General features: G+C 43.8%; 3 protein-coding genes and 2 long non-coding RNA genes across 8 annotated transcripts; 1 reads left to right on the plus strand and 4 right to left on the minus strand.

Annotated features, from left to right (window-relative positions):
• Positions 1–8,453: 8,453 nt before the first annotated feature.
• On the minus strand, positions 8,454–16,405 carry LOC150065158 (putative serine protease 47). 2 transcript variants are annotated; one of them, XM_090329740.1, is made up of 5 exons: positions 16,026–16,405; positions 15,025–15,187; positions 14,032–14,309; positions 10,709–10,872; positions 8,454–8,938 (listed from the first exon to the last, which is right to left on the minus strand). In XM_090329740.1, the coding sequence occupies exons 1-5, from the start codon at positions 16,351–16,353 to the stop codon at positions 8,618–8,620; spliced, it is 1,254 nt and encodes a 417-aa protein (XP_090185866.1). In that variant the 5' UTR covers positions 16,354–16,405; the 3' UTR covers positions 8,454–8,617. The 2 variants fall into 2 exon arrangements, with proteins under 2 accessions (XP_090185866.1, XP_090185865.1); XM_090329739.1 differs by having other exon boundaries at positions 15,025–15,208.
• Positions 16,265–30,166, plus strand: LOC150065159 (uncharacterized). Its single transcript, XR_016534918.1, has 4 exons — positions 16,265–17,646; positions 20,195–20,333; positions 25,495–25,672; positions 30,022–30,166. It is a non-coding gene; the product is annotated as an uncharacterized LOC150065159 (long non-coding RNA).
• On the minus strand, positions 25,952–43,779 carry LOC150065160 (F-box/WD repeat-containing protein 12-like). Its single transcript, XM_090329764.1, has 10 exons — positions 43,666–43,779; positions 39,668–39,705; positions 37,957–38,117; positions 37,450–37,568; positions 35,444–35,653; positions 33,295–33,453; positions 31,461–31,671; positions 30,097–30,275; positions 29,886–30,013; positions 25,952–27,315 (listed from the first exon to the last, which is right to left on the minus strand). Exons 1-10 carry the CDS (start codon positions 43,753–43,755, stop codon positions 27,207–27,209), a joined length of 1,404 nt encoding a protein of 467 aa, XP_090185890.1. The 5' UTR covers positions 43,756–43,779; the 3' UTR covers positions 25,952–27,206.
• Positions 43,780–45,865: 2,086 nt separating this feature from the next.
• On the minus strand, positions 45,866–50,408 carry LOC150065161 (cyclin-dependent kinase 20-like). Its single transcript, XM_090329317.1, has 8 exons — positions 50,301–50,408; positions 49,854–49,967; positions 49,304–49,492; positions 49,001–49,122; positions 48,784–48,846; positions 47,950–48,073; positions 47,478–47,633; positions 45,866–46,066 (listed from the first exon to the last, which is right to left on the minus strand). Exons 1-8 carry the CDS (start codon positions 50,373–50,375, stop codon positions 45,866–45,868), a joined length of 1,044 nt encoding a protein of 347 aa, XP_090185443.1. The 5' UTR covers positions 50,376–50,408.
• An 11,712-nt stretch (positions 50,409–62,120) lies between these two features.
• Positions 62,121–121,282, minus strand: LOC150065162 (uncharacterized). 3 transcript variants are annotated; one of them, XR_016534912.1, is made up of 4 exons: positions 121,188–121,282; positions 89,911–90,039; positions 86,296–86,409; positions 62,121–62,202 (listed from the first exon to the last, which is right to left on the minus strand). It is a non-coding gene; the product is annotated as an uncharacterized LOC150065162 (long non-coding RNA). The 3 variants fall into 3 exon arrangements; XR_016534911.1 differs by lacking the exon at positions 62,121–62,202 and adding an exon at positions 64,935–64,990; XR_016534910.1 differs by lacking the exon at positions 62,121–62,202 and adding an exon at positions 66,753–67,088.
• Between the last annotated feature and the right edge of the window lie 614 nt (positions 121,283–121,896).

The following is a 121,896-nucleotide window of genomic DNA, read 5'->3' on the forward strand; positions in this document are numbered from 1 at the left end:
TCCAAGGTCTTTATGATGGCAGAGGAAGGGGGAAAGCAGTGGGAGGGGGAGGAGGGGAAAGTATGGTGAACCTGGAGATGATGAGGGAATTTAAAATGGCGACAATAAATATTGTTTGGTTGGAACATAGGCTCGGGGCAGCTGAGCAAGAGTCTGGGCTGTATAAGGAATGAGGATGGTGAAGAGGGAAAGACCTAGAGATATGAGGCTCTAACGTGCACACATGCTCATCCAGTTCTTTCATCCACTGCTTCTAGAACTGGAAAACTGGAATTTCTCTGTGATCTTGTTTAAAACCCATTCATAGGGCTTCACCTACTTAAGAGGTCCTTGTGTGCGCATCACGACATGACCCTCCCCCACCTAATAGGAGTGGTAGATTTTTCTTCCACCTTTCTACCATTGCCCTGTTGTCTGCTTTGTTCTAGGGGAAGAAGCTACTGGCTCCTGGGGAATCTTTAGCTGAAAACCTTAACAAGGATTCTTCCCCCATTCATGAAGATTCCATGCTCTCTGGAAATGACCAGAAGATACCTGTTCTTGTGAATACCTTTTGATAATTTCTCTTTTATGTTTACTCAGATTTGCAAGGGATTCTCCTGGACTCTGGGCTCTGGGGAAAGATTGTTGTGTAGTGCCTGTTCAAAGTAGATACATATAAACATCTAAATGAAATAAGTTATATAAGAAGATCTCAGAAGAGGTGCAGTGACTCATACCTGTAATCCTAGCTACTCTGGAGGCTAAAATCAAAGAACCATGGTTCTCAGTCAGCCAAGGCAGAAAAGTCATGAGAATTTTATCTACCAAAATGAAGTGGAGCTGTGACCCAAGTAATAGAGTACTAGCCTTGACCAAAAAAAAAAAAAAGCCTCAAGGACAGTGTCTAGGATCTGAGTTCAAGCCCAGCTGCATTTAACTTTTGATAAAGGAGCCTAAAACACGCACTGGATAAAATATAGCCTCTTCAACAAATGATGCTCTGATTACTGGATAATGAACTCAAAGAAAAGCAAAAATCATGTTGGAAGGCATGGCATTAATCAAGATGCTTTGTACTCAAAAAATGACATGTTGAGGTGTCTGGTGCCTGGTGTCTCATGCGTGTAATGTTAGCTACTCAGGAGGCTGAGATCTGAGGATCACAGTTCAAACTCAGCCTCGGCAGGAAAGTGGGTGAGACTCTTATTTCTAATTAACCACCAGAAAACCGGAAGTGGCACTGTGGCTCAAAGTGATAGAGTGCTAGTCTTGAGGAGGGAAAAAAAAAACAACAAAAACAACTCAGGGACAGCACCCAGGCTGAGTTCAAGCCCCATGACCACCAACAAAATGTTAAATCGAAACATCTTTGTACAACTATTACAATATAATTCTTTTTTTAAAAAAATTAAGAGAATCATGACCAGAAACTGGTGGCCCATACCTGCAATTCTAGCTACCTAGGAAGCTAAGATCTGAGGATTTCATTTTAAAGCCAGTCCAGGCAAGAAAATCCAAGAGATGCTTACCTCTGATTAACTAGCAAAAAGCTGGAAGTAAAGGCTAAGCTCAAGTGGTATTTTGCTATATAGCTCTTGCTAAAAGCATCTAGCCATACTCCTATCACACCATGATAGATTCATTTACTCTGTCACCTTTAATCTGAGCCTCACATGGTTTCAGCATATGGAAAGAATGCATACAAATTCAGTGTCAACATGAAATATAAGCAGCTACTAGTTCAACACCCAACCGTGCTTATTTCCATCTGAAGCCTCATGAGCTCAGTCTTTACTGTGCACATTCATGTCAACATTCTGCTCTTTCGAGCTACCACCAGAATCATTTCATTAAGCTCTACCTCCAACACTGTAGACTTTATCCAGACTGCTGCTTTTGTTTTATCCTCACTGTGATTTTTTAAGAACATGTGTGATAAACATCTTAAAAGAAGGAAAGACTAATTTGGGCTCACATATTCTGGGGGCTCAATCCAGGGTCACTTTATCTACTTTATTTGAGCCTGTTTGAGCCTGTAGCAGGTATGTTTATCATAGTCAAGTACACATGATTTAAGCAAACAAACAAACAAAAAAAGAAAACATAGACACCTCTCAGCATCTATAAAGCATAGAGAGTCTGGAATCACAATATCCCTTTTGAAGATAGCTTCTGGTTACCTAAATTCTTCGTATTAGAAACCACCTTTGGAATGATTCTTCCAGCTACCATTGGCTGGGGACTAGGTCATTAACACACAAGCTTTGTGGGACACTAAGCTTACCTCAATCATTATCTCAGGCTCCTAGCTTCAGGGAGATATGTCATGAAAATCCATGATCGGAAACCCTGGGTTAGTCTCAAGGAGATAGGTGGCATCGTGTGGCCAGCTAGTAACCACCATGATCATGCAAGTTTCCTCTTGTGCAGCAGCTACAGAACGGAATAGAAACAATGAAGATGTGTGCACTATGTTATAGAGAAGCATGAAGCAGACATAAACTCTCAGAGCTGTTATCCCATGCTTTCAGAGAATAGAAAATGTTTCCTCAAACCACGATCCTCTGAAAGAGAAACCAACATTCTCTCAGCCTCCAAGACCCATGGACAGCCTCCCTTACGTTGAAACTTCAGTTTTCCACAAAGATGTGTTGGTCCAAAATCAGAAGCATACTTGATCTACCTAATACCCCAAAGGGTGGGTGGAGATAGTAGTGGGACTTGGAGGTTCTACGGGCTTTCACCAGCTCCAAAGCCACTGATGCATGTCACTTTCCACCAGCTGATCACCTCTGGCTGTCCTAATGATTCTCATGAGATCTACAAGATAAAGTTCTTGGCTCATCTGACCTCCTGGCCAGCAACTTCTCCATGGACAGCACCCCATCTCACAGACAGCACATCTATGAATGCTCTCCCCACAGCTGTCTGTCCACCATTCCCAGCCACGCTTTAACACCCAGATAACAGGACCACACAAATGCTGAAGGAACATCTACCTTTCTGAGGCACCTCTAAATCCTTTTCAATAAACAAGAGCCAGAAGGCGGTAATTATGAAGACCCTTTGGCCATAGAAAATTAACTAACCTGACATTGAAGGCATGGCTCAGTTGGTAGAGCGCTAGCCAATGAGCAAACATCAGGTACCGAGTTTGAGTCCTAGTCTCTGACCAAAAAAAAAAAAGGAAAGATAAAGAGAATTAGCTAACCTAGTTTAAAGTGAAGAAAAGCTCACAAAGACTACGCTGAATATAGACATACACACGAGGGCCCGTTGCTCCTGAGGCTCCAGTGAAAATTCAGGTAGATCTCCAATATCTGTACTCATGTTATTCGTATGGTCTTATTTCATACAGATGCCTGATTACATGTACTAAACACATACACACACACACACATACACACACACTCGCACACACGCACACAAAGTGTGATAGTAACTACTTAATAATTCATACTCTGAGAGAGGCAAGAAAGTGTTGTCTTTTAGGTTTACTCAGCAAAACTATCCCAGCTTACTGATACCACTGAACACAGAATTGGTAAGAGATGAGCACCAGTGTCTACACCAGTGTCTAACACAAGCTAGCTCCCCACGCTCATGTCCTTTCATAGGAATAGGTGGATAGACAGATAGATAGACCGATCGATCTAATCCACAGGCCCCTAGAGTAGCAAATTCTCATTCCAAATATATACACAAAACCATAGCACCAAACTGCAGAACACACGTAACTCACAGTTCCTGAATGTGCATGTACAACCCCCCCAAATCCTATCCATCCCTATTATTAACATGTCACTGCTGCAACTATAAACCGATGTACATTACCAAAAATGCACAAAAACAAGTTGCATATTGCCCTATTGAGTATAGGAAAATCCAACAGAGCTAGATTACATAACAACTAGTGTACAAAAAAATTATTCCATGAATAACCCCCTTCCCCCCAAAACATACAAAACACCACAATCCCGTTACCCAATACTCTACAATTCCTGAACGTGAAGTCTATACTCTATTTACAAACATACAGGGAGAACCCCTCACATCTACAGAATGCATACTCAGGTGTTCTATGAACTCTAATACACATTAGATATCAGAAACCTATATTTATCACCTACACAAGACCCAGCATACCCATAAGCACCACAAATGCAAGCAACTGAACATTCTAATCCAGAACACATGTAAAAAACACCTGTGCCTTTTCTATACTCACAGACCACAAACATATACGCATGAACCTGCACCTGAAACCCAGATCATATGCACAATGTTTTTATCTCCAATGCATGAGGCCCTGAATTTCTTTCTTTTTTTTTTTTGCCAGTCCTGGGCTTGAGCTCAGGGCCTGAGCACTGTCCTTGGACTTTCTCAAGGCTAGAGCTCTACCACTTGAGCCTCAGCACCACTTCCAGCTTTTTTCTATGTATGTGGTACCGAGGAATCGAACCCGGGTCTTCATGCATGCTAGGCAAGCACTTTAACCACTAGGCCAAACTCCCAGCCCCCTGAATTTATTTCTTAACACCAAGAAATAAAACTACTACGCAAACACACAGTGCATGATAGTATTTTATGAAAATATAGTCATAATAGTACATATAATTTTATTGCGCTTATATATAGATAATCTCATAAGCTCAAGAAAATAACTTCTATCTTCTATATGTGGAATCATACAAACTCACATAAAATTGCATAGCTTCATTTTGTAAGTCACCAAATTAATCATAGACCTGTTGTTTCTTAACAATGTTCCTTATCTTTATTCTGAAAAACACAGTCATAAATTATGAAAAGCATAGAAACAACTATCTAGCAAGTCCTAAGTACACAAATAATCCCCCAGCATGTCCCCCCAATAACTAACTTTCAAATTCATACTTCCTTAACATAGCATATAGGCACAACACATGTTCTTCTATATTCACCTTGACACTCACACAAACCCAAAATTGATAAGGGGAAAACCCAAATTTTAAGCACAACCCCAATTGCCAATTGCAAATACCCTTTATCCTCACATTGCAAACACAGTCACAAATCCTCTAAACCCAATATCTGCACAGATATCAACCACTCACACAGGCAAATGCACATATTATTATTATTCAAAAAATATAAAATAAAAATAAACTTAAAAAAATTTTTTTCCAGTCCTGGGCTTGAGCTCAGGGCCTGATCACTGTCCTTGGACTTTCTCAAGGCCAGAGCTCTAACCATTTGAGCCTCAGCACCACTTCTGGCTTTTTTCTATGTATATGGTACTAGGGAATTGAACCTGGGTCTTTATGCATGCTAGACAAGCACTCTACCACTAGGCTAAACTCCCAGCCCCCCCAAATTTTAAGTACACACTTATATAATTTCTCAGCTCATGTGCCAAAACATAGACAGCAAATCAACCATACCCTTTTATTATTACAATCTTCATTGGCCAAGCACAATATACATCATATATTTTTTAATTTTTAATTTTTAAATTTTTATTGTAAAGGTGATGTATAGAGGGGTTACAGTTCCATCGATGAGGTCATGAGTTGTGTCATGTACCTGTGTGTGTGTGTGTGTGTGTGTGTGTGTGTGTGTGTGTGTGTGTGTGTGTGTATATTTTTGTTGTTGTTGTTGCCAATCCTGGGGCCTGGATCTGAGCATTGTCCCTGAACTTCTTTTACTAGCTCTCTACCACCTGAACCACAGCACCACTCCCATCTTTTCTGTTTATATGGTACTGAAGATTCAAACCCAGAGCTTCAGGTTTGCTAGGCAAGCACTCCACCACTAAGCCACATTCCCAGCCTGAGTTACATTGTATTTTGTTGTCACAACCACCCCTTGCATTTAAAAATCATTTTACTGGAACTAAGGTGTTGTACAGAGGGATTACCACTTCGTAAGCCAAGTAATGAGTATATTTCATCCCCGTTTCTCCTTCCCCTTCCTTTTAACATAGGTCATTTTCCACTGAGTGCACACTGTACTCCCACAGGGGAACAATGAGGGCAGCCCACGAACCCCCGAGACACACAGCCAGACGCCAGACTCCGCAGGGCACCAAGCCCACGGTCACAGGAAAGCACTGCTGCAGTACAGGGGCTCTTAGCAGAGTCCCTTGTCTGAATTGACATTACCTTTTTTTGAGGGGGGAGATAACTGATTCTGGATGCCGTGGCACTCACCACCGACCGTTGGAACGACATTGGCCATGCTCATACCTGCACATGTCCCCCAGCAGGTCAGCAGCCCAACACCTGGAACAGTTTGAACCCCCATTAGTGCATAGCATGCCTCTGCTGTGCACACGTGCTGGCTGCCCAGCTTGGGGCTTGAGCTCACCTTTCAGACCACGCCCCTCAGAGACCCTCAGTGGTCATCCTTCTTAAAACCAGCCTGTCATCAGACGCCCATCACTCACATGTCCAGAGTTACCAGCTGCCACCCTCACACCTAGACAACACCCAGCCACTCTGAACAATCTGTCCCAAGGCAAAGTCTTATACTCCTCTAGGTGCTTTGATTGCTTGCTTTATTCTTTTTATGTTGCAGGTCTGGAAACTTGAACTCAGTGCCTGGGTGCTGTCCCTGAGGGTTTTGTTTGTTTGTTTGTTTTTTGTGCTCCACGCTAGCACTTTACCACTTCAGCCACTTCAGACTGCTTCAGTACTTAACTAGAGATAACAGTCTCAAAAACTTTCTTGCCCCTGCTGGGCAGATCTCAGTCTGCGGAGCAGAAAGGTTTATAGGCATGAGCTAATGGTGCCCAGCTTCATTTGTTTCATTCTTGTTTGCACCTTAAAAAAAAAAAAAGTGAAAATCTGAAAATTTCATTAAAAATATGTTGGCCTATGGAAAAGGCTGCAAGGACCCAGAGCAGAGCAGTGTGCACAGAAGCAGGATAGAGATGCCTGTTTGTTTGTCCACAGAAAAGAAAACAGCCTATAAAAGCCGCAGGTGCCCAAAGGTTTGCAAATCTTTGGAATTCCTGGAAGCCAGCTGAAGACTCGCCCCAGAGAAACACTGGGAAGGGTGCCTGAAGACAGATGCCTTGCTAGTGAGGAGGCTGCCAAGCCTGCTTCTGTAGAAGCTGAGGCCCAGGGAAGGGAAACATTTCACCGGGGCCAGGGGAAGCTATCGTGCTCTGTCTCTCTGTCTCTGTCTGTCTCTCTAACACACACACACACACACCCAAGATTAAAATGTTTCTTTTGTCTTCATTTATTCCTTCTCTTTATTGATACAGGTTCTGACCTATATTATTCTGTTATCATTGAAGAATTTCTTTGCTCATTTCTTCCAACAGAAATCTACTGGTAGGCGAGGAGTTTGGCCTAGTGGTAGAGTGCTTGCCTAGCATGCATGAAGACCCGGTTCGATTCCTCAGTACCACATACATAGGGGAAAAAAAGCCGGAAATAGTGCTGTAGCTCAAGTGGTAGAGCTCTAGCCTTGAGAAAAGTCCAAGGATAGTGCTCAGGTCCTGAGCTTAAGCCCAGGACTGGAAAAAAAAAGAAAGAAAGAAAGAAAGAAAGAAAGAAAGAAAGAAAGAAAGAAAGAAAGAAGGAAAGAAAGAAAAAAGAAATCTATTGGTGACAGATTATCTCAAGCTTTATTTATCTGGAAAGTCTTTTTTGTGTGTGTGCTAGCAGTGGGGCTTGGAGTCAGGGCCTGGTCACGTTCCATGAATTATTGTAAAAGCTTTGATAGCATATGCTTAAGTTCTTGATATGGCATCAGAGAGGTTTTTTTTTCTTTTCTTTTCTTTTCTTTTCTTTTTTTCCAGTCCTGGAGCTTGAATTCTGAGCCTGGGTGCAGTCCCTGAGCCTCTTTACGCTCAAGGCTAGCACTTTACCACTTGAGCCACAGAGCCACTTCTAGCTTTTTCTGAGTACTTTGGAGATAAGAGTCTCATGGGCTTTCTTGCCTGGCTTTGAACCATGATCCTCAGATTTCAGCCTCATAGATAGCTGGGATCACAGGTGTGAACACTGTAGAGAGCCCTTCTGTCTATTTTTGGTTCATATAGTAGCCTCATATCTAAAAGGCCCTATCTACAGGCCAGAACTCTGCCCTCATGGCCTGAGCCCAGCGCCTCAGCTCCAACCAATCCTTTCAGGCACTTCCTTCCTCAGGCCTGCGGGACATTGGCTCTTTCTCCTTAAAATTCCAGGAATCTGCTTCTCTGCCTGTTAGAGGCCCCTGAAATCCAGGGGCACAGCCTGCCATGCACTTGGCCTTCCCTAGGACCAAGCCGATCTCCAGGGGAAGATGGACCCCACTCTCTTTCAAATGCCCCAAGTCCTCAACATCCCCTTGATATGCTTCTCCTACCCCTCCTTCTCCAGGAACCCATGCTTGAGTCTTTCTATGAGCCACCACTACCTCTCTTGGGAAGGAAGATTACTATAGTTGACCCCAAGGGAAGGATGAATACTGAGGGGGAGAAAGAGCCCACAAGCAGATACTGCAGCAGAGCAACAAAGTGGCAGGTTTTATTTGGCTTGATTTTTTTTTTTTCCAGGCTTGGTTCCGGGTGTGACATCTGAAAGACACAGAAGATGAGGAAAAGGATCCATTTAGATTGATGATGGGCTGGAGGGAGGGAGACTGAACTTTGGACCAAGGGTCAACACAAGGCCTGCTGTGGGACAGTGAAGATAAAAGGCAGCAGGAGCCAGGTCTGTGCAGACATGAGAGTGCTGTAGGACTGAGCTGAGCCAGAAGATTTCATATGTACTGAAGGGGAAAAATATATGTGAGGAGGTGTGGTCGTGGAGTTCAGGAGAGGAGTTTTCCTCTTGACCTCACTGATCCACTCAACGAAGTAGGCAACCCTGGTGAAGACACTGGGGTGGACAGGATGCTGGCATTCCAGGCCCCAGCTGGCCAGTCCAACCAGAACCCAGACATGGGAGTGGAAGCAGACAAGGGGTCCTCCAGAATCGCCCTGATGAGAGAGAGAACGGTTAGTGTGGAGTCTGAGTCCAGACAGGTACAAGACTGCTGTCTGTGCTGCTCCTGCTTGAGTCAGAACTCCAGAAATCCCCACTTGTGGGGACCCTAGAGCCCCAGGGGAGCTCTGACTAGGTGCTAGAAGTATGAGTGAATGATGTCTATGTGGAAAGCCTCCCATTTTTCCTGTTAAATATCCTGGATTTAAATAACACCTTGTTATATGCTTACAGAAGAAGTGTATACACATTAAAGAAACCCCAGGTCTGGCCAAAAAAAAATTAAAAATTAAATAAAATCAAATAGACATTCCAAGCATCACAGCAAGAGGATGGATTGATTCTATGAATGAGAAGAATCAGGTTACACAGGAGAGATTACATACTCTGAAGAAAGAGAAGGGCATTGGGGGGGTCACAAACAGGTGGTGGAACAGAGAAAAGAATGGAAAAACCGGCAAAAGTAAAACGTAGCAAATATTTCCATTCTGGTTTCCCAGAATGAGTAAGGAAGACTGAAGACACCATTACAAGGTAAATCAGATGATCCTATTCACAAACTGAAAATCCAGCTACAAGATAATCCTGTAACTCCCATATACTCAATGCAGGGATCGGGTAAGAATTACTACCTCCGTGTAAAGGGATAGCTTTAGTGAAGAAATGTTCTGTCACGTTCCCTGTCTTGGAGGGTGAGAGCCAGGTGCCACCTGAGAGACTGAGATACTCTGGAGCCTGACAACAAGGAACACTGGTAGCTCAGGGAGTCTTGAGTCACTTCCATGTCGGTGACTCAAGAAGAGGGACGGCAGATATGGTTCCACAGATGAGTTCAAGCAGTGAAGAGCTCTGGCCAGGAAGGGCCCTGTGAGCACAGGCTTTCTCCTGTAGGGTGAGGATGGAGTTCTAGACTTCTATTCACAGTAATCAGATAACAACAAAGAACTTAGTCTATAGCCAGCTTAGTATTTAGTATCTAGGGGCCTGTCTCCCAGCCAGAAGTATTGACTGCTAGACTTAAGCCCAAATCCTCTCAACCACAGCCTCTCTACCTCAACCCACCCACAAGAGGAAGGTGAATTGCTTAGGCTGGGTCTGAAAAATGCTGAATCTTGTACCTAGCTGCTGCATCCCAGCAAGTATCAATTGTTGGGCAGGACTGAAGATCCTAAGTTCATATCATCTCATGAAACTTCCATAGCCCCTGCCTTTCCACAGACAGGTCAACTTCTGGATAGCAACTGTAAGCTTGAGATCAGTAGACAGATAAACTACCTCTAGAACAATGAGAATGAAGAAACAGAATCATACTCTAGAAGAAACTCACGAATGAAACAGTCAGATATGAGTACCATCTGTACATCCTACGTACAAAAAAATTCAGGATCATTTAAAGTTCCAATATGAAGATAATTGTTACTCTTGGACATTTGAGACAAGAAAAAGACAAGCGAAAGCAGGCAATGTGTCCATATGGGAAAGTTCAATCAACTGTACACCTGTAACTTTTTACATGTTCTTCTTTATTGCGATGTTTAGAATACACACCAAAAGGGATGTGGTAGGAGAGTTCTCCCAATGGCTAAAGAAGGGGCTAGTCTGGCAGGGGGATACTACTGTGGAATGGAACCCAGGGAAAACAGAGAGTGAATGGACACAAGAAGCCCATGCATGTCCACAAAGAAAGCAAAGGTGAACCTAGGTCCCCTGGGCAAACTGAAGCCCAGAGAATAGGCACAAGAAAAGCAGGTACCAGTTTTACTCACTTGGCAGATGGCCCTTCCGGTTGAGATGGACCCTGCACACAGCATCTCTTCGTGCACATAGCCTTTGACTTTGCCAGGTATTTGTCCATATAAGGTATTACAGATGTTACTCTCAACCAGGTCCACCTTACCCTCCTGGAGTGAGAAGGGTGGCAACAGTTTCACTGTGAAAATAAGCAGGTAGTCAGCGAAATGTCCCCATGGCTTAGGCCAAGGAAGCCCAGGCTACTCCGAGCCCACTCTCACTATGATATCTACTGCTACCCCTAAACATGAAGGTTTCTCAGATTAGCTGAGCTTTATCATTTGCTTCAGTCCTCCATCCATTCCTAAAAGTTCCTCTCCATTTCTCAAACCTTTCCACATTTCATCAGACTCACCGCAACAGGCTATATTCTACTATTACTTCATGACCCACTCAATGGCATTCAGCAAACATTCATTGACCCACCATTAGATGGTTATTCCCCCTTTGTTCCATCCACCCACCCATTTTCTCATACTCATCCTTCTATCCAGTCACTCTTTCACCAATATCTCCATTATACTCCCTTTCCATCTACTGTGGCAACACATCCAACCACTTACACCTTCCATTCACCTCCACACACACCCTCCTCCTCTCCCTCTCCTAACACAACCACCCACATCATCTATCTTTCCATATACCTCTCTCCTTCCTACTTTGCAGCCATCCTTTCAATAATCCACCCACATTTCCATCTATGCATCTACCTTATCTATCACTCATCCATCCCTTTTCCCTTCCATCTTCTTAAAGCCCTCTTAAGTCTCCTTATGATCTATCCATTCACCAAATCACTCTGCTATTCATTTACCCAGGTACTAGGTATCTTTCAGGCATCATCAATATAAGGAAGCATATTTGATTGGGGAAACAGAGGAGTAAAATAAATAAATAAACAAATGGATTTAATAAGTAACATGAAGGAAATAAAATAGAGACCTGGTAGGTAGTAGAGGTTGCCTATTTTACTTTACATGACTAAGTAAAACTCTCAGAGGAGAATATGAGTTCTGCAGGTCAAGATGGAAGTAGTCATATAAAGATTAGAAAGACCAGGTGAAGTGGGGGAGGAAATGGCCTGGGTATATTCAAGCATCAGTGAGGTGGCTGGTGTAACTTGAATGGGGTATGTGAAGGATTCAGGAAATGAGGCAGATAGGGAGTATGGTACCCACATCATGTAAGACCTTATAGGCAAGGTGGGAGTTTGAATTTTATGACAAGCACATGTAAGAAGGAATTAGAATATACTACACATAGAAATGATGTTGTTTGTACTGCATAGTAATACTGTCATATGTGCCAATATACTACGCCCTGGGGCACAGATTACTATGTTAAAACAAGACATGAGGGCTGGGAGTTTGGCCTAGTGGTAGAGCGCTTGCATAGCATGCGTGAAGCCCTGGGTTCCATTCCTGGGTACCAAATACACAGAAAAAGCTAGAAGTGGTACTGTGACTCAAGTAGTAGAACATTAGCCTTGAGCAAAAAAAAAGCTCAAGGATAGGGCCACAAGTTTGGCCTAGTGGTAGAGTGCTTGCCTAGCATGCACAAAGACCCAGGATCAATTCCTTGGTACCATACACATAGAAAAAGCTGGAAGTGGTACCGTGACTCAAGTGGTAGAGTGCTAGCCTTGAAGAAAGCCCAAGGACAGTGCTCAATCCCTGAGTTCAAGCTCCAGGACTGGCAAAAAAAATAATAAAAGACATGAAGGAAGATGTAGAATGCATGCAGCTCAGTCCACAGTAACCAAGATTTTTATCTCCCCTTTTTGCTCAATTAAATGAATGGATAATTTATTTTTTAAAAGAAGACATGACCTTGGAAGTGGCGCTGCAGCTTAAGTGGTAGAGCAATAGCCTTAAGGTGAAGAGTTTAGGGACAGCGCCCAGGTCCGGAGTTCAAGTCCCATGACTGACAAATCAAAAAATACATGACCTCTCCCTTCAAGGATGAAGCACTGCTTCATGTAGGTGTATGTTTAACATTAGCTGATATATGAATAGAAAGTGTTCCTGACATTTAATGGATAAGGACTAGGAATGCTAGCAATCCGGAATCAATAAAGACATATTCTCATTTGTGTGTGTGTGTGTGTGTGTGTGTGTGTGTATAATCCCTTTTAAGAAACAACATGCCAAACTACAATCCTATAATTATAAACCCATCTTCTGTCTCCATTATGTCATAAGTATGTTCTCCAAATCATAAACAATCCTTTCTTTAAAATAAGTATGCCTGGGTAGAAGTCTTTGCCTAAATTTCTTAACTTTCAAAACTCTAAAAAACAAAAATTAAGGCCAGGTGCCAATGGCTCATGCCTGAAAACCTAATTACTCAGGAGATCTGAGGATCATAGTTAGAAGCCAGGCCAGGAAAGAAAGTCTACTGTTAATTAAATATCAAAAATCCATAAGTGAATCTGTGGCTCAAGTGGCAGAATACTAGCCTTGAACAAGAAAAAATATACTTGGGGAGAGAGTTAAGGTTCTGAGTTTCAAGTACTAGACTGGCACAAAAACAAAAACAAGGTTTTCTCCATTATTTGGTTTCACCTGACAAGACAGAATAGTCTTTCATAAAACTAAAAGAGCCTTAAAGCAAATCATGTTAAGTGAGGTAAGTCAAGCCCAGAAAGACAAATGGTGCATATATTCTCCCCTGTGTGGAAGCTAGATCTAAAATACACCGTGACATGGTAAGTTATATAGGACTCTAGGCATTCACACTCAGTTAAGACCAAAAGAGGACACTCTTGGGAGTGGAACACAAAGGCACAATAGCATGTGCATCTGCTCATATAAACTAATAGTTAGCAAAATGAATTCCAGGAAATGGAAACAAGAGGTATTTTTTCTTTGTTACTATTTTTGTCTCCTTTTCTTTCTGTCTTGTTTATCCATCTTTGCGAGGATTAGGGAGAGGGCACAAAAATGGAGGGACCAAGAATAAACAAATGCAGCAGTGGAACTCACTCCACACTGTTGAAAATGAACTATGCAACTTGTGGGTGGGAAGGAAGGGAAAAACTGGGAGAGTTCAAAGGGCTGACATTGTCCAAAAAAATTGCCTATGTAACCATAACCCCTGTGTACATCAGCTTTATAATCACAATTTAAAAGAGCCAGGCCTGGCCCAGTCCTCATCTTATAAGACATGGAAATGGCTGTGGAGCCAGCCTGGACTTCTTCCTGATTGTGCTACTTCTCCCTTCTTTCTCACATGCTTCTTCTCCTCTGTCTCCTTGCCCTCCTCTTCCTATCCCTCCCATCTCTCCCCTGCTCCTTACTGTCCTCAGAGATCATGCCCCAGCCAGTTATCCAACAGGATGTATGACCAGGCAGCTGTAAGTCTATGGGTGGGAGGCAGACCGGAACAACGGAAGATGTGAACTTCACAGGTTGTTGTAGCTGCAGCATGGCAATATCACTCCCGAAGGGATGAAGCTTCTCAAATTCTGGGTGGATGACAATCCGGCTCACCAGTATATTTTGGGTGTGCTGGGTTTGCTGATACAGGTGAGTGTTTCCCAACATAATCTGATAGTTCTCTGGGTCGTGAGATTTGCTGGAAGAGACAAGACAGGACCCATTATCACCATGAGCTGAGTGTGGGACCAGCCTTGTGCTTCCCACAGCTCTTTCCAGGCCTCCAATTTTATAGAAGTGATCAAAAGAAAAAAAAAATCACTTGAGCCAGGTGCTGATGGTTCATCTGTAATCCTGACTACTCAGGAGGCTGAGATCTGAGGATTGTGGTTTGAAGCCAGCTTGGGCAAGAAAGGCTTCGAGACTCTTATCTGTGGCTCAAGTAGTAGAATGCTAGCCTTGAGAAAAAGATGCTCCTGGACAGTGCCCAGGCCTTGAGTTCAAGTCTCAGAACTGGCCAAAATAAGAAAACAACTGCAACAACAACCAAATGTCACTTGGCTACTTAGAATGTGATTCACTGGAAAACGGGGATGGTGAAGAGACACCTAGGTCTGCAAGTAGCCTGGACACGTTCTATGGATGGTCACAGAGCACATCTGTGTTGTGGGAGATGGACATACAGGACAGGAGCCTTTGTGATAGAGTTGATGGTGAAGGATGAGGAGGAGCTGGGCATGAAAAGAAGCACTGGGTACAGAGGAGTAACCCATGTAGAGGAGGAACTGTGAGTAAAGGAAAGACCAATGTGTGTTTAGTGGCGGCAGACAACCCGGGGCAAAACCCTCTCTTTACTACCTTGGCATCTTCTGACCTTGCCAGACCCTCCTTAAAGGTCCCAGGGAAGAACTCACTTGAGAAAGCAGTGGGCTGCAGAAACCAGCCACTGGGCATCGATGAGGACTGCTCCACAGAAGTGCTGGCTCCGGAAGAGCAGGCTGGCTTGCCATGGCCACTGGCCAGCCATTGCACTCTGGCCTCCAAACACCTTTCCCATCACCTTGGGCTTCCCACAAACTGTGAAGACATTCCAACCATCTGTTAGAGACACACTATTCTGTGTCCCAGAATATCACCCGAACAAGTCTTTCCACACCATTTCAAGTTTGGTAGATCAAAGCCAAAGTACAAGTGACCTGGCCTAAATGGCCTACTGCCAGGGATGGAGTGACCAAAAACATTGGCAAGCTATATGGAAATAAGATCACAAGGGCTATGAAAGAGTAGCCCATTCTTGAGTGGGCCTGCCAAGGGCAGGTGTACTTGGGAGGGATGCCTTGTGACATTTTCTCATGTAACACATTTTTAGGTCTACCTTTCAGATCAAAGAAATGATGTTCTCACAGGCTGCTATTGTCACTTGCTCAAGGTGTGGCCCCTAATGGCTGTGGCCATTTCATTTCATCCCAATATCCAGGGAGAAAGAATGACAAACAAGACTCAGTGTAATTTGAGGCAAGTCTCTCCTGCTACCTTTCTCACCACCCCCTTCTCTCTCCCTTCCTCTTGCTCTTTCCTTTTCTGCTCCCCCTCTCCTTCCTTGTCTCTCCCCGCTCAGGGTTTGAATTTAAGGCCTCAAGATACTCCATTTCTAAAAGAAAGGGTGGACAATTTGGGTTCTAAGACACACCTAGAAGAGGAGCAAGAATGCTTTGTGCCCAGGCCTAAGCTTCCCAGACCTAACAGGTGAAATTTGTAGGCTCAGCAGCAGCCTCTGCTGCTCCCTATCCTCCTCCGGCCCACACCAACAACACTCCTGTTCCTCTGTCCTTCTATTCTGCTCCAGGGCTGGACAGATGTTAGACATTTATCCAACCCCATGCTGGGTCCTGGAGTATATTCCCATCTCACCCACCTTGGTCGATGCCCACGATATCTGGCTCCGAGGTGAAGGCCGGTAAGATGTGGGTGCGATTTGGCGCTGGCCCCACTCCCTCCCACTCTGCCTTGACCTCCAACCGACCCTGAGCCCAACCCTCAGAGCCCTGGGGCCCAAGAGTCGTTGACCCCCAGCCCAATGGTGATCCAACGTTTCTCTGCTGGGTCCTCGGAGCCTTGGAAGAGCCTGGGTCACTAGGCAGTGTAGTGGGGGTAGTTTTGGGGGTCAGGGGCAGCAGCAGAAGAGGCAGAGGCCAAAGCAGAACGCAGGGCCCACTGAGAGTCATCACAGTTCCTGCGCCCATGCCAAATCCCTGGAAGAGGCCCCCGACCGCTCCCTGACCAGGGTTTGATCTTGCCCTACCCAGGATGGACCCTGCCTTGAAGCCGACCAAGACACCCCAAGACAGTGCTTGACCTCAGTTGGATCCAGGCCCTCTCTCCCTCCCTGGCCCCGCCCTAGTCCTTCCTACAACAGACTCCAACCGACCCAGGGGCCCTGGCACAGCCCTGATCCCAGCCTGACCCCAGGCTTCCACATATCCACTAGGAGAAGGCTAGAGAATTGGGACGGGATAAGAAAAAGGTCATCCAGGAGTAGAGTGCCTCTGAACCTAGGTTTCATTCCTAGCACACACACACACACACACACACACACACACACACACACACACACACACACACACACTCACACACAAACCATAGGGAGGAATACTGTTTATCAGGAAAATGAAGATGGTATTGCAACCATTTAATGAGACTGTCAGACTTGGCATAAGCAGTAAAATCACTATTGAATTGTGGGATACAAGATCTTAATATCAAAGGCACACCCCATCTCTGTAATACCTTGCATTTAAATGTGGGATCCTGCTGGGTTTTTTTTTTAACCTACATTCTTCTGTTTTTGTTTTTGGTTTTGTTGTTTTTTTTTTTTTTCCCTAGAGCCTCTGGGGTTTGCTTGTGGGGTTTTTTGTTTTGTTTTGAAGATTTTTGTTAACATTGATTTTTACATCACATTTCAAATGTCCTGTTTAACAAACAAGTATTCAAGAAAGGATTCTCTATCTACAATCACTGGCACATAGATTTTAGAACATAATTAAAATTAAGCTGAGGGTTTGTATGTCATAGATACATATCAATTATATAACATTATGTTTATAGAGAATATATTCCATCATATATTTTATGTCTATGTAGTTATATTTATATCTCCAAGACCATGTCCATAACCTCGGGTAGCCAAATATTGAGTCATCACTCTTGTACTGTTTGGATCTAATATCCATGTGCCTTTTGTTCCTTTGGTCTTGACTTATCTCACTCAACATGATTCGCTCTAATTTCATCCACTTCCCACCGAATGCCATTATTTTATCTTGTCTGTTGGCTTTGTTTTGTTTTAACCCACTAGTTTATAAATCTTGAAGTCCAATGATTTTTTTTTTGCCAGCCCTGGGCTTGAACTCAGGGTCTGGGCACTGTCCTTAGACACTTTTTTTCTCAAGGCTAACATCTTGCCACTTGAGCCACAGTACCACTTCTGGCTTTTTTCTGGCACTGAGCAATTGAACGCAGGACTTCATGCCTACTAGGTAAGTACTCTACCCGTAGGCCAAATTCCCAGCCCTCTAGTGACCTTTTAAATACCACTCTTAAAGAAACAAAATCATCAAATGGAGTAGAATTTGTTTTGTGCACTTAAAATTAATTTAGAGAGGGACATGAAAGCAAACCTAACCAGCTCCTAATAACTTACTTAGTGACTTTTCCTTCTGTGCATTGTCCAAATAAGACAATTGTGTAACTTGCCTGCTTCGCTTTCTCATTCACCTCATGAGAACTTTTCCTGTGGGAGAGCTTCGCCTAGCTCTCCCTAGTGCTCAAGGCTAGTGCTATACTACTTTGAGCCACTGCTCCACTTCTGGTTTTCTGATGGTTAGAGATAAGAATCTCACAGATTTCCCTGCCTAGCTGGTTTTGAACAATGATTCTCAGATGTCAGCCTCCTGAGTAGCTAGGATTACAGGCATGAGCCACTGGTGCATGGCTATGGTGGGTTTGTTATTGTTGTTTGCCAGTCTTGGGGTTTGAACTCAGGGCCTGAGCACTATCATTGGGCTTTCCCAAGGCTAGAGTTCTACCACTTGAGCCACAGCACCATTTCTGGCTTTTTTCTATGTGTGGTACTGAAAAATCAAACCCAGGTCTTCGTGCATGCTAAGCAAGCACTCTACCACTAGGCCAAATTCCTGGCTCCTGGTGATTCCTTAAAGGGAGATACAGCTGTCTTTTGTCTACTTCCTGGCCACCATAGGGTGTTGAGGAATCTTCCATTACACCGGCCACTATCAAGGCCCAGACAATGAGCCAAGTGACCATGGACTGAAGCCTAGGAATCCTGAACCCAAATAACTATGTCCTTCTTATAAGCTACTCCTCTTAAATATTTTCATTATATTAACACCCTTTATAACCACAACACAGCAGGCTTCTTCCCCGGCCTGTACAAACTCACCTCCTGTATATGCAGATAGCAGGGAATTAATTCAGGAGTCTCAGCTTGGGGCTCAGTGGTCTAGACTCTTCATAACAGCTAAGCCTTTACTGGTCTACCTGTTGGGAAACAAGTATATCTGTCCTCCCCCAAGCTTAGAACTGAGGTGTGGAATGAAGCACTTCTCATAGAAGTGTAGAAGGTTTCCTAAGGTGTAGCCTGGACCAGAGGAACATACAGACTAAGAAGCCAGGCTGCTGATGGAAATCCCTGAATCTGTGTCAGCTCTGCGAACTGAGCCTGGGCTTCTCTGTGAAACTGGAGTAATAACTGCTAACTCCAGGGGCTGTGAAGATTAGAGTTAGTGTCTGTGAAGTGCTTTGGTTAGGTGACTGGCATAACATGTTGTCATAAGTATTCTGAAGCCTAGCAAATAAACTGCTTGTGACCTAAAAATGCAGGCATCTTTCCTATCCACACATCATCAAGTCTTCTGATGCTTGGAGAGTGCCTGCAGTCCCTGCTCTCACATCTAAACTTCAGCCTCAGCATTTGCCTCACAATGATGTGAGAGCTACCAATGGTGTGTCTGGCAGTGTTCAGACCCCAGGGATAAGAGGAGATCCTGGAAAGCTTACATTATGGTGTCTGTGCTTAGGTAAAAGCAAAGGATGAAGAATAGACTTGGAGAGCGTGCTTTTTTTCTTTTGTGTCATATTTTCCCACAGTTCTACCGCAGTAATGGATTTTATCAGATAAAATTCATTCTACCTAGTTGAATTGTGTCAAAAGTGACCCAACTTACTCACCTGGTTCACCCCTGCCTGCACTATCCCCCTCCCCCACTGGCTCTGGGCTCAGCCATGGGACTTCCCTTCTTGGGGTCTTGCTCTTGCTTCTTCATGGTCATGTTGAAGCCACCTGTTGTGTAAGAGGTGGGGTCCCCAAAGGGCTCTAGTGTGTGACTCTGTCCAGAGGGGGCAGGAGGGCTGTCTGTTAGAGCCACCCCAAACCACTGATTCTCACTCACTAATATAAAATGCCTATTTTTCACACCTGCTGAATTTTTCAATTACCTATGTCTACAGTGTCAGAGCAGTAGGTGTGTGTGTGTGTGTGTGTGTGTGTGTGCTCATGACTGTACTCTATCTCTTGAGCCACACCTCTAGTCCAGCAATTTTGCTATTTGGTTAGAAATAGTCCTGAGGAATGTTCTGGGAAGGCTAGCCCAGAATTAGGGCCCTCAGATCTCCAGTCTACTGAATAACTAAGATTCCAGGTACAGTCACCAGCACACACTTCTATTATTTTCTTTGCCCATTCATTAGTTGTTGGGCACCTAGGCCAATTTCACAACTACATGTTATGAATATTGTTATGATAAATATGGGTGTGCAAGTGTTTCTCTTGTATGTTGATTTCTCTGCATTTGATATATGCATAGGTGTGATATAAAAATGTCAAAAAATCATTTTATGATGACTTTACATAGTAGTTGTACTAGATTATTCCTACAAAGTGCATATGAGTGTTCTTTGTTATCACATTCTCACTAGCATTTGTTGTTTTTTGATGACTTTGGTGAAAAAACATTTGACTCGGGTGAAAAAGATTATCAGTGTACTTTTGATTTTCATTTCCTTCAGACCAAGGATGCTGAACGTTACAGAGAATAGCATGTGAAAAGGATGTCTCTCGGGATAAAACTAGAAAGGAAGACCAAGTCAATAAAAGATTAAAGATGGGCTGAAAATGTGAAAACATTAGCTTGCATTCTAATTCTTGGTAAGTTTGCTGTTCTGGACATTCTTTATGCATTCATATTTACAGGATATATAAGCTTTCTTTCCTTAGGCTAGTGCTGGGACTTGAACTCAGGGACTCATACTTGGGAACAGAAGGCTAGAGCTCTACCACTTGAGCCATAGCTCCACTATTGGCTCATTAATTAGAGATAAGAGTCTCTGGGCTGCTAGACATTAGTGGCTTATAATTCTAGCTACTCAACAAGCTGAGATCTGAGGATTGCAGTTTGAAGTCAGCCTGGGCAGGAAAGTCCATGAGACTCTAATCTTCAATTAACCACCTAAAAACTGGAAGTGGAGCCACAGCTCAAGATGATAGAGTGTTAGTCTTGAGCATAAAAGTTCAGGGACAGTATACAGGTCCTGAGTTTAAACCCTACAACTGACCAGCAACAACAACAACAAAATGTCTCTGATGCTGGAGGGGATGTGGCCAGGAGGGATCACTACTACAGTTGGTGGGAGTGCAAACTCATTCAACCACTATGGAAAGCAGTATGGCAGTTCCTCAAAAGACTAAACATAGAACTCCCCTATGACCCAGAAATTCCACTACTTGACATTTACCCAACCATCCAGAAACAAGGGCATACTAATTCTACTAGCACAATGATGTTCATTGCAGCACTATTTACCATAGCAAAGATATGGAACCAACCCAGATGTCCCTCAGTTGATGAGTGGATCAACAAGATGTGGTATTTGTACACAATGGAATTCTATGCTGCTGTCAGAAAGAATGACATTGCCCCATTTGTTAGGAAATGGAAAGACTTAGAAAAGATCATATTAAGTGAAGTAAGCCAGACTCTAAGGAACTTAGGCTCAATGGTTTTCCTCATTTATCATAATCAGTAGAAACCTTGGGCTCTCCTAGCAGAGATTTACAATAGAACAAAACCTCAATACAGAAGGCCATACAGTGTGATGCTAATGAAAGGACCTCTAGGATATAAAAACAAAAGCCATATAATGAGTGATCATTGTCCTTAATATACTATGTTATCTCTCATCTCTTTTGCTGTCCCTTGGTTAACTCATATTGTTACAGTATTTCACTTTGTTATCTGATATATTGGATAAATGTGTATTTGGTTATTTGAAATTGGATAGGGAAGAGGGGAAAACAAGATGAGGGGCGGAAGTGGGGGGAGGGAAATGGGGACCAAGACATGAGAAAGGGTATCAATGTTTGTGAAGTAATGCACCTTCTATCTGGTGAATATAATGTAACCCTTCTATTAATTACAATAAAAAATATATGAAAAAATGTCTCTGAGCTTTCCTGTTTGGTCTGGCAAAAAGTAATACAGAGATTAATCAGGTAGTCTTTAAATTACGATGCTATATGTTTCCTGCTTCACTCTGCTAGGTTATGGATGATAACTAAAGACTGGAATGCTGCTTTGCCAATACCACTTTATAAAGTATGAGTAATCAAGGGGAGAGGAGTTTGGCCTACTGGTAGAGTGCTTGCTCAGCATGCACAAAGACCCAGGTTCAATTCCTTGGTACTGTTATGCCCAAGTCTCAGGACGACCACCAAGAGACCACCGAGAGTCAGACGTTCCGAAATGCAAAAGCAAGGCTTTATTCAGGCGGGCTAGCTCCGGGCTCCGTCCTACACTCCCATACAGCGGGAGCCCAGGAGGAAGCCCTGAACAGCTTTTCTACAGGGCTTTTAAAGGCAGACTACAGATTTACATCAACACAGCAATCAGCTATTGGAATGAGATAAGGTAGGGGTTAGGGACAGTTCAGGGCGGTTGGAGCTAAGGGGGATTCCTATACCAGTAGAGTCCTAATTAGCTGTCTAAGGGTAGTTTTATGGTTTTAGAAAACAAATGCCATCCCTTGAATTTACGTGCGAGTTCTGCTTTGGAAAACAAATGCCATCCCTTGAATTTACACAGAGTTCTGGTTAATTTTAACACAGACAGGTCAGTTCCTGGGACTTAATGGCACCACAATTCTGTTTCTTTAATTTGGGTGCACTTTTGGGTCACTCACAGTTTAGATAAAAAACAAGACAGTTGCTGCTTCAGAATGGGGGCGCTTTTTTTAGCTCTTCAGTACCACATACATAGATACATAGAAAAAGCTGGAAGTGGTGCTGTGGCTCAAGAGGTAGAGCTCTGGCCTTGAGAAAGCCCAAGGACAGTGCCCTGAGTCCAAGCCAGGACTAGAAACAAACAAATAAAAAATCACCACAAACAACAAAAAGCAACATTTAAAGTGTGAGTAATCAAAGAAGCTTAAAAGATGGATTCTTTCCCGAGAGTGGTCTTCACTAGAAAATAGCAATATTTTCTGGTTTTCCCAGGAGAGAACTGGCCCACAGTTTTTAGCTGGGTTTACACTTTCTAGCTAGGATACATATTCTCTGAGTGATAAGCAGGAATAAGTAGCTGCAGTGATCAGACATAAAGGTTTTTTTTATTATTATTAAGACTTACGTTATAGTCCTAAACTAAGAATTGTTCTTTGCCAATTTTAAATCTTCTTTGGAAGAGTCAAAGTCAAGGATTTCAGAGCTAGGTACATCTCTGAGGTCACTCAGATCAGGGAATCCGTGAGGCTCTGTTCCCATGGTGCTGTGAGTTTAATATTCTAAACCACTATTAAATCACTTTACAGAGAAACTTCCAGGTAGCCTCACTGTTCTATCTCAGACCTGCCCAGCCAGTCTCTTAACGGGCAGAATGGGTTTCGTAATACAGAAGTTACCCTTCAAAACAGGAGAGTCAGGGTACCTGCGGAGAGCACTCGTGAACAATATGGCAGAAGAGAAGAGGGCCAAGCTTCACATTCAAAAACTCCAGAAAGCTTTAAATATCCGCGTGCGAGAGATTGATAAAGAAAAGGCAAACTTGAAGAACTTTTTGTTGAAGCTTCACAAGACAAGTGGTTATTTTCCCTCAACATCATCATTCTTGTGATTGACTAATGGCAAAGATTTCAACTCGGAGAACGTGAGCCTCCAATTACCTCTATAGAATCCCAAGAAAGCAGTATAAGCAACCAGGACATGACATTAAAAAAAAAAAAGACTGTAATTAAAGGCACAAAGAGAATGTCTATGAAATAATTAACTGGTATCTACTACTTTTAATAGAGACTATGTGTTGATTTTTCCTGATGACCTCATTTCTTTACAACAGGAAGCCACAATACGTGGTGCACACATTACTTTCTTACAAGCTTTCTTTGAGAGAAGAGCAAAGCTTAGCTGCTTTTAAGTGCCTTTTAATATTGACAATAAAATGTTATATTTTCTTTAATCCTGTCCTTTTGTCACTGATGTCAATTATTTTCCTATAGTCTGAATAGTATGGATAAATAAAAGTTGATATTGAAATTATGTTGAAAATAATAGCAAGAAAGCATAGATTATTGAATCTATAAGATGAATCTGTTCTACTCTAGGCTTCTTCAATTATGTGTCTGTGTGATTCTGGACTTAGAAAGTCTTTGATTCAAGCTGAAGCTAATAATACCTATAATAAAAGATGGCTTTTAAGAGCTTGGGATGTAGCTCAATGGTGGAATGTTAAGCTATGTGCAAAGCCCTGGTTTCAATCTCTAGCACTACAAAAACAAGACTGAACGGTTTCTAAAGAATTTGGGAGTTTGACCTAGTGGTAGAGTGCTTGCCTAGCACGCACCAAGACCAGGGTTCGATTCCTCAGTACCACATACATAGAAAAAAAGCCACAAGTGGTGCTGTGGCTCAAATGATAGAGCTCTAGCCTTGAGAAAGCCCAAGGACAGTGCTCGTACAAGCCTAAGACTGGCAAAAAAAAAAAAAAGAATTTGGGAATAATATATTGATGTACTTACTCATAATTTCTGAATAATGCTATTTTTCTAGCAAAAATCTCTATGCATGTCTTTTTAAAAGACTGTATCTTGTATACTTATTTTACTACTTTTTTTTTCAGTTGTGGGGCTTGATCTCTGGGCCTAGGTATTATCCTTAAGCTCTTCAGCTCAAGGCTACCACCCTTGAGCCACTGCACCACTTCTGGTTTTCTGGTGGTTAATTGGAGATAAGAGTCTCACAGACTTTAGTGCCCAGACTGGCTTTGAACCAAAATCCTCTGATCTCAGCCTCCTGAGTAGCTAGGATTACAGGCCTAAGCCACCATGACTGGCTTACTACTCACTTTTTTATGCAGTCTTAACATTTCCACTGATCATATTACAAATGTCTCTCCACATTATCTACTGATTTTTGAAGCTACAGGTTCAATTATTTTGCTTTAGACTCAACAAATACCTTCTGGAGACACAGAAAAGTGTTGGTGGTGCCACCAGCCACAATTTTTATTACACATATTAAAATGTAAATAATTAACTAATTCAGATGAATTTTTGTTTGGTAATTATCATGAATTTTCTTTGGATTTGAAAATAAATAGAAGCCCTACATGTATTAGCCTAAATGATGAGGGGATCAGACAGACTGCCCTCCAAGGCACGAATTCATTGCAGTGGTAATCATTCTTACCTTATCTCCTTTCTAACCTGAGTAATGGGAAGACCTGAGGAAGTCTTATCGGTCTTCTGCATGCTTCTGCAGGACTCTGCAGGACTTCAATGGGCCCTTACACTGCCCCAGGTGTGGCAGTGTCTGCTGAATGCCATGGAAGCAACCCTTTGAGTTGGCACGTTTTCCAGGTGCTTCTTCCTGGAATGAGGACTCAAATCCCAGAGGCCATGTTGTCCTGGGAAGAGTCAGTGTCTGACTCAGCATGCTAATTTCTTCTGTCCCCATCAAGACTGCCCTTGCCACACAGCTCCAGGTCAGGGATCCCTAGAGCTGTGCGTATTCCTGGGTCACACATCCTCCCCGGGAGGATAGGTCTGGATCTCATCATCCTCTTCCAAGAAACCTCCCATGTAGGGGAACTGTATCCCTGCCTCTCAAACCCTTCCTGAGAGGTTTAGAGGGACTGGGAACACCATGTTCCCTTATTAGATCTCTAATATGCCTTTTGCTATTTCCTCAGCAAAAACTCCAGCACTTCAACTTATCCAAATCTTCCCTTCATGTGAGTAGGACAGCTCTCTTGTCTTTCTTGCTGTGCAGTGGGACTTGTGGCAGCCTGTTCCTCTATTTGCCCCATTCTCTCCTCCAGTGCTACTGGGATGCCTCAGTCCTGATCCGCCTCACCACTCAGGAAGCCCATCTGAGGACATCTACGATGGAGCTTCAGAACTCCTCCAACAGTGTCAAGAGCTAACATAGACTTCTAGCAATGACTCCATCCACCACAGCCATGACTATGCAGGGTTCAGCTGCGATCTTATGGGGAGGTAAAACCTGCACTGGGGGCTGAAAATGTGGCTTAGTAGTAGAGTGCTTGCCTAGCATACATGAAACCCTGAGTTTGATTCCTCAGTACCACATACACAGAAAAAGCTGAAAGTGGTGCTGTGGCACAATGGTAGAGTGCCATCCTTGAACACAGAGAGAGGAGCAGAGACAGTTCCCAGGCCCTGAGTTCAAGCCCCAGGACTGGCAAAACAAACAAAACTCTGCACTGACAGAGCTAACTTAGGAAATGGCATGTTAGGATATTGTACAAAGCAGACTGAAGTAAACAGCTTTTTAATCTTTATTTTCTAATATTGAGAAAATTTTCCTCCTTATTTTTGAAGAAATGGTCCACTCTGTAAACATTGGTCAGGCATACCTATGACTGAAGCTGAAAAGAGTTCGCTTCTCCTCCTCTTTTCCCACCTGGCCTCGACTTGTGGGTCCATGAACTAGGTAGATACAGCAAATCACTGATGCCTTCTGAGCCCCTCCCCCCTGGAGAAATGGGGAAGTTTTCCTATTGTGACTGTGGTACCTATTCAGTGACATGAGATAAGCAAAGCAGTGGTGCTGACATCACATAGCCAAGACAGATTGGGGGGAAGGCATCTTGACTGTCTCCAACTGCCTGCTGTCTTTGAATCGGTCCTTTTTTTCTAGCTTTCCCATGAAGCCAGTGGGTGGACAATGCCTTCCAAAAAGCTGCTTTCCTGGCTTCACTTAGTGAGTGGCAGAGCCTATTGCTTGTAGTTAAAAAACTCTTGAGTGACATGCCCACCAAGCCAGCCAGGCTCTACACCAAGGACTCAAAATAAAAATGGCTGTTCTTGAGTTATATGCATGGTCCTTCAAAAATTACCTACGTGATAGCAAGAACTATGTATTAATGTGTGTTTACAGGACAGAATAGAATAGAAAGATAAAAATATTTTAGTTAATTACACGTTTGGATGACAAAAACAATAATGTAATTCTAATAACTTTACACACAGCTTTCCAATAGACAAACATTCAGGTTCTGTTTGCCATTTAGGAGTTAAAAACCTTAAGTAGGTAGTCAGCAGCTAGAAAATGGGCTTGATAATGGCTAGCTGCTCCCATTTTGTATTTCATTTTCCAGAAAAACAACTTCATTATTTATTGCACCTACTTCACTGGCTTCTTGTGAGAAGTCAAGTAACAGAGGCACAATGTATTTGGTACATAGTGGGCATCTGAGAACTATTCATTGCTTTCCCAACATGGATAATATAACTTAGTCTTTGTATGCATGCAAGCTCTTTACCAACAATGAAAAAGTCTTCAAGGTGCCAGGAATTTGGCCTAGTGGGAAAAGTGCTTGCCTAGCATGCACAAAGACCCGGGTTCAATTCCTCGGTACCACATACATAGAAAAAGCTGGAAGTGGTGCTGTGGCTCTAGTGGTAGAGCTCTAGCCTTGAAGAAAAGCCCAAGGATGGTGTTCAGGCCATCAGTTTAAGCCCCAGGACTGGCAAAAAAAAAAAAAAATTCTTCAACTGATGAAATCTTTCAGTTATGCCGAACTTTAAAGCAATATGACCTCAGAATACTTGTTCCAATGCTTCTGGCTTCGACAGCCACAATGCTCATGCTATCACTTTTCACATGGATAAATCCACTGCAAAGAGAAAAGACATGCCAGGTATTAATCTTAGGAAAGGATAGCCAGGCAGTGGTGGCTCACACCTGTAATTCTAATTACTCAGGAAGATGAGATCTAAGGATTGCAGTTAGAAGCCAGCCTAGGCAGGAAAGTCTGTGAGACTGTTTATTTCCAATAAACTACTCAAAAAATCCCAGAAGTGGCACTGGAGCCCAGAATTCAAGCCCTAGGACTGGAACAAAAAGGAGGAGGAGGAGGAGGAGGAGGAAGAGGAGGAGGAGGAGGAGGAGGAGGGGAGGAGGAGGGGCCAGGAGTGTGGCCTAGTGGTAGAGTGCTCGCCTAGCATGCATGAAGTCCTGGGTTTTATTCTTCAGTACCACATACACAGAAAAAGCCAAAAGTGGTGCTTTGGCTTCAAGTGTAGACCACTAGCCTTGAGACCCAAGGACAACACCCAGGCTCTGAGTTTAATCCCCAGGACTGGCAAAAAAAAAAAAAGGAAGGAAGGAAAAGAGGGAGAAAGAGAGGGAGGGAGGAAGGGAGGGAGGCAAACATTTAATAAGTGCTTTTACATGAAGATATAGTTCAGCTTTCTGTACTTTTTCTCACCTAACTAACTCTATACAACCCTTGTTTATTCTGAGCTCTATTTTAAAGAACTGAATATTTGCCATGACTGGAAACATCACATCCTAAAACAAGAATATCAATATATGACCTTACTGAGAGTAACAGCAGCTGCCTGAACCACAGGGATTCTAGGTATTCTAAGAAACATCTGAGCTGGGTGTTGGTGATTCAAGCCTGTAATCCTAGCTACTCAGGAGGCTGAGATCTGAGGATCACGGTTCAAAGGCAGCCTGGGTACAAAAGTCCGTGAGACTCTTGTCTCCAATTAACCACCAGGGAACCAGCGCTGTGGCTCAAGGAGTAGCTAGACTTGAGCTGAAGAGCTTAGCGACAGCACCCAGGCCCAGAGTTCAAGCCCCATGACCAAAAGAAACATCTGATTAGGAGCACCTAGTTTAATCTAGCCAAGTTGGAATCATTTCCCTAGAGTACAGAATTCTTGAATGAAAGAGGTGTAACTTTAGGAGCTCATGAATGCAGTCGTTTTTCATAAGTTAGATTCAAGATCAAGTTCAGCTTATTTGTTCATTCTCTGTGAAACTTCAGATAAAACACATCTATCTCTTAGCCAGTGTCAACTGTACAACATGGGAAATGCTAATTGCAGGTGTGGGGCTTGAACGCAGGCACTATCCCTTAACTTTTTACTCAAAGTTAATGCTCTGTTCCTTGAGCCACAGCTCCAATTCTGGCTTTTTGCTGGTTAACCGGAGAAAAGAATCTCTTGGATTTTCCTGCTGGCTTCAAACCACAATCCTCAGATCTCAGCCTCCCAAGTATATAGGATTGTATGTGTGAGCCACTGGATCCCAACACAACTCTCTCTCTCTGTGTCTCTGTCTCTGTCTCTGTCTCTCTCCCTCCCCCTCCCTCTCCTCTCCTCTCCTCTCCTCTCCTCTCCTCTCCTCTCCTCTCCTCTCTCTCTCTCTCTCTCCCTCCCTCCCTCCCTCCCTCCTTCCCTCTCTCTGGTACTGGGGATCGAATCCAGGACGTTGCACTTGTTAGACAAGTGCTTTGCCAATGAGCTACATCCCAGCTGCTCTCTCTCTCTCTCTCTCTTTTTTTTTTAAGAGAAGGAGAAACACAGTGTGAGCAGTGGCTGGTTTCAGGACCAACTTAGTAAGCAGTAGGCTTGGTTTAAGTCCTATTAGTACTCTTTCAGCATTCCTTTTAGAAAACACTGCATTGAGGCACTTACAGTGGCATGCACCAGATGATCTCTTGAGATAAGAAATTCAGCCAGCTCCTAGCAGAGATTTGCAACAGAGCAAAACTTTTATACATAAGGCTATATAATATGACGCTAAATAAAAGGCCCTCTAGGATATAGAAACAAAAGCCATATAATGAATGATTGTTGTCCTTAATGTACTATGTTATCTCTCATCTCTTTTGCTGTCCCTTGGTTATCTCATATTGTTACAGTATCTCACTTTGTTACCTGATATATCGGATATATTTGTATTTGGTTATTTGAAATTGGATAGGGAAGGGGAAAAACAAGATGAGGGGTGGGGATGGGGAGGAGGGAAATGGGGATCAAGACATGTGAAAGGGTATCAATGTATGTGAAGTAATGCACCTTCTATCTGGCAAATATCATATAACCCTTCTATTAATTACAATTAAAAATATATGAAAAAAAAAAGAAATTCAGCCAGCACTGGTGGCTCATACCTATAATCCTAGCTACTCTGGAGGCTGAGATCTGAGGATTGTGGTTCGAAGCCAGCCCAGGCACAAAAGACCATGGGACTCTTATCTCTAGTTAACCACCAGAAAACTGGAAGTGGCTATGTGGCTCAGAGGTAGAGCACTAGCCTTGAGCTGAAGAGCTCAGGGACGGCTCCCAGGCCCAGAGTCCAAGCCCAGGAAACACAGTTAAGACCTTTCAAACAAGTGAACCAAAACTGCTCTGCCATTTTTCAGGCTAGGTGAGGAAAACAGTCAATTACCTGGCCCATCTGTGCGATCCTCCAAGCAAGTGATAGCAGCTCTTGAGGGCCGGGACTTGATTTTCCTTATTCCACATGTAGATGCGCAGAGAGAGGTCCAAGGAAGAGGTGATAACTCGGTTTGCATCCTTAACAGGAAGTGAAGTGAGGTGAAGACACAGAGACCGCTGAGGGCAGAGAGCACGTCACAAGCAGGAGGCACTGTACTCACCAACCACAAGGATGTGATGGATCTCTGGTGGTCGTGGAAGGTGGTCAAATGCCGGCCGTAGATGGTGAAGAGCACCAGCTTAGAGCCGCAGGCCAGCAGGATGACCTGAGAGCCGTGGCTCTGCATGAGGTGGGGAGGCATCATGGTGTCCGGCAAGGGGAAACTGAACATCTGTTGTACTTTAGGGATAAAAACACACAGACTGCTGCTCTGGAACAGGCGTCTACCTCACCTGCGAGGAGGTGACACACGGCAGAGAACGAAGGCTTCACGGCTCAACCCTGCCCCCTGCATTCACTAGATACCAATTCATCAGCTACCAAATGCTGATACGATACTGCACTCAGGCAGGAGTGAGGGTTCAAAACAGCGGGCTGGTGAAGTGACTAGCACAGTACCTGGCAAACAGAACAGGCCATCGCCTACCTTCTTCCCTTTCCCGTCGAAAGATGATATAAGAAATCACCATATTTTATGTATCTATGACATACAAACCCTTAGCTTAATTTTAATTATGTTCTAAAATCTGTGTGCCAGTGATTGTATATACAGAATCCCTTCTTGAATACATGTTTGTTAAACATGACATTTGAAATATGATGTAAAAATCAATGTTAATAAAATCTCTAAAAAAAAAAAAATCACCACATTGGTCAAAACCCCTGAATTCAAACCCAGTGCCCACGAAAAACCAAGAAGAAATTGCTACAACAAAAATTATATGACATCTTCCAAAAACTACTATTGAAGAGACTGTCCTTCATACTGTACAGTACTAATTTATACCAGGAAAAAAAATTACCTCTTGTGAAGAATTCATGTGTTTTCTTGTATCAGACAAGGGGTATTTTACACATCGCATTTCCCTTTTTTTTCTCAGCTGTCAGGAAGCTTAGAGTAAAATTTATGGTCAAATGATGTGAGAACAAATGAATATAAACAAAGGGAAAAATGATAAGGACCGAAGATAAGGCTTGTTAGATAATATGAGGTTTAGGAAATATTGGAGAGTTGTGGATCTTGTTTTCTTACTGGCCTAGGAATGCCTTGAAGACAGTGTTTTAGCTTTCACACATGCACGTTTGCATGCAGTGCTGAGAACTGGGTATTTGAACATACTTGTGACAGTAGGAATGAATGGAGGTACGAAGATCAGTAAGGAGGGGGAGAGTGGAGATGGACAGTATTTACTGCGTGAATCCCGAAAGCACACAGGGTTCTCCAATATTTAGCAAGTACATAAAATCAAAGAACTTCTACACATATTTCCATGAGAGGGAAGAAAAATGGCCCAAAGAAAAAGAAAAGGTGAAGAAAGTGCTCGGGAAGCGACCCACAGAATGCAGCTAGAGTGAGGGCCTTACCCACAGTGGTCACTCTGTCCTTGGACTTCTCCGCCTTTAACTCGAAGGTAGTGACAATCATCTGTGTGCAATCATTATTTCTGTGCATCACAATAAGCCTGGCTGCCTCGACTGGAGCCCAGCAGGCCCTGGAAGCCAGGCTGACAGGGAGCATGGTAGACACTGGAGGTTCATCTTCCAATGGGTCCAGCAGAGACTGAATGTAGAAGACCTGTGGGAACACACCTGCTCGGTCACAGCGTGGGTGAGGGAGGGGCCTCTCAAAGCTCAGAAAACACTCCACCCCAACCTGGCTCGTGCCTCTGGCAAGGCCTGGTTAGGCAGCTGGCTCTGCCCACAAGTCCACATCTGCCCTTTTGACTTTCAGGACAGCCCATGACACTTGCAGGACCTTCTTTCTAGACTGGATGAAGAAAGGCCCAGAGACATTTGGAGGTTCACACCAGCTCCCATTAGGGAACATGCTGGTATGCCAACCCTAGTGAGGTTGGAACAATGGACGAATCACTCAAATGACATTTCTTTTTCTCAGCTGTACCTTCTTTTCCTGTCTCCTATGCTTCCCCTGGTACATGGTAGTCTCAGTGGCCGCCTCAAATAGTGTCTCTGCACCCACTGCTCTTCTCTTCCTACTATCTGGCTATCAGGTCCCTAGGCTCCCAATTCCTTCCTGCTCTGTGACAGCTCACTCTCTGGCTCTCCCATTCCATAGACCAGTGCTAGCTATCTACTTTTTACCATGGTCTGACTTCCTAGTTTAGAATCTGGTACTTGAAAGGTGCTTAGACTCTAGCAAAGAACTGGACACCTCCATGTCTGTGAATGATCAGGACTCTGGGACTCACTGGGTCTGAGGATGGACATGACGCCACTCCTGGTGGCAGTGCAGGTGTACAGCAGAGTTCCACTAGGCCCTTCTCTAGGAGATGCACTTCTCTGTTACACAGGCTCTCCTTCACATCTCTGCCTCACTGTTGTCAGATCACCTCACTAATCTTCAGTATTTCTATCAGGATTTTCCTTTTAAGGCCCCGATAAGTTTAAAAATGATTTCTAGCCGGGTGGTAGGCGCAGTAGCTCATGCCTGTAATCCTAGCTACTCAGGAGGCTGAGATCTGAGGATCAAGGTTCAAAGCCAGCCCAGGCACAAAAGGACCTGAGACTCTTATCTCCAGTTAACCTCTAGAAAACTAGAAAAACAGGAAGTGGGGCTTGGCTCAAGGGTAAGGTGGTAGCCTCGAGCTGAAGAGCTCAGGGACAGTGCCCAGGCCCCATGATCCCCCCCCCCCAAAAAAAAAGCAGAAAACTGACTTCTGCCCACTCCTGCAGGGGGATGACCTCTTCCAGCTCATAGACAGCACATAGGGAGGCAGGAGCAGTGGGAGCAGAGGAGCCCCTGAGCTTCTTTTTTTTTTTTTTTTTTTTTTGCCGGTCCTGGGCTTGAGCTCAGGGCCTGAGCACTGTCCTTGGACTTTCTCAAGGCTAGAGCTCTACCACTTGAGCCTCAGCACCACTTCTGACTTTTTTCTATGTATGTGGTACCGAGGAATCGAACCTGGGTCTTCATGCATGCTAGGCAAGCACTTTAACCACTAGGCCAAACTCCCGGCCCCAACCCCTAAGCTTCTTGCAGAAAGGAGTCTGTGCCAGGAGCAGATACCTATAAGGAGTTTAGAGTGGCTCTCAGGGAGCAACTCCTCCTATCAGTTTCCTACTGCCAAGCTATGGACCTTGATCCTGTGCAAGAAGCAGCTTACAAACACAGCCTCAGGACTCCAACCTTTCCATGTTCCACTGCGCCAGACTCCCTAGGGAAAAAGGGTTCAGTACTGACCTGTGGACCCAGGTCCAAATGCTGTGGGAATATAAACACCCACTGTCCATCAGGTGACCCTGCGAAGCCCAAGGAAGCATGGGGAAATGTGGCCACCTTAGAGACCACCGTCAGCTGAGGCACCATCAGTGTACAGAGGTTTCCTTCAGCACAGACTACCTGCAACAGAAAGAGGCATCAGAACACCAGGTCACAAGAGGTGTCAGGGATCTGCTGGAAATGTGAAGAAGGGGTGCTATTCCCACTCTTTCCCTCCAGGGTGACGGCAAGAAAACCAGCAACAAGTAGAGGTGAAGCCCCATACATCACTTGCATTGGCTTGTCCTGTGGCACCTACGCTGTGCTGCTCTGGCCTGCACTTGCTGGGTCCCATCAAGTTTCAATAATTGATGTTTAGAGTTAGGAATATCTTCTTCAAAGTGGCTTTAGCACCCACAGATGTTTCTTTGTTAAGCACATTCACAGTGGTTTCAAGAGAAAGGCAGACCAGGGTGACCTGGAGAATCCCCAGCAAGCACTGGGACAGCACCCGGGTCCTGAGTTCAAATGCCAGGGCTAGCCCTGCAAAACATAAAAATCTGAGAAGCATACATCCACAGTTTTTGTTCTCTTCCACATTCACCACTCTGAGCATCCCTGGAGTTATTCTATAAAGTTGTTTTTTTTTAATTTTTCTTCTGACCTCAATTTTTTTCTATTCTTTTTCTTTTTGGGTGGTGTACCTGAATTTGAACTTAGGATCTTGTGCCTGTTAGGCAAGCACTCTGCCACTCGGGTCATGCCTCTATACTTTTTTTAACATTAGGGGCTGTTTTTTTTTTTTTTTAGATGTTTCATCTTTTTGTCTGAGCCAGCCTCAGACTGCAATTCTTCTACCTATGCAAGCTGAGATTACAGGCATGAGCCACTACACTCTGCAATCCTTTTGTGTTAACTTTTTAGAGTGATAACAACACACTGAGGACAACTACACAAAACCTATTGCAATATTCATGTCAACAACCAAGAGACATCATGCTACCAGCAACACAAGCTCCCCTTCCCCCTTTCAGTCAACGTGTGATTCCAACATCTATACTCACATATACACTGGCCTCTCGCCACTAATTTTCTTAACCTTGCTTAATGAAGTCTTCTACTCCAGAACTCCTACTGGGTTCTTTGTTCAATCTGTTATTTCATTTGCTACAATTTTAGATTCTCTTCTGGAATGTGTCTTACTGCACAGATATCCCTGCCTGTTTTTGCTGTCCACCCTGCCAGTGACCATTCGCATGTGAATTTGAAGGGTGTTGAGCACTAACTGGAAATAGAAATATGTGAAGCATGGGATTCTGTTCCTTCACTCTTACCAAGTGACCAAGAATTGTGGTGCCTAGCCAACCTGAGTAGGAAAGTCCATGAGACTTATATCTCTAATAAACTATTAAAAAAAAAAAAGCTGAGGGGCTGGGAGTTTGGCCTAGTGGTAGAGTGCTTGCCTAGCATGCACGAATACCCGGGTTCAATTCCTCGGCACCACATACATAGAAAAAAGCTGGAAGTGGTGCTGAGGCTCAATTGGTAGAGCTCTAGCCTTGAGAACGTCCAAGGACAGTGCTCAGGCCCTGAGCCCAAGCCCAAGACTGGCAAAAAAAGAAAAAAAAAAAAAGCTGAAAGTGGAGCTGTGGCTCAACTGGTAGAGCTTTAGCCTTGAGAAAAGAAGCTCAAGGACAGTGCCCAGGCCCTAAGTTAAAGCCTCAGAACTGGCGTGTGCACGCATGCACATACACATGCATGTACATGAACACCAACGTACACACACACACACACACACACAGAAAATAAAACAAAAGTGAAGTCAAAAGAAATATGCAGGTAGAAGAAAGATACTAACACAGACAAGAAAGCAAGGACATGTGACCACAGAAACCTAGGAGTCCGCACAGCTAAATCTCACTAGGAAAGAGAGGGAGAGGCTACAGACAGCAGCTGAAGGACCGTAGGCCGCACTCCAGATGGTGGGCAACAAGGAGCCAGAAAGCTTCCTGTCTGCCATACAGAGGCTCAAGGCTCCATACATCATGTGATCATGTGATCACGGGGCTGGGCCCCAGGCTCTGGCAGTCAACTAGGCCTTGCAGAGGCTCCTGAAAGCCGGGTAACTCACCAGCAGAAAGGGATCCTCAGGACGGTCATAGGCCTCCATGGCAGCACAGGACGTCAGCAAGGAGAAGGAGGCGCCTTCACAGCCAGTCTCCGCTTTCCACACTTTGATCAATCCCTGCGTGTCCACAGTGATGACAAGCTGCTGCTGAGGATAGGTCACCAAATTCACCAAAGGAGCCGGCTGCACAGGGCTGGACCAGATCTCTGTGCCCTAACACAAAAAAGTTAACAGAGCGATCCACTTATAACAGACATATATTATTTTCATGTACTCAATCCGCATATACCAGGCTCCACATGCATACAGGACTGCACAGGGGAAAGGATGTGCCCTATTCTATAATACAACAGGGGGAATGGCAAAACTGGGTGTGGCCCAGGTAGACTTAGGGCAAGAACCTAGCTGGGGCATGAGGAAAGGTCTTCTGAAGACTACATGGTTTTCACCGGGTGCTAAAGAGACAAGGAAGAGGCATTCACAATGGCACGCCCTATCCAGTGTTACCTAGGCCTCCAGTGAAGAAGGAAGCTGCAGACTGGATCCCATGCGCAAGAGTCCAGGCTCTGCACTACCATCTATTGCTTTTGGATATGTATTTTCTCATTTAAGTCTAATGGAAGTCCAGTTTTAATGATAATCTGACCATAGTTTCTGTTGTAGAGTGCAGCTACCCTGCCTAGAACACCTATACCTAATTTGGGATATGCCCCCAGTAGTGCCACCACCAGCTAGATCCAGCAAAGGCTTATCATTTGCCATGGATCAAGTAATAGTAGTAACAAAAGAAGAGACTAGTTAATTTATACAGAACATAAGCTAAGAAATCTAAAATAAAAGAAGTTTCACAATGGTCAAGTGGACATGCTAAAATGAAACTCCCTTGCACAACTAATTGATGCTAAGTTTAAAAAAGGAAAAGAAAAAGAAAAATTCCAAATCAAGGCACAAGCAGGTTCCGTTGTCTGATCAAAGCCTGGCATTCACTTGACTTACTTGCTCATAGCTGGCACTTCACTGTATATTCTGTACCTCCAGACTGCCTTTTTGCTAGTCAATTGGAGATAAAGTCTCAAAAGACTTTCCTGCCTAGACTAGCTTAGAACTTCATATCTTTGAAGCTTCCTAAAGCTTAAACTCAGGGCCTGGGCACTGTCACTGAGCTTCTCTTGCTCAAGGCTAGTGTTCTACCACTTGAGGCATAGCTGTACTTTTAGTATTTTAGTGGTTAATTGGCTTTTCTGCCTAGACTAGCTTTGAACTCCAAACCAGACCTCAACCTTATGGGTAGTTAGGATTATAGATACTCAGTCATCAAGTCTTTTAAGTATCTAAGAACCCAGATGAGAACAGAAACTTCATGATTCATTATCTCCCAATACTGTTTCAACATGTTTAATTTTCAACATGAATCTTGGAAGGCACAAAACAATGAAAGCACAGCATCAACCATACAAACAAAAAAAACCCTAAAAATGGTTTTAACTGCAAGTGTTAACAATGTTTAAAATGTTAACCAGGGTATCTAGGCTCACATATGGGGATGACTAAAACCTCTAATAATCTAGGCAACATGACCCAGCAGGCTAGCACCATGTGAAGAATCAAATGACTGAGAGATCTCAGATCCAAGTCCAGAAGTGCTTGCAAAGAAAGGGTGAGAAATAGCATAGAAGCTGGCATGCCAACGCTGTCCCCACCAGGCAAAGCTGGTATAGTTCAGTTTCCCAAGGCCACAAAACAGAAAGCCAAGAATGTGTCATGAGATACTGGTCACACTCAAATTTCAAACATGGTTCTACTATCTATTTGTTAGCACTATGGTTTGGTGTGGTGACTGAGCCTCTTGTGAATTCCAATTTCTCATCTGTGAAATGGGGCTCCTACTCTGATCCCAGAAGTTTTCCAAGATAAGTAAAGATTACACAGACAAAATGGCATGATGTGACAAGAACGCAGTAAGGGATCAGGCAACTTCAGCATTGCTTTCCTGTCCATGGCCATCTCACCTCATGCAAATCCCAGGCACGCACAGTGCAATCTGCAGACACAGTGCAAACCACAGACTTCTCCCTTCCATCAAAGCAGTAGTCATTGGTGGACACATAAGCCAACTGATCTATCTGTCCTGTGAGAGAACACATGCCATTTGAGAAAAAGGGTTGGCAGGAAAACCATCACTCCGCTTCACACTCAGATACACAATGGTTACTTGCTTACTCGGGCACAGTAAAACAGGAAAGAACTAGGGCTAGAAACAGTTGAAGCTGCTCTCTGCACTGTCACTCTCCAGCAACATGACATTAAACTTCTTAGTTTCTTGGCTTCTGCTTCTGTCTACTCTTCCTCGTGGGGTTATTATGAGGATCTGATGACAACGCAAATGTTTACAGAACTGGCAAAATACTCCTCCTCAAGTAACCCTTTGTAAGTCATTGGTTGAAACTCCAAATCCCATGAGACCTGCCCATGAGAAGAGGGGAGTGGGCACAGCTACTCCATTCCCCACCCTGTACCTGTGTGCCCAGCAATAGCTTTGCAGACAAAGTCCTCAGGCCGCCCAGATTCCACTCGAAACTCCAGCTCAGAACGGGAGAGATAGTACTGCTTCCACGTTTGTCTGCCGGGGACCACTTGAGAGGCTCTGCAGGAGGACCAGCGCCTAAGACACAGCTTCCTGAAAAAACAGACAATGGAAGGCAGGACTTTGGAGCTAGTAGGTCAACTCACTTTGTCTATTTAGGCCTCAGCTTTCTCTCCCGTAAATGGAGATAAAGGGAATGCTGAGTAAGTGTTCAGTACACATCAGGCATGAAGTGCTCTTTTATGTATCCAGTGGAGCTTCTCGATGACCCTATGAGATAGAATCTCACCTCCATTCTACATTTGGAATGAAGAAGTTAAACAACTAGGATTCAAACACCTATGTCTTTCAATGCCACCACTACTATTATAAAATTGACTATATGGGCCAGGAGTTTGGCCTAGTGGTAGAGTGCTTGAAGGCTAGCATGCACTAAGACCCGGGTTTGATTCCTTAGTAGTATATACATAGGGAAAAAAAAAAGCGGAAGTGGTGCTGTGGCTCAAGTGGTAGAATTCTAGCCTTGAGAAAGCCCAAGGACAGTGCTCAGGCCCTGAGTTCAAGCCCTATGACTGCAATGTCCACATCGGTGGAAGGCTTAGTCTGCTTGCTGACTCTCTGGTTTTCTACCACATCTAGCACCTTAACAGTCTGTGGGAAGAAAGAACTTCCAGATTACTTCATTTGTCCCATGTAGCTGCCAACAATGAAAACTCAGATTTCCCTAGCTGTAATCCTAGCTACTCAGGAAGCTGAGTTCTGAGGATCAAGGTTCTAAGCCAGCCTGGGCAGGAAAGTCTGTGAAACTCTTACATCCAATTACCCATCAGAAAACTAGAAATGACACTAGGGCTCAAATGGTAGTGGTGCTTTATGCCTTGAGTACAAAGAGGTTTAGAGACAGCACCCAGGCACTGAGTTCAAGTCCCAAGACAGACAAAAAGCGAATGAATAATGAAAAGAGTGCAGAAAAGAAGGGCGAATGAACAAATGCAATAATGCTATTCAGTAGACTCTATGTGGAAAACGAATATGTAACTTGTGGGCAAGGATGGGAGGGGAAAACTAGGGGAAAGAGAAAGAAGGGATGATAACGTCAAAAAAAAAAATGTATTCATTACCTGACTCATGAAATGGTAATCCCTCTGTACAACACTAAAATAACAATAAAATTATATTTAAAAACAAATTAAACAATAGCTCATAGCTATTAGTTGAGACCTGGAGGATCACTGTTCAAAGCTAGTCCAGGTAGACTAGACTGTCTCCAAATTAATCAACAAAAAGCATGTCTGGGGTGTGGCCCAAGTAGTAGAGTGTCACTTGAGCAAGTGACCCAACCAAGATGGAGGTTGAGTTCAAATTATAGTACCAATAACCATAAAAAAGTAATTTAATCATAATTCAGTTACTGTGTCTTCTGTCACCCAGCTACATTCATATACTGTTTACTTCTGCCTCTGAGTTTTGTAGGCCTACCTTTTATCAAGTATTTCATTCTACTCTTATTCTACAAACAGGACATTCCTACCTGGATCATCCTTTCTCTGCATTCTAGAGAGCCAGAAATGTAGACAGTGAATCACAAATCCTATCCAGTGCCACCATCTCCCTTTCAGGACCACCTATGGCTTCTCACTCACCTCCACAGTTCCTTGGTCCTTGAAACTTCATTCCAGACCTAGAACAAGAAGGGAAAGTATAGTATGGTCAGCGAACAGGTAGTTAGCCTCTCGCTTCCCAAGCCCTGTGGAAGGGACTGAAGATCAAATCACTCAAGAAACCTCACCACGCGAAATCAGGAGACAGATTTGGACATAAAAAAAAATAAAATAACTGGAGGAGATATGTGGTCAGGGCAGAGAAGTTTCAAAGCATGAATATCTGTTCTCTAAGGGAATGGCTGGAGCACTGTAAGGAGAAACAGGTGGGCAAATATGATTTATAAATGTGAAAAAAAGATGGGTGGGGGGGCCAGGAATTTGGGCTAGTGGTAGAGTGCTTGCCTAGCATGCACAAAGACCCAGGTTTGATTCCTTGGTACCACATACATAGAAAAAAGATGGAAGCGGTGGTGAGGCTCAAGTGGTAGTGCTCTAGCCTTGAGAAAGTCCAAGGACAGTGCTCAGGCCCTGAGCTTAAGGCCCAGGACTGGCAAAAAAAAAAAAAAAAAAAAAAAAAGATGGGTGAGTATTTGACCTTAATTAGAAAATCAGGGCCTGGTTGTAAAAGAATAGGAAAAGTAGCTGGCAGATGGTTTAGACCAACTCCCCAAAATCATAATGAACCACAGTCCTCAGATTTCAGCCTCTTGATTAAGGCATGATCCATTAGCACCTACCTGAACATGTTCTTTTCTATTTCTAGTTCAACTGAAATCTTATTTCACAAATAGAAAACTGTAGGTAGGCCTACTGAGTAAGTGCCACCCATCTTTGAGGATCCTTTTGTTAGGGACTGGTCTTCACGAGGAAGGACATCACTAGACAGTCTACTGACCTCATTTTACCTATGAGTAAACTATGACCATGAAAGTTGATGCTATCAGAGATCTGCATTAGAGCAAAACCTTGAAACAAAAGGCCATATAGTATGAAGCTAATTGAAAGGACCTCCAGGATATTGAAACAAAAGCCATATAACGAATGATTGTTGTCCTTAATGTACTATGTTATCTCTCATCTCCTTTGCTGTCCCTTGGGTATCTCATATTGTTATAGTATCTCACTTTGTTATCTGATATATTGAATTTATTTGTATTTGGTTATTTGAAATTTGATAGGGAAGGGGGAAAACCAAGACGGGAGGGGGGGTGGGGGGAGAAGGTAAAGGGTACCAAGACATGTGAAAGGGTATCAATGTATGTGAATTAATGCACCTTCTATATGGCAAATACCATGTAACCCTTTTATTAATTACAATAAAAATATATTAAAAAAAAGAAAGTTGATGCTATCAAAGAATGTAGGGCATCTCTCTTTCAAACTGTGCCCCTAAATTAAACCTAGCTTATTTCTGTGGACACAGATCCTGTGGAACAGGAGCCTGTGCCAAGGATCCTGTTCTATCCTTGTGTATGACAATTGACAAGTACCTTAAGCAAACAGCTGTGTGATATTAAATTCTCTTATCAGTAACTGAGGCAGGTTATGAGCTCCAAGAAGAGAGAAGCACAAGGGAGGGACAGAGCCTTCTTCTTCCTTTGCTGGGGGGTCAGGTGTTTATAATTGGAGCACCAGGGCCTAATGCTAAATTTAGAAAACAGAGCAGACACTGGTAATGACTGATCCCAGAAAGGAAATCAGATCAATCCTACAGTTGCCTTCCCCAGCATTGGCAGCCCACAGAGGGCCATACTACACTGAAGAGGCCTTCCTCTTTTCATTTTTAGTGAGACTGCCTGGAGGGGTTTTGGGGTGTCATGACAGGAAACATATGTTTCCGGTTCTACAGTGTGTACATGCTGGAACTCAAAGCCTGGATACTTATCCCTTAGCTTTTTCACTCAAGGATAGCAGTCTACCACTTACTTTGCATTATACTTTGCACTTTTCCCCTGTTGACTACAGATGAGTCTCAAACTTTCCTGGACCAATCTAGCTTTGAACTATGATCCATAGATCTTGGACTCATGAGTAGCTAGGATTACAGGCATGAACCATTAATACATTACTCAAAATATTTAGAAGATACTTTAAAAGAAGATGAAATTTTATGCCAGGAGTTTAGCCTAGTGGTAGACTGCTTGCCTATCATGCATGAAGACCCAGGTTCAATTCCTTGGTACTACATACATAGAAAAAGCCAGAAATAGTGGTGTGGCTGAAGTGGCAGAGTGCTAGCCTTGAGGAAAAAGCCCAAGGACAGTGTTCAGGCATGAGTTCAAGCCCAGGACCTGTAAAAAAAAAAAAAAAAAAGAAATCTTGCACCATTTCCAGCTTTTTCTATATATGTAGTACTGAGGAATTGAACCCAGGCCTTCATGCATGCTAGGCAAGCACTCTACTAATGGGCCAAATTCCCAGCACTGGAAAAATACTTTAATTGGAGATAAGAGTCTTACAGACTCTAGTGCCTGGTCTGACTTCGAACCTTGACCCTCAGATCTCAGCCTCCGGAATAACTAAGATTACAGGCATGTGCCACCGTGCCCGGCTAAAATACTATTCTTAACAGATAAACAAGTTCAATAAGAACTTCACTTTACTACACTCAAATTCTTTTTTTTTTTGCTAGTCCTGGACACTGTCCTTGAGCCTTCCCAAGGCTAGTGCTCTATCATTTGAGCCGAAGAACCACTTTCGGCTTTTACTGTTCGTGGGGTACTGAGGAATTGAACCCAAGGTTTCATGCATGCTAGGCAAGTACTCGATCACTAGACCACAAATCTCGGCCTCATAGACTTTCTCTTTTTGTTCCTTCATTTTATATGAGGGAAAGATGTACATTTGGAAATGTAATACATTTCTAAATGTAATACATTCCTAAATACATCTTGTTACTGAAACGTATTGAATATGACAAAAAAAAGACAATAGGAAACGTTTCTAGTAAAGACATTAAAAATGGCTTAAATAAAACCACTGTATTGCACCACCATTAAAAGTCAGGAGGAGATGTGGTTCAAGTGGTTGAGCAAAAAAACTCACGGTCAATACCTAGGCCGTATGTTCAAGACCCAGTACCAGTGAGTACACCCACCCACCCCCACACACACACACAAATACAATAAAGTAAAAGCCAGTTACATTACTGATGGTGATGGGGCAGATATAGTCATATAGTTCTTCCCCATGACCAGGTTTCCAGTAACGTGGATTATATTTACTAGGGTCTGACAGCTGGTTACATAGCTCAAGAATGAGGTGATATCTTCCCTAAATATTTGAAATGTCTAGAACCTTTAGCTTTCTTGCCAAGCTGGACACCAAAGAAACAGTCATCACCTGAACCCTTAAGAAAGAAGAGGATTGTACTGGGTTTAAAGATTTTTAAGGGAGGTGGGGGGAAGGGAAATGGGGACCAAGACATGTGAAAGGGTATCAATGCATGTGAATTCATGCACCTTCTATTTGGCAAATATCATGTAACCCTTCTATTAACTACAATAAAAATATATGAAAAAAAAGATTTTTAAGACTGGAAAAACAAATGAAGCTCGGGAGGGAGGCTTTGGCTGTGCGATGTTTTTTTTATTTAATTTGTAAGACTTGAAACAGTGAGAAAAAAACTCCAAAACCCCTTTTGATGGGTCTTCACATTGGGATGCTCGTCATCTTTTTTTGCTGTTGTTAAAGGACATGCTTTTTTAATTCAACCATTCCACAAGTGTTTACAGAGGGGACAGTGACAACTGGTCAACGCCTACAACCGGGTGCTAGACAGCGCTGGAGGCGACAAAATCCCTCTCGCAGAAGGAGTCTAAGAACGATCGAACGCCTTTGGTGCCGAGCCCTGGAGGAGCGGCGCGGCAGCACCAGGCCGGGCACTGCAGGGACGAGAAGCCGCCCTGGGAAGCAGCCCTGGGCCAAGCACCGTGGGGGGGGGGGGGGGGCGCCGCGCCGGCACAGCAAACGCCCGGGAGGCGGAGGACCAGCGACCCCCGAACCCCCGGGCGGACGCCGGGCCCCCAGCGCCTTACCGCGTTCACCTGTGCCGCGCGCAGCAGGTCCGGCGCCTCCAAGAAGGAGAAAACGTGCAGAAGCTCGTCTACTCCCAGCCGGGAGGCCATCCCGTCAACGCCCCGACCTCGCCCGCCGCCACGCTGCCCTCCCCGAACCCCGCCCACTCCGCCGCACTTCCGCCCCGCCCTCCGGGCCTTGCTCCGCCCCTACGCACGGCTAGGGTAAGTCCCGCCCCCTTAGCTGAAATGCTGTAGGAAGGTACTTCCGCCCCCTCACCCGCCACGCCCCATTCAGTCCGGCCCCGCCCCGTCCCACTAGGCCCCGCCCCATCCCACCAGGCCTCGCCCGGGTCTATCTTCTCTCTCCTGTTCAAGTCGGTTCAAAGGACCTTTATCCACCCTAGGCATCATAATCTCTCTTTCCATCACTGTCCCACCCCAATCATTAAGTTCAAGATCAAGTTAAGATCAAGATAAACAGGAGGGTGCCCGGGAGTAGTGGCTCACACCTGTAATCCTAGCTACTCAGAGGTTAGATCTGAGAATCCTGGTTCAAAGCCAGCCCGGGCACAAAAACAATCATGAGACTCTTATCTCCAATTCATCACTAGAAAACGAGAAATGGTGTTGTGACTCAGGGTGGCAGCCTTAAGCTAAACAGCTCAGGGACAGCGCCCAGGCCCAGAGTTCAAGCCCCATGACCAAAAAAAGAGATAAAGATGAGGGCTGGGAATGTGGCTTTGTGGTGGAGTGCTTGCTACCATGCACAAAGACCCGGGTTTGATTCCTCAGTACCACATACATAGAAAGTGGTGCTGATGAAAACCTTGACTTCAAGCCCCAGGACAAGAGATGAGAGGGTAGACGGGAGAGAGAAGGGAGAGGATAATTGTGAAGACCACAGCCCAAGATGAAGTAGTGTCATCTACTCATTCATTCTCAGGCAAAGGGCTCATGGTAGGAGCAGCCAGAGGAACTGAGGGACTATTTGTCCTTTATCATTTTTGTACCAACTTGCTTTCATGATACAGTCCTACAGGGGTCTGGGGAATTTGGTTCGGGTTGGCGCAGGTACTTGAGATTGAGCTTCACATTCAATTCAGTATTCCTTAAAAAGTTTCACTAAGAATTTCTCTTTGAAGGGCTGGAAATGTGGCTTAGTGGTAGAGTGCTTGCCTAGTATTCATGAAGCCCTGGGTTCAATTCCTCAGTATCACATACACAGAAAAAGCTGGAAGTGGTGTTGTGGATCAAGTGGTAGAATGCCAGCCTTGAGAACAAAAGAAGCTCAGGGACAGCACTCAGACCCTGAGTTCAAGCTCCACAACTGACAAAAATTAAAAAATAAATAAATAAATAAAGGATTGCTAAGATGAAGTATGATGCATCCCTAAACCAATATCCTTAATTATGTATAACCTTGTCATGAGTCTTGATATCTAGTAGGCAAGTCATTTCATTCTCTTCTACTTCTTTCTCCTTTGCATTTCCATATACTTTTAGAACCACTTTATCAAGTTACTATGAAATAAGAATAAACAAGCCACATGGGATTGCTCTAAAATTTATTGAATAAACAAATTCTAAGGATGCCAGTTTTCGAATTTGTCCCACTGCCTCTGGCTTACCCTCACCCTGAGAAATGGCTGCTAGCAACAGGCTGGCAAGAGTTGGGTCTGCTGCAGGATCCCTACCCAGACTGCCCATCCCTAGGATGACATTTCTGTCTGTCGCACTTCCAAGTAGACAGGTAAAACACACAGGAAGCCCTTTAGGCAAAAGTAGCCATGCCTAGAGACACCTTCTAGGCAACTCCTAAAATCCTGGAGCCAGGAAAATACCACCTCTGCCTCTTCCCTTGTTAGAAATACAGGAGGAGCAAACACAGGCAGGTCTACTTGGCGCTTTACATGAATTCTAAATACTGAACTAGTGCTCTGTCTTTGGGACCCATGCCAAAGCAAACCTGCCTTTCCAGGTGACTTCGGCCATGATGAGGCCATCCTACTTTCTGCACTCCTCCTAGATGGCACCTACAGGCTAAAGGCTGGACATCACTTTGGCTAGTGTCACCTCTGCCTCCTTGAGACCAGTCCTTGAGGGGACTAACGAGCAAGGTAAGGTGTGGAATGGCCCCAGTGTGACCAGAGAGAAGTCTTAAAAGGATAGGGTCAGGCAGGAGAGGAGTCAGCTGGCATCAGGCAGGCAGGAGCTGGGGTCAAGGTCCTGGGATGAAGGGCCGAATCAGCTCTGGGTTCAACAGCGACTCCTCAAGAGGCCGGTCCACATTGAAGTCATGGACATGGGGGGCTCCTGGATGGGCCGCCTTCGGGGCAGGGCCCCCTGGTCGCTGAGGAATTGGCAGCTCAGATGGATGGGCAGGCAGAGGAGCTGTGAAGAAGTACTGGTGCAGGAGAGCCTGGAAATGGCAAATAAGGAACAAAGAAAGCCATCACCACCTCTACCCGCACTTCCGGCTGACGTACACTCAGCTGACTCAGTAAGTCTTTGCTGGATGCTCACGTGTCTAAAGGACTATTCTACAGGCAGGGGACACAAGGGTGTACGAAACAGACCAAACCCTGCCTTATCAAAAGTACAAGTGGGGCCGGGACTTTGGCCTAGTGGTAGAGTGCTTGCCTAGCATGCATAAAGACCCAGGTTGATTCCTCGGTACCACATGCATAGAAAAAAAAACAAACCCCAGAAGTGGTGCTGAGGCTCAAGTGGTAGAGCTCTAGCCTTGAAAAAGTCCAAGGACAGCACTCAGGCCCTGAGCTCAAGCCCAGGACTGGCCAAAAACAAAAGTACAAGTGGAAGTTAATAAACCAGATAGATGAAAAATACAGAGCATGCCCAATAGTGCTCAGTCCTGTGGGAAAAACAGGTAACAAGGAAGAATGGAGAAGCAGTAGACTTAGAATGTTGAACCTTAGGCTAGGCATCTGCCTGTAATCCTATCTACTCAGGAGGCAGAGATTTGAGGTTTACGGTTTGAAGCCAGCTTAGGCGGGAAAGTCCATGAGTCTCTTATCTCCAATTAACCAGCAAAAAGTCAGAAGCAGAGTTACAACTCAAGTGGCAGAGTGCCAGCCTTGAATGAAAAAGCTAAGGGACAATGTCCATATCCTGAGTTCAAACCCCATAACCAGCACACAGACACACAGACGCATACACACACATACACACACCAAGTGTAGTGAGGGCTACTGGAGAACAGCAAGGTTGAGTTGCAGGAAGCCTGGGAAGAGTGCTCCCTGCCAGGCAGAGAAGCACAGAACCAGGGGAGGATATGGGGCTGGCTAGGGCATGGGGCCAACAGCAGGCAGGGTCAGAAGAAGGATTCTGGCTTTTCCTCTAAGTAAGAAGCCACAGGAGAGCCTTGGTAGGAGGAGGATAACCTGCTCTGTTTAGACAGTCTCTCTATCTGCCAGGTGAATAGATTCAATGGAACAAGGAGAGATGGAGGTTCCGGAAGATGGTCCAGGCCAGGCTGGAAATGTGACTTCATGGTAGAATGCTTGCTTAGCATGCATGAGGCACGCATGGGCTCGATTCCTCAGTACCACACAAGCAGAAAACTAGTAATATTTTTTTAAGAAGCTTATAGACATTGCCCAGAACTCGTGAGTTCAAGCTCCAAAACAACACAATACAAAAACCCCAGCCTCCTGAGCAGCTTGAATAAAATATGTGAGCCACCAGAGTCACCATTATGGGTTCTGAGAGATGACTTGATTGGACTCAAGGTTACTGAATATAAAGCAGGGAGGGTGAGGGAAATCAATGGTGCTGAGGGAAGAGACAGTAACCACAGGCTCTTTCCTTACCTGAGAGGCTGAGATGCGCTGGCGAGGAGGGTAGAGGAGAAACTGGCCCAGCAGGTCCAAGGCCTGAGGAGAGGCATCAGGCAACACCTCCTCCAGTGGTATTGGTGCCTGCTCCTTAAAGGAGATCTTGTTGTAGTCGGGGAGCTCAGTGATCTCCTGGCGAGGAAGAGGGAGGCTGTGAGAGCAACCCTACCCTCAGAGCTCTCAGGGTCTCTATCATTCACTTTCCCACTTCCCATCCACCCCAACCTTCCCGGTGCCCACTATACAAGTGGGAGCTGGGGCAGGGAAGGCAGGACCTGGCCACCAGGAAGGCAGGAGGGAGGAACCTGCTGCTGGGCCACCACAGTGGTCTCTGTCAATCAAGAGAGATTGGGGCCATAAGGGAAAGTGAGAGAAGAGGCCATCACTTCTTATTGGGGACTAGAGCAAATCTGCTTTGATATCTTCCCCTCCAGGGGTCCCGACAAACCGGCCAGATGTGAGGGCTGGGGGTGCCCAAAATACGAAGCACACAGCAAAGCTGTTCAATATCGTTCTCGCCAGGGAAAAGCGGAGACCCGTTTAACAGTTCCCCCATGATGCAGCCCACAGCCCTGTGAAAATAGAACCCCAAGTCACTCTATGAGACACAGACCCACCAAACCAGTTCTAACACCCCACATCAGAGTCAAAGCCCAGATCTTTCAGTCTAAGTGTGTGTATCTTAGGCTCTAGAATACAGAGAAAACCCTAAATGGCTCCAAGATCTCAAAGCCTCACACCTAGAATATGCACTCAGGGACACAGGTCTCTGACTAGCCCAGAAATGTCTCAATCTGGGGTCTGACCCCTGGACATGTCACCCAGGACAGTCCATGCCCTGGGCTTCAAGCCCCTCCCTCCAAGCTCAGAAGCTTCCCTATTGGGATAATTATTCCTCTACCTCCCATCCACCTCAGAAACATCACTATGAAAGCCAAATCCCCGTGGTTCATGCCTGTAATCCTAACTACTAAGGAGGCTGAGATCTGAGGATGGAGATGTGAAGCCAGTCCCAGCAGCAAAGTCTGTAAGACTCTTATTTCCAATTAACCACCAAAAAGCTGGGGACAGAGGTGTGGTTCAATTGGAAGAACACCAGCCTTGAGCAAAAAAAAGCTAAAGGACTGTGTCCAGGCCCTAAGTTCAAGCTCCAGTAACAGCACACAAAAAAAAAAGGAAGGGGGGGGAATCAGTATGTGAAACACCCAAAGTGTAGCACACCACAACCAAGGTGGATTCCTCCATGTCATATATTACCCTTGCTTGTCCCTACGAGACTCACCATAGGTCAACACCCTGGTCATACTGGCGGGCGCCATACAGGAGCTCAGGGGCTCGGTACCACCTGGGGAGAAGAGGCTTGGAGCTCAAAGCCAGGCTACTGGACTGACAAGAAACTGCTTGTCAGTCATGTCTGGACAGAAAGCACTGAAACATCTCCTCCAGAAACATGGTTAGAGGAGATCCAGCCCCCCCCCCCCCCCAGGCTCCCACCTTACCTGGTAGCCACCTGGTGGGTGTAGAGGCGATTGCCATCTGAAGAAAAGACCCGAGCCAGACCAAAGTCAGCTATCTTGAGCTGACCCGAGGCACTGATAAGTAGGTTGGCAGGTTTCAGGTCCTGAGGATACATGAGGAGGCATCAGTCTCTCTGTATTCCCTACAGGAGTGTGTGGTAGGAGGACTTGGCAGACTGACTCTCTTCTAGAGTGTTGCCCCGGGTTGCTTACTTTCTGGCCCTGACCCTCTTGAGCATACTTTCTTCAAGGGTACCCCTGACCTTGGCCCACACTGGGACTGACCCGATGCACGATGTTGTTGGCATGGCAGAAGGCAACACCCTTGAGCAGCATCTGTAGGTAGCTCTTGACTTGCGCTGGGGCCAGTGGTCTCTGAGCATGGCGCACCACCTCTGCCAGATCAGACAGCATGAACTCGAAGGCCAGCACAAAGCCTGCCCCGTGCGGAAACACAGCCTTCAGCTGCACCACCTGAGGGAAGGCTTCCTGTCAGCACCTAGATTCACGTCACCTGACCTCCTCCGCCACCCTCTAACTCTTGGGACAGTTCCTTGACAAGACCACCCAGGAACCAAGAAAGCAACATGGGCCTCATGCTAAGGGTTCACATCAAGAGGTTGTGATCCGAAGATCACAGTCTTCCCTAGCAAGAAGACTCCATGAGATTCTCTCTAATTGACCACCACACACAAAAAAAGGTAAGGACGGTGTCCAAGCCCCGAGTTCAAGCCCAGGAAAGAGGGCTTGAGGGAAGTGGTTATGAGGAAAGAATGCAAGAAAGCAATGTTTCCGAACCTGCGCCCTCCTCACCCCAGTTCAGCCCCTGACTTACATACTGATTGTCCTCCATTTCCTGCAAAGCCTTGATCTCCCGCAAGGCCTGGTTGGGGATACCATCCTCCAGCCTCCTCAGGGCCACTTTCTTGAGGGCAACGATTTCACCAGTCTGTGCACCAAAGAGCACAAACATTGTCCATGCACTCAAGGCTGGGAAAGAGACCGATATTGGGGCGGAGGGGATGGGGGGGGGGGAAGATAGCCATGGAGAAAAAAGAGACACCCCTTCCCTGCTGCCCTTAGTAAGCACGCGTTCAGAGGAGAAGGTATGCGACCATCCCGGGACCGGGAAAAGAAGTCACTGTAAGATGGGAGGTGGAGGGAGAGCACCGAGGCAGACGGGAGGGCGTCAGCAGATCCAAAGACTGTCCTGGGTGGCAGCAGCAGCAGCAGCAGCAGCACAGGGAATAGGGCAGAGGAAAGGCCAGGCCCCGCTCCTCACCTCCACATGCTTGGCCTTGAAGACGATGCCATGCGCGCCCTCCCCGATGCGGCCCAGGATGCAGTACTGGTCCATCAAGCGATGCTCAACCGCAGCAGCGGTCACCTAGCAACGTGGAGACCCGCAGACGCAGGGGCGGGGCCGCGGCGGGTCACGTGACCGGGGAGGACAGTAGTGTGGGGGGGAACCCGGAAGCCAACTCCTCAGGGACCGCCGTTCGCGACTGCACCTCTCCCTAGCGTCCACTGGAGTCACGCTGACAAGTGCATTCGGTTTCACGCCTGGGCAGCAGGCTGTACCCGGAACAATGGCGGCCACGGCGTCCGGGAGCACTGCGACCCGGCGCCACGTGATCAGGACCCGCCCAGGCGTATGGCTCAGAAGGCGGAGCCACGCACTAGGGGGCGTGTCTACGCTGCCACCACGTGGTCTCTGGGCAGGGGGCGTGGCTTGCTTGGGGTTTTGTGTCTTGTCTGGTCCTGACCCTTGTAGTTGAGCCTGGGTGCAGAACTCCTCCTGCTTCGAGGCTTCCTGGGCCACTGTGAGGCACAGCGCCACTTTGGGGTTTTTCTGTGATGTAATCGGGTCTTGCCCAGACTTTTGCTGCCCTGGCTGGTTTTGATCCTTTGACTTCAACCTCTGTTGTGCCCAAAGTTCCCAATCCCCGCCCCCCCCCAAAGACCACCAGCGTCCACGACCCATGCAAGCCATTTATTAGCAAGCTCAAGCTTGGTCCTCCGTACCTTAGAAACCAGTGACGCTTGGAGGCCCCCCGAGTGCAGAATCAGCACAGCTTTGATAGTACAGAATAAACAAGTGTTCCTTTTCATTCTCACTGCCTCATGTTTTAGTTAACGTGTACATAGAGACATTCCTCTGGTTTTTGTTTTCTTATTATTGGTTCTGATGTTATGGTTTTCCCACAGAACTTTCGTTTTCGGTGTCCTGGCTAGCTGTGGAACACAGCTGCAGTCCTGGAAATGACCTTTGAATGTCCTTGCACGCTCTCTGAGTAAGCAACTGATGGAGCCTCTTACAGTTCTCCTGAGAAGAGGCAGTTAGGAGATTTCTCAGAACTTTACAAAATAGAGACTGCTTAGTGCCCCGGCCAACTGGGTTTGTCAACTAGAGCCCGAGGAGGAGCAGACCTGAATGAGAGAGACAAACCAGACACAAGGAGGGAGACCAAGACAGTATTCTGATCAAGGTCTCAATCTTTATTTTTGCACAGCAAAATATATATAGGCTTAGTAAAGGGTAACTGACGCAAGCAGGTTGCTTAGTGCGGTTGCCTACTAACCTCTACACAACATATACCTGAAACAAACCTGGGGACAGGGTCAGAAGGTGGTCAAACTGTTCTGCCAAACAGGATACATAAATAAAGTTCTTTTTTGCTTAACAGAATATTGCAGTTGGGTCATCATGGAAGGGGAAGTAGAAACAATAGGTGATTCTTTCAATTTACAGAGTCTTACAGTTACTAAGTTCTTTCAGTTTACAGAAACTATAAGTTTCTGGTGGTCATAGTAATAGCTATTTGGTTCCCAGCAGCTTAGAAATAACTTTTTACAGAAGTTCATCAAACTTCACAATTAATTTAGGCCTCACACCTCCAGAGGAGCCACCAACACCATTTTCTGTTCTACTGTTTTTAAGGCTTTCAAAGAGACCTTTATGTACTTAGTTTAAAGCATGCGCTATCACAATCTATTTGACTATTTACTAAAATAGTTGAACAATTTACAATAGTTCAAGGGGCTGGCAATAGGGCTTAGTGGTAGAATGCTTGCCTAGCATGCATGAAGCCCTGGGTTCAATTCCTCAGTACTATATAAACAGAAAAAGCCGGAAGTGATGTTGTAGCTCAAGATGTAGAGTGATAGCCTTGAGCAAAAGAAGCTGAGGGACAGTGCCCAGGCCCTGAGTTCAAGCCCCAGGACTGGCCAAAAGAAGAAAGAGGGGGAGGAGGAGGAAGAAGAAGAAAAAAAAGAGCCTGGCCTCTGGGATAGGAAGTGAGGGCAGCTCTTTAAGCCTGGCAAACCAAGAAGCTCCATTCCTAGTACTGGGTTCCACTACAAAGGTATTGCTTGTTTCCTTTTGGTGGAGACAGAGAGCCAGTGGTGAAGGGTAACAGACGCAGAGTGGCATAGAGTGGGTGGAGTTCCTTCTTCCACTGACAACATGTATCTACCGCTATATCTACATATTTCTATGTCTATGTGTATCTGTATCTATCTATAAATCTATAACTGTGGTACCCTCAGCTCTGATAGACATACAGCCTGTAGCACACAGAAAGCTGAGGTAAGCTGGGCACCAGTGGCTCACACTTGTAATCCTAACGACTCAGGAGGCTGAGATCAGAGGAGCACAGTTCGAAGCCCACCCAGGACAGGAAAGTCCATGAGATTCTTATCTTCAATTAGCTAGCAAAAAGCCAAAAGTAGAGCTGTGACTCAAGTGATAGAATGCTTACCTTGAGGGAAAAAAGGCTTGAGGACAGGGCCCAGGCACACGGGGTTCAAATCCCAGTACTAGCCAAACAACAAATATATGTACATGTGTGTGTGTGTATGTGTATGTGTGTGTGTGTTATAAATGTATGTTTATGCACCATAAAACAAATGCAAGCCAGGAGTGTGGCCAGTAGTAGAGTGCTTGCCCAGCATGAACATAGCCCTGGGTTTGATTCCAAAATACCACATATGCAGAAAAAAACTGAAAGTAGTGCTTTGGCTCAAGTGGCAGAGTGCTAGCCTTGAGAACGTCCAAGGATAGTGCCATGCCCTGAGTTCAACCTCCAGGACTGACTGGCAAAAAAACAAAAAACAAACAAACAAAAAAAACAAATGTAAACTAAATTCATAACTTCTCATTTGTTAAACAATGAAATAAAATGATAGGTCTTTCCACTCCCCTCTACATTTCATCTTCACAAAATCATTGTTTTCTCAGCTGGAGGTCAGTGGGTAGCCAGATACTAGTGTCTTATGCCCATAATCTTTGCTACGCAGGAGACCGAGATCTGGGGATCACAGTGCAAAGCCAGACTGGACAGGAAAATCTGTGAGATTATCTCCAATTCACCACCCAAAGATCAGAAACAGAGATGTGGCTCAAGTAGTACAATTTGTCACTAGCTGAAGAGTGGATCAGATAGAGAACGTGAACTACAGAGTTAGGCCATGAGGGGGCGCCAAAGCAAAGGAATTGTCTTTTTTAGATTAATTTCATTGGGAAATAGAAGTATTTCAAGATATCCAAATATGACGGCTACCAGATAGGTATCCATATGCCATTTAAACTTTTGTGTAGAGAGTCAGATGCTCCCATCTAGTTCAGCCTTTGGCTGACAAATAAACTATCCAGGATTATATAAATTGTGCCAGAAATTATATATTTTCTATCTAAATCTTTTTTGCTTGATGGTTTTTTTCCAGTCATGGGGCTTGAACCCAGGGCCTGGGCACTGTCTTTGGACACTTTTTGCACAAGGCTAGAGCTCTGCCACTTGAGTCACAGCACCACTTCTGGCTTTTTCTGAGTATGCGTGTCGTAAGCAGGCGAAGTAAGTCACCAATAGGCAGGTAATATGATGCAACATCGTTTATTGATTTAACATAGCGTAGCAGAGTTAACACTATAGTCTAGTTACTGTATTCTAGTCCTAACTTGCCTAATTCTATCCAGCCTATCCAGCACACCTGCTGAACTCACCTCTCTGACATCTCTTAGTCCCAAAGTTGAACCAGACCTGCCCATCAGTTGTTAGACGCTGCTCCCAGTTCTGCCTTGATGTGAGGTCCTTGTTGGTCCTCTCAGGCAAGGAGCAGCTTCTGTAGGCCAAAGATCCTCGAACTGCAGTCTCGGTTAAGGAACAGCAGAAGTGCTGTCCTTTGCTTATATTGGTCCTTGGCTGCTCTTGTCTGGCCCAAGCTCCTTCTTGCTTGATTCAGATTGGTTATGCCTTAGTGGGTAGTACCCAGAGATGTGCTGGTACTTTAGCTATTGCTCTATCTCCTAAGTCCAGGTGTCTGGGCTCTTAGGTATTTTACAATTACTCTATCTTGTAAGCCATGCTCCTGATGGTTCCTATGGTTATGGTCATATGTGTTCTTGCATCAACTTTATCTCCCATGTCCACTTGACTTTAGATACAAGTTTGTATTGGCAATATATTTCTTTAAGTATTTCATCCCATTGGTTTTCATTCTAATCATATTCACTATATTAGTACTTTCCAATTATCTTCATTTAGTATTTTCATATCATATTCATTATTCTAGTATTTTCACATCATATCCATTATGTTATTATTTTCACATCATATTCATTATGTTAGTATTTTCATACCATTACCCCCTGTGATACCTTCACATCTTTATGCTCATAACATAAAGATGTAGTACCCAGGAATCTAACCCAGAGAGGGCTTCCTGCATGCAAGGCAAGCACTCTACCACTAGGCTACACTCCTGACCTCTATCTGGATCTTGATTTAGGTAGCAACTATCTTGAAACTTGGTCCACAATTAATTTTTGTTTTATTCTTTTGTGGCAAGACACAAGAAATACATCTATTTCTCTGTGCAAGTACCTAAACTACCATAGTATACAGAAACAAAGGGGGGAAAAGAACATGTAATTTGGTATCTACACATGATATAGTGTTGTCAGAATATTAAGGCCTGAACTCCAAATGTCAAGAGATCTTAAATACTAGGCATACGTGACTCATTTCTGTAATCCTAGCTACTCAGGAAGCTGAGATCTGAGGATCATGGTTCAAATCCAGCAGTCAGGAAAGTTTGTGAGACTCTTATATCCAATAAACTACTCAGAAAAAAGCCAAAAGTGATGCTGTGACTCAAGTGGTAAGAGTACTAGCTTTGAGGCAAAGAAGTTCTGGGACAGTGCCCAGGCCCTGAGTTCTCATACTTACATGTTTTAAAATTTACTTTATGGTTACTATAGAGGTGTTGTACAGAGAGTCAGGCAATAAGTACATTTCCTTTTATGCAGTGTCATCTGTTCCCTCATTCTCTCCCACTCCCTCCCATCCCCACCCAGGAGTCACCAATGTCCAGTTCATGCTTACACTTTTGTAAAATGGCTAATATAGTATGTGCATGAAGTAAAAGGAGATTCTGGTTTTCTGAAGGATGCTTGCTATTGGAGTGACAGATATCAGGGGCCATGGTGAGGGGAGAGGAGGATGTGTCAGTCTGGTGCTTGAACTCAGGGCCTGGGTGTTGTCCCTTAGCTTTTCACTCCAGGTTGATGCTCTATGTCTTTTATTTCCCCACTCTACCTCGCAATACCTCAGCCATTTCAGGATACCCTGGACCCCCAGCAATAGAGTCACCAGCACTCAGTGAACAGAGCTAGGAGTTAGTATAACAGCAGCACAGCAACTACTTTCCACCTTCAGGCTGATAGATGGCAGCCCCAATCCCTGGGCCTGGGTGCTGTCCCTGAGCTCTTCAGCTCAAGGCTACTGCCCTACCCTTGAGCCAACCCCCACTTTTGAGGTTAATTGGAGATAAGAGTCTCAGGTCCTTTTGTCCTGACTTTGAACCTTAACCCTCAGATCTCAGCCTCCTGAGTAGCTAGGATTACAGGCTTAAGTAACTGGCACCTGGCATGTGACTGGTTTATCCTAAGATGCCACTGAAGATTCTGGCAAATCCCAGAAGCCAGCTCAAGGCTATTGCTCTGCAAGTTGAGCCACAGTGCCACTTCTGGGTTTTTTTCTGAGTATGTAGTACTGAGGAATCGAACGCAGAGCTTCGTGCATGCTAGGAGAGCACTCTACCACTAGGCTATGCTCCCAGTCCCATGCATAAATTTTTGAACCCACCATTAAAGCTTTTCCCAGAAAAAAAATGTTAAAGACATCTCAAAGGGAAATTTTAGAAATACCAGTCACATCACCCATTTTACCATCGGGTTTCCAGTGTCATCTGTAAGCAAAAGAGACAGGATGAAGATAGCCTTCCAGCCCCTTCTACAAATAGGCACCTACCCAGCTAACTGGGCTTAGCTGAACAGCTTTGTGCCAGTTTACCCTCTTCCACCATGCTGGAACTTTCCCTAGGGACTCTCCTACCTGGCAAGGACCAGACGGAGCTGAACCTTTGCTAGATCACCTCTCACCCACAAAAACAGGCACAAAAGCCTACCCTAAGGTTTTCTGGTCCTTTCTCTGGGCACTTGATTACCTAAACAAACAGGCAAGCTTTGCAACTGATCAACAAACCTTCACATTTAAATTTCAAATACTTATTTCTAGTACTTAGCCTCAAATTTAGTGGAGGGAAAAACCAAATTTTCTGATGCCTTTTGCTAAGCCAGATAACTTGATTACAATGTAAGCAGCCTTGTACATTATAATACCAGATATTTTTCAAATGCAAATTACAAAATACTTAGAAAAATCTTTTAACTAGTTCCTCTTTAAAACAATGCAGTACTCTTTAAGATATTTGAAACGCCCAAACCTGATCATTTTTCTTGAAGTTTAGACTCAGATTTCCCATTTACCTTTTTGTGTTTCAAGTATAAACTCACCCATTGTTTTACACAGCATGCTGACAGTTTAATCTTGAATATGTGTGCTCACACACACATTCACACAGTCATACTCACAAAAATCTTAAAGTGCACAAAATTAATATCGGCCGTATATTTTCCAGAACTTTTAGTGTAAGAGATCTTTTGCCTATTTTACTCTTGCAGGTAACGACCAAGTTTTAAAGCAAAGCTTAACAAACCTTAGCTGGGACTCATTTTTCCAGAGCTTGTTTCTGATATCAGACACATTACCATAATACTTTCTGCAGAGGAAAGCTGGGTGGGAGTTCTCTGGAGCTGAATTTAGCCCACCCAGAGCGTGACTCTAGTCATTTTCCCAATTTGACTAGAACATTTTACATACCAATTTATACTGGGGCCAAATTTAAGCCTGGGGGAACCAAGATTGATGTCTGAGTCCTACCCCCAACTGTCTCCAGATTGTCACTTCAGCCAGGTTGTTAAGAAAAAGAAAACTAGACTAGGCTTGCAGTAGCTTTGCCTGACCTCTGCGTATCTCAACTGCAGCCTTGGGTGGGGCCATACCAGGCGGGTGAAACTTTTATTCCCCAGAAATGTCCAAATAAATAATAACAAAGACACAGAAAGCAAGGATGCATATTTAGGACTGGTACCAATTGCAAAAACAAAACAGGACAAGACAAGATACCTCAGGAAAATGCATTAAAAAAAAAAAAGACAGAGAAATAGAGACCTTTAAGTAACCCCCCAATTTTGATGGCATGCAACAAACTGTCAGAGTGACAGAAAGACCTTGGGGCCCTGAAATGTTTCAGCAGGCGCCTCCCCTGAGGAGATTTCCATTCCCTGTCAGCCAGCTGGCCGATTGCTTCAAGAAACCCAGATCTCTGACCCCATAATAATACAAACAGGCAACAGAGGAAACAGACAAACCCTCCTCCAAACAGAGGAGGCAAATGGGGGGGGGCGTGCCTTAAAGCATCCCCCGCTAAGCCCTCCTCCAAATGCAGGCAAACGGGGGCTAAGGCATCCCTTGACCTTCCTGGTCTCAAAGAGCAATATTGCATCCAGTACCCTTGGCTTAGACTTAAAAATGGTGTACCCATGCAAGTACAGATGGCCTGCAGACCTACAAACAGTGCACCTATACAAACACAAGGACACAGACTCAGACAAGTACAAACCCATGGGGTCAAAAACTTAACTCCCGAGGCTTTGCAAAGAACCCTCAATAAAACTGCTTCATTTCGACGTTAAAGCGTGGTTAGGGACTCTATTCCATATGAACCCCCAGAACTATGTTACCGGTCCGTGAATGAGCCCACCAACACAAATTTAGGACTTGAAGAAGTTTATTAAAGTGTTGCAGAAGCTGGCCAGCCAGGGACACAGTGCAGGCTTGGGAGCTAACTCTGTGACCAGGAGCAGGGGTGCAAATTGGGCTTATAAGGGTAAACAGGTTTGAGTTGTACGGTTCCATTAACATAACATCAGCTCTTTTGAAACAAAGGACTTACAATGGTAGTTACATGTTACTCCACTGGAGGTCCCCGGACATTCTTTGGAAAACTGACTGCAGTTTTATAGCATTCCTTAGTTCCCAGTAAGGGGTCAAATTCCTGACTCAGTTTCCTGACTTAGTCTAGGGGCTTTTTATTCTAAGGGACCCCCTACAATACCATCTTGGCATCCTGATAGAAGTTAATAGTAGATGTGAAATTCTGGAAAATCTAGACATTATAGAGGACATTCTTTGGATTGTAAACATGTCTTGAGTTGTAGGGCTCCAGGAAGCTCATGTTTCTCCTAGATAATTGGGGTCCTGATTGTCCCTTATTGTTTTCCTGGATAGTTGGTTTTGCCTATGTATAACATTTTTTTTTCAATGATGGGACTTGAACTCAGTGCCTGGGCTCTGTCCCTGAGCCTCTCAGTGCTCAAGGCTAGGGCTCTAACACTTGAGTCACAGCCTTACTTCCCTATATAAACACCTTTGTTAAGAGTTAAATATCCCCACCTGGTCTGCTCTGCATACCAGGACTGTTTCCTTAAGGCTATCTGGACTTTGTCTCCACCCCTAAGATTTTTGTTTTTAAATGCTAAGTGCTAGCTCTGTTTTGGGCTGCCAGTCTTAGAGACTGATAAAGACTCCAGATCTGATCTTTCATAATGTGACTTCGCCATTTTCTCATCTTACAACGGTTATGTTGCGTTGGTTGTCCATGTCCTGAGTTAATGTTTAAATAAAATCTATTTGGAGGGCTGAGAATGTGTCCTCCTAGTAGAACGCTGGCTAGCATGCATGGAGCTGGGCAATTCTTCACTACCACATACACAGAAAAAGCCAGAAGTGGTGCTGTGGCTCAAGTGTCAGAGTGCTAGCCTTGAAAAAGCTCAAGGACAGTGCTCAGGCCCAGAGTTTAAAACCCAGGACTGGTTTAAAAAAATTTAATAATAATAATACATAAATAGATAAATAAATTTAAAAAAATATGGGGCTGGGACAAGAAGTTTAAAGCAGTCTGTTTGCATGTAAAAGGCTAGAGTCCCTCAGGAAAGCCACCTGCTGGGCTCTGGGCTTCTCTGATTTGCTTCTGGGTAGGGATAGTCTCAAAAAGGGGAAGAATTTTTTTTTTTTTTTAATCTGATAGAGTGTGAACTCTCAGGACTTCTCTGATTTGCTTCTGGGTAGGGATAGTCTCAAAAAGGGGAAGAATTTTTTTTTTTTTTTAAATCTGATAGAGTGTGAACTCTCAGGACTCTGAGAGTCCTAGGCTCTGGTTGTATTTTCAGAGAGGCCATTTCTGAAAGACCTGCAGGACCAAGGTCCCAGGAGGCCTTCTGTCTTCAAAGGGGAATGTGGGGAGAAAAACAAAAGGATGACACAGACACATTTGCCTTAGATGGAGGCAACTCTGCATCCTCTCGGTATGTAGGCGTGCTCCAATCTTTAAAACTCTGCACAACTCTGTACAACAGCAAGGGCTAATGATAGTTCTAGTGCCACAAACCCAGAGTCCAGCATCCCAGGAGAAAGATCATGTGAATTATGAGTAAACATTTATAGAAACTGTTCAAAGACCTGGCTGTTGTGGGTTAAGCGATCTTCCTAGCTCAACCTCCCGAGAAACTGAGACTACAGACACTTGCCACTGCACCAAGTTTTATTTTTGTATTTATTTTTGTGCCTGTACGGGGGTTTGAACACAGGACATCATTCTCTTGCTTGGTTTAGTCCCTCAAGGAAAATGTTCTCCCACTTGAGCCATCCTTCCAGGTTTTGGTTGATTAATTGGAGATAAGAATCTCCGAGGATTTTTCTTACAGAGACCTCATCTTCCAGAAAAGCTGGGATTATAAGCATGAAGAACCAGCTCCTAACCGATTTTTTTCTAAATGGACTGAGGCGCATAGGAACATACAGGTTAAATAGCCCTTTCTGAGCTTACAGGAACTACCCACATACAAATCTGGCTTCCTTGTTGTTGTCTTTGTTATGGGGCCCGAGAATCAGCATACAGTGAGACCACTCAAATCACAGTCTACAGTGAGACCACTCAAATCACAGTCGTGAATGGAAAAGATGTTTTGTTGAATGAGAAATGGCGGATGCATCAGGATCATACCCAAATGGGAATCTCAAAATGCCATGCAAAGCTGTTTCTGCGGGTTACCTTTAAACCTGAAAGCCACCAGAATTTCCCCTTTGCCTAAGTATAGTGTGCTTTGTTTCTTGGAAAGTTGGAAAACTTTAACAAGACAGATAACAGGTCAGAAACCATCCAGAGACAAAGTAGGAGGTGCCTGCTGGTGAGGGGAAAGGGGGCTCTCAGTTACAAGTGGGGTAAAACAAGTTTGGTAACTACAGTAACTATAGGCCAAGCTGTGCAAAATCATAGAAGAGTAGAACAATACAGACAATTTCTGGTAAGAGATATGGCTAGTTACCTTCTGAAAAATATCTAGTTATAACAGACAATGTCTTACAAGTGTGGGTATACAGAGCACAACAGATTCTGAGCAAGTACACATTCAAAACAAGTTTAACAAGCATGACTACAGAACTTTTCAATAGGGGCTAGCTGGAAAACACTATTGGCATTCCAAGTAATAATGACAATACTAAAAATTAGAACAATCATTTGTTTACCCCCATCTCATCTTCAGTACCTGAGATATGAACTCAGGACCTTGCACTTGTTCTCCTAACTCAAAACCACTGAGCCATGCCTCCAACCCAACTTTTCACTGGTCGGGTTTAAGATCTCATGTGCCAAGATTGACCCTGATCTACCTATTTTCAGTCTTCCTTTTACCAATGGAATCATGGGTGTACTCCATTCTATCGCATTTCCATCGGAGAAGACATGGAACTTTTCTGCCCAGGCACAACAATCCTCTAATCTCAGCCTCTATGTAAACTGAGGTGATGGGCACCTGGCTCAATCTGGCCTGTTTTGAGATGGCACATTTGTGGGGGGAGACTGAGGGGTGGGGGATGTGGCTTAGTAGCAGAGTGCTTGCCTGGCATTCATGAAGCCCCAAGTTTGATTCCTCAGTACCACATAAACAGAAACGACCAGAAGTAGAGATGGGGCTAAAGAGGTAGAGCACTAGCCTTGAGCAAAAGAAGCTCAAGGACATGCCCAGGCCCTGAGTTCAAGCCCTCAGGACTGGCAAAAATAAATAAATAAAACACAAAACAAAACAACAAAGAAATCCAGGCGCAGTGGCTCACACCTGTAATCCTAGCTACTCAGGAGACAAATCTGAGGATCAAGGTTCAAAACCAAGCCAGGCACAAAAGGACCTGAGACTCTTATCTCCAATTAACCTCTAGGAAACGGGAAGTGGAGCTTGGCTCAAGGGTAAGGCAGTAGCCTTGAGCTGAAGAGTTCAGGGACAGCATCCAGGCAGAGTTCAAGCCCCATGCCCCATGCCCCCCCCCCCCCAAAAAAAACCCTAAACCAAACCAAAACAAAACAAACAAAGAAGTAAGTTGACAAACGGTTTGAAATAACTTCAAGGCAAATCCTTATGCCCAAGACCAGCAGGAAGCTCAAGCACCCATACTTTTCTTGAGGCCAGCAGCTTGAGAGACCATTGTTTTTGTTGTTTGCTTGTTTAGGCTTCTTGCCTGTCTGCCTTCCTTCCTTCCTTCATTCATTCAATGCCCGACCCCCACTATATTCTAATGTATCTGCTCTTAGAAGTCAGAAAAGGGGGACAACGGGATTTCAGAAAAGGCTATTCTAGCACAGTCCATACCCCAGCAGGAGGAAACGAGCCAGAAGACTGTGAAGGTAGGTGAAAGTGGGGTATGCCATCACTGATAGAAGCTCAGCTACATGGATGGAGAATAGGAAAATCAGCAGGCTTAGACAGGAGCGAGAGTTACAACTAACACAGTTTTCCTTTCTCTTTCTGTTCCCAATGTTCCAGAAACTAGATAAAACTTCCAAGAAACGTCCTCACTCATACAAACATTTAAGTAATTTTATGAAAGTGGCCTCATCCTTTAGAACAAATTTGGTTTCAGAAACAAAGTCCATGTAGTGAAACATATTTTCATATATATTCTCATAAGGCATGAAAAAATCCACTACAAATTTCACTGATAATTAGTTCTCGTATATTAATCTTTACGCTTATATTCCATGTCAATTACTCGAATGAATTTAAAGAATTAAACAGATGTGTAATTGCCTTGAAATTGAAGTATTAAAAGCCACTGAGAAATAATTAAGATGTCTAGTAAAGAGAGAAATAAATCGAACTTGAAGATAAAAGTCCTAAACTAAGCCATGTTCAGAAAGTGGCTCATGTCTATGATCCTAGCCTTGGTTCAAGGCTAGACTGGGCAAAAAGTTCACCAGACCACCACATCCAAACCAATAAAACGATGGGTATGTAGCACATCCTTGTCATCCTGCTTACATGAGAAGAGTAAACAGAAGAATGGTGGTCCAGACTAGCATGGGAAAAGAGCACAAAAAGGAATACGGGGTGTGGCTCCGGTGGTAGAGCCTAGCCTAGCAAGTAAAAGCCCCTAGATTCAAACTGCAGTGTCACCAGAAAATAAATTCTAAACTAGCCAGGTGTGTAATGCACCTGAAATCTCACATACTTAAGAGGCTGAAGCAAGATGAATAGTTGAATACCAAAGTTTGAGGTCAGCTTAAACAATATAGCATGAATTTATCTGAGAGAAAAAAAAAAAGCAAACAATGTAGGCACAGTAGCTCATGTTGGCTATCCTAGCTACTTGGATAAAAAGCAAGACCCTGTTAGAAAAGTACTAAAAGGAAAAGAGCTCGGGGTATAGTTCAAGTGGTAGAATACTTGTCCAGAGAAGCACAAGGTCCTGAGTGCAAACTTCCAATGAAACAAAAATGCAAAACGCTAAACTAAAAATACCTTTTCAAAAATCATTTAATGAGGAAAGACTAAAAAACAAATCAATGATTTTATAATTAATTGATTTAACACATATTCTGAATTCCTAGTGCTGGGAACAGGTTGAAGAGATGTGAAGCAAAGAAAAGGTGATGTAGCTAGCTCAGCATCAAAACACTTGTTCATATAATTAAAAAGTTAATAAACAAGCAAAACAAATAGTATATCAAATGGCACTGTCTGATCCCAAACCTCCACTTGAAAACATGTGTATACTACTCCATACTGCTACACCTTTCTGCTAGTCTTTACCTCACCTTCTAGTCATCTGCATAACTTTGAAGACTTTGCTTTCTGGTTTACTTACCTTTCCGTATGTATTCCTATCAACATTCCTGCAATCCCAGTACCCATATACATTTTTTGACACTATCCCTTGAGCTCTTAAGAAATCCTCATTTCAAACTACTGCCACACTTGAGCCACTTATTTCAACTGTCTCAGGTTAGATCTTTCTATCAGCAATAACTGCGACATCTCCAAAATCTCTACGTAGAGATCTCACACTCAAAATCACCTCTGACTAGCCCAGGTTTTTAACATTAGTACAACCACTTGAACAATTCTTAAATACATCTGATAGAAGAGATAAGAGTTCTTGTAACACAGCTTTGGGCTAAACCAACAAAAGGGAAAAAAACATGCTACACATCTCTCTCTAATATGTTGAAGATTAGCTATTAGAGAAAATCACATTCTGTTTGGATAACCATTCAACCAGGAAGCAACATAAACGCTCCTCTTATGGACAATCCTGCCTCAGGACTCTGCCTATTTCATGTTTTCTCATCCCATTTGGCCCTGGCAAATATAGGCTCAATGTAAATAATTATATTTGCTCTACAGGTTTTCTTTATACAGGACAAAGAAATCAAATATGGAAATACTGTTTATGAGTACAGGCTCTGACAGTGCGTAATTAAAAGAGGAAAAGATGAGGCAGATGCCGGTGGCTCTTGCCTATAATCCTAGCTACTCAGGAGGTCAAGAACGTGAGGCAAGCTCTTTATCACTAGGCCAAACTCCTGGCACCTGAGATTCTTATTTCCAATTAACTTCCCAAAAAGCCACAAGTTGAACTGTAGCTCAAATGACAGAGACTGCTAACCTTGATCAGGAAAACTCAGGAAAAGGACTCAGGCCATGAGTACAAGCCTCAGATCCAGCACATATACACATATACGCACATATAAATCAATCTCATTTAAGTGTAATGAAGCAATCCTTCAAAAGGTTCTAAGACAGGCCCTCATGGCTCATACTTATAATGCTGCCTACTCAAGAGGCTGAGATCTGGAGGATCTCTGTTTAAAGTCAACCTGCCCCAAGTAATCAGAGACTCATCCCCAGTTAATCAGCCAAAAGCTGGACTGGAGGCATGACTCAAGTGGTCGTAAGCAAGAAAGTCAAGAGTGAGAGGCTCTTAATTCAACCTACAGTAACAGCACACATTAAAACAACAACAAAAACACTACTTACTAGGTACCGGAGGCTTGTGTCTGTAATCCTACTCAGGAAGCTGAAATTTGAGGATCGTGGTTCAAAGCCAGCCAGGGAAAGAAAGTCCATGCAAGACTCTTGTCACCAATAAACTACTCAAAAAGCCAAGAGTGGTGCCGTGGCTCAAGTGGTAGAACACTAGCCTTGAACAGAAAGCTCAGGGAGAGTGTGCAGTCCTGGAGTTCAAAAAACAACAACAACAACAACAAAAAATACTAACAAATAAAAGACTCACCAATGACTTAGATTGTTTAAGGGCTAGATAACTTAAATGTTCCTAACTTTATTAGTGTTTGTTGTTGTTTTTGTTTTTGCCAGTCCTGGGGCTTACACTCAGGGCCTGAACACTGTCCTTGGGCTTCCTCAAAGACAATACTCTACCACTTAAGCCACAGCACCACTTCTAGCTTTTTCTGTGCATGCAGTACCGAGGACTAGAACCCAGGTCTTCATGCACGCTAGGCAAGCACTCTACCACTATGCCAAACTCCCAGCCCAATGAGTTAGTATTTTAAATGTTGTGACGAAGAGCAATTATGAATGAAAATTAGATAAAATTACTCTTAACTTTTCAAATTTAATAGAAAAATCTCATGGCCAAACAATAATATCTGAGTTTTAAAACAGAGCAATTAGCTTTAAGACAGAGATGACACAATGCTTTGTGTGTCTGTGCATTTGTATGTGTTACGGTCCTACAGCTTGAACTCAGGGAACTGCGCCCAAACATTTTTGCTCAAGATCACCACTCTATCACCTAAACCACAGATCCACTACCAGAGTTTTGATGTTTAATTAGAGGTAATGGTCTCAGGGACTTTCTTGCCCTGGCTATCTTCAAATCAAGATTCTCAGATTTCAGCTTCCTGAGTTGCTAGGATTGCAGACATAAGCTGCTGGCACCAGGGTAAAACAACGTATCTTTTTCATCATTAGTGTTATTTTCAGGATATTAAGGAAAAGAGACTAGTGTAAATACTAAATAAAATCTCTGTACAGAGTGATATTAATTATTAAATATTAGTCAGAAAATGAAAGTTGTGCGGTAAAGTGATAGAACTTTAGCTTTAAGCACAAATGCTCGGGACAGCTCCACACCGAGTTCAAGCCCCTTGATCAACAAAAAGTTAGTCTCTAGGCAAAAGCTATTAAAACAAACAAACAAATATCTCAGATTTCTATAACAAAGCTATTTTGCATGCCAGACACTGGTGGTTCACACAATGCTAGCTACTCGGGAGGCTAAGATGTGAGAATCGAAGTTCAAAGCCAGCCTGGGCTCTTACCTCCAATTAATCGCCAGGAAACCAGAAGTGTCACTGTGGCTCAGTTTTAGAGCGCTAGCTTTGCACAAAAAAGCTCTGAAACAGCATCAGGCCAAAACTACCTTGTAAAAATTAACCTTCTAGGGTGAGAAGTTTGGCTTAGTGGTCAAGCAAGTGCCTGCATGCACGAAGACCCAAGTTCGATTCCTCGGTACCACGTACATAGAAAAAAGCTTGAAGTGGTAGTGTGGCTCAAGTGGTAGAGCCCTAGCCTTGAGAAAGCCCAAGGACAGTGCTCAGGCCCTGAGGTCAAGCCCCAGGACTGGCCCCCCCCCAAAAAAAATTAACCTTCAAAAACAATGAACTATATATATAGCTTATGGGTAGAGGTGGTAGGGAAAACTAGGATGTAGCAGTGAAGGAATGACACTGTCCAACAAGAAATGTACTCATTACTTGATTTACGAAAATAGTAATCCCTGTGAATATCACCTTTATAATAACAATAAAATTAACACTCAAAAACAGCAATTTAGCAAAATATAACAAAAACTTAAAAATGTAAAAATTAGTCTACAAAACAGATCCTGTGAGTTGGCCAATAAAGAAATGACGTCAACAGTATTAGTGCCCATCTACTCAAACTGGAAGGGAAGAATAAGGACATATAACACACTGGTTAGCTCGGAGTTAGATCATACTCAACAAGGTTTTTGCAGAGACCTGACAAAAACATTTTGCAAAGTAATTACTGGTTAGTTTCAACAAAACATTTTCAGGTGCAAACCCAGGCAGGTCTACGATGAAGGAAAACGAGCTCATTTTTGGAGCATGGGAAAACATAAGCAAAGAACACCGCCAGACAAAGCACCTCTCAATGAAAGCAAGTTCACACTGGAATGCAGGCCTGCTAACTTCATGTCTACGTCCTCTCTGTCCAGATCGCTTACAGTACTTTCTTTCCACCCACAGGAACATCAATCTTCCTCAGCAGAGCAAGTGCATTTCCCTGATAAATAACAATGACATGTAGAGACATAGAAACAGTCATTGTTTAAAGCTCAAGATAGTTCTTTTATTTGGTCTCTACTTTTCCATTCCTTCCCTTGACAAACTGTTCAAATTTTCATCACCCTTAAACAAAAACAATCCTTTCCCGTGCTATCCCACTTAATCTGACTTACAATGTCATTCAACAATGGCTGTCATTCAACAATGACTTTCATTCAACAATGACTTTCATGTTGCCAAATCCTGTCACTTCACCAACATCACTGGATTTTACATTTGTGATTTTACTTTGTGATTGTATTTTTCAGTTCTTCTACCCTTTCCTCCACAGGGTCTAGCTCTCCCATCCCATCCCCAAAATCTTTCCAATTCATCCTCAGTGCAATCCAAAATCACACTCCTGATTATCAGCATATGAAACTGAGAATGCAAACTCTTAAGGGGCCACCTACCAGCAATATATTATCACTGCATCTGGGAAATGACAAAAAAAACTTGCCCACGGGTTTCTGTGAACTATCAGATGCCATACAGAAACCTGTATGTATCTTCTCTTGGTTTCCATAAAGAGTCAGTAAAAAGTTAGAAATTGGAATTGGGAATATGGCTTAGTGGTGCTTGCCTAGCATTCCTGAAGCCCTGGGTTTGATTCCTCAGAGAAAAAGCTAGAAGTGGCGCTGTAGCTCAAGTGGTAAGAGCACTAGCTAGCTTTGAGCCACAGCTCAGGAACAGCGCCCAGGCCCTGAGTTCAAGCCCCAGGAATGGTTAAAAAAAAAAGTTATAAATTACAAGGAATAATACTTCCAAATCAACTAGAAATATGTTTGAGTAAAATTCAGAGACATTTATAGTACATGTTATATCACCAGCATTACTACTGAAGAAACTTTTTGAGTCCCACAGATTAGTAAGAAAAACCCAAAGAGTGGGAGTGGGCCTGAACAAGATGACAGGCCAGGAAGCTGGGCAGTAGGTCCAGCAGTAACATACACATTCTCCAATTCAAGAAGAGAGAAAAATGGTTTAAAAGACTTCCTATTGTATTCATAGAGCCAGGCATGATGGTACACAGTAATAGTCCTTGCTACTGGGGAGGACGGAGCAGGAGGACTACCTGAGCCCACGACTTCAAGACCAGTCACTAAACCAAGACCTCATCTCAAACGAGCTAATGACACAAAACACTGCTTAGCTTTTAAATCTTGTGTCCAGTTCAGAAAAGTTGTGTACTCTTCAAGCCACTCTGTCAAGCACCTCAGTTTTGAGGAGCTTTCAGCAACAGGACCAGCAGGTAGTCCAGACCCTCTATAATAAAGCTCGCAGGTGGGGTAAGATCTCAAGTAAAAATCTACATAGGGAGGGAAAAGGTGAAGTGGCATCATTTCTTTCTTCTGGGATGTGGAATTATTTGAGGGTTTTTAAAATAATGTATGCCAAAATGTACTTCCTGAGCATGTAAAGGCTTTATGTACAGATCATTTTAAGAGCATGTACAAGAAACTAACCGCAGAAATGCCCACAAGATCACAAGTACTTAACCGAAGATAAAAACAGAAGATATATTTTTCACTATGTATACTTTAATATCTCTCAATGTTTTATTTTGTTTTTGTCGGTCGTGGGACTTGAACTCAGAGTGCCATCTCTAAGCTGTTCTTCTCAAGGCTAGTGCTCTACTATTTTGAGCTACCACACCAGTTCCTGTCTGTAAATGTTAAACCAAAAACATGAGTTATTTTTTTTAAAGTATTCTTTAAAGCCTTTAAGTCCACAGGATAACAGAAAAAAAACCTAGGCAAGGATAGTGATGTAGAACATACAAATAATAAAGTAAGTGGGTTGAATCCTCCTCCCCAAACATACTCTATTAAAGAAAACAAAAGATCTTTTGAGTAAAATCTGGCTCCTCTCCTTTATTCAAACTGTGTGGGTTTGCAAACTGAAGTCTGCAAATTGAGACCAAAAACTGCTTGGGGCCAGGATGTAGAGCAGTAGTAGTGCAGTTCCTAGCTTGGCACAAGGCCCTGGGTCCTATCCCCAATACCTAAAAACATAAATACAATTCTGCTCTGATCAACTGAGCACTGATCTAGACCTAGAGCTTTTCTACTTAAATAGATCAATGTATAGACTTTCATAGCCACAGCTTCATTTTAGTTCTAGGGATGGCATAATCAACTGGCCAATACCACAGGCCAGACCTGTTCTGATTCCTGCTCTGGCACTGTCCACTACAGTAACCATACCCAACTCTTCTTTGCCACCCCCACCCCCTCAATTTCATTGTACTTAAAAATCCCAGTTCAGTCAATGGCACCCAGTCCCACAGTCATTTCTGACATTCAGGGAAAAATATCCAGCACTCTCAAGAATACTGGGGCTCCCCACACAAATTTATTTCTTACAGCTGCAATCTCCAGAATGATTTCTGAATCCTCTCAAGAGTACTGAGCAGGTATTCTATTACATGATAAATCCACATCAACCTGTCTCTCTCTAAGCCTTTGAATCCCTTCCTTCAACAGTATACCAATGCAGTTCTGGCTTTGTAACTCTCAATTTCATTTAGCTTAGCTTCAACCAACCTCTAAACTGCTGGAGCCTACACTTCTGAGTCTAGAAGCTCTACCCGAAGGGTCCTTATCAATAAATTCTGTCTAATCTAATCTTTCTAGTCTTTCCTAAACTATCTACAGCCTTAAGGTCCATTCCCACAAGAACTGTCCGAGGTTCCTGTGTCTATGGTGAAACTAGTCTTTTGGATTGGAATGTACCTCCTCCTGACTTACCCATCACAAACCTCCAAGAGTAATGGTGGGAAGGTTCTGCCCAAAAGGAGGCCAGCAGCAGGGGAGGTGGCCAGATAGGTTACTCCCTGTGACAACAGGCAGCACAGTAGCCCTCCAGCCCCCACCTAACTCAACCTCCTAACCAAGTGCCTGCCTCCAGGTCCATTTTTAAGAGTCTGTTCCTTTCCAATCAACCTTCTCACTACTCACAAATTGGAAATTTTGTCTGCCTATCTTTAAGGGTAGTCCCTGAAAGAACACCTGGGTCTCTTGGGGGAGAGAGAGGAACTTAAGCTGGGACTTTGCTGAACTACATTTCCCAGAATCCCCTTCCTCACATGCTTCTGGCTTGGGCAGGCCCTAAGAGTCTTCTGTAGCAGGTGGAGGAGGAAGGAGGAGCAGTAACTTTGTGCAATCATTTCTGGGGCCAATTTCTGACTCACCTCTCCCCCCAACTAGCTCCTGAGCTAGATGTATTCAGTTCAACCAAAACCAGAGATAATCAGAACTAGCACAGTTTTCCCCTCACCTGCCCAAGGCTTCCAGCTCATTCTTCCCTATACTGTACTCACCTTCCTTTCCCAAGTGTCCACTCTCTTCACTTCAAAGTCCAGTATCAGACACAAAGACCACAGTTTAGCCCACTCATAGCCTGTGTAAACTCAACTGACTGTACCAAGTCCTTTAAATAACACACTGTTATAAATAGGTTCTCCAAGAACCACTGGAGTCACAACGATAGACACAAAAATGAAGAACTGTCTCAGCAAGGCAAAATTTACTTCTGCAGAAGAGTATGCCATCAGCTAAAAACTTGGCAAGCAAGCACACAGTGCAGGCAAGCTGCTCCCCTATTTATCCCTAAGGCAGCAGGCCCTGCCCCTCTGCTCAGGCTGGCTGAGCTCAGGTTCACAATCTGCTGGTGACTAGCTAATCTGAATAGGATAAAATATGTTTACATAAGGTGACTTCTGAAATAACAAACAGTGTACAAGTAATCTGAAAACATACCCATACTCTCTACTATTTCTATTTACTTTTTCTTGTTGTTTGTCCTGGGCTTAATGTGGGACCTGGGTGCTGTCTCTGAGCTCTTTTGCTCAAGGCTAGAGCTCTACCTCCTGAGCTACAGCACCACTGTTTTCTGGTGGTTAATTAGAGATAAGGGTCAAGAGTTTTCTGCCCAGGCTGGCTTCAAACCATAATCCTCAGATCTCAGCCTCCTGAGTAGCTAGGATTACAGGCATGAGCCTCCAGTGCCTGGCACCTCTACTATTTCTTGAACAACCAGGTGTGTTTTAATATCACCTTGAAAAGAAACCAATTTTACATTTCAAACCCCTTTTCCTTAACAAGAGCCAAGCCACCAGGCCAAAGCAGGAACTTTTGAGCAATATGCGCTGATAGAAAAAGACAGTTTTCCTCATAATATACATCCATGTGTTTACATACCCTAGTAGTTCTATTTCTGACTGAATTCAATGTAATACTGAAAAGAAAGAAAAAAAAATACAGGGCTTAGGGTGTAGTTCAGTGGTTATTTGCCTAAGCATGTGCAAGACCCTAGGTTCAATCCCCAATATTGGGAGAGAGAGGAGCCAAAACAGTAGCTAATGTTTCCTAAATAATCCCAGGACAGCTACCTGAAGAACAGACCAACAAACCATTCAAATGCTCAGTTTCCTGAGCATTTCACCCTACCCTTTTTTGCAGGGCAACTTTAAAAAGCAGTTTAGGAAGGTCAAGAAATAAAATCTCAAGAACTTCAGGAAACTGGTATTTGTAACAGGCAGTGGGCACCAGTGAAGATCAATCTCTCCACACAAAAAGAAATGATGGGGCCTACCTGGCGCTGGTGGCTCATGCTATAATGTTAGTTACTGGGGAGGCTGAGGTCTGAGGCTCACAGCCCAGGCAAGAACGAATGTCTGTGAAACTCTTACCTCCAATTAAGTATTAAAAAAAAAAAAAGCTAGACACAAAGCTGTGACTCAAGTGTACAACACTAGACTTGAGCAAAAAAGTTAGGGACAATGCCTAAGTACTGAGTGCCAGCACAAACATATTTAAAACAAACAAAAATAGGGCAAGGGAAAGGAAAAATATCAAGATCCTGGGAGGAGGAGAGGACAGTGAGCTCAGAAAGGCCCAGTAAAGCTGGCGGTAAGAAAGCAGAGAACACTGCTATGGGTAGGACCTAAGGAATTACAGTCCTCCCTCACCCATGGTTTCACTTTCCATTTTCAGTTAGCAATGGGGTAAACGCAGACTGAAAATAGCAAGTGGAATAATTCAAACCTTTCAGTTGTATACGGTTTTGAGTAGCATGATAGATGTATCCTGTGCTACCTTCTCTGCCCTGCTCAATTATATTCTGTCCAGGGTGACCATACTATGTACACTACTGTGCTACTTGGCACTAGTATGTGTACATAGTAAGTCTACCTGGGCTGTCAAATCCACTGCTGGCAGAATCTAAGTACATGCATCCAACCAATTCTTATTTTACTTAATAACGACCCTAAAGTAAAAGGAACGGTGATGGGGGGTGGCAATCTGGACATGCCAAACAAAGAGAACTGTAAAAATAACAGCTCCTTTAGTGAAGAGGCAAAAGTTCTAGAATTAAGAAATGAAGAAAAAAAAAATCATGTGCCAAAGAACTACAGTAAGAATTGACACTCAGTAAATTGTGAACAAAAAGAAATTCATGCTAAGTTTGTGGTCACAGCTCACTTGAAAAGTGACAACCCTAGAGCAAGTTAAATGCCTAGGAAACATGAAAAAGACATTGAATTTGGTGAAAAACAAACAGAAGGTAGTAGTACTATAGCACAAGGTAGTAGAGCACTAGCCTGGAGTAAAAAAGTTCAAGGGCAGTGCCCAGGGCCTAAGTCCAAACCCCATGGCCAACAAGAACAAAACCATTGAGCCTGGTTTGGTGCCAGTAGCTCAAACCTACAATCCGAACTACTCAAGAGGCTGAGATCTGAAGGCTCTCAGTTTGAAGCCAACCCAGGCAATAAACCAGCAAAAAGCTGGATGTGAAGGTGTGGCTCAAGTGGTAAAATTCCAACTTTGAGCAGAAAAAGCCAAGTGAGATCACGAGGCTCTGCGTTCATTAACTTCTGACATTAACAAAATAAAGGATGTACCTTTTGCCAGAGAACCTCACCAACTAAAAGCTTTTATACATACACAAATACAAAGCAATACATGCACAAGGTTCACTGCAGCAAAACTGTTTATAAGAGCAACAGAACATAAACTACCCAACTATTCATCTCTAAGAAAAAAGTTATAATAAGCCGAGTAAATAAGTAATAAAGTAAGCCAGCCAGTGGCTCACATTTGTAATCTTAGCTACTCGGGATGTTGAGATCTGAGGAGCGCAGTTTGAAGCCAGCCCAGACAGAAAAGTCCATAAGACTCTTATCTCCAAATAACCACCACAAAACCAGAAGTGAAGCTGTGGCTCTCAGTGGTAGAGGACAATCCTTGAGCACAGAAGCTTAGAGACAGTGCCCAAGCCCTGAGTTCAAGCCCTAAGACTGACACACACACACACACAAAAGAAGGTTGCAAGCAGAGCTTTCTGAAATACCAGGATTTTGGGGGATGATAGAAGGGGAATGATGGGGGAAACTCAATCAAATAAATGAAGAAAATAAATTCTAATTTTTGTGTCCAATCATGTAAAGATAAAAATAAAAATAAATTAAATGTTCTTTTTTATAAGAAATACCAGAATTAGCCCTTCCTCAGCATCCATGATTCTATCACCTGTGCCAGCACCACATAGCCAAAGTCCTAAGGTGCTACAAAGGGGTAGGTAGCATTTGCATACAGATTACACAAATCCTTTCACATATTTTACACCACCTCCAGCTATCTTAAAATCACCAATGCAGTACAAATGCTATGTATCGCATTGGTTAGGAAATCATGATAAGAAAAATTAATCTTTGGTTCCTCACTACAGATACATTTTCTTCCAAAAATATTTCCAACCTATGGTTGGTTGAATCCTGGGATAGAAAACCCATGGAAACAACTGTTAGTTAACTAGGCAACTGTTAGTTAATAGAAAGAAAAGATGTGTGGCATAAGAAAGAGAAAGAAGTGTGTGATTTTATTTGCATAACTAGAAACCCCAGAATAGTGTAAGAGCAAGAAGAGACTTAAGGGAAACAGAGGGCAAGGACTGTGACTCCCTAAAACAGTCCTGCTTTCTGAATTGCAGAAATACCCACATAAGTATTTTACATGGTGAAAAAGTACAATGAAAACTAAAAGCAGGATGAACATGGCCATGCATATCTATTCTCTCAGCACTTGTGAGACTGAAACTGGAGGATTTCAAGGGAATTCAAGGTCAGCCTGGGAAATGTAACAAGACCTTGTTCTCAAAACCAAAAGGCTAAAATTTTAAAACCAGTTACTCAGGAGTCTGAGATCTGCTGATCATGATTCAAAGCCAGCTCAGGCAAAAGGAGATTCTTATCTCCAGTTAACCTCAAGTAAGCCAGAAGTGGAGTAATGCACTAGCAAAAGGAGCAAAAAGAGCCCAGGGATAGCACCCAGATTCAGAGTTCAAGTTAATTTTTGAACCATGAGTCTACAAGGGTCCTGAAAAGAGAGAAAGCAACTCAACACCCTCTGGGGGGGCGGGGTGTGGGGGACTGTAAGCAGAAAAAGAAGTATCTGGCCAGGTGTTGGTGGTTCATACCTATAATCGTAGCTACTCAGAAGGCTAAGATCCGAGGATTGCAGTTCAAAACCAGCTCGGGCAGGACAGTCCGTGAGATTCTTACCTTCAATTAACCACCAGAAAACAAGAAGGGGCACTGTGGCTCAAAGTGGTGGAGTGCTAGCCGCCTCCCCCTCAGCCACCCGCCCAGCGCCGAACAAAGCGTGGGGGAAGGGGCCGAGGAGCCGGGAAAGGGGCCCGGGGAACAGGGAAAGGGGCCCGGTGGGGGGGGGGCGGCCGCCATGCTGGCGGGGGCGGCAGGGACCGGGTGGGGGCGACCAACAAAGGAGCGCGCGCCCGCCCCAGGCCCAGCCCGTTGCGCCCGGCCCGCCATTCCCGACCGACAGGGGGCGCTAAGGAGCGCCGCCCGCGGACAATGCGCCCGGGGCCCGCGCTCACCTGAGTCCCCAGACCACCGCTGCACCCAGCGCCCGCGCCCTTCGTGGTGCACGCCTGACCCGTACATCTCACCTGCCGGCCACCGAGGCCGCAGTCCGCGTGCCCCGAAGGTCCGCCGTGGCTCGCTCGCGCTCCCGCCGGCCCAGCCCGAGCCAGACAGCTCCTCCCGACCCCCCCACCTTGCCGCGGCCGCCGCCCGCCCTCCCAGCCGCCACGGCGCACGCGCACTGCGCCCGCCGAACTGCGACGGCCGCGCCGCCCCGGCGCCAGGCGCCGTCAGTCGTATTACGCATGGGCTTGGAGGGGTGTGGCTAGTGGAGAGGCGGGGCCTGGCACCGCTCACCTGGAGGGCGGGGCGCGGGCCAGGAGAAAGCTAGGTGCGCGCTGCAAATCCGCCGGAGCTCCGCACAGCTGAGAGCTCGAACCCTGGGGGGAGCCCTCGTGGGCGCGGCTTCTCCGGGAAGCCTGGCTGGGTTTTGTTTTCGCGCAGGAGGAGGGCTTTCCAAAGATCTGTGTCCTCTTTTGTCCAGGGACGTCGGCAACCCGGTCCTCGCTCTCATGAAGGTGGGTCACATGGCACGGCCGCGCGCAGGAGTGGTGCTCTCGGAACCACGCGGAGCCCCCCGCGCAGCTCGGCTCCCCTCGTCCGGATGCGGGGGCTTGGCGGGATGCGAGCCCTTTAAAAGAATAGATTTGCTCCCCGCGACTGCCTCGGAGAGAACCGTCCTCTCCACCGCAGTGCAGAGGGGCCGGGCGGCGGCGGCGTGACCGCCACCGCGCACCTCGCTGCTGCCTCCGGGCAGGAGAAGCGCCCAAGTCCCAGCCCGGGCTGCGGCTTCTGCCAAGCCAGACACGGGCTTTCTCCAGCCTCCATCCATCGCAGAACCCACTCAGCTCACCTTGCCAGGTTAGGAGCTCGGAATGCCCGCGATCGCCCGCAAATGCATCGGACTTGGGCGGCCACGAGGACGCCTTTGGGGGGAATATGTTGTTCTTGCTCGTGTGCAAGCCAGGGGGGAGAGCGTCATGGATGGGTTTGTATTCCTGCGGAGTGGAAGGAGAGGGACGTGGAGGCCGAGTCTGCCTCTGAATCCAGCCTGGCTCTGTGTCTCCTTGCCCTCTTAGCCCCTTGTCCGGAGCCAGCGGGTCACCGACCTGTTTTCCTCGAGTACATGTCTGCGCTGCCACATCTTAATAAAGCCGCCTCCCACAGTGGTGTCAGGTCATGTTACAAGCCGTTATTGGAAAGCACTTGAGACACGCCAACCGACAGCACCATTGTGCAGTTAGCAATGCTTTGGGGGGATTTTACTGGTACCTCCCTTCCCCCCAAAATAAGATTGATAGGTACTGACACTAATTAAAGTGCTTGTCTCTCCCATCACATGTTTGGCAGGCTCAGGATGGGCTAGTTTCAATACACAGATACAACCAGTCCATCTTGAGAAATAGGTGTCACTTGGTGTGTTTAATGCGGTGGCGGAGTATCTCAGCAACCGGGAAGGGTATACTGGGAAGAAGGCTAGTGAGAATACCTGCATGTCAATGGTGAGAACGCCTTGGGTTTCTCCATTCAACATTATTGACGTTTTGAGCTAGATAGGTATAGAAGGCTGGCCTCCAACTCAAGATTCTACAGCCACAGGCTCCAGAATGCTAGGATTCCCTGATGAATGGCTTTTTCAGAAGATTGTCCTGTGTATAGTGGGATATCTGGCAGCGTCCCATTAGAAGCCAATAGTAAATCCCCTCCCCCAACCCCTGATTTAAATTAACTACTTTCCCATCCGGAAGCCCAAAGGACTATCAGGAACTTGGGATATTCCCCAGCACTGTGGCTCATGTCTGTAATAAACCTGCCTACTCAGAAGGCTGAGATCTGAGGATCATGGTTCAAACGCAGACAAGAAAGTCAATGAGACTCTTATCTTCAGTTAACCTCCACCACACACACACTCGCATGTGCGCGTGCGCGCGCGCACACACACACACACAGACACACACACACACACAGCCAAAATAGAGCTGTGGTTCAAGTGGTAGAGCACTAACCTTGAACAAAGACAGCACCTAGACTCTTACTTAAAGCCGCAGGACCACTCAAGAGTCTGAATGCAATATCCAGTAACACGAAGTCATAATGCTGGATGGAGTCAATATCATTTCACCAATTACCGTCAGAAAAGGATATATTCAAAAGCTATGATTGTCCAAAGGATTTTATAACATCCCTATATTCCTGCCAAAAAAAGTATATATTTAAAATAAATTGAGGTGAAGTGAGAGAAAACCCAGATAAGTCTAGATTGAGAAGCAATAATAACACAACTAAACTGATCTATTAAAAAGTCAGTATCAGGAGATATGGGCATTGGACCAAAGAAGACCACAGCAAAGTCCATCAGCTGATCCGAAGGAAAAAGCTGAGATTTGAGGATTAGGGAACTTTCTATGTGGACTTTGTAAATATTGGAGAGTATTATTAAATTCCTCAGCTTCGCCAGGCACCAGCAGCTTCTGCCTGAAGTCTAAGCACTTGAGTCTCAACTAATGGTGTACCAGGATAGACAGTGGAAGAGAAAGTGGAAAAAAAAATATGAAAAGAGACTCAAAAGTTAAAAACAGGAAGTAATCTGAAATGGCATTTAAGTTCCCCTCCTACCACATCTTTTTCTGGTCTTTCAATTAATATTGCCATAGATGAAAGGAGCTGTCTAAATCTACCTGCTCCTTTGAAATGGTAAGAATCTGGGAATTCTTGAATGGATAAAGGCAGAAAAAATGAAAGGAATGTCTGGCAAACAAGTTCTGAAGGTTACCTGGAGTAGGCCTCACCTTTCTTACCCACTAAGGATTAGGTTGCTAGACTGACCAGTATGAAAGCTACAGGTTGGACCTGCCATTTTGAGTCTTTAATCTGCATTTCCTTCATGAGGAGCTGGAAACATTTCTCCATTTCTTTGTACTTTAGCTTGTCATACTGTAAGAGACAACCTAAAAGGCTTTTCCTGGGCTGTGTGAATTAACTAAAAGTCCCTCAGCTTTGTATCTGTAGGTGAAGGGACCCCTTTCTTGACTTCCCCAAAAATCCATCCCCTATAGGCATTTCCTGTCTTCATGACAAAGGAGTACTTGACTCAAGGGGAGCTGTAAATTCCCTGATAACAGCTCACTTTACAAGAGCAGCTTAACCAGGTGGAGTTACCAGAATTCCTCCCCCACTCTACCCCCCTTGGCCTGCCAGGAAGCTCCCTCCTTTTCCTTTATCATCAAAGCAGTGCGTCACAAGCCCACCTAGATGATAGGTGAGTTCAGACAGCAAAAGTGTCAGTGGTTGCCCCAGCCATCACTCAAGTATGTTAAGATTCCATTGGCCACCTGTGTGTGGCCAAGCCCAACCACATGGCTGGTGGCCTATAAAAGTAGCCTGTAAGATTAGGCCGGGTCGCTCGCTCACTCACATCTTAGAGATGGCCCTGACCGGTAAGTATGATTCTCGATGCTAGGCGCAGAATAAAACTCTGTTTGACTTCTGCTTTTGTATCTTACTTGTTCCTTTGATCACAGACCCTAATATTGGGGGACCCTAACAGTAGGGTTTTTTGTTTGTTTGTTTGTTTTTGCCAGTCCTAGGGCTTGAACTCAGGGCCTGGGCACAAGCATTGGACTTTCTCAAGGGTAGCACTTGTACCACCTGAGCCACAGCACCACTTCCAACTTTTTCAGTGTATGCAGTACCAAAGAATCAAACTTTGTGCATGTTAGGCAAGCACTCTCCCACTCGTGGCCCCGTATCTGTGGTCTTTGAGCTATTCTCTACTGCAGTGCCTTTACAATCACCTCGAGCTCCAGGAAAAAGAACATAGATAAGCATCTTGTGTGGAAGGCAACCTGTCCCTCAAACAGGTGATATCTTTAAAAAAAAAAAAAAAAAAAAAAACATCTAGAAATAACAGCCAAAAACTCAGGAGGTCGCTCACCAGGCAACTTCTTCCTGTTCCCATTCCAGTAGTGGAGTGATAACAGTTCTCTGAAACTCCTCCAAGACTGAGCAACTAGTCAAGCAGGCCATGCCTGTGTCCTGGGACTATTTTTAACTATACAACCCTTTCCCACCGCTCTATCCCTAATTTTCCTCTTTTCCCCTAATGCCAATGTCTGTACCCTTGAAGACAGCTGAAGAAGTACTAAAGTGCTGTCTTCCCACGGCTGTCATGTAATAAATCTGTGTCCTTCACCATGTTTCTGTTTGACTTAAAGAGGGTGAGCGAGTGCATCTAATCTGGAGTTTCTGGACCTCGGGCCTGGGAATATTAACTAGAAATCTGATTTCAATATTAAAATAAATCCCTTTTGAAATATTCATTTTGTGAGACTCCTTTTATGTGGGACACTCTGAAGTGTTTTTCCTGAGTGGATCTCAAAAACCTGTGGTTTTTCATGGAAACTGAGGGAAGCTTCCACCCATTCTTAAGTGACAACCTCAAAGAAGCCTTCCCTGACCTCACTTCATTTCCTTTCACTATGTCCTATTGAAACAAGAAGACTGAGTCTAACCATTGCCATCTTGGCTGTGTGGTGGATGGTAGGGAATTGGTTTAAGTGGCATCATCTTATCTTCATGATAGAGGAAGGCCAAGTCCCATCTCCCAGGTGTGGGGGTACCTGAAAGCTGGGGCAGGGACTTGAACCATAGGTTACAGGACCCATCAGACCTATGCCTACCTGTGACCCTGACCCTATTTGAGCCCAGACCAGCTTAGGTGCCAGTACACCATACCTCATATCTCCTGTCCCTCCTCCGGTCACTATGGTTTCTCACTTCAGCTCTGTATTGGGATGGATCTGGTTTGTTGGTGTTTTTCTGCTCTTTCTTTCCTTCTCCCATGGCTCAGTTTCAAAGAGTGTTAAGTGTATTCAAGGAAGCTGCATGTCTTTGTGACAAGAGTCTGTTTCTCGTGACTGAATTCTGATATAACAATGTAGTTGTTATTACACTAGTATGGTCTGTTTACCAGCTCCCTAGAATCCAGTAGGTTTCAACACTGTTTGCCATAACTGAATGCATCATTTATCTAGGAATGTGGATTTATTACATACATCTTGTGAAGGGTCTCAGATATCAGGACAAGGTAGAATTTAAGCTATTTAACAGCATTCTAAAGTTCTTTGTAGACCTTCACACATATGAAGGAGTCTCATAGTAGAGAACAACTGAACTACAGTACAACTTTCAGGGTAAACATTGTAGAACCAGCCAGGCACTGTATAGAGAATTTAATGGGAAAATGATTTATTTTTGTGTGTATGTTTGTTTGTTTATTTTTTCTAGTCCTGGCTTGAGCTCAGGGCTTGAGCACTGTTCTTGGACTCTCTCAAGGCTGGAGCTCTACCACTTGAGCCACAGCACCACTTCTGGCTTTTTTTCTATGTATGTGATACCGAGGAATTGAACTGGGATCTTCGTGCAGGCTAGGCAAGCACTGTACCACTAGGCCAAACTCCCAGCTGGGAAAAGCTTTAAATGTAGAATGAAGACAGAATTTGTATTGACGGAGTACTTATTTAAAGGATAACATGATCATAATTTTCCAACTGCAAAGCAACAGGATACATGATGATCATGTTAGGTCCTACTGGAGAATAAGAATTTTTATTTCAACTGAGGAGGAAATCTTTATCATTTAGAGAAACAATACAAAGGATTTTTGACCAAGCAATAGGATGGTGACAGTTGTTTTCTCAACATATTGATGTTGCCTATCCTAGAACTATATAAAAAGGAAATCAAACATTGCCTGTGTATCACATATCCCTTCACAATTGTTTATATATCCCTAAGAGTGCTTACTATACTGAAACCAGAGATTTGAACCCCAGACCTAAATTCCCAGCGTTCTGGGCTGTCAGATCCAGCCACTTGCCACTATCCACTAAGATAGTAATGGTGAAGAGAAAGGACGCTTTTTATGGGTCACAAAGAGCCATGGGAAGGTAGAACTTAGGTTCATCTTCAGCCCTCTTTGGAGCAGATTCATGAGCTATAAGTTTAAATCAACAAAGCACTGGAGACCTTGGAAAAGTGGTAGGTATGATGATTTAACACCCTAGATTTAGGGTGTCCTGGTTGACCATTATCTTAGTCCTTGTTTTGGGGAGGATCCAAAGAAGTTGTTAGCTCTGTCATGAGGACACTCTGGCCTGTATTTCCTTTGGAACACTTTCCTCCAGCTGCCCTTGGAAAGTCCAGTTATTTCTAGATTCCACAGTGAGGGTAAGGTGGATGGCTTAGAGTGGTAAATGAAGTCAGGAATGTCAGGCTTTTCTCTTGCTCAAGTAAGAAGTCAGTGCTTTTCGGTAAATGCAGTTTTAAGCACCTGTTATATACCCAAACAGGAAGACAACTGCAATACAATATATTTCTAGAAGCAGAATCACTCAATAAAGACTGAATATTTGTTTTTTAAAAATACCCATATCCACTGATGGATCACACCTATAATCCTAGCTACACAGAGGTCTGAGATCTGAGGATGCAGCTTGAAGCCAGAAGAGAAGGAAAGTCTATGAGACTCTTATCTCCAATTAATCACAGAAAAAGATAGAAGTGGAGATATGTTCTAGTAGTAGGGCACTCGCCTTGAGCAGAAAAAGCCCAGGGATAGCAAGCACCCAGGCCCTTGAGTTAAAACCCTGTGCTGGGTTGGGAGTTTGGCCTAGTGGTAGAGTGCTTGCCTAGCATGCACGAGGGCCTGGCTTTGATTCCTCAGTACCACATGCATGGAAAAGGCTGGAACGGGCTGAGTCTCAAGTGGTAGAGCTCTAGCCTTGAGAAAGTCCAAGGACAGTGCTCAGGCCCCGAGTACAAGCCCTAAGACTGGCAAAAAAAAACAACAAAAAACAACAACAACAACAAAACCACCTGTGCTAACACACACGAAAGAAAGAAAATAATAGATTAATATCCATAATAGCTTAGATGTGCATGTAGCTCAAGTCGTAGATGCCTGTTTGCTTGCAAGCAAGCTTGAGGCTCTGGGTTCAATCCCTAGGACATAGAGAGAGGATTTATCCCCTTTCATACGTTTAATTTGATCCTAAAGAATCCATTAAAAAAAAGTAAAACCTATTAGCACTAATAAAAGAGTTCAGCAAAGCTGAATACACAAAAATAAGTTGCATTTTTATATACTAGCAATAAGCAAACTGAAAATGAAACTGTGAAAGCAATTTCACTTCATAGTAGATCCCCAAAAGGGTGGGTGAGGAATGACAGAGAAAGGGGAATGGTTCAATAGGGATAAAAAATGGTGGACCTAATAGGTGACAGATTAAATTGTGGCACCGACTCAAACACTCTTCCCATAATGCCCTTGGTGCCTGCTCACCCAACGAAAAGAGCCAGGGCAGCACTTTGCACCAGCACAAAGCCCAAGGGGAGGAGCCCGGGACTATAAAAACCAAATAATTTAGAATAAGGGACAAGTATCTGGCCCCAATTAGTTAGAACTAGCAAAAAAGCAATTGAGGCGAAGGCCCATCAAACAGGAAACAGGCCCCTGTGCTTAGAACACATGCAATAGCAGAAGGCAGGCCCTCCCACTTTCACTCATGATGGGCAAAGCCTACCCGAACAAAACTTACCTCTGTGTGGAAAGGCTTCCCTAGTGAAAGATCACAGGGTAGCAAATCAAACCAAAGCTACCTCGAAGGGAGGGGAATACAGATCAGATAGGGTACAAGACCTGACAAAGAAGCCTTGGATTTTCCCTCCTGAGGTGACTGGGAACTCCCTTCTACTATTATCTGCTTTTAAAAAAACAACAACAAAAAAACCTTATCATTGCTGTCCTTTCACTTTCAAATAACCTTAATTCACTTTAAACATTGTCCTGCCTTTCTTGTTCTTTTTTTTTTTTTTTTTTTTTTTTGTCCATCCTGGGGAGTTGAACTCTAGGCCTGGGCACTGTCCCTGAGCTCTTCAATTCAAGACGAGGGCCCTATCACAGCACCACTTCCAGTTTTCTGGTGGTTAATTGGAGATAAGAGTCTCACAGATTTCCGTGCCCAGGCTGGCTTTGAAACTCAATCTTCAGATCTCAGAGTCCTAAGTAACTAGGATTACAGATGTGAGCACCACCGCCAGGCTCGCCTTTGTTTTTGTTCCTTTGTTAGTAGGGTTTGAACTCTGCCTGGGTGCTGTCCCTGAGCTTTTCAGCTCAAGGCTACTGCCCTACCCTTGAGCCAAGCCCCACTTCCCGGTTTCTAGAGATTTATTGGAGATAAGAGTCTCAGGTCCTTTTGTGCCCAGGGTTGGCTTTGAACCTTGATCCTCAAATCTCCGACTCCTGAGTAGCTAGGATTACAGGAGGGAGCCACCATGCGGGGCTTGCCTTTTTGTTCTTTCAAGAGGGACAGGGGAAGAACCTGACACCTAACCATATCAAGAACCCTCTCCCCAAACAAGGATTGAGATAATAATCCACTAGAACAAACCTGTGCCCAGGACTATTTAATAATTATGCATACCTTTTTTTTCCTGCCTGCAAATATTTTGTCTATCTAAACCTAAAGCTCATGTCCCTATGCTGAAGATGGGATTGTTTGCCTCTTCTCTTGGCCCGCTGTGCCATATAATAAATCTCCTTTTTTATGCCTTCAAAAATAACAACAACAAAAAATTCCTGTGTGTCTAGTACATAGTGCAGATGATGTGGAGAAGCTCTCAGTCTCATGTGATCAGTTGTCTTAAAGTGATTGTGTATTTTGCTGCCCTTGTTTTGTGAAAATATGCCTCCCCCCAAAGCATAAAATAGGGTAAATGTGAATGTGGTTAAATGACAAATGAAAACTTGAAATTTGTTGAAAGGCAGCATGACTTCAATGGAAGTTGAGTGGCATTATGGGAAAAATCAATAAAGCATCTGCAGGATTAAAAATACAGAGCATGAAATTTGGAATGAGCACTATAAATGCATACATCTATAATTTGAGGCAAGGCAGCTATATGAAGTAAATGTTGAAACCCACCACCCTCTCCTATCACTAAGAGTCAGTCCTCAGGAGTTCTTTCTCTTCCTGCATCCCCTTTTAAGATTAAAAGGGACCATAAGGAGTTATTGTAACAGGAGACATAGGTGAGACAGGAGAATTATGAATTGTTTTGGCCAGTTACATGTCCTGTGACTTGAACTCAGGGCCTGGGTACTGCCCCTGAGATTTTTTGCTCAAGGCTAGTAGCATTTGAGCCACACCTCCACTTTCTGACTTTTTGGTGGTTAATTGGAGATAGGAGTTTCATGGACTTTCCTGCCTGGACTGGCTTTGAACCATGATCGTCAGATCTCAGCCTGTTGAGTAGCTAGGATTACAGGCATGAGTCACCCATGCTCAGCAACTACATGATTTTTAATAAATATAGAAAGCTCTAGACAACAGAAGTTGAAACCTAAGAAGCAACTACACAGAACAGGTAAGCTTTTCTTCCACTTAAATGCTAAGTTACAAATTCTCGAAGGCCTAAGGTAGCAAGTAGGGCTGCTCTCTAAAACTGCAGTGAAATCTTGACAATTCTGTGAGTAGGTAGTGTAGCCAGCTCAATGATTATGTGGCTATACTAGGATGCTTAAAGGTATTTATTCACACTCATACAGCTCTTACATTTCCAACACTCTAGCAGTGTCACACATTTAATAATAATGAGTCTTTATCACAGCACTAGGCCAACTGTCTGTCCCAGGACTGCTTATCTGTCACTTTACTTGTTCTGAGGTTGAATGGCACACAAGTCAGAATGTTGCTCAGTCCAATAGGCTCTGATGGTGGCTGGCTGTTCAGGGAGTTCTGGTGTCACAGCCTTCTGCTGGTCTATAAGATGTGTCTCTCTACTCCTTATCTGTTTGCATATTTCAAGTACCCCCTAGGTCTTGCTGGCTCCTTGGTGTAAGCAGTCCTGGGTTTGTTTACTGTATGCTATGCTCCTAACAAGGGGCCAGCCATCTGTAAGCAATGTAGTGCATGAAATTGACATGGCTGTCTTTAAGTCTAACAATGTGTGCCCTTCACTGCTCAGCAGCCCAGGGAAGTTCTTTACAAAGTACATTAAAAAAATAAATAAATAAAAATGTCACATCTGGAATCCTAGCTACTCAAAGCCAGCCCAGGCTGAAAAGTCCCCACGAGTATCTTAACTCCAATTAACCATCAGAAAACCAGAAATAAAGCTATGGCTCAAAGTAGAGTAGTGGCCTTGTGCAAAAGAACTCAGGGATCAGAGCCCAGGCCCTGAGTTCAAGCTCCATGACCAAAACAGAAAAATGTCTGTTGGTAAAAGGCTTGAATTCAAGGCTCGAATTCAGGACTCTATTCACTTGGCTTTTCCCTCATGTCTGGCACTTTTACAATTTGAACCATGCTTCCAGTCTGGCATTTTGTTGGCTAATTTGAAGTAGAATCTCCTGAACTTTTCTTTTCTTTTTCTTTCTTTATTTCTTTTCTTTTTTTTTTTTTTTTTTTTTTTGGTGGGTCATGGGGCTTGAACTCTGCCTAGGTGTTGTCCCTGAGCTCTTCAGCTCAAGGCTACCGCCCTACCCTTGAGCCAAGCCCCACTTCTCATTTTCTAGAGGTTAATTGGAGATAAGAGTCTCAGGTCCTTTTGTGCCCAGGCTGGCTTTGAACCTTGATCCTCAGATCTCAGCCTCCTGAGCAGTTAGGATGATAGGTGTGAGCCACCCTACCCGGCTAATCTCTCCTGAACTTTTCTGTGCAGGCTGCCCTCAAACCTCCATCCTCCAGGTCTCAGCCTCTTTAGTAGCTAAGATTACAATTGTGAGCCACCTTACTGGCACAAAGTACATTTTTTTTTTTTAACATGCTTGGGAGTCCCTCTTTGTATACACAGTCAACTTGCTGGAGCAAGTTTTGTTTGTTTTGCTTTGTGTAGACAAGGTTTTGCTACATAGACAATGCTGGCCTGGCCAGGAATTTTAGATCTTTTGCCTCAGGCACCCAAGTACTGGGATAATGGGTATTTGCCACTATGCCCAGCTAAAATTTTTTATTTCAAGTAAATACTTACCTTATCCAAACTGCACATTTAAAATTGGGTAAATTTTAAAAAAAAATCCTAGAACTTACTGAAGCTAAACTTATATTCGTCTGTTTATATTGCTAGCAAACCATTAAATAAATTTTAAGGAACTGTTTTTATACTATAAACTTCCTTACTTCAAACTCTTTACAAGTTATTTCATTTCCATTGTACGAACCTGGGTTGTTTGATTAGCAAACATCATTTTTCCATGGAGTCAGTTATCTTCACAAATGAATGTATGGCAGATTTTCTGAAGGGTCTGAACTTGTTTGCAAAGAGTAAAGCTTGCCTTTAAAATAAAAAAAAAAGGTCAAATTAGTTGTTTCTTTGCACATTTATACTGAAATCTAAACTGTCAAGCCCACAGTCACTCAAAGTTTAAACAACTTAAACTACCAAACACACCACACAACTATCCTTTAACATCCAAAATATTAATGCTATGTGTTATATTTACTTTGTTCAGTTCTTACTTTTTTATTAAAGAATTTATTAACATTGATTTTTACATCATATTTCAAATGTCATGGTTAACAAAGTATTCAAGAAGGGAATCAGTTCTTACTTTTTAAAAATCATCCTGGTGCTGGGAGTTTGACCTAGTGGTAAGAGTGCCAGCTTAGCATACACAAAAATCCAGGTTCGATTCCTTGGTACCACATATATAGAAAAAAGCTGGAAATGGTGCTGTGGCTCAAGTGATAGAGCTCTAGCCTTGAGAAAGTCCAAGAACAGGGCTCAGGCCCTGACTTCAAGGCCTAGTAGTCACACACACCCCTTCTTGGATTAAGACACAATCATTATATCACACTTGGAAGATAGGGTGTAAGGTGGGGATAGCGGTCGAGGCCTCACACTTGCTGAACAATTGCTCTACCATGAAGCCATACCTCTAGCCTCATGTGATCACACATGATACAATTGTTTTCCTGACAATTTGTATATGTGGTCATTTTGACATTTGAGATAGAGGTAATTCACACTCATATAACCTTTATTGTGGTATATTGCTGTAGTTGTTCTACTTCATTTTGAGGTATTTGCTAATCTCTTACTGTTTCTAACATAAATTAAACTTTAACATAGGTGCGTATGGATAGGAATAAACATGGTTCAGATAAGATTTGGAGCCAGTAACAGGGCTAAGTATTCACTGAGAGTCCTAGCACAATCCCCTGTGGGAAACATGCCTGAAACCAGTAATTATCTGATTGCCAGTCACCTGACTGTGTGTTCACAAGGGATCCCAAGCTCTGAGGTCACTTCCTCATGCACTAAGGTCCTGCCTTCCACCTTTCCCTATGTAATCTGGCTCAACACAAGTCCTTTCCTTTCTTTTTGAACTTTTTCCTTCTCGGTCTCTATGCACCTCCATCTCAGGTGGACCCTCAGTTTGTACTCTCTCCAATAAACTCTTTTCTGTCTGAACCATGTGGTGAGTTTACTTTCCATCGAAACTTAACCACAGCCACAGGCTGTGTCAGTGGCTCCAACCTTTAATCCTAGCTACTCAGGAGCCTGAGATCTGTGGATGGTGGTTTGAAGCCAGCCCAAGCAGAAAAGGCTGCCACCCACTTATTTCCAATTAACTGCCAGAAAAACGGAAGTAGTACTATGGTTCAAAATGGTAGAGGAGACTTGAGCAAGAAAAGCCCAGGGATAGCACCCAGACCCTGAGTTCAACAACAAAATAAATAAGTAAATAAATAAACATTAGTTTTCTGAGTGCTGGTGGCTCATACCTATAATCTTAGCTACTCAGAAGGCTGAGATCTGAGAATTGAAGTTCAAAGCCAGCCTAGACAGGAAAGTCAATGAGATTCTTATCTCTAGTTACCACTGGAAAGTCAGAAGCGAAGCTGTGGCTCAAATGATAGCCATAGCTCTTTTTTTTTTTTTTTTTTTTTTGCCAGTCCCAAGGCTTGAACTCAGGGCCTGGGCACTGTCCTTGGGCTTTTTCAAGGCTAGCACCACAGCACCACTTCTGGCCTTTTCTGTGCATGTGGTACTGAGGAATTGAACCCAATATTTCATGCGTACTAGGCAGGTACTCTACCACTGGACTACACTCCTGGCCCCTAGACAGAGCTCTTGAGAGTAAAAAGTAAGGGACAGTACCCAGGCCCGAAGTACAAGCTCAATTATGGGTATATTTTTTTAATAGCACTTCTAGATTCACAACAACAGTGGATTAGGACTTTTCCTCCTTGCTTTAAAACTTGGTAGTTTGTTTCTTTTTAGGAACAACTTGAATAGCATTCAATTGTTGGGACATAAGCAATTTTTTAAATCTAAAATTACTTTATACTTTTCTCCTTTCACTTGGCCTTCCAGTTAAATGTCCAAAGATTGTTATTATCATTGGGGAGAGGGACACTGTGCTTTGCTACTTTGTCATTTCTATTGCAGAAGGTTCCAGAAAACAGAGGAGGGAGGGATGCAATTTATCACTGTCCTTAGCAGATGTCACTATTATGCCTAATATTTATTTGTTGTTTCTTCTCTTTTCTTTTTTTTACCCATCCTACGGCTTGAACTCTGGGCCCGAGCTCTATTCCTGAGCTTCTCTGACTCAAGGCTAGTGCTCTACCATTTGAACCACAGTGCTACTTCTGGCTTCTTCTGAATAGTTTTATTGGAAGAGTCTCACAGACTTTCCTGCCCAGATTGGCTTAGAACTATGGTCCTCAGATCTCTGCCTTCTGACTAGCTAAGTTTACAGGTGTGAGCCATAGGTGTCCAGCTATGCTTAATATTTTTAACCAAGGCAATGACTGATCTCATCCCCTTGTAATACCTTATAGTGTTCAGCACCATAAAATGTATCATTTTCTTCAAAGCTTTTCTCTTTATATCTCCTCCTCTATAAATTAGCTTGATGTTTTTTTTTTACTTATGGTTCTGTGCCTGGGGTCAAATAAAGCATGTTATTTCTCACAACAATATTGGAACTTCTTTATTTCTGTCTGATTTATAAAAAGTTTGCTTGCCTCAAAGTTCATATTGTTAATATCTTCATGCTAACTAATAAAATGCCATAGAATTATTATGTTTTGAGTATCATTCTAAGTCTTTCATAAGTATTGTGTAAGCCATCTTTCCATGAGTGTGACAAAATGCCTGGGATGATGAAACTGAAGAGGAAAGACTTAATTAAATTAGACCCTAGTGATTCATGCCTCTAATCTTAGCTATTCAGGAGGTTGAAATATGAACATCATAGTTCCAAACCAGCCAAGGCATAGAAAAAAAGAAAGAAAGAAAGAGAGAGAGAGAGAGAGAGAGAGAGAGAGAGGGGGAGGGAGGGAGGGAGGGAGGGGAAAAAAATCCATGAGACTCTTTTCTGTCATTAACCAAAAAAATGCCAGAAGTGAGGATGTGACTCAAGTGGTTGAGTGTCAGCCTTGAACCCAAGTGTGTGAGGACCTGAGTTCAAGCCCAGTATTGGTTAAAAAAAAAAAGGGAAAAGCTGGGTGCGGTGACTCACACCTGTAATCCTAGCTACTCAGGAGGCTGAGATCTGAGGATCAAGGTTCAAAGCCAGCCCTGGGCACAAAAGGACCTGAGACTTATCTCCAATTAACCCCTAGAAAACTGGAAATGGGGCTTGACTCAAGAGTAGAGTGGTAGCCTTGAGCTGAAGAGCTCAGGGACAATGCCCAGGCCCAGGGATAGAACGGTAGCCTTAAGCTGAAGAGCCTAGGAACAGTGCCCAGGCTGAGTTCAACCCCTATGACCCACAAAAATAAAGAAAGAAAGAAATGTTTTAAAAAAAAGAGGAAAGGTTTACCTGGTTAACAGGTCCAGAGATTCTTGTCCACAGTGGAGTGGCATCACTGCTTTGGTTTTGTGGTGAAGCAGTGCATCATGCAGATAACACATGGTAGAGAGAAGCTGTTCGCTGTTCATCTTACAGTGTCTAGGAGGCAAACAGACAGGGAAGAAGGTCCTAATGGCACCTTTATGGGCATAATTTCAATGCCCTAACTTCCCTCCAAAAGGTTCTACGACTTGCCATAGCACCACAGCCTGACAATCAAAATTCTAGCATATAAGACTTAGGGAGACTTCATATCCATACTACAGCATGTGCTAACATTTTTATAACATTCTTTTAAGATATACATCATTGTGATGATCAATTAATAATCAGTCAATTGAGGCTCAGAGAATTAAGGAATTTGCCTGAGCCTCCACAGCTGGCAGTGACTGGATAAGAATGAATACGCAAACACACACACACACACACGCCACACACACACCACACACACACACACACACACCACACACACCACACACACACACACACACACACACACACACACACACACACACACACACACACACACACACACACACTTTGTTACGGGCTTGAACTCAGAGCCTGAGCACTGTCCCTGAGCTTTTTTGCTCATGGCTAGTGCTCTACCACTTAGTGCCACTTCTGGTTTTCTAGTGGTTAATGGGATATCAGTTTCATGGACTTTACTGTCAGGCTGGCTTGAATGACAGTCATCAGATCTCAGCCTCCTGAGTAGTTAGGATTATAGGCAAGAGCCTCTGGTGCTCAGCTCATAATTTTAAATTCTGTTGCACTGTGATTGTCCTTAAATTTAGGTGATGTATTTAGCCACAAACAGAAGTTGGAATTATTCAGAACTAATGATATTGCTGCAGAATATGTATGTCCTCTGCTCCTCCAAATTTACGTGTTGACATCTTAACCTTGAAGGCAGTGGTATAAAGACATTAGGATGGACCTCTGGGAGGTGATTAGGTGATGAGTGATTATATCAGTCCATTGTCCAGGACTTTAAGAGAAATTCCAGAGACTGGAGACGTTATAAAGATAAGAAGCTTCTAAAGGGGATACTAAAGGGTTAAGATATGGAAGCTGTGTGAGTTCAACTTTGGAAATGCTGAGTTATGGCCGACAGCATGAAGAATGGGAGCAAGTGGGAGACAAGAGGCTAGAATTACTAGGAAGGAGGGTGATGCTGTTCTTCTAACAACTCTTTCTCAAGAATAAAGCAAGAAGCGCCCAGCTATGAGCACTGCTGGCTCATGGCTGCATTCCTAGCTACCCAGAAAGCTAAGATCTGAGGATCATGGTTTGAATCCAGCCAGGGCAAGAAAGTCCATGAGATTTGTCTCCAATTAATCACCCCAAAACTGGAAGTAGAGCTGTGGCTCAAAGTAGCATAGAAAAGCACTCAGGGACAGTACCCAGGCCCTGAGTTCAAGCCCCATGACTAACCAAAAAGAAGCAAACAAACAGTAGAGCAAGGTTACATGAGAAGTACCTTGACTTGTAATGACTCCTTACTGGGTCCACCTCTCAACAGTCCTCTACTACCTCTATATGTTGTAAGGCACCTCAATTATGATAAACAGAGACGCCACATGTTGAGAAGTTGAACTGGGAGTCTTTATTGGAAAGCCAGTGACTGCAGGTGATTGCCTGTCAGAAAGACCTGCAGTCCCTCGAATACACATAACACTGTTAGAAAACTGAGCCATGAGAGTAGCAAAGCAAGGAAAGAGCAGAAAAACAATACCGAACAACCAGATCAATTCCGATGGAAAGCTGAAGTGGGATGCCATGACAGTCTGCACCTAAATAGCATCAGGGGCTGTGGTAGGGTCACAGGAAACTCAAGATTCTACCAAGTTCAAGGCACAAGACTGATAGGTCCAGTAACCTATCATCCAAGACCCTGCCCATGCCCCTAGGTACACCCATCACATGAGAGGTGGGACTTCCCTTCTTCCACCGTGAAGACAATATGGTGCCAGTTAAACCCAATACTCTGTCATCCACTATGTGGCCAGATGACACCAGCTACATCCAGTGACCTTATTTCATATACTGCCATACAGCATACAGCTCCCAGCATATGAGCCTATGTTATAGTAGCTACACCCAAATCACAACATTGTCTGTGAAAGAGATCCCTTAGCCAGGCACCAGTGGCTTATACTTATAATAGTAGCTACTCAGGAGGCTGAAGTCTGAGGACTGTGGCTTGAAGGCATCCTAGGCAGACAAATCCAAGAGAAGCTAGAAACAAAGTTAAGATTCCTGGAGAGTTTCTGAGTTCAAGCCCCAGTACTGGAGATAGAGAGAGACAGAGGGAGAGAACATGTTGCTATGTCCCAGCTTCCTGGGAGATGGAGGTAAAAGGATTTCAAGTGTTCAAGAACAGTGTGGGCATCATAGTGAGATAGGATCTCATGATGAAATGGAAACTCTGGACAATCAATTTATCATTCCTCTCTTGATACCTAACAAATTTCCTCTTCTCCCACTTTTTCTTTTTGGTGCTGGTCGTGGGGCTTAAACTCAGACCTCAGGTGCTGAATCTGAGCTTCTTTTTTTTTTTTTTTTTTTTTGCCAGTCCTGGGCTTGAGCTCAGGGCCTGAGCACTGTCCTTGGACTTTCTCAAGGCTAGAGCTCTACCACTTGAGCCTCAGCACCACTTCCAGCTTTTTTTCTATGTATGTGGTACCGAGGAATCGAACCCGGGTCTTCATGCATGCTAGGCAAGCACTTTAACCACTAGGCCAAACTCCCGGCAGAATCTGAGCTTCTTTTGCTCAAAGCTAGTACTCTACTCCTTGAGCCACTTCCAGCTTTTTCTGGGTAATTCGCTCGAGATAAGAATCTCACAGACTTCCCTGCCCAGAATGGCTTTGAATCATGATCCTGAGAGCTAAGCCTCCTGAGTAGGTAGGATTACAGCTGTGAGTCACAAGTGCTCAGCTCTTATCTCACTTTTGATGAAGTGGTATACTCTAAGTGTATGTTCTTGGCCTGCCTTTGGCAAGAAACCTGTTTAACCCAGTATGTTAGTCAGCTTTGTGATACTGTGACAAAATATCTAAAGTAGTCATCTTATGAAGAAGAAAGGTTTATGTTGGCTCATATTTTCACAGATTTCAGGCCATGATCTCCTGGTTTGTGTCTGTGGTAAGGCCATATAACATGGCATGGTGCTCATGGAAAAGGACACTTCAAAAGAGACTGCTTACCAGAGACCGAAGAAGCCAAGGTCCCAATATCTCCTTCAAGGACATACTTTCCAATAACCTAACTTCCTCCCCCTAGTCCCCACCTTCTAAAGGCTCCTCTGCCTTCTAGTGGCTCCACAGGCTGGAGACTTAACTTTTTCTCACGTGGCCATTGGAGGGTCCTATCTCAATTATAGCAGCTACTTTGGCACGCATTCTTCTAAGCTGGATGTCTCCTCTTAGTAATTTCTCATCTATATACCTTCCTGGGCTACTGATCTTTGTCAATCCCCAGAGGTCTCTGCTGATTGGAACTTGAGCCCTTCTCTTTTCCCTGTTGCAGTAGTTTTCCACTCACCCTGAGGACTACACATCCATTGAACAACAGTTCTACCACTAAGCTATACCCTCAGACCTATGATAGTCTTGAATAAAGTATTCTTTGTAGTTTCATCTACTATCAGTATAATTTTTCTTTAATGTGATTGAGAAGGAAATAAGACTTACCTGATGATGATGTCTGTTACTCTGTGGCTAGACCACCCACAATGAGACTTGAAAGGGAGAGCTGCCAATTCTTAAGAGTGAACAGTGGTCTGCAATTCCTGCCTTGAACACTCTCCTTGAACACCAAAGTGGGGAAACAATGCTAAGAGAGCAGGTGGGGTTACTCCCAGGGGAGTGGGTAAGAAAGTAGAGAACTTAAAATCAGGTGTTCACTTCTTCATTATCAGACCTAGAGGAGAGAATCTTCGTGCTCACCAATCAGTCTCTGGTGCTAGAGGGAAGAGTAAGAGGCCTGAGTGATGCCGAATTTTTTTGATTGTTGTTGTTTTTTGGTTTTTGCTGATGCTCTACCACTTGCACTATGCCTCTAATTTGGATTTTTTTTTTTTTTTGCCAGTCCTGGGCTTAAGTTCAGGGCCTGAGCACTGTCCTTGGACTTTCTCAAGGCTAGAGCTCTACCACTTGAGCCTCAGCACCATTCTGGATTTTTTGTATGTATGTGGTACTGAGGAATTGAACCCGGGTCTTCATGCATGCTAGGCAAGCACTCTACCACTAGGCCAAACTCCCAGCCCCTCTAATTTGGATTTTTTGCTAGATTACTGGATATATATATACATATATATATATATATACACATATATAAAATTCTTATATTTGTTGGTCCAGGCTGACTTCAAACTGAGATCCTCAGATCTTAGCTATTCCTCTTGAACAGCTAGAATTACAGGTTGAGTCACCAGCACATTGGCAATCTCTGGCACATAGCAACCACAGCTAATTTTCACATTTAAGATTTAATACACATAGAAAAATTTTCCATCCATTCCCTTTGTATTTTTATCAGCTGTTGGTTTTGAACTCAGGGCCTCAGCTTTTGTACTCAAGAACAGCACTCAACCATTGAGCCATAGTGCCATTAGTGGTTTTCTGGTGGCTAATGAGAAATAAGAGATTCATGAACTTTCTTGCCCTGGCTGGCTTTGAACTGCTATCCTGACATCCCAGCCTCCTGGGTAACTAGGAGATCAGGGGTGTGAGGCACCAGCGCCTGCTTCCCTTTGTTTTTGTTTTTGTTTTGTTTTTTAACAACTCTTTTGTAAAGAGACAGGGAAGGAGGAAATAAAAAGGCTAGATTGATTCATGAACAAACATGCATCAGATACAAATGTGTCACTATTACTTGCATAATATCCATCCAAAATGTTGCCCAGTAATGGAAATCAATCAGTTAAGCAAGGCTAGGTATATTAGTGCTACAGATGCAAATATTGACTCTCTATTTTCACCCTCCACAGAGCAACTATAGTTGCCTTGAAAGAACATTGATCCTCTGTACAAGCAAATGAAAACACGAAGTGCTTAGGGTGTTCTTCCAGGAAGGTTTTTCAGCCCTGGTGCTTGGCTTGAAGAATCTTTACCATTGTAGTCCACTTTTTTAAAATGAAAAAACTTTTAACTACTCAGAAGTCTAAGATTTGGGGATCAAGGATTGAAGCCAGCCCAGGTAGACAAATTCAAATCCAATTAACTAGACATGGAAATATGGTAGAGTGCCAGCCTTAAATAGAAAGCTAGGCTAAGCTAAGAAAGCTAACCTAAGAAAGCAAGAGGCCCTGAGTTCAAGTCCCAGTACCACCACAGACACACACACACACACACACACACACACACACGACCAGACCACCACTACCACCACCAACAACAACAGAATATGGATGTGGGTACAGCTCAGTGGTAGAGTCTTTGCCTAGCATTTGCAAGGTTCTGAGTTCAATGCTCAGTATCTAAAAACAAATAGTAAGATACATAAAATCCAAAAGAAATCCAAAAGAGTGTATAAAATTTTGCATTCATTGGGCCGGGAGTTTGGTCTAGTGGTTAAAGTGCTTGCCTAGCATGCATGAAGACCCGGGTTCGAGTCCTCGGTACCACATATGTAGAAAAAGCCAGAAGTGGTGCTGAGGCTCAAGTGGTAGAGCTCTAGCCTTGAGAAAGTCCAAGGACAGTGCTCAGGCCCTGAGCTCAAGCCCAGGACTGGCGAAAAAAAAATTACATTCACTTTTTTTGTATGTCTGCTTTTTTCTTTCTGGTGGGACACTAAGGATTAGACCCAAAGCCTCACACGTGCTAGCCAAGTCCTCTGTCTCTGAATAGCAGTCCTAGCCTGACACTAACATGTTAGACCCTCTAGCCAGAGTATGACTCACTTCTTGATCTGGATACCAAGCAAAGTGCCCAGCTGTCCAGGAAACAAAGAAGAGGAAGCTGAGTGCTGGTGGCTCACACTTGTAATCCCAGCTACCCAGGAGGTTAAGATCTAGGGATTATGGTTCAAAGCCAGTCTGGGAACGTCAGTGAGATTCTTATCTGTAAATGGCCAGCAAAACACCAGAAGTTGGAGGTATGGCTCAAGTTTAAAACATCAGTCTTGAGTGAAAAGGCCAAAGGACACAGCAAAGCCCGAGTTCTAGCCACAATACCAGCACAAAGAAAGAAAGAAATGAAGGGAAAGTAATAGCCACCATAGAAGAGGCTCATTCTTCATTTTATAACCACAGTCGTCTTTAGGGAAAAACAAGTATAAATATCAGTATAAAGCACAGAACAGAGCAGGCATCTGGATATTATTTTTTCCTCTAGATGATAGTGCATGTGCCACTATTTAGAACAGTCCGTGTGTGGTTAGGAAAAATATCAAAATTACTCATTTTTTTTCTCTGAAGACTTTGAGGCAAGGACTTGAGTTCCTAAACTGGTGATAAGACAGCTTTTCCAGCCCCAAAGTTCTTATTTTAAAGCGAGTATCAAGATTTGACTCAGCACCTTGACCTTTTTCTGGCTGTCTCAAGTACTACCTGAGACATGCTTCCAGCTTTTTGCTTGTTGATTGGGAGATAGAGTTTCATGGACTTTTCGCCCCAGCTGACTTTGAACTGTGATTCCCCAAATCCAGGTGAACTGAGTAGCTAGGATTACAGATGTAAGCCACCAGCACGCAGCTCTGCTCACTGTTTTGTTTCTTTTTTTCTTTGTTATTGTTTTGGTTCTTTTTATAGTGCTAGGAATTGAACGCATGGGCTTTGCACATGTTTGGCAAGGAGCCCATCACTGAACTGTCGCCCCAGCCCCTTTAGCCCTGCCTCTGATGTCAACAGGCAAGGGGGCCAGCTAGTCACCAGAGTGTTTTTCTATGCTTCTATGACCAGTGTGGTTTGTGGTGTAACAGTCTATTCTTTGAGGTCTACTCATTCATTTGTTACTTGTAAAGATTTTTGTTTTTGACTTTATAAGTAGAAGCTATTAGGGAAGGTGGCCTTTATCTTTTGGCAATCTGTTTTCTGGCATTTTTGTTTGGCTTCATTCGTCTTCTTGGCCAAAACTGTAGTGTACTTTAATCCTCTTCTTAATTTTTTTTCTTTGTAGATAGTGAGGCTTGAATTCAAGGCCTCCTACTCTCACATGGGATTTTTTTTTGTCCTTTTCTTTTTAAAAACTTTTGTACCTGTCCTGGGGCTTAAACTCAGGAATTGGGTATTATCCCTGAGCTCTTTCGTTCCAGCTTAGCTCTCTCCTCCATGAGTGACAGCTCCACTTCTAGATTTTTGGTGGTTAATTGGAGATAAGGGTCTCAGGGAGTTTCCTGTCTGGGCTCTCTTTGGACTATGATCCTTATCTCACAGTCTCTTGAGTATGTTGGAAGTATGTTGGATTACAGGTATGAGTCATCAGTGCCTGGATTCACATATTTTTGTTTTGTTTTGTTTCCTGGTCCTGGGGTTGGGCACTGTCCCTGAGCCTCTTTGTGCTCTACCATTTTAAGTTCTACCACTTGAGTCAAAGTACCACTTTTGGCTTTTTTTCTGAGTAGTTTATTAGAGATAGGAGTCTCACAGACTTTTCTGCCTGGCCTGGCTTCAAACTGTGATCCTCAGATCTCAGCCTCCTGAATAGCTAGGATGACAGGTGGGAGACACCAGTGCCTCATTCTCCTCTATATTTTTCTCCCAAGTATTAACCAGGACTGACACTGCTTAGCTTCTGAGATCAGATGAGATCAGGCATGTTCACTGTGGTATGGCTGTAAACTCCATATTTTTTTGTGTATCATTTCTGTGTGTGTGTGTGTGTGTGTGTGTGTGTGTGTGTGTGTCCTGGTACTGGGACTTTAATCCCAGCCTGGGCACTGTCCCTTAGCTCTTTATTTGCTCAAGGCTGGCACTGTACTACTTGAGCCACCCCACCACTTCTATCTGTTTGCTGGTTAGAGATAAACCTGGGGTATGTTTGCCTTGGCTGTCTTCAAGCCACGGCCCTTGGAGCCCATCTTCCTGGGTAGCTAGGATTATAGGCATGAGCCACGAAGGCTTGGCCCTCCTCATTTTTCTTAGTATGATGTTTCTTTAGAGAGCTATATAGTGTTTGTGTTATAAGACGTGTGGCGTAACAAGACGCTATGTATACTCAAGGGCTTTATGACAACACATTCATGGACATCATATTTAAAGCTTTAGAGAGACTAAAAAGTTTGTGGATTCTGCTAGCTCTTTGGGCACTAGATGATGAGGAACAATAGTAGCAATCAGTCTAGGGATATCTTCCCTCTCTCTGTCTCTCTGTCTGTGTCTGTCTGTTTGTCTCCCTCTAAATTGAGGCCACTCAGATTGACATCCATAATGCAACCTAAAACATATTTGCTCTTTTCTCTCCAATTTCCCCTTACTCTCTAACTCAGAGGTCGGTCAAGACACTTGCTTCATGGGAAAACCCTCCAGAAGTGGACAGTGAGGGGTTAACTGGAGTCTCTGTGAGAGCTCAGGCATTTTGGTTATATCTATAATGAGCAGGAGGCAATTTGTCACCTGCTCCAGGGACACTAATGCCCATAAGTTCATTGGCTGCAGACAACTGGCTCCCCAGGGGACTGAAAAGGGTAAATTGCTGCGGGACTTTGTCTTGTTGCTTCATCTGCACCCTTGGCTCCTTAGGCAGGACTGAGGAAGGCAGTCTAGGGATCACTTGTCAGTCCATTGTGTTCCTCCAAGGGAAGGCTTCTGTTTTCTTTGCCAGGTCTTCGGGGCAGACTTGAGGCAGTGCTGTTGAAGGAAGTCCTTCCAAGGTACTGTTCTTCATTGAACAAAACTTAGGGCAATCTGGAGTGGAGCTCTAGCACTCAAGAAGTATATCTCACGAGGGTTTTCTGCCATGGAGACTATGGAGTGCCACCAAGAAACGAGACCATAACATAAGAAATATATCAGGGAAGGCTTGCATTTAGCTGCAGATGGCAGCAAACTCACTGGGTATGGGCAGTCCAGGACAGTCACTCTGGCACTTGACAGGATTTTGAGTTCAAGGTCAGCGTGGGTTATACAATGAAACTCTGTCTCATAAAAAAATGAAATAAAGCTGGGTGAGGTGACTCACGCCTGAAATCCTAGCTACTCAGGAGGCTGAGATCGAAGGATCTCGGTTCAAAGCGAGCCTGAACACAAAAGGACCTGAGAGCTGGTTGCTATCCCTGAACTGTTTTTCTCAAGGCTAGCCATCATCCGTTTTGCACACAGCTCCACTTCCGATATGTATGTGTGTGTGTGTGTGTGTGTGTGTGTGTGTGTGTGTGTGTGTGTTTATATATAATCAAACACACCTGGGTTCCATGCTAAGCTACACTGCCAGCTCTGGGAATATTTCAAACTTATGGAAAAGTTACCAGCTCTATTGGTGACTTACAGCCTGAGAGATCTCTTTTTGACATCGCCCCATTTGTTAGGAAATGGAAGGACTTAGAAAAAAACATATTAAGTGAAGTAAGCCAGACTCAAAGAAGTTAGGCTCAATGGTTTCCCTCATTTGTCATAATCAGTAGAAACCTTGGGCTCTCCTAGCAGAGATTTGCAATAGAGCAAAACCTAGATACATAAGGCCGTATAGTATGAAGCTAAGTGAAAGGACCTCTAGGATACTGAAACAAAAGCCATATAATGAATGATTGTTGTCCTTAATGTACTATGTTATCTCTCATCTCTTTTGCTGTCCCTTGGTTATCTCATATTGTTACAGTATCTCACTTTGTTATCTGATATATTGGATATATTTGTATTTGGTTATTTGAAATTGGATAGGGAAGGGGGGAAAACCAAGATGGGAAGGTGGGGGGGTGGGTAATGGGGACCAAGACATGTGAAAGGGTATCAATGTACGTTAATTAATGCACCTTCTATCTGGCAAATATCATGTAACCCTTTTATTAATTACAATAAAAATATTTTAAAAAAGAATATTGAAAGTAAAAAAAAAAAACAACAAGTAAGTTAAATGATGGCAAACTGAAGATGCTGTAAACACGGAATTCTTCAGGGCAAATCCCTGGGCTGCAAAAAGTGGTTCAGCCTTAGATTTTTATAATACAGCTGGGTAGACATTAACTGTATACTGAGGTAAGGCCAAGTACTCATCTCAAAGACCCAGGACCACACCCAAAGCCCCCTAAATCAGAGCGTCAGAATCTAGCCATAACAAGTGAGCTCTCTTAGATTATTGAGGCATGCTGACTGTTTTTCCTAAATTAGAACATGTTAACCACATTGGTATGGTTGCTGTGGCTGTTAAGGTACTGTGGATTTAACTTAGGGCCTCATGCATGCCAGGCAAGTGCTCTACTACTTTACCTTGTAATGTTGATTACACTTTAAGAAATATTTATGTGGCCTTCCTGAAGAGCTGTGGCTTCCCCTCTAGTGATCCACGTGACTGTATAATTCATGTTTACCAAGGTCTCAGCAAACAAAAGCCAGAAAATTGGTAAAGATAAAATTAGACCCAAAGTAGAAAAAAAATTAATTTGGATTTCTCTAGCTGGAAGATTTCTTGCCTTATAATTAATTTTCTTCCACATTAAAAAAAAATGTGCAGTTGGAATTTTAACTCGGTCATTCTGGCTTTCTCTTTTCTGATCCTTCACCTCCCTCTGTTGTCCAAGTTCTGTGAAAATGGACCACACAGCGTGTAGAGGGAGGAGAGAAAGATATCAGAGGTAGAAGTCTTCAGAACACTTTCCAGGCAAACCAAACTTCAGAGGGAGGCTGGAGCATTTTAGCTCAGAGTCATTGCTCAGAGCCTGGGCCGTGCCCACCGGAGGCCAGGCCCAGGAATGGCAGAGCTGGTATGACCCTCTGGCATAGATCACCAGGGAAACAGACATATAGTCAGTGCATGGGCCCATGTAACAGGCAAGGAAAATGAGGCTCACGTATGCTAACTACCTTATCTAATATTATACAGTAGGCTGTAGAGCTAAATTTTAGATACAGGTAATATGCATTAGTAGATGCTTGCAGTGGCAGGATAAACTGATATCCCCAAAGCTGCCTGACAAATAGGGACAGGAGGCTACAAAAGAATGGGGAAATAAGGATGGAACAGTAAATCTCTGGTTTCATAACCTTACAACCATCAGAAAGGAGGATCCAAGGATCAGAAAACCATCTTCAAGGACTTCAAATGTCCCTATTTAACTCAAGGCCAATCTCTGATATGAGAAAGGTGGCCAAGACGGTGACAGTGGGCTGAAGCTCTCTCTCTTCATGGTATACCTCTGCCATGTGCCCCCTTTCTCTGTCATATTTCTTTCTTATACACTTCCCCATCACCTTTACTTATATTTGTCCCATGCGCGAATTCTTCTCTTGTTCCATGCAAGAATCGAGGTTGTTTAACTGCCCTAAACTTTCTGGTAACATTTGGTGTATTGGCCAGGAAGTTAGGGATTATGTATGTCTTTTTCTGCCTTGGATTTATCAAATGGTTACACAAGAGTGATTTTGCACTAGTCATCTTTCTTTCCTCCCATTTCAGAGCTTCAGAGCACGTTCTCTTAGTCATATGAGTTAGAAAAGTTCCATCCAGACCCATCATTGCTAGCCTTCTGAGAGGCTAAGACGTTGAAAAAAAAATAAAAGAATAACAGAAACATTCAGAGATGTCTTAAATCAGATCCCCAGAGCCAGGGATGGGGGTGGTAGTGGTAGGGAGATAATTATCAGTTAACAACTGTGGGTAGAAACCAATGGAAAATTACTTCACATTCCTGCCTCTCTGTTGGAACCTTAACTTATACTCACTGATGGCTGACCACCAAGACACTTGTACCTCTTTGTTGACATTCTGCATTGCCAACCCCAGCTCATTCAGAAGCAATGGGTACTTCTCATCAACAACCCTCTTCTCTTCTACATTTCCTTCATGTGTGAAGCCTTACTCCTCTTATCTACAGCCAATATAGATGCAGTGTAGACAGCTTGTTTTCAGTTCTCAAGTGTTTATTATAAAAATGTCTTCAAGCCTATACCTACAATCCTAGCTACTTAGGAAGCTGAGATGTGAAGATCCAGTCCAAAGCCATCCAGGCAAGTAAATCTCTAATTTAACCACCCAAAATGATGGAAGTAGAGCTGTAGCTCAAATGGTAAAGAGCTAGACTTGAGCAAAAAAGCTCAGAGACAGTGCCTGGTCCCAGAGTTCAAACCTCAGAATCAGCACCAGAAAAAAAAAAAAAAAAAAAGCTTTCAGCTCTCAGTTTGGCAGACATTTCCCCACCGCTCTGTAGTCTCGCACTGCCCTTTGGGTAAACCTGTCTCAGAACCTGGTATGTTCCTCGATACTGTCTGTAACTTCTCCACCCCTGCCACCAGGTAATAATACTCCTCTGAAGTAGATGTCTATCTCCCAAAGTCCAAAGCAACTAGACTCATAAGTTTCATTTTCCCTTGCTAGATATAAAATGACATACAGTTAACTGCTTCAGTAATAAAAACTCAGCAGAAGCGGGGGAGAGGACGAAACAAGCAGAAAGAAAGAGAGAGAGAGAGAGACTGGCTTCAAACTTGGATCCTTAGATCTCAGTCACGTGAGTGGCTAGGATTACACAGGAGAAGACAGTACCTTACTTATGTTAATAATGGCTTGACTTAGAATTCTTCTGTGGTGAGTCATTTTTAAGTAACTGTTTTCAGTTTAGGAAGGGTTTATTGGGCTGTTAACCTTTTTGTAAGTTGAAAAGCAAGTACACATGGGAAACCAATAGAGAAGCCTACTTAGAAAGACTTGCCCCAGAGAGGGGGGGGGGGTGTGTGTGTGTGTGTGTGTGTGTGTGTGTGTGTGTGTGTGTGTGTGTGTGTGTATTTCTTTTTTCTATGTATGTGGTACCGAGGAATCGAACCCAGGTCTTCATGCATACTAGGCAAGCACTTTAACCACTAGGCCAAACTCCCGGCCCCGGTGTGTGTGTATTTCTTGAACTCTTGTCCTGACTTGATTTTTTTACTCAAAGCTGGTGCTCTACCACTTTAGCCACAGTTCTATTTCCAGCCTTTTGATGGTTAATTGGAAATAAGATCCTTATGGATTTGTCTGCCTTGTCTGGCTTTGAATTGTAATCCTCAGATCATAGCCTCCCAAGTAATTAGAGTTACAGGTATGAGCAATGAGCTCCTGGAAACCTGTAGGTTCTTCTTGTGCCCAGTTACCTCTTTAATCTGTTTGTCCTTCCCCATAGCAAATGGATACCTATACAAATTTATGTCCTGCTTTCAGGCAAATACCACTTCCTGACTCTGCTTTTTCTCATCTGTCTTCAGATCAAAATAAACATTCCATCCTCCAAGTGGCATATTCTGAACTTCTCCACGAGAAAGGTTTGCAAAGTCCTGCATGGACCACCGTTATACAGATGAATTCCTTTCTCACCAATTCCCTGGGTGACCCCTAGAAGGGTCCAAATATAGATTTTCAAGTGTGTTGGGGGTCTCTCCTACTGTCCTTCCAGAGGGGCCATTGACAAGGTGCGTTGAGGAGAATGGTTAGTTTATCACAGGTTTCAGCAGCCAAACTAAGATCTCACGCTGGCACAGCCTCTTTTCTGATTGTGTTCAATACAACCTCAGATGATGGTGTTCAGAAAATTTCTTATAGTGACATTCTTTTCTTAATAAATTCATTAACAGTCATGGAGATAAAACTCAGGGTCTCACATTTGCTAGGCAAGCATTTTTACCATGCCTCTAGCCCTGCTCTCTGCTGGTTGTTTTGAGGTAGGGTCTCTCATGCCTTGGCATGCATCTGCGTGTCATCTGCCTAGGTTAGGCTCCCTGTGTAGCAAGAGAAACAGGCATATATGTCTTTGTAAACGGGCCTTGAAAAATTTTCTACCTGGACTGGCCTTGAACTACAATCCTTCTGATCTTAGCTTCCCAATTAGGTAGGGTTTCAGGCATTAGCCACATAGCTAAATGTGGCTTTGTGTGTGTGTGTGTGTGTATGTGTGTGTGTGTGTGTGTGTGTGCACATGCATGCGTGCATATGTGTACATGTCTATGTGTGTATGCATGCCTATGTGTGCGCCAGTACTGGGGCTTGAACTTAGAGCTTTGTGCTCTTGCTTAGCTTTCTTGCTCATGGCTAGTGCTATACCATTTGAGCCATGCCTCCCGCCTGGTTTGGTTTTTTTGCTAGTTATTTGGGGATAGATTCTCAAAGACCTTCTATTCAGACAGACTTTGAAACTTGAGTCTCCAGATCTCAGCCTCCTGAGTAGCTAGAATTACAGGTGAGAGCCATCAAGGCCCACTTAATATTTCTACTTGTATTGTGAACAGTGACCTACATCTCTGTGGCCCAGTGTAGCTGAGGATGTGTGGGTTGCCAGGATGAGCAGAAGCTCTGCAGATAGAAATAAACTTCATGGAAACTGACACCTGGTGTGCTAAAGAGAAAATTTGGTGTAAGTTTGCCTTTTAAGATCTGGAGGCTTTCAACAGAAATAAACTGGCTGAGTCTAGATGCCACTGTCTGGAGGGGGAAAAAAGTGAAGAATTGATTCATGTCAGGCTTTGCAAACTGAGCACTTGAGCCCCATTCTGATTCACCAGTCTTTACTGATGACTTAGTGCTGGGCATTAAGTTTGTGGCGCTGCCTGAAAAAGGTATCATTTCATCAAGGAGAGGAGCCAGCAGAAGACTCAAAACTACCATAGGTACTGGACACCGGAGATTCATGCACGTACTCCTTGCTACCCAGGAACCTGAGATCTAAAGATCCAGGTGCAAAGCCAATGCTAGCAGAAAAATCCATAGTTCTCCTATCTCCAGTTAACCCGCAAAAGACCAGAAGTAGAAGCATGGCTCAGTGGTAGAGCACCAGCTTTAAGAGAAAATGCCAGGCAAGACTGTATGGCCCTGAGTCCAAGCCCCAGAACAAGCATGTGTGTGTGCATGTGCAAAGCTTGCCCCTCATGTCAGTTCTGGTTGCAGTATAAAACTCTGTGTAGAGAGGCCACATTATACTTCAGATTGGCTGGGTGGTGATGGTGATACAGTGTGCTAATTCTAGCACCTGGGAGACTGAGGCAGGAGGCTCATGAATTTGAAGCCAGCCTGAAACCACAGGCTTTATGAGATCCTATCTCATAAAAACAAAAATGACAAAATTCCAAATAAAATGGATCATGGTAAAATTGAACTCTGCCATAAGAAAAACTTAGAAATGACAGGAGCAATAAATGATGGTAATTACAGGGCACATTCATCAAGCTTTTTTCTAAACGCCAAGACCTCATAAGATCAATCAATTAGCTAATGTTTATTGACGATGCCAGCAGAGAACAAAGTGACCCTTGCCTTAATGGAAGTAGGAATACTGCTGAGCTGGCAAGTCTGGTACAGGCGCATAGAATTCAGGCTAAATAAATATCAAGGACATTCAGAGAAGCGATTGGGCAGCTGAGGCTCAGGGAGCGAGGGAGGAGGAGGGGAGGAGAGAGAGAGAGAGAGAGAGAGAGAGAGAGAGAGAGAGAGAAGACAGAGAGAGACAGAGAGAGAGAGAGAGAGAGAGAGAGAGAGAGAGAGAGAGAGAGAGAGAGAGAGAGAAGACAGAGAGAGACAGAGAGACAGAGAGAGAGAGAGAGAGAGAGAGAGAGAGAGAGAGAGAGAGAGAGAGAGAGAGAGAGAGAGAGAGGGAGGGAGAGAACAGTTAGAACCTGGAGAGACCCTCTGTAATTGTCTGTCTGATGAATTTTTTCTGAGTTGGTGACTGCTGGCACATGTTACTTGAATCTTTGGAATGACAATCCTGGGGGATACCATGAGAAAAAAAAAAAGAGTAGGGATAAGAAAGAGGGGGGAAACTGGGGCTCACGCCTGTAATCCTAGCTACTCAGGAGACTAAGATCTGAGGGTCAGGTTCAAAGCCAGCCCGGGAACTAAAGAACGTGAGATTTTTATCTCCAATTAACCATGAGAAAATGGGAAGTGGGACTGTGACTCAAGGGATAGGGCGGTAGTCTTGAGCTGAAGAGCTCAGGGACAGCACCTAGGCCCTGTGTTCAAGCCCCATGACCCACAGAAGAAAGAGAGAGAGAGACAGAGAGAGACAGAGAGAGAGAGACAGACAGACAGAGAGACAGAGAGACAGAGACAGAGAGACAGAGAAAGAGACAGACAGAGAGAGAGAAAGAAGGAAGGAAAGAAAGAAGAAAAGGAAGGGGGGAGTATGAATTTAAATAAATTAAGTGTACAAATACAGCAGTGGTACTTATTAGACACTATGTTGAAAATAAACTATACAAGCTGGGCACGGTGGCTCAGGCCTGTAATCCTAGCTACTCAGGAGACTGAGATCTGAGGATCATGGTTCAAAGCCAGCCTAGGCACTAAAGTCTATGAGACTTTTTCTTTAAATATATTTTATTGTAATTAATAGAAGGGTTACATTATATTTGCCAGATAGAAGGTGCATTGCTTTACAAACATTGCTACACTTTCTCATGTTTTTGTCCCCATTTCCCTCCCCCCACCCCCAAGTCTGTGAAACTCATGTCCAACTACTCACCAGAAACCAAAAGTGGCACTGTGGATCAAGGGGTAGGGCAGTAGCCTTGAGCTGAAGAGCTCAGGGACAATGCCCAGGCCCAGAGTTCGAGCCCCATGGCCAACAAAAAAAAAAAGAAAAAGAAAAAAGAATAGAAAAAGAAAAAGAGGGGCTGGGAGTTTAGCCTAGTGGTAGAGTGCTTGCCTAGTGTGCACAAAGACCTGGGTTCAATTCCTTGGTACCAAATACATTAAAAAAAAAGCCAGAAGTGGTGTTGTGGCTCAAGTGGTAGAGCTCTAACCTTGAGAAAATCTAAGAACAGTGCTCAGGCCCTGAGTTCAAGCCCCAGGACTGGCAAAAAAAAAAAAAAGAAAAAAGAAAAGGAAAAGAAAATGAACTATGCCACTTGTGGATGGGGGTGGGGATAGGAGAGAAAATTGAGAGAGAGTAAGGGAAAGAGTGACATTGTCCAAAAAGAAATGTACTCACTCATGGGCAGGAGTTTGGCCTAGTGGTAGAGTGCTTGCCTTGCTGCACAAAGACCTGGATTTGATTCCTCAGTACCAAATACATAAAAAAGAGCTGGAAGTGATGCTATGGCTCAAGTGGTAGAGCTCTAGCCTTGAGTGCTCAGGCTCTGAGCTCAAGCCCAAGACAAGAAAAAAAAGAAATGTACTCATTACCTGACTTATGTAACTGTCATCTCTCTTATATCACCTTTATAATAACAACAAAGAAATAATAAATGAATAAATAAATAAAATAAAAATAAATTAAGTAGAGTCACAAGCCATTTCAGTTTAGACCAAAAGCCAACTTTCTCCTAGATAAAGACTCAATAGAAAACAAGTTCAAGGGTCAAGTGTGTGGCCCAGTGGTAGAATGCTTGCCTAGCATGCATGAAGCCCTGGGTTCAATTCCTCAAAACCACATACACAGAAAAAAAAGGCCTGAAGTGGTACTGTGGCTCAAGTGGTAGAACACTAGACTTGAGAAAGCTCAAGGACAGTGCCCAGGCCCTAAGTTCAGGCCCCAGGACTGGCAAACAGAAACAAGAACAAAAGTAAAAAGAAAACAAGTTCAAATTAAAGCTAGAAATAATTTTTAGGTTATCACTCAAAGGTCTTCTCTACAGAGACATAAAATGGGTAAACTCAAAATAAAGAGAATAGTCCTAAGAACTTTGTGGGGCTACAAGTTAGCTTTGCTGATGGATTCTGCACACCAGCTGAGTATTTCTTAGCCAAAATGCTTGGACTAGAAATGTCTTGGATCTTGGATTCCTTCTTTTTTTTTTTTAAGATTTTAAAATATTTGCATATGATTACATATGAGTAATGCAGTATCTTGAAAATGGGACTCAAGTTTAAACATAAAATTTATTTATATTTTATATGCTCCTCATATACAAAGCCTGAAAGTAATTGTAAGTATTTTTGGTGCAAGTTGTTATGTTTTGAAGCAAGACTATTTAGGCCAGGCTAGTTTTGAACTTACAATCTTTCGGCCTCAGTCTCCCAAGTTCCAAAAATACAGGCATGCAACACTACGTAACATTATGTGTTACATTACTTTTTTTTTTTTACAATTTTGTGCACAAAGTGTATGAACATTTCAGTACCAATTTTTTATTGGTATTTTTTCAGTACTGGAAATTGATCACAGGGTCTCATGTTAGTAGGTAATTATTCTACTACCCTACCCTCCTTGTCCTAGGCAACTTTTTGGCTTTTATTTTGTGTTTGAGATACAATTTCATTAACTTTTGCCCAGGTTGGCTTTGAAGTTGAGATCCTCCTATTTCTGCTTTTCAAGTAGCTGGGATTACAGTTGTGTACCATGTGCCAGTCTTGAATCACTAGATGTATGACATCAAAATTTTTCAGAGTTTGACTTATTTTGGATTTCAGATTTCTTTTTAATTAAGGATGATAAAATATGAAAGCCAAGCAGAGAGACGCTACTGGTACCTGTCAATGGCCTGGTTCTCCACCAGTGATACAAGTGACAAGTGACAAGTCCTGGCTTCTCCTCCCCTGTGGCTACTGACCACCAAACAGGACTATATTCTAGATATCGCAGCCCTGCTGTGAGTGTGTGTGTGTGTGTGTGTGTACGTGCGTTCCAGGGCTTGAACTCAGGGCCTAGACACTGTCCCTGAACTTCTGTTGCTCAAAGCTAGCACCGTACCACTTGAGCCACAGCACCACTTCTGTTTTAAGTTTATGTAAAACTGAGGAATTGAACCCAGGGCTTCATGCATGCTAGGCAAGCACTCTACCACTAAGCCATATTCTAGCCCAAACCCTCATTTTTTTTTTGTAAAATATTTAGCCACAGTATTTTATTACATCAACTGAAAACAAATGAATAAAGTATATTTCATGGATCTGGGGCGTTGACTAGCTTCAATTTCTGTCTGTCTGTCTGTCTGTCTGTCTGTCTATACATCTATCATCTGTCGTCTATTTTTATGCCAATCCTGGAGTCTAAACGCAGGACCCTGAGCCCTTGCTTAACATTTTTACTTAAGGCTGGCACACTACCACTTGAGCCAAAGTTCTGCTTCTGGCTTTTTGGTTGTTAACTGAGTCTCATGGACTTGTCTGCCCTAGCTGGCTTCAAGTTGTGATCCTTGCACCTCTGCCTCCTGAGTAGCTAGGATTCTAAACATAAACCAACCAGTAGTTTGCTGATTTTTTTCCCCATCTTGAGGCTTGAACTCAGGGCTTGAGTGCTATCCCTGAGCCTCAAGGCAAGCGTTCTACTTTGAATCATTTAAAAAAAAAATTTGCCAGTTGAACCTGAACTTAGGGCCTGGGCATTGTCCTTGAACACTTTTTGCTCAATGCTAGTGCTCTGCAACTTGAGCCACACAGCTACTTCCAGCTTGTTCTGTGCATGTGGTACCAAAGAATCGAACTCCGGGCTTTGTGCATGCGATGCAAGCACTCTACCACTAGGCTACGCTCTCAGCCTCCCTTGGCTTTTTTAAATGCCCGCATGCTGATTGTTGATAGGTTTGTCAGCTTTATTACAATGTACTTTAAATGTGCTATCTCAATAAAGTCCTGTCAGTGTCTTTTACACAATGAGAATTACTCATCTAATGAATCTGCTGCCATTAGACCCTCTCTTGTTTGGGGATGATAATAAGCAATGTGAATAAAGAAATTGGATTCTGAATGTTGAACATTTAAAGTGTGAACATCCTGGTCTTTTATTTATTTTTTAGTTCATGACTGAAATTGTTCAAATATATTTAATGAAATTGGTTCTGAAAAGGGGAAAATATCAAAACCATGGAAATGGAATGCAAATGTAGTACTTGGAGACTGCCTAGCAAGGTTTAGTTGCCAACCTGAAGGGCCGAATATAGAACACAGGAAGAAAGCACAAGTGTTAAAGAAAGCTTGTTTCTCTTCTGATGTCTGGAATAAAATGGATCCTGTGGACATGAAAGGAATCGGAACCCCGAATGGATGAGAAGGTTGAGGAGAAACAGACAAGCTACTTTCCCTTTGGGATAACCCAAGGTTTGGGACTTCCCCTGACAGAATCTGAGTTTACTAATCTGTGAATTGTAGAACCTTCCAGCTTTCTCCCATTCAAATACTAATCAGGCCCCACACTGCTTAGCTGCTCCGCTCAGACAAGACGTGTGTGTTCTAAGTGGTACACCCACAGACTCCAGCCTTCTCTAAGTCTGAGAATGCTCAGAACCCAGAGAATCTCTTTGGTCATGGAAGCATGCGACAAATAGCCAAACTGGATGAAAACCATGACTATTCTTATTAAAGCTGGAGAGGCAGACATCCTGTGTGATCCTGGAGGCTGGAATAAGCGCCTGGTTCCTAAAGCCACACTGTATACAAATACCTGCCAGGGTAAGGAGAATCAGCTTGTCCAAAACCTCTCAGCTTTGCACTCCTATTCCTCTCACTCCTGGCAGACCACCTTAAAACATCATAACGTGAGGGGGAAAACAAGATGAGGGGTGAGGGGTGGGGGGAGGGAAATGGGGACCAAACCATGAGAAAGGGTATCAATGTTTGTGAAGTAATGCACCTTCTATCTGGCAAATATAATGTAACCCTTCTATTAATTACAACAAAAAAGGAAAAAAATCATAACATACAGGAGAACATATATATATAGGAGAGGTGCCACCTGAGGTACCATTCTGAGGTGCCACCTCTCCTTTTATGCCCCCTCTGTAGTTGTCCCTCTTTTGGGGGAGGGGGCTCTGTTGGTAGATTCATCTTGAACCCACAAAGATCAGGTCAAGTGACCAAATTTCTTGGTTTGCCTAAGAGCTTACTGGACTCTCTTAGTGAAAACTAGAATGTTGGGCCAGGAGTTTGGCCTAATGGTAGAGTTCTTGCCTAGCATGCACAAAGATCAGGGTTCGATTCCTCTGTACCACATACATAAAAAAAAGCCAGAAATGGTGCTATGGCTCAAGTGGTAGAGCTCTAGCCTTGAGAAAGCCCAAGGACAGCGCTAAGCCCCTGAGTTGAATCCCCAGGACTGGCAAAAAAAAAAAAAAAAAATCGGAAGACACCTAGAGGTAGAGACTAAGTAACTTCATTAGTAAAGTAAGGCAAAGGAAAGATAGAGTGACAGTACCTTACCCACACCTGGATGCGAGCACATCTGATAATAGGTTCGGTGAATCTTCTAACATCCCCATTATTTGTGAGGAAAAAGTGAGTTGGAGTTTGGCTCAAATCACCTTTGCATGAATGCCTTCCTTGTTCTGACATTTGGTTACATTCTGTCATTCTTGCTGTTACCCTTTTTATCAGTTGCACCCAGTGATTTCAAAGTTGATCTGCACATTAACTTTGGGTCATTATGACATAGATGTTTGAGTATGCCTTTAAACAAAGGATGTATTCTACTAGGAGCTTCCTTCAAGACTGGTATCTATCCTTGAGAAACACTTTTCTTCACAAACACTTTTTGTACCCAGAGGGGTCATTCTCCCAAGCGTCTTTTTCCTAGGATAAATGTCTTTTTTTTTTTTAAAGATATCTTTGCTCAGTTCCCAGAGCACACTAAATTATTTGAACAAGGAGACAAGGTCAGAGGAAGAGAGCTACTCTTGCCTGCCCTCCTTTTATTATAATTTTTTTATTAAATGCTGCAGCTTATGAAGGAGTTGAAGCTTAAAGTAAAATAAAACAATAAAATAGTGTCCGTGTGCTTTGATTGGCAGCTTGATTAAAGCTACTCATTAACACAGAATTAGCATCTGATTCTTGGCTCCTGGTTTTCATGTCTCATTTTCTCTTACTAGCCTGCCCCACTAGGAATCAAATACCCTCAAACACTTGTATCCTGGTGAGGCCCAGAGTCCCTGAGGACAGTTTCCCCTTCAATCTCCCTTTCCTCACCCCAGTCCTCTGCACCCATCTTTGGTCAGTCGCAAAGGTTCCCTTTGGTGTTCTGAAGGCCCTGGACACCTCCATGTTCCCGCACTTTGGAGAAAATGTGTGTGTGTCGGGGCGGGGGAGGGGAGGTGGAGAATAACAACAGCAGATCCCATGGATTAGGTTATAGTAACAATGTGAGAACCAAAGGAGGTGTTGTGCCTGTACCCCACTGCCTGTCTCTCCCCGGTATCTGAGAGCTTCACAGTGCTGGCTGTACAACATCATGACCCCCAGAATTCATCTTGTGCTGTCCGGCAGTACTCAAGCTGCCTTGTCATCACTAAGAGTTCAAGATGCTGTTGTCTAAAGCAACCGGTTTCCTTTTAACATTAGCCGCTGGTTCATGGGCCTCGAGAAGACATAATTTGCATAGTGACTCCATGAGGACTACATTCCGAGATGCTTCAATGACATGAAGGCCGTTCCTCAAGCTGCGTTCGTTGAGAAACAACCAAGACGGCTGGCAACTGTGGATGCAAAATCTAACCAAATCTTGTTGTCATGTCCTGGCTTTATAGTACCTGCAACAGGATCTTCGCTGACACTATGTCATACAAGTTGCATAGGAGGGGGGTAGAAATATAGCCCCTTCCCAAATAATGCACCTGTCATAACCCACTACATGAAAGAAGCAGTCTGTAAGGACTCTAAATCATGTGGCTTCCACCGTGTGGCTTTATGCCAAACAAAGAGAGTCAAAACATCAGAAGCAAGGGGTAGAGGAAGGCAAGAGTAAAGTGCAGAAGTTGCTTAGAGCAGTGGAAACTGTTGGTAGATGGCCTCATAAGCTTGTTCAAAGCCACAGAACATATCACATCAAGGGCAAGCTTCAAGGCCAGCTCTAGACTTGTGACACTTGACGCAGCCATGCAAGCTCATCCATTGTTACAAAAACTCCACTCGAGCGGGAGATGTTAGTAATACCATAACTGAGGGAGAAGATGGGGCCGATGGTAAACTTCTATTCTTTTCTTCTCCATTTTGCTGGGACCATAAAAATGCTCTTTAAATGCAGTCTAAGAAGAACTTTGAATGAATACAGAATAAGGAAAAGTTGCAGTCTTAAATTCACCAGCAATGTACTTTTGTGGGGGACTGGCAGAGCAATGTGGGGGCTATTAGTCCAACAAGTAAACTTACAAACTAGACAGGAGCAGAAGGCAGAAGTCACTGAGTTATCTTCCCATTAGCTCTCCAGCCCTCGGGGTTGATAGGGCTGTATTGCTGGACGGGCCAGCCTAGAAGCTTGCGGGCCATACAACCCTAATTTCCCATGATCTGAGCTGGGCCCCTCATCCAGGAGCCCAAGATGTAACTGCTCAAGGAGACTGATGAGCTGCTGTAGATCCTGGTGTGTGTGTGTGTGTGTGTGTGTGTGTGTGTGTGTGTGTGTGTGTGTGTGTGTGTGTGTGTGTGTGAGTTTGCACTACTGGGGGCTTGAACTACCTGAGCATTGTCCCTTCATTATTTTGTTCAAAGCCACTTGAACCACAGCTCTACATCTGTCTTTTTTTGATGGAGACAAGAGTCTTGCAGACTTTCTTACCTGAGCTGGCTTCAAACCTTAATCCTCAGATCAGTAACTAGGATTACAAGTGCAAACCTATAAAAATACCAAATTGCCAAAGATAAACATGAAACATCCTATTTATTTATGTTTTTAAATTCCTTTGGTGAGTCTTATCACTAAGATGCAATTTGCTCTTTCACCTTGACATTCCTGGGAATTCTCATTGGCAAATAAAATGTATGTTGTATATTTCAGAGGAAATCCAGACAGACTGCCATCAGTGATTGATTTAAGATGGTTGATTAAAACCTGGCCTCCAGGATGTTTTCTTCTGAGATGAATATTTGGTCTCAGCTTCTAGAAGACTGTGTTTTTCTACCATTCCGTCCTGTGCCATGACCTCATCCTTTCATCTGCCCAGGAAGGGAAATGATTCCAGTGTCCTGAGATGCGAAAGAGAGTCTGGCTCCCATTTTCTGACTTACAGGGAGCCTGGTTAACGGATCCTAGTTTCTATGGAGCTGCTCAGAGCTGGGAGCTCAATTTCAGCAGGAAATGAAAAATCAGCATGAAGAAAGCAAATGTTTCCCAAATCCCCATCAAAGGGCAGTGGCGTTTGGAATGAAAAGCATGCAGGCAACTGGGTGTGGTGGCTCACGCCTGTAAATCCTAGTTACTCAGGAGGCTGGGATCTGAAGATCAAGGTTCAAAGCTTGCTCCTAGCACAAAAGGACCTGAGACTCTTATCTCCATTTAACTTCTAGAAAATGAGAAGTGAGGCATGGGAAGGGTAGGCCAGTAGCCTTGAGCCGAAGAGCTCAGGGACAACACCAAGGCCCAGGAATAAGGTTATAGCCTTGAGCTGAAGAGCTCAGGGACAGCATCCAGGCCAAATTAAAGCCCCATAACCCCCCCCATCATAAAAAAAAGAAAGAAACCAGAAAAGCACGCAAGCACAAATAAGGTGACAGAGAAGCTGATTTTGCAATTTGAGTTCTCAAAAGCTAAGAGAAGCAGAGCACTGGTAGCTCACACCTGTAATCCTAGTGACTCAAGAGGCTGTGATCTGAGGATCATAGTTTGAAGCCAGCCCAGGTAGGAAAGTCCATGACTATGAAACTTGAGACTTGTGTCTCCAATTAACTACTGAAAGTGGAGGTGTGGCTCAAGAAGTAAAGCACACACTTTGATCAAAAGCCCAAGTACTGGTACAAAAGAAAGAAGGAGGAGGAAGAGGAGGAGGGGGGGAGGAGGAGGAGGAGGAGGAGGAAGAGGAAGGAGAAGGAGGAGGAGGAGGAGGAGGAGGAGGAGAAGGAGAAGGAGAAGGAGAAGGAGAAGAAGAAGAAGAAGCAGCAGCAGCAGCAGCAGCTCTAGGACAGCTCTCAAGCCCAGACACACCAATACACACACACACACACACACACACACACACACACACAAAACTTGACTTCTCAAGGTCTTGCAATCCTGTCTAGATTGAGGGATGACTGCACACACAAGAACACATGTAGGTCATAATTCAGTGTGCATGTATGTACTGTCTTCCATTCAGGGCCTGCACAGTGTCCCTTATCTTTTTCACTCAAGGCTGATACTCTACCACTTGAACCACAGCTTCACTTCCAGATTTTTGGTGATTGACTGGAGTTAACAGTCTCACAGACTCTTCTTCAGGGGCTAGCTTCAAATCATGACCCTCAAATCTCAGTGTCTTGAGTAGCTAGGATTACAGGTGTCAGCCTCTGACATAGCTTCATTCAGTTTTTAAACTGAAGTTAACTTAGATATGAACTTTCAACACAAACGTCTATGAACTACATTTAACCATCACCCTTATCTGAGACAAAGACACACACATATGCAGAGTATATACATATATATATATACATATATATATGTGTGTATATACACACATACATTCCAAGATCCCCCAAACCAATCACTATAGGTACTACTTTTTCCTGTATGTGATAAAACTTAATGCAGGCCAGGAATGTGACCTAGTGGTAGAGTGCTTTCCTACCATGCACGAAGCCCTGGGTTTGATACTTTGGTGCCACATACACAGAAAAAGCCAGAAGTGGTGCTGTGGCTCAAGTGGTAGATTGCTAACCTTGAGAAAGCCCAAGGACAGTAAACAGCCCCCAGGGCTGCCCCCCCCAAAAAAACCCTTAATGTATAAATCAAGCACAGTAGGGGGTCTTCAATAAAGACTAGCATGCTACCAGAAGAATGGAAATGACAGACTAATAAAACTGCCAGCATCATCGCTCTGAGTATTACAGGTCATTCTGTGCATATGAATCTGACTGGCTTTGGCAGGCTTAAGGAAAATAAAACTAAGAATGTTTGTTCTGAATAATTCCTAACTAATGACTAAAGTAACCCAGAGCAGGGTGGGGGTGGGGAGCCCACAAACAAGGATGCTTTCATCTCTGTGATCTACATGCTATCTTGAAGTCTGGTGCTTGGAATCCTTTCTGCCCAATTTTCCTCTTCACTCTTTTTTTCTTCCTACCTTGCCATTCATATATTTAAATTTGTAATTTGAGAAGCATTAATTAAGGTGTTAATACACATGTATGGGAAAAATTATTCCTTTGCCCACTTTACCTTTTTTTGTTTTTGAAGATTTATTTGATCATATTTATTCTTTTACCAATTACATGAAATCTAGAAGTTGCTCATTAAGCAATGGAAGCAGACCAAACCAATTAATCCAACAAAAGACAACAACAAAATGCTCCTGATTTTTTCTGCATGTTTACATCTCCTGTACAACATACAGAATGACCCCAGATAATAGCATTGCTAATATTTGGTGCCTAAGAGAATATACCATCTGAAATATCATAATTTCCTCGAAGAACTTTGTGTTTAAGAGTTTGAATTACGGCTGTAGTTGACTTTCTGTCCTGAACTCTGTGTGTCTTCTGTCATTGTGTGTGGGGGGGGGGGGGGCGGGGGAGGAGGTGTCCTGGGGCTTGAACTTGGCCTGGGTACTATCCCTGAGATCTTCAGCTCAAGATCACTTCCCTACCCTCGAGCCAAGCCCCACTTCCTGTTTTCTAGAGTTTAATTGGAGTTGAGTCTCTGTGCCCTGAACCTTGCGTCCTTTTGTGCTTTGAACCCTGATCCTCAGATCTCAGCCTCCTGAGTAGCTAGGGTTACAGGCCACTGCTCCAGGCAGCGTCATTTGGCTTTTTGCTCATGGATGACATTCTACCAGCAGCTCCATTTCTGGCATTTTGCTGATTAACTGGAAATAATTGTCTCACTGAATTTCCTGCTAAAACCAGTTTGGAATTTGGAACCTCACATTTGAATCTCCTGAACAGCTAGGATTACAGGCATGAGGCTTATTATTAGAAAGTTCTTATATAGGATGCACTCAAATCTAACTGCTTTTGGTACTGTTTCTCATCTTTGCTCTAGAGCTCCAAAGAATGAGGCAAGTTCCTTTTATTTATTTATTTTTTCTTTTTTTTTTTTTTTTTTTTTTGCCAGTCCTGGGCTTGAGCTCAGGGCCTGAGCACTGTCCTTGGACTTTCTCAAGGCTAGAGCTCTACCACTTGAGCTTCAGCACCACTTCTGGCTTTTTTTTTTCCTATGTATGTGGTGCTGAGGAATCGAACCCAGGTCTTCGTGAATGCTAGGCAAGCACTCTACCACTAAGCCAAACTCCCGGCCCCTATTTATTTATTTTTTAACTTTGCAATAATACTGGACAATCAATTGCACAAGATAGTCACAGCTCAGAATGTATTATCTGCAGGATAGGTTGTTGTCACCCAATGTCTCACAATCCCTCTTTCCTTGAGGGATCCTGCTTTTTTTCTAGATTTCTGCAACAGAACAGAATTAGCAATAAAATCTCTTTAGAAGCCAGTCAGGTAATATAAACAAAGGAGATCACCCAAGGGTCGGCCCTTGGTGGCCTGTGTCAAGCTTAAGTTTTGCCCTATATCTCCTTCATTTCATTCTGTAACAATCTAGTCATTCTTTTCTAGGAAAAACATGTTATGTTACCAAACAAACTTTCTCATTGGAAAAAAAAACTTTCTTTTTTCAACTTTTCTTACTAAAAATACAACCTTTGCATTTCTCTCCAGTACTTACGAATGACTTTCTGCCTTGTGTTTTTTCCCCTGCCTTACATTTACATTCTGAAATAATATTTTTAATTTCTAAATTAGACAAAATTACTCTTTTTCTCAATAAAATAAATGTTCATATCCTTTGCATAGTTTTTCTCATCAAAAGCATATTTTAATTCTCTTCTAGTCTTCTTCACATAGAGTATTTTATTTTGTCAGTTGTGAGGCTTGAATTCAGGGTCTAGGCACTGTCCCTGAGTTAATTTGCTCAAGATTAGCACTCTACCACTTTGAGCCACAGCTCCAATTCCAGTTCTGAGTTGTTAATTGAGTTTCTGGAGGACTTTTCTGCCTGGGCTGGCTTTGAACCGTGATCCTCAGATCTGTCTCCTGAGTAGCTAGGATTACAGGTGTGAGCCACTGGTGCCTGGCAAATTATTATTATTATTCTAGTCCTATGGCTTGATCTCAGAGCCTGGGCACTGTCACTGAGCTTCTTTTGCTTGTCTTGTACTCTACCACTTGAGCCACAGTCCTACTTCTGGCTTTTTCTGTTTATCTGGTATTGGGGAATCAAATCTAGGGCTTCCTGCATACTAGGCTGCTGGGAACCAAATAGCTGTTACTATGACATCCAGAAACTATAAGTTTCTGTAAACTGAAAGAACTTAGTAACTGTAAGACTCTGTAAATTGAAAGAATCACTTATTGTTTCTACTACCCCTTCCATGACGACCCAACTGCAATATTCTGTTAAGCAAAAAAGAACTTGATTTATGTATCCTGTTTGGCAGAACACTTTGACCACCCCATGACCCCTCCCCAGGTTTGTTTCAGGTATGTGTTGTATAGAGATAGTTACTAAGCAACCTGCTTGCGTCAGTTACCTTTCTGCTAAACATATATATTCTGCTGTGTCTCCTTTCTCGTGTCTGGTTTGTCTCTCTCATTCAGGTCTACTCCTCCTCGAGCTCTAGTTGACTACCCTGCTGGCAGGGGCACTAGGCAAGTATTCTATCATTAAGCCACATTCCTAGCCCCTGGAAAATTATTTAATACATATATAATAAGCTGGGCCCTGGTGACGCACACCTATAATCTCAGCTACTCAGGAGGCTGAGGTCTAAGAACTGCATTTTGAAGCCAGCCAAGGCAGGAAAGTCCATGAGACTACTCTCTCCAATAAACACAAAAAAAGCTGGAAGTGTAGTTGTAGCTCCAATGGCCTTGAGTAGAAAAAGCTAAAGGACAGAATTCAGGCCTTGAGTTCAAGTCTCAATATTCACACACGCGCGCGCACACACACACATACACACAAAGTAAAAAATGTTTCCTTCTTAAAGCAGTCTAATCTTCATATTCAAAACTGTATAACTGATTTTTTTTTTGTTGCTCATACACAGTTCAGTTCACAGATCATTTCCACAGGAACCGATTGCAGCCATGAGAACAGCATAACATACCCTGGAATGTACTCCTCTTATTTAATGGGATATAGACCTTACCAAGTTCCCATAGGCAAACTAAATGTTTCTAGGCCATTCAATCTTCGAACCATAGCCACAAATAACAAGGCCTATATAGTGCCTGTGTGTGTGTGTGTGTGTGTGTGTGAAGGGGCTGGAACTCTGGGCCTGGGCGCTGTCCCTGGGCTATTCAGCTCAAAGCTACTGCTCTATCCCTTGAGTCATAGCCCAACTTCCCATTTTCTAGTGGTTAATTGGAGTCTCATGGTCTTCAGTGCCCAGGTTGGCTCTGAACCTTGATACTCAGATCTTAGCCTCCTGAGTAGTTAGGATTACAGGTGTGAGCCACCGCCTCAAGTTTAGCACTTCACCATTTGAGTCATAGCCCCACTTCCTATGTAATCTCCATGAAGATAGAGGAATGCCTGGTCTCAGTTTCTGAACCCTTTCCTCCCACAATTGTATCTCCAGCCCACTTTCAGAGGATAAGCAAAAGAATCTCAGGGATTCAAGACTCGGGACTTGCAAATATATATATATATTTGCATTGTCCTTGGACTTTCTCAAGGCTAGAGCTCCACCACTTGAACCTCAGCACCACTTCTGGCTTTTTTCTATGTATGTGGTACCAAGGAATTGAACCCCGGTCTTCGTGCATGCTAGGGGCAAGCATTCTACCACTAGGCCAAACTCCCGGTCCCACTTCACAGTCCTGGCTGGCTGTGAATTGGGATCCTCAGATCTCAGCCTCCTGAGTAGCTAGGATTAGAGGAATGAGCCATCAGTGCCCTGCATAACATTCCAGTTTTATCAGAAAGTTTGATATCAATGTTTGTTTATAAGTTCCTTTAGGCAAGTACATCTTTGCTTCTCTAGAGTTCATGCTGAAGAGTACAACAAAAAATCATGGGATGAATACAGGTTTAATATTAGAGAAATCTGCAAATTTATTTTCCAGAATACTTGTGTGTTGTTTTCCACTATCACTAGCAATGTGGGAGCAATTCCATCTTCTCAAATCCTTGTTAGTAATGGTTAGTATCATGATTTTTCATTTTAGTCGTTCTGATATAAGTAGCTGGTAAAATTTCATTGTATTTGGATTTTTCTAATTCCTAATGAGGATAAACTCTAATTCAAGAAAAAGCAAAAACAACTGAGATTTCCAACAACATCACAACTATGGTGCAGATACTCCATGGTTTGTTGCCTACATTCACGGGGGAAGAAATATTTGTAATTAGAAGTCAGTCTGGGAGAGCAGCTCAAGTAATAGAGCACCTGCCTAGTAAGTTCTAACGTTAATAACGTGAGATAAGAGTCTTTAGTGCCTGGGGTTAACTTTGAGCTGTGATCCTCAGATCTCAGCTGCCTGAATAGTGAGGATTACAGGTGTGAGCCACTGCGTCTGGCTAGAATAACAATTTCAAAACAGAAATAAATACATGGAATAGGCTTAGATGTCTGGAAAGCTGAAGTATTAATACTACTCAAGGGGTGGAAGTAGTAGGATACTGAGTTTGTGGCCAGCAGAGTAAAGTTAGTGAGATCTCAAAGACAAAAAAGAAACAATAGGAAAGAGTTTACCTAGTATGGGGTTCAGTCCCCATAAACTCCTACCAGAAAATATTAGAACACAGCAAAACCAAGAAGATAGCAAACATGCCGGGTGCCAGTGGCTCATGCCTAAATATTCAGGAGACTGAAATCTAAGAATCTTGAAGACAAATGCCAGTAGGAAAGTCCATGAAACTCTAATAGCAAAAAAAAAAAAAAAAAAAAAAACAACCAAAACCTTAGGAGGCTAAGATCTGAGGATGAAGGTTCAAAGCCAGCCGGGGCACAAAAAGACCCTTATGGCCAATTAACCTCTAGAAAATGGGAAGTGGGGCTTAGCTCAAGGGTAGAGTGGCAGCCTTGAGCTGAAGAGCTCTGGGACAGTGCTTAGGCCGAGTTCAAGTCCCACGATTAAAAAAAAAAGGCCAGGATTCTGGCCTAGTGGTAGAGTGCCTCCGCACCGCGCTCCTACCTCAGTCCCGGACCCCAGCTCGCGCCCCTGAGCTCCGAGCCCCTGCGGCCTCACGGCCCGGCCCGCGCCCACCTCCTCAGACCGGAGGGGTCCTCGCGACCCCGGGACCGCACATCAGCCCGCCCGTGCTGGACACCTACTCACCGTTCAGAGAGACGAGCGCCGTCACCCCTCAACCGGCCGTTGAAGCACCTTCAGCGGGCTTTCCAGAAGGTGCTGCTGCTGCTGCTGCTGCCGCCGCCGCCTCCGCGCTCCTTCCAGCTTCAACTCGCGCCTGCGCGTGGCGCCCCCTCCCGACGAATGGCAGGAAGAACCATAGAGGCACCTCGGTGAACGGGAGGAGGGGCCTGGGAGGGAGACCAGAGAGAGAGCCGGCTAGCTCGCCTCGAAACCTTGACTGCCCCTTGCGGTCGGAGGAGAAAAGAAACCTAGGACCGCAAGGATCCACTCAGGGAAATCGTGTGTGCGCGCGTGCGTGTGCCTTGAGAGGTAAGAAACACGGGTGTTACGGGCAAACAGCTCCACAAGCTTGGGTCGCCCTTTGCCGTTGGGATGATTCTTCACACATGTCATCAACCTGCAGCTGCCTCTCTGAGCTCCACTCTAGCCATAGCCAGTGGGCTCAAATTCAACAAAACAAAACTGGAAGCCGGGCACTGGTGGCTCACTGGCTACGCAGGAGGCTGCGATGTTAGTATTGTGGTGTGAAGCCAGCACAGGCAGGAAGTCCACGAGGCCCTGGTTCTTCAATTAACTAGTGAAAAGCTGGAAATGGAACTGTGGCTGGAATGGTGAAGTGCTAGCTATTAGGAAAAATAGAGGAAAACAGAAAAAGAATAGACCATACTCAATC

Source organism: Megascapheus bottae, chromosome 3 (assembly GCF_031878675.1).
Source record: "Megascapheus bottae isolate mThoBot1 chromosome 3, mThoBot2.hap1, whole genome shotgun sequence".
NCBI lineage: Eukaryota > Metazoa > Chordata > Mammalia > Rodentia > Geomyidae > Megascapheus > Megascapheus bottae.

Bases quoted from the DNA above. Each gene is read 5' to 3' on its own strand.
- LOC150065158 (XM_090329739.1), bottom strand. From the start codon at position 16,353: ATGGGCGCAGGAACTGTGATGACTCTCAGTGGGCCCTGCGTTCTGCTT. The intron at 14,310-15,024 runs GTGAGTTCTTCC...TGTCTCTTCCAG, and splicing joins GCAGCCCACTGCTTTCTCAA to CAAATCTCACGACCCAGAGA. The intron at 8,939-10,708 runs GTGAGTAAAACT...CTCTCTCATCAG, and splicing joins CCGGAAGGGCCATCTGCCAA to GGCGATTCTGGAGGACCCCT.
- LOC150065160 (XM_090329764.1), bottom strand. From the start codon at position 43,755: ATGGCCTCCCGGCTGGGAGTAGACGAGCTTCTGCACGTTTTCTCCTTC. The intron at 35,654-37,449 runs GTGAGATGGCCA...TTTTTGTGTTAG, and splicing joins GTGCCTGGGATTTGCATGAG to GGCACAGAGATCTGGTCCAG. The intron at 31,672-33,294 runs GTCAGTACTGAA...GTGTTCCCACAG, and splicing joins ATTTGGACCTGGGTCCACAG to GTCTTCTACATTCAGTCTCT.
- LOC150065161 (XM_090329317.1), bottom strand. From the start codon at position 50,375: ATGGACCAGTACTGCATCCTGGGCCGCATCGGGGAGGGCGCGCATGGC. The intron at 48,074-48,783 runs GTGAGTCTCGTA...CTATTTTCACAG, and splicing joins GACCAGGGTGTTGACCTATG to GGCTGTGGGCTGCATCATGG. The intron at 47,634-47,949 runs GTTTGTCGGGAC...CTTCCTCGCCAG, and splicing joins CCAGCCCTCACATCTGGCCG to GAGATCACTGAGCTCCCCGA.